This window comes from Echiichthys vipera (genome assembly GCF_963691815.1).
Source record: "Echiichthys vipera genome assembly, chromosome: 19".
NCBI lineage: Eukaryota > Metazoa > Chordata > Actinopteri > Perciformes > Trachinidae > Echiichthys > Echiichthys vipera.
In genome coordinates, this window is record NC_139844.1 from 592,562 (window position 1) to 696,621 (window position 104,060).

At 43.6% G+C, this 104,060-nt stretch overlaps 1 protein-coding gene across 1 annotated transcript; it reads left to right on the top strand.

Moving 5' to 3' along the window:
* Positions 1–293: 293 nt before the first annotated feature.
* LOC310962170 (gamma-aminobutyric acid receptor subunit rho-2-like) lies at positions 294–73,464 on the top strand (the record flags this gene model as incomplete). The annotated part of the gene is made up of 9 exons (XM_083934551.1): positions 294–415; positions 3,054–3,160; positions 35,526–35,593; positions 46,179–46,402; positions 46,540–46,622; positions 50,353–50,493; positions 68,398–68,550; positions 72,853–73,061; positions 73,153–73,464. The coding sequence occupies 9 exons, from the start codon at positions 294–296 to the stop codon at positions 73,462–73,464; spliced, it is 1,419 nt and encodes a 472-aa protein (XP_083790677.1).
* Positions 73,465–104,060: the final 30,596 nt, after the last annotated feature.

A 104,060-nucleotide genomic window follows, 5' to 3' on the forward strand; every position in this document is an offset into this window, starting at 1 on the left:
ATTTTCTCTATGCTTTTATGAATCAAATGTTGTATAAATGGGGCTGTAAATGATATATGACTTTTTTTTTTTGCCGCGCGCTGCATGTTGTCTGGAGGTTGAAGACGGCCCTCATCGGACTTCACCATCGCGTCTCTCTCTGCAAAGCAGCCGGCGCACTTGTTTGCCACAGTTCCTAGACTCTCACACTCTTCCTCCTGCCTCTGACAGAAAGATGGTACCGTGCACAAAGGCTACTGCACGCGAACCGACGACGTCACTTATCCACTCGCTGTGGGACTTTTAAACTCATCATGCCCTGTTACGCCAGGTTTCTGTTTTTAATTTTGTGTTTGATCCTGGTCGCGGAGTGCAAGAAACACAAAAGTAGGAAAAGGCGGTGGTCCGCGCCGGCGGAGACTCACAAGCCAGGCACGTAAGTACTTTAGACCTTTCTTTCTTTGATCTCGATTAACCTTAGATTTAAACTCTGACCGCCAAAGCTCATTATAGGACAAATATCCAGCATGAGAGCAGGGAAATCTCTTGTGCTTTCTACATCTATCCAGCCATTCCTCTACAAACTCACATTTACGCACAGCTCTGTGAAATAGGTCAGTTAACATTTCCATCAGTCTGACAGCAAACAGTAAAGATGAGGACGGTTCAAATTTAGGAGAAGTGGTGGCTTTGCGCATTTTCCCTCCACTTCATTTCCAAGACCATCCAAAATGTTACCATTTGCATGCATGCAATCTACGCATGGCGAAAACTTATTTCCGTTCATTTCCATCCTACATCATTCTTCAGTGAGGTTGTGGTAACCAATACGACCTGTCACACCGCTGAATTTGTATTTGACTGCGGTCAAGTGAGCCGTCATTTGTTTCTCCGAAGTCAAGCCAGCCGCCCGTATATTTGTAGTGCACCAGTATGTGATTTTTATGGTAAATTCATTGAAACTTTTCAGAACGAGCTGACGTGAAGGACAATAACTTTACTGCAACGTTGTCTCACTCTGCAGTATAAAAAACCCTCTTACCTGCAGAGGGGGGGGGGGGGGGGGGGGAGGGGGATGAATGTGACATAAACACCATCAAATTGCTTCGCGTCAAAATTGTATTTGTTGTGTCGACTTCCGGTTTTCAGTTTTCAGAATAAAGTGTTACACAACCAGGCTCATATACAGGATAAACACGGAAATAAGATGAATTGCATAATATTAATTATTATTAATTATATTAATGGGATATCCGAATAAAATGCATTTTGATATTTCCTGTGCAGCAAAATATAGAATGTACTTTAAGTGAAATTAGTCATTAGAAACAGACAGTTTAATTTTAATTCATTTTTTAAGATAATTTCATATTTCACTGCTCAGTACATATCCAAATACGTTTTATGAAAGAAATCCATAGTGAAAAGTTCTGTAAGTTGGTAAAAAAAAAAAAACCTGGGGTCATCTAGAATGTACCTGAAGGGAAATTAGTCATTGGAAAAAGACAGTTTATTTTTAGTTGTTTTTTTAAGATGTAGTAAGTAATATTTGACTGTCCAGGAAATATCCAAAGGCACTCTATTCTGATATCCTACTGTGAAAAGTTACGTGAATGTTATGCAATTAATCTCATTTCCGTGTTTATCCTGTATATGGGCCTGGTTGTGTAACACTTTATTCTGAAAAATGAAAACCAGAAGTCACTCTGAGAAGTTTCAATGGATTTACCATAAAGATCACTATACGGGCGGCTGGCTTGACTTCTGAGAAACGAATGGCGGCTCACTTGACCGCAGTTGATTTTGGGGGGTTGTCGGAACCAACGGTGAGCAGCCAGAGCCTGTTATTCTCAAATAGGACCCAACATCTCAGCAGAACCTACAGTTCTGTTCTCCTGCACGGGTTTATATTACTAGCAAAAAATGGATTTTATGTATGCATAAATCTTACAGTCAGTAAGAGATTGTGGCCAGACTGGCAAACTGTAGCAGTACCAGCAGTGGTAAGAGTAAAAGTAGTAATACCACAGTATAGAAACACTCTGTTCTTCAGTAAGTAAGTTTGACTTAAGTATGACAATGAAAATACACATAATTACTCATGCAGAACGGCCCTGTTCAGAATAATATACTTTAAAATATTGTATTATAATCCTCAATGCATTAATGTGTAAACATAAGTAATGTTGCAATACCGTTGATTTATATTTTGTATCAATAATCTGAATCTGCAAAATATCTAGTAACTCTTGTTCTAGCATAAATTATGTAGTGTGATAAAATGTAGAATATTGGCTTCTAGAGGTGGAGATATAAAGTAATATAAAATGGAAGTACAGTACCTCAAAATTACTTGAGTACAGTACCTGTCAGCAGTCTTTTATTCCTTCTTCCAGTTGCATGTTTTGTCCAACCAACAGTCGAAAACCAAAAGATATTTAATTTTCTATCATAGAAGACTCAGAAAACCAGAAAATGTTTGTTTTTCAGAAGCTGAACCTTTTTGTTTAGAAAATTATTCACGGTTAATCAAAGAAGTAACAGTTGTTGCTGATTATCTTTCTGTGAATTAATTAATCAATGAATTATTTCAAATTATTATAAAGAGCCAAAGACAAGATTGTTTTTTACATAATATTCTTAACAAAAATATTTAAGAGGGCTTCTAATTTTTAATTTAAGGTAACCATGGACTGCTGCTGCTCAGCCTGTTTGTGCCTACCCCTCCCTCCCCTAACTATAAAGTATAAGTAGGATGGTATGACCAAAATCGTCATCCTGATATAGGTCATCTCATTACTCGATACTAATTTAAATCATGACATAAAATGTTTTCTGGTAATTTGATAAATAAATTGACTTATACACGTTATTCCTAATGCAATGTAACCACCAGAGCCTTACCTATCTTGACCACAGACTAGTTTATTTAGACTCAGTCCCACGAACACCGTCCTGCTGTCTCACTCACTACAACTCCAAATGTGGATATGTTAGAGTAACATTTGATTAAAAAAAATGAGAGTGATCAAACTTTTATGGCACATCCTGTCTGTCTGCTTTGCTGTTGCCAGTCCTCTGTCAAAGAAGGTTGCGGATGGAACTAAATCCCGAAAGGTGAAGACCAGCCACCTTCTCCGCATAGATGAGCATGACTTCACCATGAGGCCTGCCTTCGCAGGTAAGCTCTATGAGCTTTGGGAGATATGTCACTGCTTGTAGTCAGTGATCATGTTGGTGAAAATGATTTGTTCTTGTGTGCTTTTCTTGAGTGATGCCACACTTCAACAGATCAACCTTCGTTGAACCTGAGTGTGAAGTGACTATTGATAGCAAACTGGATGGAGAAGCAGAAGCAAGTTTATTTTTCCACCTTCTTCTCTTCCCTTTGACTGTTGAACCTAAAGAGCAGAGAAATAGAAGATGTGGAGCTCAAAGCCTTCAGCTAAAGAAAAAAGAAAGAGGAAAAACCCTCAGCTGGTTCTATAAATACTTTGTGACACAGAGCTGGGCAGGGGCCATCCTGTAGAAAAATAGATAAATTCCCTCTGAAATTCCCTTCTGATTATTTGTATCCAGCACTGACACTGATCGGTGTTGGTAGCAGCCTTTTCTTGAAATCTGATTGGCCACCCAAGTGCCACCCCATAGATCTGCAGGAGCGCAAGCAACATTACTGTCAGTAAGAGACTGTGGCGCGCCCTGTTTTAAAGAGAGAGATTACATTGGTATCATATTAAACTATATAACCTAAAGGTGGTGCCAACCATGTCATGCTAGCTTGCTGGGAAGCGGGCTAATTTTATTTATTTATTTATTTATTTATTTTTACAGTTTTCAGCTATTTCTAACTGTTACTTGTTTTTACTGTGTACATAGGCTATTATTTAGTTTTGTATTTTGCATCTGCTATTGATGCTTTTGTCATTGTTATGTCCATATCCTCTTTTGCTGCTGTTAAACTGCAAAATTTCCCCACTGTGGGACTTTTAAAGGATGATCTTTGGAACTTATATTTTTATTAGTCTTACGTCACAGTACAATCTAATAGGAAATGACACAGCCAGGCAGTTGGTACGGTCTAGGGCAATCAACATAGAATATTCAGACAAGAGGTGCTCATGGATGACCCCCCTCATTCGACATGAACACCAACTATTTTTTCTGTATTGCATAGTACAAGTCTCTTTTAGTCTGAGCAGGAAGGTCAGTCTCTCTATCTGGTGAATTTATTTTATTACCACTAACCGGTTGTGGTTGAGCCTCACTGCAGCCACTTACGGGTGATTGCTTTCTTTGCTGCAGCAGACGTTGGGCCTCATTTATCAAACTTGCGTGAAAACGGGCGCAGATCTGAGCGCAGAATTGATCGTAGGAAAGGACCCACCTGTGATTTATGAAACATTCGTATCTGACCAATCTCAGCGTATGAATGAGCGGGCCTTGATAAATGCGGCGATTGAATTCGATCGTCATTAACATGTTACGCCCTTAAATATTCCTGGTTCGGAGGCCTCGCCCACTGAGGTCAAACATGTAGAGGAGAAACGCTGGTTAGAAAAGAAACTTTTCCGACACACAGATCGGCATCCTGACATCCGAGATGGAGCAAAATAAAGATGTGCTTTTTGTCAGTCTTAAGAGTGGAATAAAAGGGGCCCATAAAAACACCGTAGGAAAAAAAATAATGGAGGGAGTCAAACCGAAGCAGCGCTCCACTTTGACCCGAGTGCGCCTGTGCGCACTGTTGGACAGGTGTGCCGTATTCTGCATCCCCTCTCATTATAGCTGATATTCAAAAGATCCATTTATTTCATTTTATAATTATGGCTGCAGTTTATTTCCACAGAACATAAAAAGGTGTTGTTTTGTTTTCGCTATTATCCAAGTTTGTGATTTTAACTCTTTAAAATAGTTTAAAGACTGTAAGTAACCAATGGTCTGACCGTTGTGGGTTACCTGTATATAAACTACTCCTATAGGTGGAAACAACAGCCTTCTGATCCAGAATATCACCTATAATGCGAGGGGTGCATTTCACGGCCAGGGTGCTGAATACGGCACAACACTGGCGCTACCGGTGGGTCATTAGGTATTCCGTAAGAGGATACCTTTGTCATCTACAAGAACCATACCAAGATGTTAATCATCTGATACCTTGTTTGATTTAATGCAAATTATCGAGGGTAGCCACTTACCAAGGAGATGAATTTGGCTCTGCAGTGCGTCTTGCTGCTGCCACGCGCCAACACATTCATTCATTAATTCAATGTCGGGGTCGCGGGGAAAGAAAAGAATTGCGTGTGTTCCCCCCGGCCACCTGGCCACCACGTTTAAAAGCGATAGCTTAGCATCACACATCACCTGTACATTTATCGAGTGGTAGTTTTGGCGATTGATGAATGCGTAATCATTCATGGATGGTGCCATCAGACGCACATGAGTACAATAAATCGCTCCAACCACAATTTTTACATTTTTTTTATTCGTTTTTAAGAATCCGTTTTTAGCTGTTCTTAATATGTGACTGCTTATGCTAAATGACAGCTGAGGTTTGTTCATTATTTTCAGACAGATTTTGCTGTGCTGCACCGCAAATACACAGGCTGAAATGTGCGTACACGACCTCAGACCAGACGTGAGATTTGATCGTAGCTCACGCTCATGTCCAAATTGATAAATGCCGACGTTTGCCAGGAAATGGTCGTACGCACGTTTTTCTGCCGTACGTTCGTTTGATAAATGAGGCCCATTATGTTCAAGAGATATCTAGCATGTCCTGCCATCCCATCTGGTAAATCAACAAGATAAAGAGTTGTAAATGACAGAGGAATCTGCTGTTTCAGTATGCACTGTATAGTTTCCACAATATCGTTCCAAAATGGCCGCAGTCCGGGGCAGCTCCAAAACATGTGGTAGTGGTTTGCCTCGTCATCCCCACACTTTCTCCAGCACGTGTGAACTGTTGACACAAAATATGTTTTAATTTTAGGTGTTACTAAAAAAGAACAAGGCTTTTCCAACAGAATTCACACCAATACATGGAACACGAAATAGAAAAAACAGTATCACACATGTTCTCCCATTGATCACAGGTTATTTTGTCATTTAGTTATTTCTCCCATCTCTCTTTGATATATTGTATGTTGTGGTATTATCTCTGCTCTTACCATGGCTAAGCTTTGAAATAACAGATTTACAAGTCCCAGTATATGCCTGTATTATTAGTTGTATTATTTTGTTTGATGCTGAAGATTAACTTCCCCAGACAAAAAACCCAAAGACAGGACCTCACCGCGGTGTGACACAAGCTATATCAGTTGTCTCATCCACCTGCCGTGCAAAAAAGGGAGCAGCAAAAATGAAATTTATGAGATCAATTTTATTTTTAATCTCATCAGAAACAGTGGCTGAATGAGCAGTGATCTAGTCATTTTGGATTGAATGGGACAGAAAACACAGCTAATGACTGGAATTGTGTGGCCAGGACAGAGTCATTTTTTGCTAGTGTTTCTGTTAACTCCCTGTAATTCCCCCTATTGGATGATTCACCACTCTCAACATGCCCCCTAAATGACAGCTCCTGACGGCTAAGCAAGGAAGTTACATCAATAAGGCGGTTTAGGAAAGCCCTGTTTTGTTTGACTGTTTCATTATGTTTTGCTACTTGAATGCAAGCACCTTCATTGTTTGCATGTTCAGCCCTGACTCTGCCCAGGCAACTTAACCTTGCACATGCACTCACATGTTCATTGCTTTTTTCATACCTTTTGTATGCCCTGTCAAAGTTAGATACATCCCCAAAACCCACTTTGACCAGACAACACATCCCTGAGATGGTTTCATCAAGAGGCATGGCCAACAGTACATTTTCTTTGTGACAGCACTTCCAGTCAGCCGGCTCACCTTGTCATACCAGGACACCTGAAAAGACCTCTTACTTTTCCCCACCTTTTGCACTAAATCAATCTTAGGAGTTGACCTGCCCTGCTGTCTAACTCTAATTTTCTCTTTGTAAGGAAGACTATCAAATGGCTTCGCCAAAATCTGGTCGACATCATTCATATTATCTGCCATGATCTGCAGCTTGCTAATGCTAGCAGCTAAAGCTGCTGCGCCAGGCTACTGTGAAGTGTGACCGCCTGTGAGTGTGAGTGATGGTGACAGGGGAGAAGCTCCGTTGCTGCCGCTGCTCACAGAGTGACAGAACAGAGTCGCCAAACACAACACTAGTCGTTTTTTAACAAAGACAAAGTCCCTGGATCAGTTCAGAACAATGGAATGAAAAACTTGGAAAATGCTCCAGTGGATGTTTATTCTTCAAGATCCCTTATTTGCTCATTTAGCTGTCAATCAAAAAAGGATGCAGCCTCAGAAAGCTCATCCAATCATCATGCAGAAGCTGAGCGTCCAGGCCAGCCCACTGTCCCATAGACCCCCAGAGACGCTGAGCGTCAATCTGTGTAAAGCGCTGCGGGGATGAATGAGAAGGAAGTTGCACCGGTTACCTGTGATAAGTAGCTGAACAAAAGATGAAGGGTTTCTAGCGCGTATTTAGTCAATAAAATGTACACACAGCAGTACATATTTCACTAGTTTTTTTGTGACATTTTAGGGAAAGCTGTGCTTCCCTTGCAGTCTTAGAGCAATCGCCACTGATTTTGTTGATATCTATCCTTTTTTCCCGGCACTATCAAGTCACACAATACACATTTATAATCTACAAAGAGTGTTTTGAAAGACTTACCTACTGACCCCGGTACCAGCTTCTCTCATAGTGAAGTCCATTCAAGTTGATTACCAAATGCCATCCAAAAGGAAGGAGCCCATTTATGATTTATTCCAGCAAAGCGTGTAAACTTTGTGGTTTGTGCCAGTTTGGTGAAATATAAGTTAATAATAGATAATAGGTTAGGTAATAGGTTTTGAAAAGTCCCAGACAGCAACTTTCTCTGCAGCACGTGAGGGGGTGGGGGCGTGTTTTACAAGCACCAGTAGGGGTGGCATCAGCAATCTTGTACAGGCATTTTTGTTGTGCCTGTGGGTACTGTGAGCCCATGGGCACTGAAGAAGAATGTTAATGCTGCCAAGAGAATGACATTTTTTGCATGCTGTGTGACTGCTATGGAGGATTCCCCATCCCTCATCAACCGCACCGTACTGGACACTTTTTTCCATGTCCCCAGAATAAATTGGAAAAGACGGCCGATTCCTAAACAAATCATCAAACTCTGATTCACTAACTATAATGTTGGTGCTTCATTTTATGTGTAGGGATATTTATCATGCTACTGCAGAGGTTTGGTGTTATTTTGAGCAGTATTATGGGCAAACTCCGCAAAGCAATTTCAGTCAAAAACAACTGGACTGGTTGTTTGTCTAGGAAGACGTTTCACCTCTCATCCAAGAGGCTTCATCAGTTCATGTACGCATCTGACCAGGCTGGGACTGGGTCGGACCAGTCCCAGCCTGGTCAGACTTACTACTTGCTACTCTCCGGGATTTCTCCTTTAACAGTTGATACATGAAAAAAACTTTCTCAATGGCTTATTTGATGTATATAGTGCCGGAAAAGACCATCGGACGATTTAGCACCTGAATTACACTTTAACATACAGACTTGAGAATGATTTCTATTTTCTAATATCAAATTAAATATAAGCATATTTCCCAAAATACTCAGCTATTTTTCACATTTTTAGGGTATTTGATGTCTGTATTAGATGGTGAACGGATGACAGAAAATGAAATAGTCAAGGTTCCCAGACAGAAGCGAACCTGGACACAGACAGCAATTTTCTCCCAGACCATTAGTGCACCTCAAGGCTGTTCTAATCCCTCATAATCCAGCAGCATTCTTTGATAATTACTTCACATCATTCACATCCTTACTGAAAGACCACATTTTGCCTTTGCACTGTTAAATTCTCTTTATATATATATATATATATATATATATATATATATATATATATATATATATATATATATATTCCAGCACTAGGAAATGTCTCCAGCATCATCAGGAATAACAGTAATACCATTGCTAATAAAAGCCAGCAGTGGGTCCCAGGTTTTTCCGGAATGCTGTTAAAGATCCCCTCTGTGAAAACCTTAACCTCTCCAACCAGAGACATTGCAAAATTTCACGGATCCAACTATTATGAGTCGGCGGAGAAACATGTTTCCATTTAAGGAGAATGTTACGTCTGGCGAGCAGGGTGGTAAAGGCCATGACACGTTGTGTAGTAATAGGCAGATTTTGAGACGAATTTCCCAGTCTGGGATCATTAAAGTAATTCTATTCTATTCTATTCTATTCCAAAGAGAGCAGTCAGAGCATTTGGTTCCAAATTTGTGTTTAGAGCCTGTTTGAGGGTTTGAAATATATCAGACCAAAATTAAGCAAGCTTCCGGCACGTCCAGAACATGTGTGTGTGGTCAGCTGGGGACTGCTTACAGCGGTTACAAGCATCACTGTGACTAGGGTATATCTTAGCCAATTTAGCGTTGGTGAAATGGGCTCTATGAAGCACCTTCCACTGTAATAGGCCATGCCTGGCACAAATCGATGATGAGCGGACCAGCTTTAGAATGTCCCTCTAATGGACCTCAGTAATGTCTACCCCCAAATCCTTTTGAAGGGGAATATGGATTGTGGGAGTGATCTCGCCAAGTTGTTGACAGAATAACTTACTCTTCTGAATATTCAATTTATACCCCGATAGGTGTCCAAACTTATTCAGGATTGATAAAAACTGGGGGGAGGGAGGTTGTGGGGTTTGGAATAAATAAGAGAAGGTCATCGGCATATAAGGAGAGTTTGTGGACCAGGCCAAAACGAGTGATGCCTTCAAACTCATTCTTGTTTCTAAGCCAGATGGCTATGTTGGGTGAGGGTGGACAGCCCTGCCGGGTCCCACACTTGAGAGGGAAACATGCTGAACGGACCTTGTTAGTGTTTACAGATGTAGAGGGGGTTACATACAAAAGCTTAACCCAAGAAATAAAATTAGAATCAAAGCCAAATTTCTACAAAATATAAAATAGTAAGCCCAACTGTACCCGGTCGAAGGCTTTCTCCGCATCTAGCGCCACTAGGAGTGTCCGATCCATGTGAGAATATGATGTTGAGCAGCCCTCTGGTGTTGAAGAATGGGTGTCTCCCTAATATGAATCCTGTCTGGTCTTGCGAAATTACCAATGACATCACACTTTGGAGGCGGAGGATGAGGACCTTAGCAAGGATCTAACAATCTATGTTTAAAAGTGAGACCGGTCTGTAGCTGCCACATGAAGTAGGATCCCTGTCTTTCTCCAGCAGCAATGAAATATATGCCTCATACAAGGTTGCTGACAGTCTGCCCTAAAGGAGTCATTGATCATTCTCACAAGGGTGGGAGCTAATAGCATCGAGTACGTTTTAAAGAACTTGACTGTAAAACCGCCAGGAACAGGAGATTTCCTGTTCTGCATAGTCTTGATCGCTTTTTGCACTTCCAACAGAGCGATGGGTCTACCAAGCTCCCTAGCAATGTTTATATTAATCAGAGGGTATGTTAAGCAATCTAAGGGGTTGGGGGTTGCTGCAGTAATTGGGCTTCATTCAGAAGTATAAAATGTGGTGAAAAAATCTGAAAAAGACTTGTTGATCATCCCTGGATCAGAAGTGTGGCTACCGTCTTGTAGTTGAATTTTAGAGATTAGTCTGGAAGCACTAGCTGCCAGGAGTCTCTCTGCCTTATCTCCCTGATCAAAAAAGTTTTGTTTAGATTGTCGCAGATATCTTTCGACTATGCGTCATTAAGAGGCTGTGTTCCGAATATAGTAGTAGCTGTTTCTTATAAGGAGGGGGGGATGGAGAGGTAGAGTAAGTTCCATTGAGTTTTACAAGTTCCTCCGCAATTTCCACCAGCCTAGCCCGTTCTGCCCTTCTCATTTGAGAATTATAGGATAACACTTGTCCTCGAACAGTAGCTTTAAATGCTTCCCACAGAGTGCCTGACATCTGGGGTGTCATTAAGCTCTATGTAAGAGCGGATTTGAGTTGCAGCAAAACCTTTTAACTTACTATTCGACAGTAAGTGTGAGCTGAACCTCCATGGTGAACGTGGAATTGTATCTCGTGGAAAACTAATGTCAACTGTGGAAGAAGCGTGGTCGAGGAGGTTGTTATCGAGTAAGAAGAAATCAATTTGGGAGTACACGGGAAAAAAAGGAGAAAGCTTTTCCATGGGGGTTTCTAAATCTCCAGGATTCAGAAATTCCCAACTGTGATGCATATGTTTTTACTGTGTGTGCTGATTTGGATAGCTTAACCTCTGTAGGAGAAGATCTGTCAAGTCACATCCTGCACCAGGTTGAAGTCTCCGCCTATGATAATGCGATGACTGTCAGCGTTCAGGATTTTGGCGAATAGCCTTGTAAAAAAACTGTTCATTGTCCCAGGTGGGTGCATAAACCGGAACTAAGACCACTGGTGTGACCAGAACAGACATTAAATCAAATTAGTCAGCAGAGGGCACCAAGATGCCATGGGGCAGGCCGGCCATGAGGGTATTTTTCTACCTCAGCTCAGATGAATAGGATGCATTTATAAAACCTGCGTTAGAATGCACGCTGAATTGATACAGGTCACCTCTGCACATCAGACTTTAAAAAGTGTTAGGCTTCAGTAAAGCCCTTTGACCAAACAGAGAACAAGAATACTTCAGACAACACTTTGGCGATGGGTGATACAAAGTTTAAATAAAGTAAAATAAAGCTGTGAAAGAAATATATAATAACAAACTGAAATCCACATGCAGACGAGCTTCCAGTGCTTGGCAAGAAGACCGACCAAAGACAAACTGAATTCACATAAATGTGTAAGCAGGCAAAAAAACAAGATGAAGAAACAGGAATTTAAAAAACATCAGAAAACATCTCGAGTCAACAGTGCGTTAAAATGTCCACTTAGCGACTCCTGTTTAAAACTTTAACAGACAGAAAATTTGCAGCCCGTCAGCACTTTAACTGTTAACCAGGCGATCTAAAAATAATATAAAATACATAAACTCCGGTCAAGGAAAACGTACAATACGGTATTGAAGCATTTTTTTCTGGCCTAGGTTGAAGAGAGATGTGTCAGAATATATTAAAACTCTTCATACCTGTCAGCTCGCGGGGAAACCCAACCAGGTGATTAGGCCAGCTCCTCTGTTTCCAATTCCTGCTGTGGGTCAGTCATTTGTGTATCTTATCATCGACTGTGTGGGTCCGTTGCCATGTTCAAGGTCGGGTGCAGTTTATTTGCTTACAATCATGTGCCAAACCACCCGTTGGAAGTTTGACCTACTAAAAGGGTATCGGAAGGACCCGTTGTCTGAGCGTGCTCGTGAGCTTTCGGCATTTATAACACCAACTGGTCTGGTTTGCGTAACGCTTGCGCCACATCCCAGAGACTCATGACAAGAATCTTGGGGATCTGGAGGGATGCACTGTTTATTTTGACGACGTAGTGGTGTTTTCTGATAGGTGGGCCTCTCATCTGGCGCGCATCTATGCGTTGTTCATGCGTTTGGCTGAGGTGCGTCTGACCATCAACCTCGCCAAGTGCAAGTTAACACTGGCTACAGTGACCTACCTTGGCCGGATTGTGGGTCAGGGTAGAGTTGTCCATTGCTATCCTTTGCCCACTACCAAAAAGGAGTTGATGCAGCTCGTGGGCTTAGTGGGATATTACAGAGGGTTCTGTAGAAACTTCTCAGAGGTAGTGGCACCATTAACTGACTTGCTTAATACACATACAACATTTGTTTGGTCCTCTTTCTGTCAGCAGGCTTTTGAGAGGGTAAGGTCACTTCTGTGTGAAGCATCTGTCCTGGCGGCTCCAATGTTTGACAGCCCTTTTGCCCTTGTAGGTGCAAACGTCACCCCAAAGACGATTGTTAATTTCTTGATTAACTCAAACTTTCAGTTTGATTAAAAGTAGGCCCAAAGCCTGCTGAAACAAAGGCCTGCCCTGCAACCTTCCCCCACAACAGGTCACACCCAGGTGTGAATCCTTCAAGGGACCCCAAACTGTTCATTGGCTGATCTGACCTCTGGCGATGACATAACCAGTGTCTATAAAGCTGTAGCACACTTCCTGCACTTCCTCTTTCTCCCGGATCTCTCTCTCCCGGATCTCTCTTGGCCTCTCTTCCTTCAAACTCAACTCGACACTCTCTGCGGATCCAGGAGACTAGCTGCCCGCTGTCCCCTAGGCCCTGGACCTGGCCTATGGCGTAGGATCACCAGCAAAGGTTAACCAACAGGTTATCCACTCAACTGAGCAGAACAAAGAGCAATCTGAGTCCTCTTTTGCCTAAGAGCAACAACCAAGACAAGAACCTTTCTTTAACCAGCTTCCTTTCTTCAACCAGCCACTGGCATCAAGCAACGCAAACCATCTCCCATCTCATGGACTGGTAACTAATCACCAACTGGGCATTATTACATGTTATACGACTTTATGAACGGCTAGATAGAATTGTAACTTGAATAAGGGGCGGCTGTGGCTTGGTGGCAGAGTGGGTTGTCCTCTGTTCGAGAGATTGGTGGTTCGATCCCCATCTCCCCCTGGTCCACATGTCGAAGTGTCCTTGGGCAAGACACTGAACCCCGAATTGCTCCCCGTGCTGCGCATGGGTGTGTAAATGTAGTGTGAATGGTTAGATCAGATTAGATGGTATGTAGATGTCCACTGCCATCAGTGTGAATGTCTGTGTGAATGGGTGAATGTGACAGACACTGTGAAGCGCCTTGAGTAGTCAGATGACTAGAAAGGCGCTATATAAGTACAAGTCCATTTACCAATAAGATCAGGCTTCTGGGCTTTGTGTAACTTAAATGTTCACACCTTCTCAGCAGGGGTCCAAGCCCCCACCTCTCCTCTTTGTTTCACACACACACACACAAACACACACACACCCACACACACACACATTTGCTGTTAGCTTTAGTTAGTTTATTGTGTGTTTTGTTTGTGCGTTTATTAATTTGTTAATAAATGTTTGTGTTTACCATATGTCTGTTTATTTAATATTACACAAAGATGAATGAGCCAGCCTCTACTAAGAAAAGAACTTCTAAATCCTTCAACTAATTAAACTATTACATTTATCGGTGTTCAACCCTTAATTAGTAGCTTAATATATTTAATGAGACTTTAATATTAGTTGTCACTCCGTCTATGACGGTGGTGCCCCGAGGAACTCGGAGGAACTTGGTGATAACTAATGATTACTTGATTAACGATAAATTTATTGAGAATACTCAATCTCATAATCTGAACGTGAGTCAAGGCCCTACATTTAATGGGTTCTCTGTGTGAAGTTTTTAATAAATTAAAGTTAGTAATTTTTACTAATTTTTCTTTATTCATTTTCCTTATCAAATATTTCATTTGATAGTCACACTATTGAGCCAATTAAACCTAAAGTACCTACACCCTTCAGGTCGACGCTAGTCATATTCTGCCAGCAGAACCTGTTGTGTGGTTGTTTGATCTGTCTTGTGCTTTTCTTTATGTCTGTCTGCAGGTCGGCTGGTGGGTGGAGCTCTGACACTGGAGTGGGCCTGGCCAGTCCACACCGGTGCATTTAAGTGTGGCAGTTCACCCCCCCCCCCCCCCCCCCACCCCACCCCCCTTGCTTCCGCCGTCATTTTGGGTTCAAGAGAGAGAGCTGGGTGCAGCTCCTCGAGTTTTCTTTGTTCTTGTTTGGTTGCACTATTTACTTTGTTAATAAATTGGTTAATTTTGTTATTCTGTCCTTAAGATTGTTTTGTATTTGTCCTGCCTAGAGCCGGGTCATGACAAAGCAGTCCTTTTACCATCCATTTTATATATATTTTATTCTTTTTTTTAGATAATTGCCCAGGGTTGTGAGAGCCACAAACAAAAGTAAATTCAACTCCATTCTATTGGGGTGGAAGCAGAAAAACCAACGACAGACAACTTCGTCGACACATAAAAACAAGAGTATCTGTAGTAGACTTAGACTTCTCTTTATTGATCCCTTTGGGATGACTTCCGCAAGGAAATTTAATTTCCAGCAGCTTACAAAACACTTGTGTAGATAATAAGGAGGTATGAAAATATAGTATAAGATAAACAATAAACTCTGAGCTACATTAATATAGAAAGTAAAACAATAAACGGTAAACGATAAACTCTTAATTAAATATATAGAGTAGAGAGAAGAATACAAGTAAAATTAAATTTGCGGGAAATGAAATCAGACAAGTGTAGAGACACGTATAAGATAAAATATGTATGACTGTATATGGCAGAAATTTGTTTCCATCCTCTGGTCACCCCTGGCTCATGGATCACGATCCTGTCATTGATTAGGTAGCGGTTGTTGTACATAACATAAATAGAATCCAATATATACATAGTTTAGATTAGATAGATTAATCGTTACACGCTGTTAGCCACTTTAGCTTAGCAGTTAGCTTCACGGCTGGTGATGGCTTCCCCCGCTCTCTCTCCTGCTCTCTCTTGCTCGGAGTGTCGTATGTTTAGCTACTCCTCTGCCTCCTTTAGTGATAATGGTAAGTGTAATAGGTGTAGTGTATTTGTAGCGCTGGAGGCGAGGCTCAGTGAGTTAGAGGCACGGCTCCGCACCATGGAAGCTCAGTCTTACGCTACAGTAGCTAGCCAGCCACCTACAACTTTAGCCGGTGCGAAGCCACATAGTGTAGCGTTAGCTCCTGCTAGCCCTCCCCCGGCAATCCCTGAGCAGCCAGGGTCCTCCTGGGTGACTGTGAGAGGAAAGCATAGTTCTAAATCGAAGCCCATGGTTAACCATCCACCCGTTCACGTTTCAAACAAGTTTTCTCCACTCAGTGACACGCCTGCAGAGAAAACAACACTGGTTATTGGCAGCTCCATTTTGAGAAACGTGAACTTAGTGACACCAGGGACAATAGTAAAATGCATCCCAGGGGCCAGAGCGGGCGACATTGAATCCTATTTGAAACTTCTGGCTAGGGATAGACGTAAATATGGTAGGATTGTTATTCACGTCGGCGGTAATGACACCCGATTACGTCAATCGGAGGTCACTAAAATTAATGTGGAGTCGGTGTGTTCTTATGCAAAAACTATGTCGGACTCCGTAATTTTCTCTGGTCCCCTGCCCAACTTGACTTGCGATGACATGTATAGCCGCATGTCATCATTCCGTCGCTGGCTGTCTGGATGGTGCCCGGTAAATAATGTGGGCTTCGTAGATAATTGGCAGTCTTTCTGGGGGAAACCTGGTCTTATTAGGAGAGATGGTATTCATCCTACTTTGGAGGGTGCCGCTCTCATATCTAAAAACCTAGACGCAGTTGTTAGCGGTCTAAAACCATGACAACCCAGTGTTGGGATCAGGAAGCAGAGTCGCAGTTTAATACACCTCTCTGCGCTGCCCTTATCGCAGGTGCCCAGGAAGCAGAGTGGCAGTCTTACACACCTCTCTGCGCTCCCTGTGGAGCATTTTCCAGCTCAGTTTAGTATACAAACACTGTCTGCCCCACGATCATTTAAATTAAACAGATCAAAAATGAACAGAAGAGGAGCTACAAAGAAAAACTTGATACAAATCAACGCAAAATCTGCGACAATGCAACAATATCAGAAACATTAGATCTCTCTCATCTAAAGCTGTATTAGTAAACGATCTGATATCAGACAACCATATTGATTTACTCTGTCTGACCGAAACCTGGCTGCGTCCCGAAGAATATGTTAGCCTAAATGAATCCACTCCTCCCAGTCATATTAATACTCATATTTCTCGAGGCAGTGGTCGAGGAGGAGGCGTTGCAGCTATTTATAATTCAGGCCTATTAATAAACCCTAAACCTAAACTAAATTATAATTCATTTGAAAGTCTTGTTCTTAGTCTTTCACATTCAACCTGGAAAACTGTGCAGCCAATTATATTTGTTATAGTGTACCGTGCTCCTGGTCCGTACTCTGAATTTCTGTCCGAATTCTCAGAGTTTCTGTCAAATTTAGTCCTTAAATCCGACAAAGTAATAATTGTAGGTGATTTTAATATTCATGTGGACAGCGATAATAATAGTCTCAGTATCGCGTTTATCTCTCTATTAGATTCGATTGGTTTTAGTCAGAGTGTACATAAACCTACTCACTGTTTTAATCACACCCTCGACCTTGTTTTGGTTTATGGTGTGGAAATTGATGACTTTATAGTCTTTCCACAGAATCCTATTTTATCAGACCATTATTTAATAACTTTTGAATTCATATTACAGGACTACTCACCACTGGGTAAAAGTGTCTACACCAGATGTTTATCTGATAGTGCTATAACTAAATTTAAGGAAGCGATTCCATCTGCATTTACTTTAATGCCTCATCCTAATATTCAAGACTCCTGCACTAACGTTAGTTTCTCTGAAATTGATCACCTTGTTGACAGTGTTGCAGGCTCTCTAAGAACAACACTTGACTCTGTTGCTCCTTTAAAAAAGAAGATAATAAAACAGAGGAAGTTAGCTCCGTGGTATAACTCACAAACCCGTGAATTAAAACAAATATCGCGAAAGTTGGAAAGTAAATGGCGCTCCACTAAACTGGAGGAATCTCACTTAGTTTGGCAAGAAAGTCTTAAAACCTATAGGAAGGACCTCCGTAATGCCAGAGCAGCATATTACTCATCTTTAATAGAGGAGAATAAGAACAATCCTAGATTTCTTTTCAGCACTGTAGCCAGGCTGACAGAGAGCCACAGCTCTATTGAGCCATGTATTCCTATAACGCTCAGCAGTAACGACTTCATGACCTTCTTTAATGACAAAATTATAACTATTAGAGACAAAATCAACTCGCTTGGCACCAATCTTTCATCGAACCCAGGAACCTTACAAACTGTACGACCTGATATATTCTTGGACTGCTTTTCTACAGTCGACCTTAACAAATTAAACTCTACTATTTCAGCATCAAAACCTTCTACTTGTCTTCTAGACTCTATTCCAACTAGGTTACTTAAAGAAGTGTTACCTTTAATTAGCACTCCTGTATTAGATATGATTAACATGTCTTTATCAGCAGGTTATGTACCAATGTCTTTTAAAGTAGCTGTAATTAAACCTCTTCTTAAAAAGCCCAGTCTTGATCCTGAGGTACTAGCCAACTATAGACCTATATCTAACCTTCCTTTTCTCTCTAAGATCCTCGAGAAATTAGTTGCCAATCAGTTGTGTGACTTTTTACATAATAATGAGTTATTTGAGGATTTCCAGTCAGGATTTAGAGCAAATCATAGCACTGAGACAGCACTGATAAAAATTACTAACGACCTTCTAATAGCTTCAGACAAAGGACTTGTCTCTGTACTTGTCTTACTAGATCTTAGTGCTGCCTTCGACACTATTGACCATCACATCCTGCTACACAGACTAGAGCATCTGATCGGCATTAAAGGAACTGCACTGAGCTGGTTTAAGTCATATTTATCAGATAGATCTCAGTTTGTACATGTTAATGACAAATCCTCCATGCACACTAAAGTTAGTCACGGAGTCCCACAGGGTTCTGTCCTTGGACCGATTCTTTTCACCTTATATATGCTTCCCTTAGGAAATATTATAAGGAAGCACTCCATTAACTTTCATTGTTATGCTGATGATACACAATTATATTTGTCGATCAAACCAGAAGAAACCCATCAGTTAGATAAACTTCAAATGTGCATTAAGGAAATAAAAAGCTGGATGACCTGCAATATCCTGAAATTATTGTACTTGGCCCCAAAGGCCTCCGAAATTCAATAGCTAAAGACATTGTTACTCTGGATGATGTTGTGTTGTCCTCCAGCACCACAGTAAGGAATCTGGGTGTTATTTTTGATCAGGATTTGTCCTTCGATTCTCACATAAAACTAACAACAAGGACTGCATATTTTCACCTGCGTAATATTGCAAAAATTAGGAACATTGTGTCTCAGAAAGATGCAGAGAAACTTGTTCATGCATTTGTTACTTCTAGGCTGGACTATTGCAATTCCTTATTATCAGGCTGCTCCAATAAGTCTGTTAAGAGTCTCCAGTTGGTCCAAAATGCTGCAGCTCGTGTACTAACTAAAACAAATAGAAGAGAACATATTTCTCCTGTATTAGCTTCTCTGCACTGGCTACCTGTAAAATCTAGAATAGAATTTAAAATCCTTCTCCTTACGTACAAAGCTCTTATTGGTCAGGCTCCGTCGTATCTTAAAGAGCTCATAGTACCGTATCACCCAACTAGATCTCTGCGCTCTGAGAATGCAGGGCTACTCGTCGTTCCTAGAGTCTCCAAAAGTAGAATGGGAGGCAGAGCCTTCAGCTACCAAGCTCCTCTCCTGTGGAACAACCTCCCAAATGTTATTCGGGAGGCAGACACTGTCCCCATATTTAAAAGTAAACTTAAAACTTTCCTTTTTGATAAAGCTTACAGCTAGGGCTTACGATGAGACTTTATTCTGCTTAATTATGCTGCTATAGGCCTAGTCTGCCGGGGGATAATACTTTTCCTGATACTCTGAGCTTCTCTCCTCTCTGTCTAAATCATTCATGTCCCATCAATGCATGTTACTGATTCAGCTTCTTCCCCGGAGCTGTTTGTGCTTTGTCGTCTCGCAGGTCTCTGCTGATCGTGGTGGTGCTTGCTGCCATGGTCCTACATGACGCTTCCTGCTGCTATTGTCACTGTTACTCATATATACTATCACTAGTTTAATAAACTATAAAATTTGTAGCTGTATCGTAGCTGCTATTGCCACTACTCATCATTGATCATGTTTGCCACCATAATTATTATCATTTTCATATTCTGTCACCTTAGCTGTGCTTGTTTCTACTATTCTGTTGTATTAACTGCCTTAACATATAAGTCATATTCACATTACTATAAATATTATAGTTACTGTTAGGCTTTGCTTGCATCTCTGGAAGTGTGTCTGTCTGTCTCTCTCTGTCCATCTGTGTGTCTTTTCTCTCTTTCTCTCTCCTTTTCTTCCTCCCCAACCGGTCAAGACAGATGGCCGTCCTCCACAGAGCTGGGTCTGTCTGACGTTCCTGCCTGTTATAGGGAAGGTTTTCGTTGCCACTGTACTCTACAGAGGAATTGTTGGGTCTATGTAAATCATAAATAAGTCATTGAGTGTGGTCTTTACCTACTCTGTAAAGTGTCCTGAGATAACTTTTGTTATGATTTGACACTATAAATAAAATTGAATTGAATTGAATTGAATAGTGTATATATATACAGTGCACAGTGTGCTATAAACAATAAATAATAATAATATATACAACAAAATATACTATAACAATAATGATATATACAACAAAACAGTAGAGAGACCAGAGTTCTCTGTCAGGCAGAGGTGAGAGAGTTATTATAAAAAGTTATGGATTGTGACAGGAAAGATTTCCTGTATCTGTTGCTACGACAGCGAAGCTGAAGCAGCCTTCTGGAGAAGGTGCTCCGCTGTCTGACCAGTGTGAGTTGGAGAGGGTGGAGAGGATTATCCATGATAGATAACAGTTTTTTCAGTGTCCTCCTCTCCACCACAGCCTCCAGAGTGTCCTGTTTGCAGCCAATCACAGAACCAGCCTTCCTGATCAGTTTCTTGAGTCTGTTGGTGATGCTGGCTGAGATGCTGTTTCCCCAACAAACCACAGCAAAGAAAAGTACACTGGCCACCACAGACTGATAAAAGATCTCCAACATCTTGCTGCACACGTTGAAGGATGTCAGCTTCCTCAGGAAGTAAAGTCTGCTCATCCCCTTCTTGTAAACAGCTTCAGTGTTAGATCTCCAGTCCAGTCTGTGGTTGATGGTAACACCCAGGTACTTGTAATCCTCCACCGCCTCCACGTCCCTTCCCAGAATGCACAGAGGTTGGAAAGCCTCTCCCACTACTCCCTTTGTGTGGTCTCTCATTCTACACAGAGTGCTTTCCAGGTCCTGAAGAAGCGGTGCTCGTCCACCCCTGTGTTGGTCAAGCCCGATCCCTCTTGCCAGTTCATTGGTGAGGTGGACGCTTGGTACGTATTACAAGTACCAGGTACTTGTAATCCTCCACCGCCTCCACATCCTTTCCCAGAATGCACAGAGGTTGGAAAGCCATCTTCCTCCTCTTCCTGAAATCTATCACCATCTCTCTGGTCTTGCTGATGTTCAGCCGCAGGTGATTCTGTCCAGTCCTCTTCACAAAGTTGTCTACCAGTGCCCTGTACTCCTCCTCCTGTCCCTCACTTATACACCCAGCAACAGCCGAGTCGTCAGAAAACTTTTGCAGGTGACATGACCCAGTGTTGTACTAAAAGTCAGTGGTGTATAAGGTGAAGAGGAAAGGAGACAGTACAGTCCCCTGTGGAGCTCCTGTATCACTAACCACCACATCAGACAGAACACTGCCCATACGGACAAACTGTGGCCTGCCTGTCAGGAAGTCAGTAATCCAGGCGATCATTGTGTCGTCTACTCCCATCACCCGCAGCTTCTCCCCCAGTAGCAGTGGCTGAAAGGTGTTAAAAGCACTAGAGAAATCAAAGAATGTGATTCTCACAGTACCTCCTCCACCATCCAGGTGCGAATGGGCTCGTTGCAGCAGGTAGATGACAGCGTCATCAACTCCCAAGTGGGGCTTGTAAGCAAATTGCAGAGGGTCTAGCAGGGCTCTCACCTGTGGCCTCAGGTTGACCAAAATCAGTCTCTCCAGCACCTTCATGACGTAAGATGTGATGGCCACTGGACGATAGTCATTGAGGTCTGATGGTGTCGATTTCTTTGGAACAGGAACCAGGCAGGAAGTCTTCCAAAGCACTGGTATTCTCTCCTGACCAAGGCTCAGGTTGTAGAGGTTTTGTAGGACAGGAGACAGCTGGCTGGCACATGTCTTCAGGATCCTGGGGCTGATACCGTCAGGGCCTGCAGCCTTATGCTGGTGGAGTCTCTCCAGCTGTCTCCTAACCTGGCCTGCAGTCACAGTCATGCGGGGGAAGTTGCTGGTGTCTTCAGCGGAGGACGAGGAGGTGAAGGTGGAGGAGGAGGAGGAGAGGTGCTGCACAGGAGAGCTCACAGCAGGGGATTGAAGGGGGAGGGGAGGAAGCATTTGGGTCAGTGAGGTTGTGTGGGGGTCTGGAGGTATCATGGAGACGACAGAAGGCTGTGAGCTGAACCTAATGAAGAATCTGTTCAGGAGCGGCGGGACTTTATCATTGATTGGTGATAGGTGACTCCAGTGTTTGGCTGTCTCTCAGGTAGGTATGTGTTCACGATTTACAGGTATACATTCCTTCGTTTATGCAGAAGGGAGGTGAATGTGTGTTGCGGAGCTGTAACCCCTTACACGGAGACCAGAAACTTTTTGCACTGGTCACAACTGCATTCTCTCCCATCATGTTGGTTAGCTTTAGTTTTACTGGATGAACATCCACGTGCAGTTCACGACTAACCTCTTGATCAACAAAAACAGTGTCACTTTGTGTGTCTAATAATGCATAGATAAGTTTGTCTTTGCATGGGTTTGCAGCAGATGACACCCACACTGGAACAATCATCGAAGTACCGGTAGACTGTGTTTCCCTATCAACATAAAGTGATGTAGCAGGTGTCCCTGATGTGTTATTTTGTGTTGTAATTCCCACATTCACATGCTCATCTCCTTTTACCTTTTGGATGTAGTTGTCATCATGAAGACAGGTTGGGTTCCATTTTATACAAGTGTCACAGGTGAGGCGGCGTTGACAATCCTTTGCATTGTGACCATGTTTCAAACAGCCATAACACAGTTTATTGTCCTTAGCATATGTTCTTCTATCTTCCAGTGACCTTTTCATGAGGTTTGGGCACGTGATGCTGTGAGTTTTGACATAACATGCATGGAGATCCTACGCTTGCTCCGGTTACCATTTGCTTGTCACAGTGTACAGCTGTTTTTGTATTGATGACACTTGCCTTGTTCCTCTTAATTTCTCTTAGATTCCCTTTGTCGCTGAAGATCTCTGAAGAGCGGAAAACATGAATGGAGGTGACTGGATTGCAGGCAACTTCGGCTTCCAGCATCAGAAAAGCAGCAAAATCACTGAAACTTGGAAACTCTTTTCCTTCCATCAGGGCCTTTGTGACATGGTGATTCCATCTGGCTGCTGCCCAGTCAGGCAGTTTCTGTAGAAGTCTCTGATTTTCTTCACAGTCGTTGAGAATTTCCAATCCCTTTACATGAGGCATGGCTAGCACACAAGCATTTATGAAGTCTGCTAAGTTCCTCAATCCTTCAGCATCTTTAGACTGTAATTTTGTCCAGCTTGATAGATTCTCTCTGAATGCTCTTTGAGTAATAAATGCCTGGCCGTGTCGCTGATCAAGTTTCTTCCAAGCATCTCTGTACGCTTCTTCATCATTTCTAAAGAAGGTGCCTTCTATGCACTTAAGAGCTGAACCACTAACATACTCTTTTAGGTAAAACAGTTTATCAGCAGCAGAGACACCCTTTTTTATCAGTGACGTAAAGGAGGCTTTCCATTCAATAAAATGGATGGGATCACCAGTAAACATTGTTGGCTCTGGTATAGGAAGCCTGTTAATTGTCATACTATCTTGAACGGCTTGTGCTAATTCATGAACACCAGGGGATGCAGACAACGTGCCTGTACTAGATGGGTGTGGTGCAAGGTACTGAGACTCAAAGTTTGGGTTTACCTGCTCACTCTTAACTGACCGGACATAACTTATCTGTATGATTTCTTTGTTGTAGACTTCCAATCTGGCTCGAGCTGCCTCTACATCCTTTCCAGCCTGCAGACGCTCCAGTTCAGACCTTTGTATTTCTAATTCCTTCTTGTTCTTCTAGAGCTTTTATCCTTTCCCTTTGCATTCTTTACTGTTGCACGATCTTGTATTCAGCCTCTTTGGCTGCCAGGTCTGCCGCATCAGCCCGTTTTGATGTGATGTAGGAAGCTGAGGTATGATGACTATTACTTTACTTTGCAGCGGTAGAACCATAAATGGAGAGTGCATAGTCATTATTCAGCAGCACACGTAGATGACATCTTCTGGCTCAAAATCTCTATCAATTCCAGATAGTCTTTCATATATGATTTTGATAATGTCACGAGTCACAGCTTCACATGCATCTATTTTTCTCCTTAAGTTCACTCTTGGGGTTACAAGACCTCTTATTTCAATGTAAAGTTGCATAATGTCATCTTTTCCTTTCTCTAAAATGTCTATGAGTGATGACATGTCTGCCTCAGTCATGTCCGACTTTAGTTTTTCTTTGTGACTTTGACTTTAGAAGAAGAAGAAGAAGAAGAATTACTTTATTAATCCCACACGGGGAAATTGGATTTTTTTTTTTTTTTTTTTTAGCGTTACATGCTTGAAATTTCCAATGTTCATAACAGGTGGTAAGCCTTTTTTCCTTTTTACTTACTTCTTCCATTTGATAAGAAAGCATTTTCTCTGTTGGTATTCTTGTGTGTGAGGGGGGGCAGATTATTTTCTTTTCTTAAATGCCTCAGATACACAAAGTTGCATTAGTTAAGTAGTTAAAGCAGGATGAAAATCTCAAGAAACTGCCTCCACAAGTGAAATATTCCCCGATTGGCTAGTTTCAGGCTTTAGACTTTAATATGCCTGGACATCTGCTGCAACACATCAAAATAAAAGTCCCTCCCCAATGCTGACATCTTGTACTTCTTAGATTAATCATCATTATGTAGCCTACAAGTGTAACTTTCTTAATTAAGTTTCATCCAGAGGTAGAAATTATTGTCCATATACACAGCGACTCAAATAATTAGACTGGTAAAAAATTCAGTAGCTGGATCCTGAGTGTAGCTAATAAAATGTTTGCTTTTATGTTATGTTGTAAATGCATCATCCTGTGGGCCCACCACTCGCAGGGGAACCACTTGGGTCGGGTGCGCTGCAGTGAAGGTGAGGGGCCTCGACGGACCAGACACGGGCAGCAGAAGCTGGCTCTTGGGACGTGGAATGTCACCTCTCTGTCGGGGAAGGAGCCGGAGCTTGTGCGGGAGGTGGAGCGCTACCAGTTAGATCTGGTGGGGCTTACCTCCACACACAGTCTCGGTTCTGGAACCGTTCTCCTGGATAGGGGTTGGACACTATTCTTCTCTGGAGTTGCCCAGGGTGTGAGGCGCCGGGCGGGTGTGGGGATACTCACAAACCCCCGGCTGAGCCCCGCGGTGTTGGAGTTCACCCCGGTGGACGAGAGGGTCGCCTCCTTACGCCTGCGGGTGGTAGGGGGGAAAACTCTGACTGTTGTTTGTGCATATGCACCAAACAGCAGTTCAGAGTATTCGGCCTTCTTTGAGACCCTGAATGGAGTCCTGCATGGGGCTCCAGTAGGGGACTCAATAGTTCTGCTGGGAGACTTCAACGCCCATGTGGGCAATGATGGAGACACCTGGAGAGGCGTGATTGGGAGGAACGGCCTCCCTGATCTAAATCTGAGTGGTCGTCAGTTATTAGACTTCTGTGCTAGTCACGTTTTATCTATAACTAACACCATGTTCGAACATAAGGATGCTCATAAGTGTACGTGGTACCAGAGCACCCTAGGCCAAAGGTCGATGATCGATTTTGTGATCGTATCATTTGATCTGAGGCCGCATGTTTTGGACACTCAGGTGAAGAGAGGGGCAGAGCTGTCAACTGATCACCATCTGGTGATGAGTAGGATCAGAGGATGGGGGAAGATTCTGGACGGACCAGGTAAACCCAAACGAGTAGTGCGGGTGAACTGGGAACGTCTGGAGGAGGCCCCTGTCCGAGAGATCTTCAACTCACACCTCCGGCGGAGCTTTTCTGGCATCCCTGTGGAGGTTGGGGGCATTGAACCGGAGTGGGCAATGTTCAAAGCTTCAATTGCTGAAGCTGCAGCGGTGAGCTGTGGCCTCAAGGTCTTAGGTGCCTCAAGGGGCGGTAACCCTCGAACACCGTGGTGGACACCGGTGGTCAGGGAAGCTGTCCGACTGAAGAAGGAGGCCTTCCGGGATATGCTATCCCAGAAGACTCCGGAGGCAGTTGCAAGGTACCGACAGGCCAGAAGGGCTGCAGCCTCTGCTGTGTCAGACGCAAAGCAGCGGGTGTGGGAGGGGTTCGGAGAAGTCATGGAGAAGGACTTTCGGACAGCACCAAGGTGCTTCTGGGAAACCATTCGACATCTCAGGAGGGGGAAACGGGGAACCATCCAAGCTGTTTACAGTATGGACGGGATGCTGGTGACCTCAGCCGATGAGGTAATCGGGCGGTGGAAGGAGCACTTTGAGGAACTCCTTAATCCGACTAACACGCCCTCTTTTGTAGAGGCAGAGCTGGAGGCTGATGGGGAATCATTGTCAATATCCCTGGCGGAAGTCACTGAGGTAGTAAAACAACTCCACAGTGGCAAAGCCCCAGGGGTTGATGAGATTCGTCCAGAAATGCTGAAAACTTTGGGTTGGGAGGGGCTGTCTTGGTTGACACGCCTCTTCAACATTGCGTGGAAGTCTGGGACAGTGCCAAGGGAGTGGCAGACCGGGGTGGTGGTTCCTCTTTTTAAAAAGGGGGACCAGAGGGTGTGTGCCAATTACAGGGGTATCACACTACTCAGCCTCCCTGGTGAAGTCTACTCCAAGGTGCTGGAAAGGAGGGTTCGTCCTATAGTCGAACCTCAGATTGAAGAGGAACAATGTGGATTCCGTCCTGGACGTGGAACAACGGACCAGCTCTTCATTCTCGCAAGGATCCTGGAGGGGGCCTGGGAGTATGCTCATCCAGTCTACATGTGTTTTGTGGATCTGGAGAAGGCATATGACCGGGTTCCTAGGGAGATACTGTGGGAGGTGCTGCGGGAGCATGGGGTGAGGGGGTCACTTCTGTGGGCCATCCAATCTCTGTACACCCAAAGTGAGAGCTGTGTCCGGATCCTCGGGAGTAAGTCGGATTCGTTTGCGGTGGGGGTTGGCCTCCGCCAGGGGTGCGCTTTGTCACCAATCCTGTTCGTGATTTTCATAGACAGGATTTCAAGGCATAGTCGTGGTGGGGAGGGGTTGCAGTTCGGTGGGCTGAGGATCTCGTCTCTGCTTTTCGCAGATGATGTGGTCCTGATGGCATCGTCGGTCAGTGACCTTCAGCACTCACTGGATCGGTTCGCAGCCGAGTGTGAAACGGCTGGGATGAGGATCAGCATCTCTAAATCTGAGGCCATGGCTCTTAGCAGGAAACCGGTGGATTGCTTACTCCAGGTAGGGAATGAGTCCTTACCCCAAGTGAAGGAGTTCAAGTACCTCGGGATCATGTTCACGAGTGAGGGGACGATGGAGCGTGAGTTTGGCCGGAGAATCGGAGCAGCGGGGGCGGTGTTGCAGTCGCTCTACCGCACCGTTGTGACGAAAAGAGAGCTGAGCCGGAAGGCAAAGCTCTCGATCTACCGGTCAATCTTCGTTCCTACCCTCACCTATGGTCATGAAAGTTGGGTCATGACCGAAAGAACGAGGTCGCGAGTACAAGCGGCCGAAATGGGTTTTCTCAGGAGGGTGGCTGGAGTCTCCCTTAGAGATAGGGTGAGAAGTTCAGCCATCCGTGAGGAACTCGGAGTAGAGCCGCTGCTCCTTAGCGTTGAAAGGAGCCAGTTGAGGTGGTTCGGGCATCTGGTAAGGATGCCCCCTGGGCGCCTCCCTAGGGAGGTGTTCCAGGCACGGCCAGCTGGGAGGAGGCCTCGGGGAAGACCCAGGACTAGGTGGAGAGATTATATCTCCACACTGGCCTGGGAACGCCTCGGGATCCCCCAGTTAGAGCTGGTTAATGTGGCCCAGGAAAGGGAAGTTTGGGGTCCCCTGCTAAAGCTGCTGCCCCCGTGACCCGACCCCGGATAAGCGGATGAAGATGAGATGAGATGAGATGAGATGTAAATGCATATGGTTAGGTGCTTTTGTTTTGTGTTTATGTTTTGATGAGAATTCCTTTTTTTTTAAAAGACTAAGACTAAGAATAAAGACGTTGGGGTTTAGTAGAGCTCTCGGAAAAGCAGGACTATCAATATGCCTGTTCAGCATGCTATGTGTGCCCATGAACAGGCAGTTTTGCATTTTACTTTGACTTAAAGTGTTTGCTCCTTTGTGGTGCTTAGACACTGCTAAGAGTGGTGTGGCGTTCATGTTTGTGGAAGCATAAGGTCTGGCTGACTCTTGCTTCATGCCCCATTTGAAAACAGGCCACATGAAAGTGCTACTGAAGGCTATGAACGCCAACTGGAATTTTGATGTGGATCGTCGCTGTGACAGATTCATCGGTCTCATCTGATAATCAGTGATGTGGAATAATTTGCTGATGCTGTCAGCTCAAAATAGCAAACGGAAATCTTCTGGCAGAACCACATGCAGGATATTTTGTGTGTGCCTGTTTGTCCTGCCTCAAGCTGTAGCCAACATTTTGAACACTGAAGCTCAAGAAACAGGCTGCCACACTGTCATTTGGAGGGAACATACACAGGCTTTTTATGTCCCCACTGAGGTAACATGTCAACAGGAGCTCAGGCTTTGCTGAATGTGGCTTGTGATATGTGGCATATGGTGTGAGTAAGAGTAGGGAGGAGACTCTGCTGACAGCTAGAAGTGGGTCCAAGTTGATATCCCCCGTTCCAGTAGCAGCTTTGCAGTGCCACCAGTTTCATACGTCTGGCATCTATTACTGCTCAGATTAACCATACTACAGCAGTCAATGTGCCTTTGATATCCAAGTCACAGAAAAATATAGGGCTGGAACTAACCATTATACTCATTATCGATGCATCTGGCGCTTATTTTCACTTGGGAGTTGGTTCCACAGGAGAGGAGCTTGGTAGTCTAGTCGGGTAATACGGTACTATGAGCTCTTTAAGATATGACAGTGCCTGACCAATAAGAGCTTTGTAGGTAAGGAGAAGGATTTTCAGATATGTCATATCCTGATCAAAAATAACACCCAGATCAAAAATAACACCCAGATTCCTTACTGTGGTGCTGGAGGACAACACATCATCATCCAGAGTAACAATATCTTTAGCTATTGAGTTTTGTAGGCCTTTGGGGCCAAGTACAATAACTTCAGTTTTGTCATCAGAAAATTGCAGGTAATCCAGCTTTTTATTTCCTTAATGTACACTTGAAGTTAAGCTAACTGATTGGTTTCTTCTGGTTTGATAGACAAATACAATTGTGTATCATCAGCATAACAATGAAAGTTTATAGAGTGCTTCCTTATAATATTTTATAAGGGAAGCATATATAAGGTGAATAGAATCAGCCCAAGGACAGAACACTGTGGAACTCCGTGACTAACTTTAGTGTGCATGGAGTATTTGTCGTTAACATGTACAAACTGAGATCTATCTGATAAATATGACTCAAACCAGCTTAATGCGGTTCCCTTAATGCCAATTAGATGCTCCAATCTCAGTAGCAGGATGTGATGGTCAATAGTGTTGAAGGCTGCACTAAGATCTAGTAAAACAAGTACAGAGACAAGTCCTTTGTCTGAAGCTATTAGAAGGTCGTTAGTAATTTTTACCAGTGCTGTCACAGTGCTATAATTCGCTCTAAATCCTGACTGGAAGTCCTCAAATAACTCATTATTATGTAAAAAGTCACACAGCTGATTGGCGACTAATTTCTCGAGGATCTAAGAGAGAAAAGGAAGGTTAGATATAGCTCTATAGTTGGCTAGTACCTCAGGATCAAGACTGGGCTTTTTAAGAAGAGGTTTAATTACAGCTACTTTAAAAGACTGTGATACATAACCTGCTGATAAAGACATGTTAATCATATCTAATACAGGAGTGCTAACTAAAGGTAACACTTCTTTAAGTAAACCTAGTTGGAAAAGAGTCTAGGAGACAAGTAGAAGGCTTTGATGCCGAAATAGAAGGGGTTAATTTGTTAAGGTCAACTGAAGAAAAGCACAGTAGTATGACAGTGACCTTGTATGAGAAATACAATATTAAAGCATTTCTGTAATTTGGCCATCGTTGGTCTCAGGCAGATCAGTCATCTCATATAAAACATCTTTCTTTACAGGTTAACAAAATCATACAGTTTACACTTAATTTAGCGGCTGTTAGTCTCTTTTTGTATTTCCTCTTAATCAGATAAAGGTGTTAGGGTAATAAAGTAAAGTATATTAGAATGTTGGGGGGTCGATCTTGAGAGTGGATTGGCAATAAAACTTACCGCTCTCGAAGAGAGGGAGAGAAAAGTTAATTTCACTTTTTACAGTGTTTATTTAACCAAAGAGTAAATCTCACTCTTTTGTGTAAGGGAGGATCAACAGTCTGCATAGTTTATGAGCTGATGTGTGTGTTTGTTTAGATGATTGCGCTGTCATTACAGTAAATATAAACGGATCAACAAATGACCAAGAGATAAATTAAGATGACAGACGACAAGAAGAAAGGAAATGGTAAAATTTAAACCTCTATTAAACTTTACATTTGACAAGCCGACGGAGTCTGGGTCTTGGGTCTTCCCCGAGGCCTCCTCCCAGCTTGACGTACCTGGAACACCCTTCTAGGGAGGCGCCCAGGGGCATCCTTACTAGATGCCCGAACCACCTCAACTGGCTCCAACGCAAAGGAGCAGCAGCTCTACTCCTAGTTCCTCACGGATGGCGGAACTTCTCACCCAATCTCTAAGGGAGACTCCAGCCACCCTCCTGAGAAAACCCATTTCGGCCGCTTGTACCCACGACCTCGTTCTTTTGGTCATGACCCAGCTTTCATGACCATAGGTGAGGGTAGGAACGAAGATTGACCGGTAGATCGAGAGCTTTGCCTTCCGGCTCAGCTCTCTTTTCGTCACAACGGTGCGGTAGAGCGACTGCAACACCGCCCAGTCCGGGGAAGGTCCCCTGCTAAAGCTGCTGCCCCCGCGACCCGACCCCGGATAAGCGGATGAAGATGAGATGAAGCCGATGGAGTAGCCCGAGTGGAAGCAACGGTTTGAGCGATACAGGATCACAACAGAATTTCACAAGGACGAGGGACAATTACAAGTGAGCTGCCTGATTTACGCCATGGGCAACGAGGCAGAAACATTTTAAAGTCATTCACATTTGCTCAAGAGGAGGACCGCAATGACTCTGTCATCGTTATGGGGAAGTTTAACGAGTACTTTTCCCGAAGAGGAATTTTATCCACGGACGGGCATGTTTTTAGCAACAGCCGGGTGAGAAGGCAGGATGTTTCATCAGAGCCGTGTATGATCTCTCAGGGCACTTTGAGTTTGGAGCAACTCGAGATATAGGGGGAAGTGGGAAAACACAGCATAATAGTGATGAAAAGTGCCCTGCAGAAAGAGCTACTTAGCTGTCACAGAATGAGACACTGGGCCAGAGTATTTTGCAGCAGGTCAATGAATGAGGTCACAGAGACTGAGAGAGATGAGCAGACCTCTTGTTTCCTGGGTTCAGTGTGTGATGGTAATGACAAAAGAGAACAGTGGACTGTGCAACTACAAGTCGATTCCTTTCCAGTAGAATTTAAGATTGACACGTGAGCTGATGTCACTGTCATAAGTGAGGACACGTTTCACACACCTACCCCTGAGAGAACACTGGACCCACCTGACATTCCTCTGGACAGCCCTGGAGGTGAGCTGCTATGTCTGGGCCGCTTTAATGCAACAGCCAGTCACAAAGGAAAAGATTATCACTTCACAGTATAGGTACTCTAGGTTAATTGGATCAAAGGTGTGACTATCAAATGAAATATAAAAAAAACAAAATTAATTAATAAAAATTAATAATTGAATTTATTAAAAACTAAACCAATTAATGTAGGGCCTTGATTCATGTTCAGATTGAGATTGAGTATTCTCAATAAACTTATCGTTAATCTAGTAAATATTAGCTATCACCAATAATTATCAAAGATAATAATAAAAATTACTCTAGTTAAACCAGAGTTCCTCCTGGCACCACCATCACAGACGAAGTGACAACTAATATAAAAGTCTCATTAAATATATTAAACTACTGATTAAGGGTTGAACACCGAAAAATCTAATAGTTAATACCGTTGAAGGATTTAAAGGTTCTTTTCTTAGTAGTGGCTGGCTCATTTATCTTTGTGTAATATTAAATAAACAGACAGATTGGAAACACAAACATTTCTTAAGAAATTAATAAATGCACACAATAAACGAAAGCTTAACAACAAATTTGTGTGTGTGTGTGTGTGTGTGTGTGAATGAGACAAAGAGGAGAGAAGGAGAAGGGGTGTTTGGCTTGGACCCCTGCAGAGATTGTGTGAACGTTTAAGTCACACAAAAGCCAGCGGGCTGAAGATCTCAGAAGTTATAATTCAGGTTATGTGTGGGTAGTCTGTTCAAATACAGTTATAGTTAACAGAGTGTTAGTGCATGCTATAACTGTGTGGAGCATTGCTAACAAAACATCGGAGCGGGTGACACATCTACTGAATGGTGCGCTCCCATGATACCACTTCTGAAGAAGAACAGGGGTACAGCCAGAATCTGTGTTGACCTGACAAAACTAAATAAGTCAGTCAAAAGAGAACGCTACACCCTACCCACCTCAGATGAAATAACAGCCAAGCTGAGCGGTGCAACTGTCTTTTCTTCCCTTTATGCTGCCAATGGATTCTGGCAGATCCCTCTGCATCCAGACAGCTGCAAGCTGACAACATTCATAACCCCGTTCAGCAGATACTGTTTCAAAAGATTACCATTCAGCATAACAAGTGCACCGGCGATCTTCCAGTGGAAGATGCTGGAGACTCTAGAAGGACTGGAAGGCGTTGCAGTCTTCATGGATGACATCCTAATCTCTGTGACCTCGATGGAGCAACATGATGCCTGATTATCAAAGGTGCTGCAGCGTGTTGAGTCCTCGGCATGGTGAAATACCTGGGGAGGTTCGTCCCAGCCTCTCCATGGAAAAGTAAAGGACTAGCTCTTGACCTCTGTGAGCACAACAAAACAACTACCTGGTAATATCAGATTATTACTCAGAGTTCCTCGAGGTGCTGCACCGATCATCCATTATGCATGCTCAAGTCATTCAGAGACTTAAAGCAACCTTTGCAAGGTTTGGGATCCTGGATGAGCTGGTGAGTGACGATGGTCCTCAATTCTCCAGCGCAGAATTCCAGGAGCTGGCAAGACAGCTAGACTTCAAGCACATCACGTCTAGTCCACACCATCCTTAAGGAAATGGTTATGCGGAAGGAGCAGTACAGACTGCAAAGAGAATCCTCCGACAAGAAGACCCATGTGCTACAGATCAACTCCCTTTGCCACCACAGGAGTCAGTCCAGCAGAACTATTAATGGGAAGAAAGATCAGAACAACACTCCCCACATTAGAGAAGAATCTTCGACATAAATGGCTCAACAGAAAGACTGTTAAACAGAAAGATGCTGGTTAGAAGGCAAAACAAGCTTTCTACTATAATCACAGACATGGGGCCAGACCTCTTCCACCACTACAACCTGGAGACACAGTCCTCACCAAGTTGGATCAGGAAAAGGCCTGGGTGACACCAGCAGTCGTTTCAAAAGGTCATACATCATCCACACACCACAAAGAGCAGTGTTACAATGGAACCACCGCCATCTCCGGGCGGATCTGTCTTCACAACCTGCCCAAGACACCCTAATTTCATCAGCTGAGAGTACAGGAGTGATTTCCCAGCCAGCAACTGTTATCACTCCAGAGACTGCTTCCTCTAGTCCGAAGGAATTCACTAGCCGTGTCAATCCAGACAGTATCAATCCAGAGCTGGACGACTGTGCAGACCACTCAACAGGCTAGTCCTGTAGACAGACACTTTTGTGTCAACCATATGGCCTTTAGGGGGATTGGGGAAACAGAAGGACTCAATTTCTTCAATAACTTAAAAGGGGGAGATGTCATATAGTTTATATATTGGAACTAATGTTGCCACATCAACTGTGACGTTGTAACTCAGAACAGTTAATGTATTGTTGCCTGGGTTACCAAGACTCTTCGAGACTTCTTATGCTGGTTTGTTTAGATGTTTGCGCTGTCATTAAAGGAAATATAAACGGGTAAAGCCGACCCTAAATAATTTTACATTGTGAATTTTCTTCAATTCTGTAATCAGTTTCATCAGATCAGCTTGATTTCACATTTAACAGCCTGCATCAGAGTTCATATAGAGTTCCTCTTAAAAATCAAAGGGTCAAGAGTAGTGTTGTTTTTTTCTGTTTTACCTTTCATTTTTGTCTAGTCTTTGTGTCAAGCTGTCATTTTAGGTTTTTATTAGTTTGAGTCACGGTTATATTCTTTTTAGTCTAGTCAAGTTTCAGTCAAACCAGGGGTGTCAGCCAAACCCATGCAAAGTTATTCAACGTCATGTTGATGCCAAATTCAGTTCAGTGTGATTGTGAATAATAACAAAACTAGTGAAAGTATTTGGCCAACAAGGGATGCTTAGTACACTTATAGAGTGAGTCAGTCAGGTAGGAACTAAAAGACCCACTTTACACTCTCATTCACGTTAACCCACGTTACACTCTCTCTCACACTGTTTTCTTTTCCACATTTATGTAATGAAAGTCCAGATGTCGTTTCTTCTTTTTCTCCCAAAAACAATCCCAGCCATTGGTCACTTTCTTGGTTTCAGACTTGGTTCTCATTTTTCTTGCTTAGTTGTGAACGCTAACCCACAGCAGCTGTATCTTCTGACTCTAAATAATGCCGCTTGTGGGTATTGAGGAAGTGACGTCACACAGACGCGAGACACAGGAAACAGAAAAACTGCAAAATAATAATAATAATAATAATAACGTGACTAAACGAGACGAAACAAAGTTATTTCGCCTTGTTTTGGTCAACGAAAATGAACAGACATTTTAGCATAGTTTTTATTTTGTAAACCACATTTAGTCTCGTTTTCATTCGTCAACAACATTGCATTCCATTATATATTTAATCATAGTTATCGTCACATGACCAGACAATATTTCGTCATAAGTTTCGTTGACGAAAGCAACACTAGTCAAGAGAGTTTCTGAGACAGGGGAAAGGGAGTTTTGAGAGCAGAGAGGTGCCAAGGGCAGAGAGGCCCAGCTTTTCATATCAAGTTTTTGATACAGACATCAGACAGGCGGTGTCATCAGTAGAGTAGTGTCATCAGAAGTGTCCCCTCCTGATGATGATTGATTGATTTTTATTTTTATTTTATTTCAAACATGAAAAAAAAAAAAAAAAAAAAAAACAGAAAAGGTCATACAGGAAATAATTAGAATGCACAACTGGAAAGCATAGCTTCTCTTTTTTTGACATGAACTATTTTTTGGGTATTGGTTTTGCACCATTCTTTGTGTGTGTGTGTGTGTGTGTGTGTGTGTGTGTGTGTGTGTGTGTGTGTGTGTGTGTGTGTGTGTGTGTGTGTGTGTGTGTGTGTGTGTGTGTGTGTGTGTGTGTGTGTGTGAGCAATGTGTTTATAACGTACAGTGCAGCAAACTAATCTGTTTGATATTTATCTGCAGGCCCAGCTGTCCCTGTTGGAGTGGATGTTCAGGTGGAGAGCTTGGACAGCATATCCGAGGTGGACATGGTAAGTGGCTTGAATGTGTGAAATGCGTACATACTGTATGTAGTAAGTTTGTGGATTACAAATAATGTAGTATCTGTAATGACTGCAAAAATAAATCAGATGCAGATACTGAAAATAACTAATTCAAGTAGATTCAGTTTCGAAAAATAGAGGATTATTTAATATTGAATCAGGTTTGAGAGCAAATACTAACACAAACTCAAAGTAATAAGATTATGGAAGAAGTATAACTGTAATGCAATTATTAACGCTATTCCAATGGATTATGTTACTAGTGGTAATTATAACCAGTAAATCTGTGACAGATACATTTTGCAGCAATTGAAGTTGCTGACTCTAACAAATGAATTCACACTGCTTCAACACTGAGAGAAGAAGCTCTGCTCAGACGAAGCAACTAATGAGGCAGGAACATTCTCCATTAACACTTGTCTTCTCAATCCAACTTTTTTTAATTGGACACACCAGATCAGAGCCCAAAGTAATCAGTCGTCCTTTATCAGATATCTGTGCTCTTGTATAAGAGAGACTGGTAAATGTAACCTTTTTAGTTTTAGTCATTTAGCTGTTGTTTTAAGTTGGATAATCAAATTTTGAAAACCCAATTGATAGGAATTGTTTATTTTGCACAGTCAGACTGAATGCATGTTGAGTAATGTAATCAAATCAACCTCCTGTTCTGGAAGCATAAACTGGATCAAAACTGTCGTCCTGATGTTGTTTAAGCTCCTTTTTGCAAAGGATGACCAAGGATTAAATTTAATTTAGATCCCAGTGTTGTGTATTTAATTGTATTGGGACAGAAGGGGAAAAATTAATGATTCCAGACGACGGCTGCTCTTAATGATATTATGTCATATCACAAAGCTACTAGTTGCTAAACAGTTACACAGCAAGTACTCTTGCTCTGTTTAATTTAAAGGTAAACAGATTTAGACAATATTTTGAAGGATATGGATGGCAGTATACTATATTTTTCTCATTGTTAACATATCTCATGAAAATACCGAAGGCAACATATGTCAGTATGTCTCTCAATACTTTCTGACTTCCCTAACCTGCCTGTGGCTCTCAGCTCAAAGCCCATTGGTTCATATTTAAAATGTTTAAAATACTTCACAAATATATAGTTTCAAGGCTCAGTTGTTACACAAAACAGCTGACCAATATATTTGTTACAGGGTATCTGCAGGAATCCTGAAGTTAATTTCGATAGCTTTTTAAGGGTTTTTAAAGACCTCATCACCACTTCACGCTGTAATCAGCAACACATCTTTAACTTGCTAAACAGTTGTAGTTTGCAATTAAATCTATAGAGCACAATCATACAACATACATGATAAGCTGGAAAGGAGCAAAGCTTGAAATAATAAATTAAACCAAAGGCAGAGTTTATTAAAATATACCTTTGGTCGCAACCGGTGGTGAAGAGCAACTACTAGTAAGTACATTTACTCACTTACGTACAATTGTGAGGTACTTATTTTTGCTATTTTTTCTTCTACTTCACTACATTTCAGAGGAAATATTGTACTTTTTACTCCACTACATTTATTTGGTAACTTCAGTTACTAGTTCCTTTACAGATTCAGATTACTAATACAAAATATTATCATCAAAGATAGATGGACAATATATAGTTATAGATTAAACTACACAGTAGTATATATACTGCAATTAAAATGATCCCCACCTTTATCAGCTGCAACAATAAAGTGATATTTACATTAATCTTTAAATAATTACAATCTGATATCATATTCTGAAATTGACCACTATGCATATATACTACTTGTAAATGTACTAAGGACATTTTGATGCTTATACTTTTGTAGTTTTACTAAGTAACATTTTGAATGCAGGACTTTTAATGATAGTAAAGTTATTTCTACAGTGTGGCATTACTACTTCTACTTAAGTAAAAGGGTCCGAGTACTTCTTCCACCACTGGTCACAAGTAATACAATACCACCAAGGACTTGATGAAACAACTTGGTGAATAATATAAATACTGATCAAAACGTATGACATGCCTCAGTTCATTTGAACATCTTAGCTTTGTCCCGTTCTTGAAACATTGACCTGAGTTCATTGAGTAGTGATTCACAGCAGTGTTAAGACACATGTCCCGCAGACGACGAGGCAGCGGTCGCTGTCGTAGTTGCGTTGGCTAGTTCAGCTGTCCTCTTACTGGGTGGTGGTTCATCGGTGGAGCACAGAAACTGGTGGCTGACAGCTGCTGCTGCACTCTGCGGCCAACGGCAGTCTTGTTGCTAGAACCTACCTGTGGGACTTGACAGCGTTAATGCCCATCGAGGCTATGCTAATCTTCTTTTTACAGTACAGTAAGCCTTCCAGTTGTTCTCAGCGACAGGCTTCAGCCATTGTTTAACTCAGGCATCTCCAACCAGGAGTCCGCAAACTTACGTTTTCCAATTTTGGAGTTCGTTTCGCACCAGGGGTCCGTTTCACAAAGCAGGTTCAACAAACTCTAAGTCTAACCCTGAACTCTGAGTTGATCTACTCTGAGATAGGAAACTCTGAGTTTTCGGTTTCAGAACAGCTGATTTGCATTAGGTTGATCAACTCAGAGTAGTTTGACCTGGAGTTAAGCGTGTGCACCACAAGTAAAAGAAGACAGCATCAATGGAGCCCTGATTCGACGAGTCACCATGGCAACAGGGAAGGGGAGGGCTACGCTACCCCTGGAATTGGAAATATTAATGCGCTCATACAGTGAGTTTGAGCATGTTTTTCGCCGAAAGTGTAACAACGCTGCAGCAGCAACAAGTCCTGTTGCAATCACAATTATATCACAGGGAAAACTGCTTGAGTGGTAGTCTATTAGTTCATTTTTATTTAAGTGCGACCCGGCAGGGCAGAAGCGCACTTGGCAGCAGCTTAAGATGAAACATAAAAACATTGTTCAAACAGGTAAAACATCGGCACAATCTCATGGTGACGCCTCATTTTGAGCATGTTTTACATTTATAAAATTCACCTGCTGAATTTAAAAAAACAAAATTGACAAAGAAATGCAGACTTGGACTGACAAATTAGGATTGCAGACATAGAAATTGAAATACTAGAGCACAAGTTAGAGGTAGGTGCATGGTCACAGGTGAATGATAATTATGTTAACTATTGGAACATTAACTAAACTAGCTCTTGTATTGAAATAAGTCTTGCAGGAAATAAAAAAGACCAAATTAAATGTGTATTACGTCTTTAGTTACCTGCTGCTGTGGTGGTGATGATGATGGTGTTGACTGAATCACTAAAGTGATGATGGCATATGATGTCAACAATGCTGCTCTGCCGTCCAGCATAGCTGACGGGTGGATGGGGTCATCATCAGGGTCTTCAATTTGTAGGGCAGGGTGTTGCTCTCCTCTAATAGTGGCAATATTATGAAGAACAACACATGCCACAATAATATCACAGGCCCTCTCAGGGGTCACCCTGAGGTGACATAGGCACTGGAAACGGCCATTTAGCGGGCCTGTGGTCATCTCAACCCTGTTGAAGTTCTTTTGGGGGCCTGGTTCAAGGTCGGGGTAAGGGGTCAGCAGCCTAGGTTGGCATGGATAACCCCTGTCACCTAGCAGATGGCCATCAAACTCTCCTGTGATGTAAAGTGGATATATTATAGTATAATAAAAGGAGGGAGACATGTGAATTATACAGTATTGTGCAAATCTTTAGGCTGCTTTCCACCTTGCAGTCTGTTGCTCAGGTTAGACTCACGATAAATCCTTCCACTTGGAAGTGGAATCCAGACCACTTGGCCTCCACATTGGAAATGACGTATGCAGCATCACATACAATCTTGACAGTGAAGAGAATGACAGATGTTGAATTAACTGAATTGAGCAACTGAGGTTGCAGCACAATGCCATTGAATGAATATTATTTAATATTCATTCAATAGAGCTCTACATCATTCACCTGCAATCCTGTGGAACTCCTCCTTGATGGCTCTGACAAGTTTATGTCCAGGGAAAATGGTATGGATGGGTAGTCGCCGTTTCAGGGCAAGGCACACTTTCTGACCGCTCTGCATACAGTTGCCTTACTCAAGTGCTCTGCATCTCCGACGTTGTATAAAAAACTCCCATTTGCAAAAAAAAAACACAGCGCAACCCACAATATCTGCTGTGATGTGAGAGCATGACTTCGGTTGTTAATGTTGGAAATGTAAGGACAGATTAGGTTGTGTATGTAAATGATGGACTGTGACGTGAAACGGTACCGCTCAAAAAGATAAGTCTGGAAATGCAAGAACATCTATCATCTCCCGACGAATATTAAATTGTCTGCGCAGTAATTCTGCACCTTCATCCATGGAATCATTATCAGAGGGACATGCCATGCTAGTGAAAATAGTCACCACCTAATATGACGGAACTATAGCAGAACTATACTACGTCAAAACTCGCCTGCTGACTGAATGAATGAGGAAATCAAATACCGTGTGTGGCTGAAAGAGGGTGGAAACAGAGAGAAACTCAAGGTTTCTGTCCGAGAGCTTAAGTTACCTCTCTCTGTGAAACAGGCTAGAGTTACCCCTCTTTCTCTGGTTTGAGTTACCTCCCTTTGTGAAACGGAAAACTCAGTTTCCCACATTTCAGGATTAACAGACTCAGAGTTTTCACTAAACATGCTTTGTGAAACGGACCCCTGGATGTCTGCTGTTCAGGGGCTGGTTCAGGACTTTGTGGTGGTTTCATCTCTACAAGTTTCAGCTTTCTTGCTCTCTGCAATTCTCCTTTTCTTCCATCTAATCCTGTCTTTTCTCAAATTTTTTGCTTTCCTTTCATCTCCCTAGAAGAAAAATTGCTCACTTCCTTATCTTGAAATTGAATAAGAGATGTACTTGCTGCAGTTAAATAACCTAGAATTAATAATACTCAATCATATCAATAACTGCCACATACTTAAATGTGATATGTGACTGTTATGTATTGTCAACTATGTTACAATCAAATAGTTTAAAACATAAACAGAGTTGATAAAAACAGAGTTGACTTTTTCCGCCATTTTGTACATTTACTCCATATGCTAACCTCGCAGCGGTTATCAGCTAGCATTTTTTTAAAACCGAATTTAATAGATTTTCAGCATATAAATATACTTTTTCAATTTACTGAGAAAATCACTGATAGATAGAATTGACGAATAATTAATCTACTGTAAATAATTTCTCAACATATTAGTGAATAACGAGTGAAGAAACATGTACATACCTCAATGTCTTCTAGAGGTTTCCCTCCACAGGAAGTGACATCACTGTGCGCAGGTCAAATGTGTTCTATGTGAACACTTTGGAGATTTAATGCAGTTTTATAACAGAGGTAACAGAGTTGACGCCAACATACAGACAGACAAATAGTTTATATTTTTATGCTTACATTTTAAATAATACATAAATTTAATATTTAATGGAATTTATTTTAAGACTTTAAATAGAGTAAGCGTTTTTCTTTTAAATTACAATTTTTAAGTTTTAATTCGACCTTAGTGTATGAATCAGGAGTCGGAGACAGTTAATGTGTGGGATGGGAATCATTCATTCAATATTTTATGTAAAAACTATGAAAAAAATGAATAACATTAATATCATCTTAATTAAAGTTTAATCAAATTAATATTATTATTAAAAACAGATTAAATAAAGATTTTTTTAAGGAAACAAATTCAATTCTTAAATGACTGATATATATATATATATATATATATATATACTCTTATATCCATCTATCTATCTACAATACAAACAAAATATACGTAGAAAGTGCAAACACTTCATGTCAAGCTTGGGATCAATCGATCTATCTATGTATTATACATCCAAGTTCGTTATGCTCTTCTGATGACTTCAGGCACTCTCATGGTCCTTTACTGCCTTGACTTTAAAATTACTAGTTCCCACCACCAAATTGTTTAGTCATTTAGTTTAATCTGAACTTTTGACTTTACTATTATTGTTCCGATGGCAAATGTTGTAAATACAGGTACTAGGGTGCGTTTCCTGGAATACTAGGGGAATGAACAACGTGATCAAAATCGGTAAGGTCCTTACACAGTTGCAGCACCTTAAGGGGAATGTGATGTATCTGTAGGAAACATCACATCCCCAAATTGTTGAACAAATGGAGATAGTTCAACAATTTACTGAAGCTCTAGCAGACAGGCAAACAGTACAACAACGCAGTCGCAGGGGGCTCGGTCAAGGCAGGCAGAAGTTCAGTACCAGGGAGACAACAGCACAGGCAGACCATATAACCAGGCGAGTAGTCAGAAACAGGCAAACAGGAACCAGGAGAGCAGAGACTGAAATCTTGGTCAGGGACAAAAGGGTGAGGCAATTACCAGTAGGCATACAAATTCGTGGCAGGCAAGGTGGGTACCGGGAAGTCAGGCAGGAACGCACTGGAGCGTCTTGCATGGCAAAGAACAATCTGGCAGTAGAGTGAGTGTGGAGCTGGGGAATATATACTGGGCTGATTGCATGTGATGAGGGGCAGCTGTGTGCATAGGTGAGTAGAGTGAGACTGATGTGGTGGGCGTAACTGGCAGGCTGAGCGGGGCAGAGGCGGGATGAATGTAAATGTACTGCGAGCAGATGGCTGAAATGTGACACTGATAGAGTTAGAGGGGCAGCTACAATCATTCATAAAAGGGTCCTGTTTGAGCCGACAAATGTAATCCTAGATAATGATGGCCGTTATGTCTTAAAAAGTAGTTTCGGGCACACTCTAGAACACACCAGTGATCTTGGTTTCGGTTTATGTGCCCACCTGGGACGATGAACATTTTTTACAAGGCTATTTGCCAAGATCCCAAACGCTGACAGTCACCGCATTATTATAGGTGCAGGATGTGACTCTTGACAGATCTTCTCCTACACAGATTACACTATCAAAATCAGCACACACAGTTGATGCATCATACTTCGGAATTTCTGATCCTTGGAGGTTTAGAAATCCTCATGGGAAATCTTTCTCCTTTTTTTCCCATGTACACCACACATTCTCCTGAATTTCCCCCTGGGATAATTAAAGTATTTCTGATTCTGATTACTTGATAATAATCTCCTCGACTGTCTGAATCAGGGGCGGATTGGCCATCTGGACAACCCGGTCAGCCGGTGGCCAATAAGCTCAAGTGTATCTCAAGCCAGCAGACTGCCCTGCGCAGCCGTGTGATGTTCACGACCGGCCCATTGAGTTAAAACTCTTCAGAATCAAACATGTTCCTGTAAAAATCTCAGAAATCTCTATAAACTGTACACACAGAGAGTCCAACCACTATCTATAACACTTGTTGTGTCTCTATATCTCACTCATGGTTGTTACAGTGTCACACTCACTCTCATCAATCCAGCCTACTGATTTTTGTTCAGCCTCCTATCTTGATCTAATTATTTTTATTCAGACGTTACATAACTTTCATAACCACAAATATAAAATGGCCAACGATTGAATTTGTTTTCTTGTTCATAAATTAATGTAGAATGGTCAGCGCAAAGCCTCACAGGAAATGGCAGCTGCATATCGCTCTAATAATCGCTCTGCATTTATCCAATGAACGAATGGGGATGAATGAGCGGCTGTCAGACAGAGAGAAAGCGGGCAAGGTTGAAGTAGTGGATTTTCTTACAGTGGAAAAGGAATGGGTTACACCTGATGGAGGGCAAGAAGAGAAAGGAGAAAGGAGGGGCTGCAATGGCCGGAATGAAGAAGAAGCAGATGCTGGAGTAGAGTGCATCAAAAATCACGGATTTATTTCAAAACAACTAGGCGTCAACTAGTGATGCAGTTGACAGGAAAACGGTGAGCTCAAGCTTTGACATTGTTGCGAATTAGCAAAAAATTAGAGCTGAGTTCCTCATAGTTCCTCCTCAGTGGGGGCGGTGTCATATTACGGTCTGCACCGCAAGTTTTACAGCGTTCTCCTCTCCACCACGGACTCAAAAGACTCCAGCCTGAGGCCAAGTACAGAGCCAGCCTTCTTGATGATTTTATCAAGTCTGTTGGTGTCGCTGGCTCTAAAGGAGCTGCCCCAACACAAAGCAGCAAAGAAAATGGCTCTGGCAACAACCGACTGGTAGAAGATCTCCAACATTTTGCTGCACACGTTGAAGGACCTCAGCTTCCTCAGGATATAGAGTCTGCTCATCCCCTTCTTGTACACAGCTAAACACGATGTTGTTAGATTTCCAGTCCAGTCTGTTGTCGATCAGCACTCCCAAGTATCTGTAGTCCTCCACCTCCTCCACCACCTCCCCCCTGATCCGTAGCGGCTGTGAAGGCATCCTCTGGAACCCTTTGTGCTCCAAGTGCCGCCGTTAGAGTGACAGTCGTTGGTGGGAAGTAGGTTTCGACTTCGCTCTATTGGGTCATAGCGATAAGTCGTTGGTGTCACAGGAGGTCATTTGTGAACAGTTGTTCTTTGAGGTTAGATAGTTGAATATCCTGGGAAGGGATGAAAGGGCAGCATTGTAAATTGGAGATAAGTGGTGTCTCAGACCTCCTCCTCTGTTTAGCGATGTTTTTTCTACTTTTGCATAGATGACTTCTTTTACTCCTCTTTCAAACCACCTGTCCCCTCTGTACAGGATGTGGACATTGTTGTCATCAAAGGAGTGGGATTTCCCCTTGATATGTAAGTGGACAGCAAAGTCCAGGCCTGAAGAGTAGCTCTCCTGTGCTGGGCCATGCGTTTATGCAGTGGTTGTTTTGTTTGTCATATGTAGAGATCTTTGCATTCCTCGTTGCATTGGACAGCATCAACCAGATTGCTTTTGTGGGTGTGTGGTGTTCTGTCCTTGGGATGTACTAGTCTCTGTCTGAGTGTGATGCAGTGATGTTGAAGATCCTATGACCCAATAGAGCACTAACAAAGTCGAAATCTACTTCCCACCAATGACTGTCACTCTAATGGTCGTTGGCACTTGGAGCACAGAGGGTTCCAGTGACATAATCTGCCTTGTGAAAGGTTAAATACCTGGATCTCCACACCAGATAGTTGGACCAGTCCCAGCCTGGTCAGATGCGTACATGGTGAAACCTCTTCCAAGACAAATAACCAAATCCAGTTGCTTTTGACTGAAATTGCTGCTTAAGCTTGCTGAATTTTGGAGAAGGGATCTTTGATAGCATTCCACAGAACTTGGGACCCACTGTTACTCCTGATGACGGTGAGGACACTTCCTAGTGCTTGGAAGGAGAGACCCCCCGTCCCTTTTTTTGCTTTTGCTTTGGTTTTCTTCTTACATGAATCACTTTATTTATTTTTGCTATTATTTTTAGCTGTTTTTTGGTTGTTTTTTACTACATATGTCATATGTTATTTGGTTGCTTGGTTGTTATTGTGACCGTGTCTGACATGGGTTGTTGGGAGGGATGGCGGGATTCATGTTGGGTTTTTGTCTCTGTTCTTCTGCATTTAAAGCAGACATAGGTATGTAATGTTTTTTCTTCTCTAATCTACCAAATTTAATTAAAATAAGTATTCAGAATTTGTTCTAATATTGTTCTAAATTTTAATCACCAGTATATATTAATATTATTATCATTAATTGTTCAATTAATTTTATTACAACATTTTATTTATTTAAATAGTTTTTTTTACATTATTTTTATTATTATTATTATTGTTGTTTTTGTTGTTGTTATTTTGTATCCTTTTAAATATCTGTAATTGTTAAATGTGGAAAATAATAAAGAAATAATTTGGAAGCAGAGAGACGAAAACAGCATTGGTTATCCAACATCGTTTCAGGCATAATTACATTTCTCAATCAAACAAAATTCCCACATATGAAACAATAAATGCAAAAATACAAAATAAAAACATGTTATACATTTTTTTTGTATAGTTAGCCTATATAAAACTGCTCTCAGATGTCTCACACTCACTCTTGAACTGCAACCTCATACCATAACAAAATACAGATTTTAAATCACAGCCCTGTGCAAATAACATACCTGTTGAGTATTATAGAGAGAAGACAACAATATTGGTCATATGTCCTCAACACATGCCTAAGAACATAAAGAATATGCATATACTTATATGGCACATGTAAACTTACAAAACATTGCTGTTAATACTCGAGTATTAGTTCAGAGGTGCCCCTGAACTCATCTTATGCAACATCAAAGGTACTTTTATGGTGGGTGCCAAGAGCACAATGTGTTGCTTCAGATTCCAAACTGATCTGGTCTTATGTAATGCCCTGAGGAAAGTGGTAGAAGTGGATCTCTGTATCTGGGGGGCGGTACTGCAAACACAGGACCCCTCCTGCCTGCATAGCAACAGGGGGATGGAGGCAAGAGGACTAGGGTAATCTAGCACCAATGGAAACTGAGGTCAGTAGTTAACATATGTCCAGCACTTCTCTTGACTATATATGCTTAGTCATAAGCAATCCATATAATCCAGCAGCGATGGATCCCTGTAATCCAATGCACTGTAATCCCAGAGGAATTCAATAAACCAGAGGCAGCAAGCACGTAGAATCCTCGTAGTGAGAGATAATCCGGAGGCTGTCTCTGTCTTCCCTCCCCCACTCTCTCAGGACTTCACTATGACCCTGTATCTGAGGCACTACTGGAAAGATGAGAGGTTGGCCTTCCCGAGTGCCACCAACAAAAGCATGACTTTTGACGGGCGCCTGGTGAAAAAAATCTGGGTGCCTGATGTGTTCTTTGTACACTCCAAGAGGTCTTTCATCCATGACACCACCACTGATAACATCATGCTAAGGGTCTTCCCCGATGGTCACGTCCTTTACAGCCTCAGGTGAGGACAGGAAGCTCCCCCCATGCACAGATATCTGCCATCACAAGGTTTTTTCACACCAACTAAATGAGACTTGACAGGCCTTGTGGCAGCATGCAAAGAGCTGGTGATGTTTAAAAACTGCTTTTTTCCCCCAGGGTTACAGTTACTGCTGCATGCAACATGGATTTCAGTCGTTTCCCTTTGGACTCACAGACATGCACGCTGGAGCTGGAAAGCTGTAAGTATTCAAATGCAGTGGAAATAAAATGCCACAAATTATTTAAGGCCAAAAGCCCTTTTGCACCATGTTGCATTAAAAGCAATGAATTGGTATTCATATTTTACTACAATTCAAAAAAACTTTATTAGCATGACAATATTGAGACATGGTATTGCCACCGCACATAGGGAAGGTACTGTATATAGCAGATGCTATTTGTGTCAGCCAACAATACTATTTGCAACCAATTTGCCTAACCCTAACCATGTAGCTTTGTTCCCTCAATGTAACCAAGTAGTTTTGTTGCCTAAAACTAACCATGTAGTTTTGTTGCTTAAACCTAACCAGACTGCCAAAGTGATAGATCAACTAAATTTTAAGATAAGGTTCATGCAGTTCTATTCTAGATGGATTGTGGATTACCTGATGGGCAGACCACAGTATGTACGCCTACAGAACTGTGTATCTGACAGGGTGGTCAGCAACACTGGGGCCCCACAGGGGACTGGCCTCTCTCTCTCACCCTCTTCACCTCAGACTATTGCACTGCCTATTGCACTGTCTGAGTTCTGCCATCTTCAGAAGTTTCCTGATGACTCTGCAATAGTTGGCTGCATTGGAAAGGGGGATGAAAGTGAATACAGGACTGTTGTGGGCAACTTTGTTACTTGGAGCTTAACCTCAACGTGACTAAAACAAAGGAGCTTGTAGTGGATCTGAGGAGGGTAAAAACCCTGTCTCCATCCAGGGGGTCCCTGTGGACACTGTAGAGGAGTATAAGTGCCTGGGGGTGTACTTCAATAATAAGTTGAACTGGACTAGAAACACAGAGGCTGTCAACAAACATGCTACAATGTTGAGGATGTGTTATGAGTCTGTTGTGGCCAGTGCGATCTTCTTCGCTGTCATATGCTGGGACAGTGGGCTGAAGGTTGCAAATGTAGGTGCAACCGGCATCCCAAAGATGATTGTACATTTCTGGATCAATGTGAACTTTCAGTTTGATTATGAGAAGGCCTCAGTCTGATCAAACAGAGGAAAAAAACTAGACCCAAAAGCCTGGTTGCCTTTGTTCCGGAGCACATGTTCACAGACAAAGGCCTGCCTTGCAACTCTCCCCCAACAGGTCACACCCAGGTGTGAACTCTCCAAGGGACCCCCCAACTGTCAGTCCATTGGCTGACCTGACCTCTGGTGATGACATTACCATCAAGTCTATAAAACTGTAGGACACCTCCTGCTCACTTTTCCCCCTTTGAATCTACTCACTCAAATCGTCTCTCTCCTGCTGGATCCAGGGACCTGCTCCCCACTGTCCCTAGGCCCTGAACATGGCCTGTATGGAAAAGGATCTTCAGCCTGCTGGCTTTTGTGTGACTTAAATGTTCACACCATATCTGCAGGGGTCCAAGCCCCACACCTCTCCTCTTTGTCTCATTCACACACACACACACACACACACACACACACACACACACACGCACACACACACACACACACACACACACACACACACAAACACACACACACACACATTTATGTGTGCATTTATTTATTTGGTAATAAATGTTTGTGTTTACAATATGTCTGTTTATTTAATATTACACAAAAATGAATGAGCCAGCCTGGTCATAAGAAAATAACTTTTAAATCCTTCAACTGAGTAAACTATTACATTAATCTGTGTTCAACCCTTAATTAGTGGTTTAATATATTTAATGAGACTTTTATATTAGTTGTCACTCCGTCAATGACGGTGGTGCCCTGAGGAACTCTGGTTTAACTAGAGTAATCTTTATCATTATCTTTGATAATTATTGGTGATAGCTAATCACCATAGGGGGATCATAGGGGAAGGAGCTGGACAATCTGACGACCGTGGCAGAGAGGAGGATGCTGTCTAGGCTCCGGTTTATCCTAGACAATGTCTCCCACACTCTCTACAACACACTGGCCCAGCAGAGGAGCACCTTCAGCAGAAGACTCCTTGCACACAGATGTACCACATCTTCCTGCCTGTGGTCATTAAACTATACAATGCATCCCTTGGAGAGCCTGTCACCGCCTCTCTGTAATTCCAACTCAACCACGGACAATCTTTGATCGTATATATATTTCACTACTGTAAATATTAATTGCTGTAAATTTAAATTTGAGTTTTTTCTAATATATGTTTAGTCTGTATAATATTTGTTTTGTTTTATCTGGAGTTTTGTAGAAAAAATAATTTCCCCCCGGGGATTACTAAAGTATTTCTGATTCTGATTCTGATCCTGATTCAGTAAGAGGTTGGTGCAGAGCAATAGTAGATGTTAACCAGAAAATTCTGCGAGTAATTTTAACTGTGGGCTTGACTTTTACCCGCTCTGATACATGGTGCACATCCAAATGCTAAGGTCAAAAGTAGTAATAGCAATATTAGTAGTAGTGGTATTAGCAGCAGTAGTAGTAGTAGTAGTAGTAGTAGTAGTAGTAGTAGCAGCAGTAATAGCAGTAGCAGTAGTAGTAGTAGTAGTAAAAAAGGCTGTAGTAGTACATGATACATTTGTGGCACTTAGGCGTCATCCACAATAATCGCTTGGCAATAAATCAAAAAGTTGTATCAAAAAACTTTAACTGTGAACGACAAGGAGGCTTTACTGAAGATGCTGACTTTAATGTTTACATCAGCCTGATACAACATTTTGCTTCCAAGCAAAAGTAACAAGAGCCAATCAGAGATCTATTGGAAATTTCAAACTAGATTTGTCTTGTCTTCTGTTTTCTGAGCAACTGTTAAGTCATTGGTTCACTGTCTCCATCAATCAAAGTCACCTGTCGCAGCCCTGGTTTCCATGATGACAGGTAGACAGCAACTTACTGTATGTAGACAGGTCAGAAAGTTCATTTAATGGAGATAACACCTCTCAAACAACATCTTTTAGTTAAAAAAAAGTCCCATTTCCAAAACATGATTTTCACCAGAGAGAAGAGACTTTGCTGAAAGCATTGATATAATTTTGCTGTTTGTGGGGTCAAATATGTGAGAACCAGAGCAGGTTAAAAACCTGGCTGTCTGCTGTAATCAAACAATTTCTTGTCTCAGTTTGTATTGCACCACAATGGGCAACTGGTTGGTACTCCTGTCACTTGGAGGCTCATAGGGTCAAATGTGTACACCTGTTTAATCCCATTGTAACATGTCTGCGACCAGCACATATTTTCCTATGTTTTGACTTGAAGAGTAAAAATTGTGAGTGATAGACAAAATTTTTGAGATTTTTTTCAGATTATTTTACAGCTCCTCCACTCTCTAGCTGTGATGTCACGCACTCTAGGTCTGAACTTTCCACCACGTACACAACCATTATAATATCCTTAACAGCTTGAAAATTTAACAAAACTAATACTGTGATTATGGGAAAACCGTGCTTGATATAAAATAATGCCCATTCAGCCCAAAGAAGTTGCAAATCTCCTGACCAGTTAAAACTTTCAACCGGTTTCTACCTTAAACTATGGCGAATCGGTGCGGCCCCAAAGAGGGCTGGTCCACAACAATTTCCCATTGCTGTGTATGTGGAAATTTGCATCTTTTGCGATTTTTGTGAAAACAGCTAATCTTGACAAAAGTAAGAGCACACCATTCACGATCAGTCAGATCAGTACGTTTCGGTGTATGTTTTAAAGTCGGACTTGAAACTTCTTAGTTTTATTACTGCTGATAATGAATCTAGTAACGCTTACATTTATGCTTTCTTTCCTTCAGATGCCTACACAGACGAAGACCTAATGCTGTATTGGAAAAGCGGTGATGAGTCCCTGAGCACCGATGACAGGATTTCGCTGTCTCAGTTCCTCATCCAGAAGTTTCACACCACCTCCAGACTGGCTTTCTACAGCAGCACAGGTAGACTGGCAAAACAAATGTTGAGTGGAGTTTTTTATGTAGATTTTTTCTATAAGTCTGCTTTACCCACTGGCCAAAAATGATGACGGGGCCCCCGTCTGGAGCCAGGCCTAGACTGAGGGCTCGCCGGCGAGCGCCTGGTGGTCGGGTTTGCCACGGAGCCCGGCCGGGCACAGCCTGAAAAAGTGACGTGGCACCTCCCTCCTCTCCATCCTGTAGGCCCACCACTCGCAGGAGGAACCACTTGGGTGGGGTGCGCTGCTGCACGGGTGGCAGTGAAGGTGAGGGGCCTCGACGGACCAGACACGGGCAGCAGAAGCTGGCTCTGGGGACGTGGAATGTCACCTCTCTGTCGGGGAAGGAGCCGGAGCTTGTGCGGGAGGTGGAGCGCTACCAGTTAGATCTGGTGGGGCTTACTTCCACACACAGTCTCGTTTCTGGAACGGTACTCCTGGATAGGGGTTGGACCCTATTCTTCTCTGGAGTTGCCCAAGGTGCGAGGCGCCGGGCGGGTGTGGGGATACTCACAAACCCCCGGCTGAGCGCCGCGGTGTTGGAGTTCACCCCGGTGGACGAGAGGGTCGCCTCCTTACGCCTGCGGGTGGTAGGGGGGAAAACTCTGACTGTTGTTTGTGCATATGCACCGAACAGCAGTTCAGAGAATTCAGCCTTCTTTGAGACCCTGAATAGAGTCCTGCATAGGGCTCCAGTAGGGGACTCCATAGTTCTGCTGGGAGACTTCAACGCCCACGTGGGCAATGATGGAGACACCTGGAGAGGCGTGATTGGGAGGAACGGCCTCCCTGATCTAGATCCATTGGTCGTCAGTTATTAGACTTCTGTGCTAGTCACGGATTGTCTATAACTAACAGCATGTTCGAACATAAGGATGCTCATAAGTGTACGTGGTACCAGAGCACCCTAGGCCAAAGGTCGATGATCGATTTTGTGAACGTATCATCTGATCTGAGGCCGTATGTTTTGGACACTCGAGTGAAGAGAGGGGCAGAGCTGTCAACTGATCACCATCTGATGATGAGTTGGGTCAGAGGATGGGGGAAGATTCTGGACAGGCCAGGTAAGCCCAAACAAGTAGTGTGGGTGAACTGGGAACGTCTGGAGGAGGCCCCTGTCCGAGAGATCTTCAACTCACACTTCCGGCGGAGCTTTTCTGGCATCCCTGTGGAGGTTGGGGGCATTTAACCGGAGTGGGCAATGTTCAAAGCTTCCATTGCTGAAGCTGCAGCGGTGAGCTGTGGCCTCAAAGTCTTAGGTGCCTCAAGGGGCAGTAACCCTCAAACACCGTGGTGGTCAGGGAAGCTGTCCGACTGAAGAAGGAGGCCTTCAGGGATATGTTATCCCAGAAGACTCCGGAGGCAGTTGCAAGGTACCGACAGGCCAGAAGGGCTGCAGCCTCAGCTGTGTCAGAGGCAAAGCAGCGGGTGTGGGAGGAGTTCGGAGAAGCCATGGAGAAGGACTTTCGGGCGGCACCAAGGTGCTTCTGGAAAACCAATCGACATCTCAGGAGGGGGATTCGGGGAACCATCCAAGCTGTTTACAGTAAGGACGGGACGCTGGTGACCTCAGCTGATGAGGTAGTCGGGCGGTGGAAGGAGCACTTTGAGGAACTCCTTAATCCAACTAACACGCCCTCTTTTGTGGAGGCAGAGCTGGAGGCTGGTGGGGAATCATTGTCAATATCCCTGGCAGAAGTCACTGAGGTAGTCAAACAACTCCACAGTGGCAAAGTTCCAGGGATTGATGAGATTCGTCTAGAAATGCTGAAAGCTTTGGGTTTGGGTTTATAATTCATCTCCCCCCGGTCAGGTAAGGAACAGTGGAGACACTGTATTGCGTGGAAGTCTGGGACATAGCCAAGTGAGTGGCAGACTGGGGTGGTGGTTCCTCAGTTTAAAAAGGGGGACCAGAGGGTGTGTGTCAAGTACAGGGGTATCACACTACTCAGCCTCCCTGGTAAAGTCTACTCCAAGGTGCTGGAAAGGAGGGTTCGTCCTATAGTCGAACCTCAGATTGAAGAGGAACAATGTGGATTCCGTCCTGGACGTGGAACAACGGACCAGCTGTTCACTCTCGCAAGGATCCTTGAGGGGGCTTGGGAGTATGCCCATCCAGTCTATATGTGTTTTGTGGATCTGGAGAAGGCATATGACCGGGTTCCTCGGGAGATACTGTGGGAGGTGCTGCAGGAGTATGGGATGAGGGGGTCACTTCTGTGGGCCATCCAATCTCTGTACACCCAAAGCGAGAGCTGTGTCCGGATCCTCAGCAGTAAGTCAGATTCGTTCCCGGTGGGGGTTGGCCTCCGCCAGGGGTGCGCTTTGTCACCAATCCTGTTCGTGATTTTCACGGACAGGATATCGAGGTGTAGTCGTGGTGGGGAGGGGTTGCAGTTCGATGGGCTGAGGATCTCGTCTCTGCTTTTTGCAGACGATGTGGTCCTGATGGCATCGTCGGTCAGTGACCTTCAACACTCACTGGATCGATTTTCAGCCGAGTGTGAAACGGCTGGGATGAGGACCAGCACCTCTAAATCTGAGGCCATGGCTCTCAGCAAGAAACTGGTGGATTGCTTACTTCGGGTAGGGAATGAGTCCTTACCCCAAGTGAAGGATTTCAAGTACCTCGGCATCATGTTCACGAGTGAGGGGAGGATGGAGCATGAGTTTGGCTGGAGAATCGGAGCAGCAGGGGCGGTGTTGCAGTTGCTCTACCGCACCGTTGTGACGAAAAGAGAGCTGATCCGGAAGGCAAAGGTCATGACCGAAAGAACCAGGTCGCGGGTACAAGTGGCCGAAATGGGTTTTCTCAGGAGGGTGGCTGGAGTCTCCGTTAGAGATAGGGTGAGAAGTTCAGCCATCCGTGAGGAACTCGGAGTAGAGCCGCTGCTCCTGGGCGCCTTCCTAGGGAGGTGTTCCAGGCACGTCCAGTTGGGAGGAGGCCTCGGGGAAGACCCAGGACTAGGTGGGTGTAATAATGGGTGTAATACTGAACGCCGGAGGAAGTCTTTTCTTCCGGTGGCCATCAAACTTTATAATTCATCTCCCCCCGGTCAGGTAAGGAACAGTGGAGACACTGTATCCTGAAAAATGTCACTTTGTCACTTATATCATCACTGCACCACTTTATTCAGTTGTACTGTCACTTACTTCAGTAAGAAATGCTGCTACACTTTACACTGTCACTTTATATCACCACTACATCACTTTATTTTGTGGTACTGTAACTTACTGCTGCTACACTTACTGTGCTTTACTGTAACTTAGTTCTGTAGGAAATGCTGCTACATTTCACTGTGGTTTACTGTAACGTATCTCAGTAAAATGCTGCTACACTGTACTTTACTGTAACTTACTTACTTCAGTAAGAAAGGCTGCTACACTTCACTGTACTTTACTGTCACTTAGTTCTGTAGGAAATGCTGCTACATTTTTAACACTGTTATCATTTATCGCTCCTTCTTACTTATTTTATTTCAATCTGCTGCTAAGCTGCACACTGCGTATTCTTGTATATTGTATTTACCTACGCTTAACCACAATGTCTGTTGCACTCTGTCACACTTAGTTATTGTTTGATTTATTTTATGTTAGCTTTATTTTGATTTGATTATGTTAGCTTATTGTTACTCTGATCCTTTCCCACCTTTGTATTGCACAATAATTTCCCTCGGGATAAATAAAGCTTCTTGAATCTTGAATCTTGAATATCTCCTCACTGGCCTGGGAACGCCTCGGGATCCCCCAGTTAGAGTTGGTTAATGTGGCCCGGGAAAGGGAAACTTGGGGGTCCCCTGCTAAAGCTGCTGCCCCTGCGACCTGATCCCGGATAAGCGGATGAAGATGAGATGAGATGAGATAATATTTCAGTTGACATTACTGTATGCTTATGTGGTGCATATTCTTTAATAAATTAATGTTAAATCAAAGTATAACCAAGTTTGAGAACACATGGGGAATGAGTCTGTTGCTGACAGATTAATCTAGCCCTGATAATACAGAGTCAAAGGCCAGACTTTAAATCAACACAAAATTCTTTAATACCACCTGCTCTCTTCTGCACTCTGTCAGCGGCAGGAAATGCTTATTTTTTAGTGTCTACACTGTGCAAGAATATTTAATTTCTGTAGAATAATATAATGTGTTTTTCTCTGAATTGTAACCACAATAATTTCCTGATCCCATCACACTTCAAACTTTTCTAAAGGACACTACTTTGTCTCTTTTTTCTTAACTACCACCTAGTACAGAGACCTGACCTGAATTGGTGTATGTTCACTTTTCTTCCTCTGTGTAAGGACTGCAGCACCATTTTCAATGAGCTCAAGTAGTTTTAGATCATCATGGGTATTGAACCCTGGCCATGGCCAATGTTTGACATTTCTGGCTAAATCTGACATTTGTAATTTGTAATTTATTTATTTCAAGACAGGGCCAGTGAACAATAAGACATTATTCTTGTAAAACAAGAGAATATGCATTGTGCCAGGATGTAGCAGATTTCTATTTATTACATGTAGTCCCTGGGCAGGTTGATGGATCATTACATTAAAATTTATGAAAAGAAAAATAAGTTAGTTAAAGAACAGAACAAAGCAAATAGACAATAGATACAATAGATAAATAGAAACATGGAAGCAGATTCAACAGGACATGGGATCTGTTAGATATTAGCCTCTAAGATTAAAAGCTAGGCTGCCCACATCACTACTGCTAACACAACAAAAATAAAAACAGTCTTGACTGTCTTCTATATTGCCTCTTATATTGCATTTTGCCTAATGATTCAAATTAAATGCTTTTACATAATCTTTCAAATCAGTCAATATATACTCAATATTCATTAGAGGATATGGTGGATTGCCAATAGTGTTGGGTAACGTTACTTTTAAAAGTAATGTGTTACTTTTCAAAAGTACTCAATTCAATTCAATTCAATTCAAAAAACTTTATTTGTCCCCGGGGGGCAATTCGGGGCACACATAGCAGCAAACAACGACAAGTGTCAGGATGTTAGTGTGTTAGTACAGGTAGAACAAGTGTCAGGATGTTAGTGTGTTAGTACAGGTTAGATACGGAGAACATCGTCGGCGTGGGATGTAGAAAGACATGTGTGTATCAGATGTAAGCACACATGTGAACGGGTGTATATGATGTAAACAATGTAAACATGCAGTAGACTGTTAAAACAGGTATGAACAGAACTGTAGTGCAGAAAAGATATAAGTGGACAGTGATCGGATTCAGATGAGGTCAGACATGATACATGTGTGTAATGAGCAGACGTAAACAGAACTATAGTGCAGTAATAGAGTATAAATATAATATATAACTATAAGCTAGATAATAAAGTGATAGTGGTGCATGGCAGGAAAACAGCAGTCTAGTATATGCTAGCTCTGTGTAACAGATGAATACTGAAGAATAAAGTGACCATAGTGCTATGATGGATACAGTATAGGACCTGATAGACAGAATAAAGTTGAGTAGTGCATTAATACCATAAATTAACGTAACTAACAGAATCAAGTGGACCAGTAAGAACATAGTAACAGAATAAGTCCGGTGTGTGAACATAATAACAGAATAAATAAGTAAGTGGAGTAGTGCAACAGACCGGAGTAACATTATAAACAGAGTAAATAAGTGGAGTAGTGCAACAGACCGGAGTAACATTATAAACAGAGTAAATAAGTGGCGTAGTGCAACAGACCGGAGTAACATTATAAACAGAAAAAATAAGTGGCGTAGTGCAACAGTCCAGTAACATTATAAACCGAGTGAACAGAATAAGTGGAATTGTGCATCAAACCAGTAGTTCACAGCTTTGAGTACAGGAGTGGAGGTAGATAGCCAGTTCACGTGTCCGGTAAGTGTCCAGGGGGGGCTGGTGGTGTCCAGGGGGTGAAGGTGTCCAGGGAAGGTGTCAGGGGTGGGAAGGGGGGGTGATGGTGATGGTGTCCAGGGAGGGTGTCTGGAGAGGGGAGGAGGAGGGGAGAAGGGAGGGGTGTCCGGGGGGGGGGGGGGGGTGAGGTGTCCAGGGAGGGTGTCTGGAGTGGGGTGGGGGGTGATGGTGTCCGGGGGGGGGGGGGGTGAAATGTCCAGGGGAGGGTGTCAAGAGTGGGGAGGGGGATGGTCAGAGGGGTCAGGAGTTGAGGAGCTGGACAGCCTTGGAGATGAAGGTTGCTCTTCTCCTCTGTGTCCTGCAGCAGGGACAGCGAAGACGGCGTCCTGAGGGGAGCCACTCAAACGCTGAGAAGAGAGCGTGAGAGGGGTCCTGCATGATCCGACCAGCTAACCTGAGTGTCTGCTGCTCGTGGATGGTCGACAGAGTTCTAACAGGAAGTCCAATGATCTTAGAGCAGACCGTGGCTACGCTCTGCAGGCGGTTTCTGTTCTGGAGGCTGGTGGAGTAGAACCAGCATGTGATGGAGAACGTGATGATGCTCTCGATGAAGGAGTAGTAAAAGGTCAGGAGGATGTTCTTGCTGACTCCAAAGGAATTGAGCTTCCTAAGGAGGTATTTCCGCTGCTGACATTTCCTGAGAATCTCCTCTGTGTTGGAGGAGAATTTCAGCAGGCTGTCGAAGATGGTGCCCAGGTACCTGTACTCCTCAACTGCTTCAACAGGCTTCCCGTGGATCACGGTGTTTGCTGATGCAGCCAGTTCCCTCTGCTTGTTGGAGAAGGTCACCACCATGTCTTTGGTTTTGTTGACATTCAGCTCCAGGCAGGAGCTGTCACACCACTCCACAAACTCCTGAAGAGCTGGTCCGTGGTGCAGAGATGGGCCTGACAGCAGAGACAGGAGGACGGTGTCGTCAGCGTACTTCACCAGATGACAGTTAGGCTGTGTGGTTCTGCAGTCATCGGTGTAGAGGATGAAGAGCAGAGGTGAGAGCACACAGCCCTGAGGGGAGCCGGTTGAGGTGTGTTGGAGGTCGGAGAAGGTGCTGTTGACCAGGACTCTCTGTGAACGGTTGGTCAGGAAGTCCAGTATCCACAGGATTAGCAGTTGGTCCAGATGAAAGAGGGCTGAGAGTTTGTCAGCCAGGATGTGGGGCTGCATGGTGTTAAAAGCAGAGGAGAAGTCTGCAAACAGGAGTCTGGCTGCGGTGTTGGGGCGCTCCAGGTGTTTGTGAACAGTGTCTATTATTAATGTTTTTGCATCATCGACGCCCCTGCCATCCCGATAAGCGAATTGGAGCGGGTCCATCTGGGAGTGGGTTTCCCTGATGATGTGTTGTTTTATGATCCTCTCCATGGCCTTCATCACAAGAGAGGTGAGGGCCCCCTAGCTGCTCAGCACAGTGCTTCAGGACGCGGCCGCTGATGTTGTCTGGGCCAGGTGAGCTGTTCTCCCTTGTCTTCCTGAGGGCTTTCACCACGCCATCTTCACTGAAGGTGAGGCTGCTGAGTCACTGGGCTTGAGCTTGGACATCGCTTCTTCAAGCTGGGTGGTGTTGTCCTGCTCGAACCTTGTGTAGAAAGAGTTAAGGTCGTTGGGGAGAGATGAAGAGCTGCTGCCTGAAACCTGGATGGTTTTTGTGTTGCTGGCAGCATTGTTCACAGCAGCCATGTTCTTAAGTCCCTGCCAGGCTGAGCGGAGGTTACCCTGCGTGAAGCACTCCTCCACTTTGTTCTTGTACTCCTGCTTGGCAGTTTTTATGGCATGCTTGACCTCTCTGTTGACCTCCTTTTTCTCCGTTTCAGAGCCGGTGAAGAAGACCCTTTTCTTCTTGTTGAGGATCTCTTTGAGCTCTTTGGTGATCCAGGGTTTGTTGTTGGGGTAGATAGTGACCGTTTTGGAGGGGATGATCTTGTCCACACAGAAGGAAATGTACGATGACACAGTGTCCACATGTTCATTAATGTCATCAGAGGGGGCCAGGAGGTTGTCCCAGTCAGTGGATTCAAAGCATCCTTGGAGTGTGATGATGCTTTCGTTGGTCCACTGCTTGATGTTCTTGACAACTTTCTTCACCCTTCTCATGACAGAGATGTAAGCCGGAGCAAGCAGGATGGCATGGTGATCAGCAGAGCCCAGAGGGGGGAGGGCGACAGATCTGTATGCGTCGGGTACTGAACCATAGCACTTGTCCAGTGTCTTATCCTGGCGTGTGTGGCATGTGATATACTGTTGATAACCTTTTAATGATTTGTCCAGGGAGCAGTGGTTGAAATCACCCAAGATGAATTTGGGAGAGTCCGGTGAAATGTGGTCCAGTTTGTTTAAAGAGTCTGTGATGTGTTCAGTGGCTGTGACTGTGTTGGCTCTGGGGTGGATGTAAAGCAGGATGACAAAGAGCTGAGGAAACTCTCTGGGTAGGTAGAAAGGGCGAAGGGAGACAGCCAGAAGCTCAATGTCCGGGGTGCACAGTTTCTCCCTCACGCCGATCGTTGAGCACCAGCGTGTGTTTACATACAGACACACGCCGCCGCCATGTTGTTTACCGGTGAGCTCACTGTCTCGATCAAGTCTTAGAGGGGGGCCGAAGCCATCAACATGCAGGGCATGGTCATCGTCATTCTTATTTAACCACGTCTCAGTGAAAGCAAGAACCGAGGCAGTCCTGTACTCATGCATGTGGTTAACGTTAGCTTGTAGCTCGTCCGTTTTGTTCCGGAGGGATCTAACATTAGCTAGGACGATAGATGGAAGCGGCCGTTGTTTACAAGTCTCCCGTTTGAGCCTGGCCCTGATTCCGCTCTTTCTCTTCCCCCTTCTGGTTACCTTATTGTTCTTGTGTGTGGACTTGTCATGGCTGGTTGAGTTACTCCGCAGTAATTCCTTCGGTAGCGAGTCTACGGCGAAGGCGTGTGGAGGATGGAGTCCGAGCTGCAGTAGGGTCTCTCTGGAGTACGTGTTCCGCTGGTCGTTGTTTCTGCTCGCCGTCACAAACTCCAGGAGAAGCCACACTTGAAGAATGGCCATGAAAAACACGGGTATATCCATGCCGAGTGGAGAATTAAAGTGCCGGGTGAAATAGGAAAGAAAACAAGGAGAATAACTTCCGCGTTGTCCGGCAGTCACGGGTTTAACAGGAAGGTAAACAAAGAGAGGGGACGGGCAGGAAAAAAAAGTCCGCTACGTCTATGTAACGTAGTTAAAAAGTTAGAAAACACACTCGGCGTGTGTGGCATGCAGAGGGTAAACTAAAAAGTAACAATATATATAAATACAACAAGTAGAAAAACGTAATAAATGCTAAATAACGCTAAAAGTTGCTCTGTGCTCCGTCCGGTCGACCACATGAGCAGCGACCCGGAACCGGAAGGTACTGCCATTAAGAAGTAAATTGCGTACTAAGAAAAATAACCAATTTGAGTATTGTTGTGTTACCAAAAATGAAAATGACCCCTTGTTCATGTTTGTTATATTGTACAGTGTGTATAGACTTCTGTATAACTACTTTTGGATGTATTGACTCTATTGTCATGCATAGCGAGTGCTGATTTAATTCCAGCTCAGTGTCAGGGCAGTGTGTGCAGATGAACAGCGTGTGTCGGGGTACCTGACAGATGGCGCCTTAACATTACATTTCATTTAACTTCCAATAAGTGCATTCAACAATTAGTTTACAAACTAATGTAGACCTAGTATTAAGTAAGTGCTAAGTTCTGTGGTTAGAGAAGGAGGATTGAATTTGAATCTGATAGAAAGAATCTTTGGCAGCAGAGATGGAGTCAGTGAGGGTTGTTTTGATTTCTGCCATTTCCTTTCTGCTGCCCGTATAGTGGCTCTCTCAGCACGCACTGAGTCAGACAACCACAGGGCTGTGGAGGGCTTACGAACCCGCTGTGAAGTAAGGGGACACAGAGAGTCGAGAGAGGAGGACAGAGTAGATAGGAGAGTGTCTATGGCAGAGTTAGGATGCATGAGTGAGAAAGAGTGAGGTTAAGGGAGGGCTGAAAGAACAAATGAGGCCAAAGAGGAAGGAGAGAGGGATGTTACGATGGACAGGTACTGTATCTGTTGATGAGAACGGGTTGTCAGATTGGGAGAGTAGGAGAGAGTATCATATGAAGAAGTGGTCAGAGACATGAAGTGGAGTTACAGTGAGGTTGAAAGTAGAGCAGGTTCTGATAAATATGAGATCAAGAAGAATACAAGCTTTGTGAGTAGGTGAAAAAAGAGGAAAGTAAAAGAAATAAATCGGATGACTTCTCTGACTGGATGTTGAAGTTGCCTGGAAGAACAAGTGGACGAGTTACAGTCACAGCATGAAATTCAAATGAGAGTAAAGTAAAGTGTGACAGTGGGTAAGGAGAGAAACTTAATTTAGGGTTGATAAGCAGTCCTGTCCCACCACCTATGCCAGTGGGTCTGGGTGTGTGGGAGAAAGAGTAAGCAGTGGAGTTGGCTGGTGTAATCCAAGTCTCAGTGAGATCAAGGAAGTCAAGCATCGCTCGGTAGCAAAGCCAGATGATGATCTCAGTCTTGCAGGTAGCTGACTGGCAGTTCCACAGGCCCCCTGTGACAAGTGCTGGGTGTGTGTGGAGTGGGTGGGATAGATAAAGGTGGAAACTTTACATTTTGAAAGAGTAAAAGGCTTGTACTATCTATGAGAGGACACATGAGGAACAATGAAGAATATACTTAGCCTACTTAGCCTCCCACAAAGACTTCTGTGTAAGCTCTGTTGTCTTTGTCTTCAACTGAAAAGGCTACAGCTGCTTTAAACAAATGCCAGATTTTTAAAAACCAGACTTGAAGCTGGTTCGCTACATCTGGTCTGACCACACACCCAAACTGTCTTAAGTAGCCAATGCAGCTAGTGAAAAGACCCTGAGTAGGAGAAACTAACTTCTTACCAAGTTGAATTTATCAAAATAACCTAAAGTATCTTCTATACTGTTTCAAGATATTCAATTTACCCAACAAGTAAAAAGTAAATCAGAACGTAGCTCTAGGCTCAGTTAAAATCAAATCAAAGCACCCATGACTCTAACAGATACTAGCTAACTTAGAAATCTGAGTAACAGTTCTAGATCAGAAAACACAACAAAGCAGACAAGTAAACCTTAGGCAGCAGATATAGTAACAGTCAAGGAGAAAGGCCTAGCTAAAAAGTACTTAGCTTAATTTCAAGCGGCCTTGTAGTTGGAACCCAGGGAGTCAAATGCACATGGGCAGGCACCTGTGCTACCTTTTGGCTGCTAAAATTCTGACAGCTGCTCGATGGCAGAGGCTTACTGCCATGACACTAATTTTTAATTTTAACTGCCTCCATTTCAAGGTCCTGGTTTTGTGCAATGGACACTTGAATTGAATGGAGGCATCATAGATGCCATTAGCATCACATATGACAATCCAAAATGCTGTGAAAAGGGACAATAGCTTAGTATAGAATAGAATAGAATAGAATAGAATAGAATAGAATAGAATAGAATAGAATTACTTTAATGATCCCAGACTGGGAAATTATTTTGTAACAGCAGTAGTGGGTCAGCAAATAAAAACTTTGTACATAACATAAATAGAATCCAATATATACATAGTGTATGTATACAGTGCACAGTGTGCTATAAACAATAAACGATAATAATATATACAACAAAATATGCAAAATATAACAATAATGATATATACAAAAAAAAACAGTAGAGAGAGCAGAGTTCTCTGTCAGGCAGAGGTAAGAGAATTATTATAAAAAGTGATGTTTTGTGGCAGGAAAGATTTCCTGTATCTGTTGCTATGACAGCAAAGCTGAAGCAGCCTTCTGGAGAAGGTGCTCCGCTGTCTGAATGGTGTTAAAAGCACTAGAGAAATCAAAGAATGTGATTCTCACAGTACCTCCTCCACCATCCAGGTGCGAATGGGCTCATTGCAGCAGGTAGATGACAGCGTCATCAACTCCCAAGTGGGGCTGGTAAGCAAATTGCAGAGGGTCTAGCAGGGCTCTCACCTGCGGCCTCAGGTTGACCAAAATCAGTCTCTCCAGCACCTTCATGACGTAAGATGTGAGGGTGTCGACTTCTTTGAAACAGGAATCAGGCAGGAAGTCTTCCAGAGAACTGGTATTCTCTCCTGACCAAGGCTCAGGTTGTAGAGGTGTTGTAGGGCAGGAGACAGCTGGCTGGCACATGTCTTCAGGATCCTGGGGGTGATATCGTCAGGGCCTGCAGCCTTATGCTGGTGGAGTCTCTCCAGCTGTCTCCTAACCTGGCCTGCAGTCACAGTCATGCGAGGGAGGCTGCTGGTGTCTTCAGTGGAGGATGAGGAGGTGAGGAGTAGGTGAAGGTGAAGGAGGAGGAGGCAGAGGAGGAGGAGGTGAAGGAGGAAGAGGTGGAGGAGGACGAGAGGTGCTGCACAGGAGAGCTCACAGCAGGGGATTGAGGGGGGAGGGGAGGAAGCATTTGGGGCAGTGAGGGTGTGTGGGGGTCTGGAGGTGTCATGGAGACGACAGAAGGCTGTGAGCTGAACCTATTGAAGAATCTGTTCAGCTCGTTTGCCCTCTCCAGGCTGCCTGATGACTGTCTGCCGCTCACCTTACACCCAGTGATCTGCTTCATACCAGTCCACACATCCCTCACATTGTTCTGCTGGAGTTAGGCCCCCAGCTTCCTCCTGTAGACGTCTTTACAGGTCCTCAGCATATCCCTGAGTTCATGCTGCACCCTCCTCAGTTCTTCCCTGTCTCCAGACCTGAACGCCCTCTTCTTCTTCTTAAGAAGGGCTTTCAGGTCATTGGTGATCCACGGTTTATTATTAGGGAAGCGGCGTACAGTCCGGGTTGGCATGGTGGTGTATTCACAGAACCTAATGTATTCTGTGATGCTGTCCAGATCCTCTCCATGTGGCTCAACAAGTGCATCCCAGTCTGTCGACTCAAAGCAGTCCTGTAGTGCGTCAGCAGCCTCCTGAGTCCACCTCCTCACGCTCCTAGTGTGGACAGGCTGCCGCTGAACAAGGGGAATATACTTAGGGGTCAACAGAACCAGGTTTCGGTCAGATCTTCCAAGAGGGGGAGGGCTGTGGGACTGTATACATCCTTAACATTTGCATACAACAGATGTGTTACAGTCTCTGGTGGGGCAGTCAACATACTGGTGAAATGTTGGAAGGGTTTTATCCAGTGAGACGTGATTAAAACCCCCAGGGATGACAATAAATGCATTAGGATGCTGCGTCTGTATCTGGGCAACAGCGGAGTGGATGACGTCACAGGCCAGCGCTGCATCAGAACACACCGATAATGATGGCAGACATGACATACAGAGACGTTTCTTCACGTGAACATGCCCGGGATTACACCACCTCTCACTCACGTACAGTGCAATCCCTCCTCCTTTTTTCTTTCCGCTCTTTGTCACGTCCCTGTTCGCCCGAACAGTGCTGAAGCCGGGAATCGCCACGCTGTGGTCCGGGATGTGTGAGTAAAGCCATGTCTCCGTGAAACACAACACACTGCACTCACAATATTCCCTCTGAGCCTTTATCAGCGCGGCGAGCTCGTCCCTCTTGTTTCCCAGAGACCTCACGTTTCCCATGACGATTGCCGGTCTGTGTCTCCTCCTCTTCACTCTCCGTTTCACTCCAGCTCTGCAGCCACGGCGTCTCCTCCGCAGCTCCTTCAGGACCTCAGGTCTGGCTCCAGGCAGCAGTACAGGTTCACACAGCGCAATCAGCTGGTCGCGTGTGTAAACAATGCGCTCAGTGATGCGCTCCTGACCCTCCGTTGCTAGGGTTAGCTAAACCATCACAAAAACAAAAACATCACAAAAAGTGCTGTAAAAGTTCAAAAAAGGGGAAAAAAAGAAAGGTGTTCGTCCTCTCCCAGTCTCCGGAGAAGAGTCGCCAAAAGTTGAGCAAAAACCAGAACACAAACACAACAAAAACTTTTTAAAAACTTAAAAACTTAAAAACCCACGGGAGCTACTGTTACAGACTGCCACCTAGTACGGCGCCATAGCAACCATGGCTAGTATACTGCTAATGTTGTCTTTTTAACCAAATAATTACATTACATTGAAGTCAGTAGCAACTTGTCTTTAGAGAAACAATGTCGTGGGTACTCACCATCATCCACAGCCCACATTGTCAACAGTAACTATAGTAGAAAGTAGTGCTACTAAAGGTAGAAAAGGTGGCACTGTTTTGAGCTCGGACACATCCTACTCCAAAAATAGAAGGTATCTGTCAAAATAGGCAATTATTCCTCTTCCTCAGCTAGCCTCTCCTGCGGAGTCCCACAAGGTTCCATCTTAGGCCCCATTCTTTCCTCTATGTACATGCTTCCCCTCAACCAAATCATTAAAAAATATGACATTTTCTTTTACTGTTATGCCGATGGCACACAGTCATGACTGGTCAAATCTAATAAGTCTCATGGACTGTCTTGAGCACAAGCTGAAAGCTATTTCTTTCATTCAAAGAGAAAGTCAGCCAAGTGTTATGGATCAGTCTGTGTCTGGGAGTAGGTGTGGTTTTAGTTTGATTGACAGGGTCAGGCTGGCATGTGCCCATATGAGGGCTGTGGCCTTTGACTCAATCAAACCGGTTGGAATCAATTAAGCCCAGCAAGCTGCAGCAACACATGGTGGAAAACACACTTAAAGAGAACATTGGAGGAAAAGACTGAGGAAGACAGAAGATTGACACTGTTCTTGTTTTCCCACACACCACAACATTTTGTAAATACATCTTTTTAAAATTCAATTTTCAATTCAATTTTATTTATAGTGCCAAATCATAATAGAAGTTATCTCAGGACACTTTACAAACTAGGTAAAGACCACACTCTATGATAAACATAGACCCAACAATTCCCCCGTAGAGTACGGTGGCAACGAAAACCTTCCCTATTACAGGCAGGAACGTCAGACAGACCCAGCTCTGTGGAGGACGGCCATCTGTCTTGACCGGTTGGGGAGGAAGAAAAGGAGAGAGAAAGAGAGAAAAGACGGACAGATGGACAGAGAAAGACAAAGACAGACACAAAGACAGACACACTTACAGTAACTATAATAATATCTATAGTAATGTGAATATGACTTATATGTTATGGCAGTTAATACAGCAGAATAGTAGAAACAAGCACAGCTAAGGTTATAGATTATAATAGTAGCAGGAAGCGTCAGGCAGGACCACGGCAGCAGGCACCACCACGATCAGCAGAGACCTGTGAGACGACAAAGCACAAACAACTCCGGGGAAGAAGCTGAATTAGTAACATGCATTGATGAGACACGAATGATACAGACAGAGAGGAGAGAAGCTCAAAGTATCTGGAAAAGTATTATCCCCTGGCAGACTAGGCCTATAGCAGCATAATTAAGCAGAACAAAATCAGCTTAAAAATAACAACATTGCTAAGGGCTCGTAAGCCCTAGCTGTAAGGTTTATCAAAAAGTAAAGTTTTAAGTTTACTCTTAAATAAGGGGACAGTGTCTGTATTTCGAATAACACTTGGGAGTTGGTTCCACAGGAGAGGAGCTTGGTAGCTGAAGGCTCTGCCTCCCATTCTACTTTTGGAGACTCTAGGAATGACAAGTAGCCCTGCATTCTCAGAGCGCAGTGATCTAGTCGGGTAATACGGTACTATGAGCTCTTTAAGATACGATGGAGCCTGACCAATAAGAGCTTTGTAGGTAAGGAGAAGGATTTTAAATTCTATTCTAGATTTTACAGGTAGCCAGTGCAAAGAAGCTAATACAGGATAAATATGTTCTCTTCGATTCGTTATATTTAGTACACGAGCTGCAGCATTTTGGACCAACTGGAGACTCTTAACAGACTTATTGCAGCAGCCTGATAATAAGGAGTTGCAGTAGTCCAGCCTAGAAGTAACAAATGCATGGACTAGTTTTTCTGCATCTTTCTGAGACACAATGTTCATAATTTTCGCAATATTACGCAGGTGAAAATATGCAGTCCTTGTCGTAAATTTTATGTGAGAATAGAAGGACGTATGCTGATCAAAAATACCACCCAGATTCCTTACTTTGGTGCTGGAGGACAACACAACACATCATCCAGAGTAACAATGTCTTTAGCTATTGAGTTTCGGAAGCCTTTGGGGCCAAGTACAATGACTTCAGTTTATCTGAGTTTAACATCATAAAATTGCAGGTCATCCAGCTTTTTATTTCCTTAATGCACATTTGAAGTTTATCTAACTGATGGGTTTCTTCTGGTTTGATCGACAAATATAATTGTGTATCATCAGCATAACAATGAAAGTTTATGGAGTGCTTCCTTATAATATTTCCTAAGGGAAGCATATATAAGGTGAATGGAATAGTTCCAAGGACAGAACCCCGTGGGACTCCGTGACTAACTTTAGTGTGAATGGAGGATTTGTCATTAACATGTACAAACTGAGATCTATCTGATAAATATGACTTAAACCAGCTCAGTGCGGTTCCTTTAATGCCAATTAGATGCTCCAGTCTCTGTAGCAGGATGTGATGGTCAATAGTGTGGAAAGCAGCACTAAGATCTAGTAAGACAAGTACAGAGACAAGTCCTTTGTCTGAAGCTATTAGAAGGTCGTTAGTCATTTTTACCAGTGCTGTCTCAGTGCTATGATTCGCTCTAAATTCTGACTGGAAGTCCTCAAATAACTCATTATTATGAAAAAAGTCACACAGCTGATTGGCGACTAATTTCTCGAGGAGCTAAGAGAGAAAAGGAAGGTTTGATAAAGGTAAACTTTCCTTTTTGATAAAGCTTACAGCTAGGGCTTACGAGCCCTTAGCAATGTTGTTATTTTGAAGCTGATCTGTTCTGCTTAATTATGCTGCTATAGGCCTAGTCTGCCAGGTGATAATACTTTTACAGCTCTCTGAGCTTCTCTCCTCTCCGTCTGTATCATTCATGTCTCATCAATGCATGTTACTTATTCAACTCCTTCCCCGGAGTTGTTTGTGCTTTGTCGTCTCGCAGGTCTCTGCTGATCGTGGTGGTGCCTGCTGCCGTGGTCCTACATGACGCTTCCTGCTGCTATTATCACTGTTACTCATATATACTATCACTAGTTTAATAAACTATAAAATTTGTAGTTGTATCGTAGCTGCTATTGCCACTACTCATCATTGATCATGTTTGCCACCATAATTATTATCATTTTCATATTCTGTCACCTTATCTGTGCTTGTTTCTACTATTCTGTTGTATTAACTGTCTTAACATATACGTTATATTCCGTTACTATAAATATTATTATAGTTACTGTTACGCTTTGCTTGCATCTCTGGAAGTGTGTCTGTCTGTCTCTCTCTGTCCATCTGTGTGTCTTTTCTCTCTTTCTCTCTCCTTTTCTTCCTCCCCAACCAGTCAAGACAGATGGCCGTCCTCCACAGAGCTGGGTCTGTCTGACGTTCCTGCCTGTTAAAGGGAAGGTTTTCGTTGCCACCGTACTCTACGGGGGAATTGTTGGGTCTATGTAAATCATAAATAAGTCATTGAGTGTGGTCTTTACCGACCCTGTAAAGTGTCCTGAGATAACTTTTGTTATGATTCGACACTATAAATAAAATTGAATTGAATTGAAAATTGAATTGAATTGAATTGAATTGAATTGAAAATTGAATTGAATTGAAATGTTTTTGTAATTCCAAAACTAGTGAAAAACCCACCTTTGGGCTATTTTAATTTATTAATTGTATTTCCTTCACATTGTTATACTGCCATTTTCTGTGCTCTGCTCTCATAACTGTTCTTATTATCTAATGTAATTATCTCTTTCCTATTCAGATGTTGTTTTGTTGGTTGGGTCTTGTATTGTCATCCAGGTTTCTATCACCTCTGTGCAGATTACTTAATTTCACCTGGCTGGATCTTGTGTTTATTGTGGCTTTTAAGCAAATCATTTCTGGTTCACCCAAACATATAATGCTATTTTCAAACATTCTTTGTGTTTTTCTTCTCCCCTATCTTTAGGCTGGTACAACCGTCTCTACATCAACTTCACTCTGCGGCGTCACATCTTCTTTTTCCTGCTGCAGACCTACTTCCCTGCCACTCTGATGGTCATGCTATCCTGGGTGTCCTTCTGGATCGACCGCAGGGCCGTCCCTGCCAGAGTCTCATTAGGTAAGAAGATATGCAACTCAATGACTATCCTGCCTGTTCAAATTTAATTCATGTCCAAAGCACATCACAGTGACCTGTGAGTATAACCCAGTTATCATAGGAATCAAACTCATCTTCATCTCATCTCATCTTCATCCGCTTATCCGGGGTCGGGTCGCAGGGGCAGCAGCTTTAGCAGGGGACCCCAAACTTCCCATTCTCGGGACACATTAACCAGCTCTAACTGGTGGATCCCGAGGCATTCCCAGGCCAGTGTGGAGATATAATCTCTCCACCTAGTCCTGGGTCTTCCCCGAGGCATCCTCCCAGCTGGACGTGCCTCGAACACCTCCTAGGGAGGCGCCCAGGGGGCATCCTTACTAGATGCCCGAACCACTTCAACTGGCTCCTTTCAACGCAAAGAAGCAGCGGCTCTACTCCGAGTTCCTCACGGATGGCTGAACTTCTCATCCTATCTCTAAGGGAGACTCCAGCTACCCTCCAGAGATAACCCATTTCGGCCGCTTGTACCCGCAACCTCGTTCTTTCGGTCATGACCCAGCTTTCATGACCATAGGTGAGGGTAGGAACGAAGATTGACTGGTAGATCGAGAGCTTTGCCTTCCGGCTTAGCTCTCTTTTCGTCACAACGGTGCGGTAGAGCGACTGCAACACCGCCCCCGCTGCTCCGATTCTCCGGCCAAACTCACGCTCCATCGTCCCCTCACTCGTGAACATGATCCTGAGGTACTTGAACTCCTTCCCTTGAGGTAAGGACTCATTCCCTACCTGGAGTAGGCAATCCACCGGTTTCCTGCTGAGAGCCATGGCCTCAGATTTAGAGGTGCTGATCCTCATCCCAGCCGTTTCACACTCGGCTGCCATCAGGACCGCATCATCTGTGAAAAGCAGAGACGAGATCCTCAGCCCACCGAACTGCAACCCCTCCCCACCACGACTACGCCTCGATATCCTGTCCATGAAAATCACAACAGGATTGGTGACAAAGCGCACCCCTGGCGGAGGCCAACCCCCACCGCAAACAAATTCGACTTACTGCTGAGGATCCTGACACAGCCCTCGCTTTGGGTGTACAGAGATTGGATGGCCCACAGAAGTGACCCCTCACCCCATACTCCCGCAGCACCTCCCACAGTATCTCCCGAGGAACCCGGTCATATGCCTTCTCCAGATCCACAAAACACATGTAGACTGGATGAGCATACTCCCAGGCCCCCTCCAGGATCCTTGCGAGAATGAAGAGCTGGTCCTTTGTTCCACGTCCAGGACGGAATCCACATTGTTCCTCTTCAATCTGAGGGTTCGACTATAGGACGAACCCTCCTTTCCAGCACCTTGGAGTAGACTTTACCAGGGAGGCTGAGTAGTGTGATACCCCTGTAATTGGCACACACCCTCTGGTCCCCCTTTTTAGAAAGAGGAACCACCAACCCGGTCTGCCACTCCCTTGGCACTGTCCCAGACTTCCATGCAATGTTGAAGAGGCGTGTCAACCAAGACAGCCCCTCCAAACCCAAAGCTTTCAGCATTTCTGGACGAATCTCATCAACCCCTAGGGCTTTGCCACTGTGGAGTTGTTTGACTACCTCAGTGACTTCCGCCAGGGATATTGACAATGATTCCCCATCAGCCTCCAGCTCTGCCTCTACAAAAGAGGGCGTGTTAGTCGGATTAAGGAGTTCCTCAAAGTGCTCCTTCCACCGCCCGATTACCTCATCGGCTGAGGTCACCAGCATCCCGTCCATACTGTAAACAGCTTGGATGGTTCCCCGTTTCCCCCTCCTGAGATGTCGAATGGTTTCCCAGAAGCACCTTGGTGCCGCCCGAAAGTCCTTCTCCATGACTTCTCCGAACTCCTCCCACACCCGCTGCTTTGCCTCTAACACAGCAGAGGCTGCAGCCCTTCTGGCCTGTCGGTACCTTGCAACTGCCTCCGGAATCTTCTGGGATAGCATATCCCGGAAGGCCTCCTTCTTCAGTCGGACAGCTTCCCTGACCACCGGCGTCCACCACGGTGTTCGAGGGTTACTGCCCCTTGAGGCACCTAAGACCTTGAGGCCACAGCTCACCGCTGCAGCTCCAGCAATGGAAGCTTTGAACATTGCCCACTCCGGTTAAATGCCCCCAACCTCCACAGGGATGCCAGAAAAGCTCCGCCGGAGGTGTGAGTTGAAGATCTCTCGGACAGGGGCCTCCTCCAGACATTCCCAGTTCACCCGCACTACTCGTTTGGGTTTACCTGGTCTGTCCAGAATCTTCCCCCATCCTCTGATCCAACTCATCACCAGATGGTGATCCGTTGACAGCTCTGCCCCTCTCTTCACTCGAGTGTCCAAAACATACGGCCTCAGATCAGATGATACGATCACAAAATCGATCATCGACCTTTGGCCTAAGGTGCTCTGGTACCATGTACACTTATGAGCATCCTTATGTTCGAACATGGTGTTAGTTATAGATAATCCGTGACTAGCACAGAAGTCTAATAACTGACGACCACTCAGATTTAGATCAGGGAGGCCGTTCCTCCCAATCACGCCTCTCCAGGTGTCTCCATCATCGCCCACGTGGGCGTTGAAGTGTCCAAGCAGAACTATGGAGTCCCCTAACGGAGCCCCATGCAGGACTCCATTCACGGTCTCCAAGAAGGCCGAATACTCTGAACTGCTGTTCGGTGCATATGCACAAACAACAGTCAGAGTTTTCCCCCCTACCACCCGCAGGCGTAAGGAGGCGACCCTCTCGTCCACCGGGGTGAGCTCCAAAACCGCGGCGCTCAGCCGGGGGTTTGTGAGTATCCCCACACCCGCCCGGCGCCTCACACCCTGGGCAACTCCAGAGAAGAACAGGGTCCAACCCCTATCCAGGAGTACGGTTCCAGAACCGAGACTGTGTGTGGAGGTAAGCCCCACCAGATCTAACTGGTAGCGCTCCACCTCCCGCACAAGCTCGGGCTCCTTCCCCGACAGAGAGTTGACATTCCACGTCCCAAGAGCCAGCTTCTGCTGCCCGTGTCTGGTCCGTCGAGGCCCCTCACCTTCACTGCCACCAGTGCAGCAGCGCACCCGACCCAAGTGGTTCCTCCTGCGTGTGGTGGGCCCACAGGATGGAGAGGAGGGAGGTGCCACGTCACTTTTTCGGGCTGTGCCCGGCCAGGCTCCGTGGCAAACCCGGCCACCAGGCGCTTGCCGGCGAGCCCTCCGTCTGGACCTTGCTCCAGACGGGGGCCCCGGGCTTCCTCCGGGCAGGGTCTCTCTTCCTCTTCCTTGTTTGTCCATTGAGTCTTTGTGAACCATTCTTAGTCCAGCCCCTCGCCTGAGAACACTTTGCCATGGGAGACCCTACCTGGAGCATTAGGCTCCAGACAACACAGCCCTCAGGTTCACAGGGACACACAAACCTCTCCACCACGATAAGGTGATGGTTCCCGGAGAGGGGAATCAAACTATTAAAGGAAATTTAAAGATGTTGGAAAATTTAAGTATGGAGCTGGAGTTGTTGTTGTGGTTAATCTAGCTTAGCATGAAGACTGGACGCAGGGGTAAACAGCTATCCCAGCTTTATGTAGAAGAAAATAAAAAACATCTACCAACACCTTTTAACCAGCACATTGCTAACAAAACAAACATTAGCTAGCTAATGATACTATTATATGGTAAGTTTAGGGAAAACTAGCATTTTCAACTCCTGCTTAACGCTACTTACCCAGTTCCACCCTCCTCCCCCCCCCAGATGGCCAAAATGTCAAGCTCCTGGCTTCAAAATGATAGTCCAAGAACACATGGGTGATGTCAAGGTAGCTTCTTCCATCTCTTATATACAGTCTATAGTTCTCTCTGAACAATCAGTGGTCTGCAGCTTTTTAACTCCACCTTCTAGTATCGGGTCAACTCACTTGCAACCTAGACCATGGTGATACCAAAACAAGTACTAGGTACTATCCTTAGTTCTAATGTGTAACAAATTGAACTGAATTGGAGTGTGTGGAAATGGAACTTTGCTGACTTTCAAGATCCCTTTAGTGACTTTTTAAAAATAAAGCTTTTTGGGCAAACCTCCTCTCTATTAAAAATAATCACTAATAATTCTCAGTGAGTGTGCTCTTGCACAAGATGTTCCGTCCACCAATCGACAGCCGGACAACATGAATTAGCTGGCAATGTCCATATCCAATGGCCAGTCAGCCAGTTTAGTCTTTACTTTACAAGTTCCAGAGCTCTCTCTGTACTGGACTGAACAGAGATAAAATGGAATGAATCTTCTTAATATTTCACACAAGGTTGTATGCTCACTGTCTTTCAGGCATAACCACAGTGCTCACTATGTCTACCATCATCACTGGAGTCAACGCCTCCATGCCCAGAGTCTCTTACATCAAAGCTGTGGATATCTATCTTTGGGTCAGTTTCGTCTTTGTCTTCCTGTCTGTTCTTGAATATGCTGCCGTCAACTACCTGACGACGGTGAGGGACGGCAAAGACCGCAAGCTCAGAGAAAAAGCCAGAGAACAGGTACAGAGATATTTTTAGAAATGCCATGCATCTCCAAATTAAGCTTTTAACTTCTTATTTAATCTTAATTCCTTCCCTCTCTTTTGTCCAGTCCCAGACACTCCCCTGCACCTACCGTATGTCCCACACTACGACCATGATGCTAGACGGGACATACAGCGAAGTGGATGCCAACAGCCTGGCCGGGTACACAAGGGCCTCCATGGCAGCTGAGGATGCTTCGGAAAAAAAGGAGCAAATGGTGGTGCATCTCTCCCTGGACAATGATCCGGGGACCAAGAAGAAGGGCATCCGCGGCTTCCGGATTATCCGGAACACCCATGCCATTGACACCTACTCTCGCATGATCTTCCCTGGCGCCTACATCCTGTTTAACCTGATCTACTGGTGTGTTTACTGCTAAATGTGTGTATTTTTAGCCTAAACTGAAGCAGTAAAGAAAACACTGTGAAGATCGTCCATTGTTTCTATTCTGCATGTTCAGGTGGAGCAACGAGTTTGGCAGGATGGCTTAAGAATATCAGAGGCTGCTGGGTATGAATATCTTTAACTCTGGTTCCCATGTCACTGCTGGACTTGACCACTTTTCCAGCTTCTCTTCCTTTTACATAATTACATCAGAAGCTCATATTTACCCAAACCATACTCCAACAACCTCATGGGGCTGGTTGCACTAGCTAGGCTTTGACCTTGACTAGTCTAATGCCAGTTGTACAAAATTAACACCAGACTAATTTAAACTTAAAAAGTTAGCCACCATACCCATGGCCATAAGTTACTCCAAAGGGTCTACCCATAAACAAATGTGATCTCCTACCAGATATCCTGATGTTTTAAAGCTTTTGTAGCCAAACTCGTGTTTTCTTACAGCCTATTCTCTGCTACACTCATCATCAAAGTTTTGGTTAGGAGCAGTGTTTAGAATTGGGTGGCATCCAGTGAGGTTGCAGATAACAACCAACTGAATAACACTTACATCACCCTCACTTTCCAAGCATGTAGATAATCTACAGTGGCCTTCGGGTAATGTAAACATGCAAAAGGCCAGTGTTTGGTTTGTCGAATGTAGAAAAATGGTGGTGCAACATGGCAGACTGTGGAAAATGACCTTCTCATTATGTAGTCAAATCATAGATATAACAGAAGTTATCTCAGATCACTTTCCAAATAGAGTAGGTCTACACCACACCATGATTAAAAGAGATCTCACAATCCCCCCAAAAGAAATTGCACTCGGTGCGAGGAAAAACATTATTTCAACTGGCAGAAGCTGAACTGAGCCTGGCTCTAGGTAAAATAATGAATAATGTATTCTGTTTCTGCTAATAGATCCTCCTAAATCATACACATCGCCCCTTTAAATGTCTTCCTAAAGGTTTTTCACAAGGTGAGGAAATATACTTTTGATGAGTTGTTATTTCTGTAAGTTGACTTGCAACATTCTGTACAGCTGCGCCGATCTCATCCACATTAGCCGCCATTTTTCTGGTTATCCTTTTGAGGCTTTTCATAATTGTATCTAGGTAATGAGCAGTGGTGGTATTCATTTTGTGCAGTAAAAGTAATAAAACCACACAGTGAAAATGCTCAACTTCAAGTAAAAGACCTGCATTCAAAAGTTAACTAAAAGTATGTAAGCCTTATCAGCTAAATGTATTTGATACTTACTGATTGTGCAGGAAAATTTTCCCTGTCAGTGTTTTACTATTACAGCATACATGATGTTTTTCATCCTTGGTGGAATGTGCAAGCAGGGGTCCGTTTCACAAAGCAGGTTCAAAAAACTCTGAGTCTAACCCTGAACTCTGAGTTGATCTACTCTGAGATAGGAAACTCTGAGTTTTCAGTTCCAGAACAGCAGATTTGCGTTAGGTTGATCAACTCAGAGTAGTTTGACCTGGAGTTAGGCGCGTGCACCACAAGTAAAAAAAGACAGCATCAATGGAGCCCTGATTCAACGAGTAACCATAGCAACGGGGAAGGGGAGGGCTAAGCTACAACTGGAACTGTAAATATTAATGCGCTCATACGGAGAGTTTGAGCATGTTTTTCGCCGGAAGTGTAACACCAATGCAGCAGCTAAAGAGAGGGAGACGGTCAGTGCGTAAGTTTAAATGTAGTCCTGTTGCAATCACAGTAATATCACAGGGGGAACTGCTTGAGTGGTAGCCTATTATAATTTATTTAATTTAGGTGCTTCACACGGGGGAGAAGCGTTCTTGGCAGCAGCTTAAGATGAAACATAAAAAACATTGTGCAAACAGGTAAAACATCGGCACAATCTCATGATGACGCCTCATTTTGAGCATGTTTTACATTGTAAAGTAAATATTACCGTAAGTGGCTGTTTTATATGTTGTATAAAAAACTCCCATTTGCAAAAAAAACACAGCGCAACACACAATATCTGCTGTGATATGAAACTGTACCGCTCAAAAAGAGAATTGCCTGGAAATGCAAGAACATCTATAATCAATAGTTTGATCATCTCCCGACGAATATTTAATTCTCTGCGCAGTAATGCTGCACCTTCATCCACGGGATCATTATCAAAAGGACATGCCATGGTAGTGAAATAGTTGCCACCTAATATAACTTTTAATGTAGGCCTACTGACTGATTTTTGCAATGATTTTCTGAAAAAAACTGACGACAGAACTATACTACGCCAAAACTCGCCCGCTGACTGAATGAATGAGGAAATCAAACACCGTGTGTGGCTGAAAGAGGGCGGAGACAGAGAGAAACTCAAGGTTTTCTGAGAAAAGCCTGGTCCCAACCAGGTTAGTTTCAGAGAGCATGTTACCATGGTAACTGACCGAGAGGTTAAGTTACCTCTCTTTGTGAAACAGGCTAGAGTTACCCCTCTGTCTCTGGTTTGAGTTACTTCCCTTTGTGAAACGGAAAACTGGAGTTTCCCTCATTTCAGGGTTAACAGACTCAGAGTTTTCACTAAACCTGCTTTGTGAAACGGACCCCAGATTCTGGCAACTCATATTCACGTTTGTTGTTGGGCAGCGCCTTCTAGTGGCTGTAGTAATTTTTGTGGAAGAGGGAAGGTTGGGGGGATTGATGGGTCAAACATGCACAGGACCTTTACCCAGGAGGCTGGGGATCATTTCCTGTATGATACAGATAGTCAATTTTTTTTAAAGTTAATTAACTTCTGTCTGTGACTCACTTTAAGCAAATCCATGATCTTTTTCTAACCCTAACCAAGTGTTTTGATGCTTAAACTTAATCAACTATTTTTGTTGCCGAACGTGAAATAGTTCCGTTTCACAACATTAAATAGAACAGTCTCCCGTTCAGTTGTTTTATAATGTTGAATAGTCATTGGCAATTGCCCTGTCCCGTCATTTAATTATGAGGTTTTTAATGCAACATAGTCTCATTAATGTGTTCGCACAACCAGAAATTTTAGGGACACACGGTAAATCATTAATAGATGCAGAAATTACAATGTGCTGTTCAAATTCAGTGTCACATTTTTTATTGTGCTCTGTTGAAGATGCAACATAGAAGGTAAACCGACAGCACCATCACTGTTATGACAGTGGCTACAATATTTAAAAAAAAATACCATACATTCAGAATTAGGGGTGTGACGAGACGATACCCGATATTGAGTCCACAAGAACGAGACAATATTTTAACACCATTTTAAAGTTTCAGTATTTTCTTTACCGGGGGGGTTGATTTTAGCAGAGAGCTGAGGTGGTGCTGCAGGTGTCTTTGCATAGTACTTGTGTTAGCCGCAGTGTAGTGAAGTAGTGCAGTGAGCCCCGCCCCACACCTATCAACATACGACACTGCTCCACAGAGTGCGAGATAAAAAGTGATGTGACGACCGTCACTCGCTCATCTCACAGAACAGACACTTTCCATTTTATTAAGTGGATCGACTCACAGCTGGGTTTTCTCCTGCTGTATATGTGTTTCAAAAAACATATGAACCGTATCTACACTGACTGATCAGATCAGTCTGTGTGTCACCTGCTGCCTCACTCGCTGCGCTGCGGAGAAACAAAGTCAATGAATCAGTTAAACACTGTTGATTTCTTCCCATAGAGCCGACAGGAAAACTATTTTGGTTTAGTACATTTCTGCTGTCAGTTGGCTTGGGAGAGACCGTCTGTCGGCAGCTTGTCACATATGGAGACTTCTGGTCCGTCAGGTCCCGACGCTGTGACTAGCTGCGGGAGCACAGGTGTTACTTGTTTGTGTTACGGTGCTGACGGCACAAATTTTTTACATTGCTTACACATTGTTCCTGTCTTATCTGTCACTCTGTTGCTGTTTAGCCTCTTACATATTAATATGGTGAGACATCTGGTTGCACATGTGCGACTAGACATAAAATTCAGTTGCACACTCAAATTTTGGTCGCAGTCTGGAGCCCTGAAATATTATCCATTTACATATTACACAATGCTGTGAATCTGCGACCGGAACATGACCGTTATGTTAAGGCAAAAAAAGATGATGGTTAAGTTTAGGCACCAAAACGTCTTGTTTAAGATTAAAAACAAAGGTTTTTCGTTTGACATAGTACTTCTGGGACATGGAAGGTCCTGTGTTTTGGGACCCATCCACTGCCCCAACCCCCCTCACTGCATGGACTTTGGCACTCTTATACTACGTTACCTGATTTCCTTCTTTTCAAATTTCTAAAGTCCTAAATATGTGGAAAACAAACAAATTATAGTACATTTCTTTTCGACTTGGCCTAGAGAACTTAGATTGAGCATATTTTCCTTTGACTGGGAGAACAGAAGATCTTCACAGCAAGCATCTGGTCACCTTATGAAGTTGTGTTAGCTAACAGTTGCCCATTTACACATTCAGCTGACACAGACCTACATTAGCATTCATGTGGTTTTTGGCAACATAATATATGTTAGTCACATCTTTTACTCTTCTTTTATGTCTGTTTTGATTTCCATCAACTTCTGAGAAAAAATTGTTTCATTAAGTGTCAGTGCCGTGAGTATATTGATTGGCAGAGCTTTCAGATTGTCAAGGAAAGATTTGCCTGAAGAACTTATCCATCTGGACTGTTAGATCTGAGCCATAGTCAAATATTTGTGCAACCAACCCCTTCTAGATGTCCTTCTGTACCACTCTCTTCTCTCTGCTGGAACTCTGTAGCTTCATGTTCAAACTGTCAAAATAATGAGAGCAGATTATTTGCTTCTATTGCCTCTTTAACCTTTGGATCTGACAGAGTCAATTGCTAAATGCGTCCAGAGCAGATTGCTAATGAGGCAGTTAGTGAGCTAAATACCAGAGACAAAATTTCAGTTAAAGTGTCAGTAAAGGCTTCTGCCCTTTCTTCCTCATGGACTACTGTTGGCATGAACCAGACAGAAGCAACTCGTAAAACCAGGACTAAACAGGATGTTACTACTTTATCATCATAAACCACTGTTACTGAAAGTAACAAAGTCTTTATTTATGTATTTACAGCTTCTTCAGTCACTGAGCTTCATTTCTTAGATTTATCTTTAGTGCAGCAAGTCCATGTGCCATTATACCTTAAATTGGCAAAGATGCACAAAACAGGGCTTGTACAGAAATTGCTTGATGCATGCTGCAGGTGTGTGACACTGTATGTTTATTTCTGCATGTTTATTTCTTAGAAATGACTTAAAACATGGAAAACTTTACCAGTGATGTAACCAAGTTGAACCGCCTTAAGTGAAGTTTTTTATATACCAACATGGTTAATGGCTGTATTTATTTATTTATTTTCATTTGTTTGTTTGAGTACTGTAAGTGACTACATAGTTATATGGGGTTTTTTGAAGAAGAATTTCTTCCAAATCAGCATTTAACCATGTGGGTAAATTGTGAGCTAGAAGCTATTCCTCGGCTGGTTATGCTGACATCCGGATTTCCCCCATCACAAGTGGTGTAGTTTCATATCACAATGGATTTAAAAGTCAGTATTTGAAGAGCAGATTCTACCTTCACAAATGTTTTCAAGGAAAATTTTGGGGGAAATGAGCTTATTCAGCAGGAATTTGCCAAAACTAAATGTGATTTTTATGTATTTATTTATTTATTTTAATGGTGCATATCCTCTCATGTCAGATGGTTTCTTAGTGCAGAAACCAAAACGAGAAAGACACACAGTTTCCAAACATAATTTCTACCTTCATCTTCAGAAAATGTTCAGAATGTAATGCTTTGAGAGCAAATTTCATAAATAAAGACTTTCTTTCACACATGTGAATGAGTCCTGATTTATAGCTTTGAAGATCCAACATATCGCACCACCGGTCTTCTATATAAGGATTCACAGCCACAATGATGTCGAGCTCCTCCACATTCGTTTGTAATGACAGCAATGGCTAAGGTTTAGCTTTACAGAAAACAGTTATAACTTCAAAGAATAATGTATCACACACAATCTTCCCGTATGACTGTCTTTAATCCAGATTTTAGAGAGCACTCTGGGCACATCTAATGCCTGAATAAACAAATCATGTACGATTTGCCTATTCTACCACTACCAGTACTGCAGTGAGGCAACTGATCCCATACTCGTCTGCTAAGGTAATACACTGACTCATGCTCTAATAGTGGTTTATAGGCACTGGCAGATCCTTGAAGACGTGTTACCCTAAAAGGACCTCTGTGATCTGGCTTCCAATATGTTTTTTCTAAAACATTTACACCAATCTTTTTGAAAAGCCCAGAAAAAGAAACATGAGATAAATAGTTTGGCATCATGTGTATCATCATGTTTGCATCAGATTTGAACTGAGCATGACCTAGAGTTAGGGGTTTTGGTCTTTTTCCTTTCATTTTTTAAAATCATTGCACTGAATTATAACCCTTATTTGATGCCCTGAATTGAACCATCATCGGAGTAACTCAGGAGGATGGCTACATGGATTGTTGCTTTGGAACTGGGAATGTGAAAGAAACTCTGCCCTTTCAACCATCTATGAGTACACAACTAATAATAGTAGTAACCAACAGTGTTAAATATTCTGGGCATAGAATTCTGTTTTTTGCAGAAATATGATACGCAAGATGAGTACATAAGATCATCATGTTTCAGCTCACCAGTAGACAGGTGACTGTGGAAAACAGTGTGGGAATGCATTAAGGCATTCCATTTATTTTATTCAAATAGTTTTTTATTATCCTGCTTTTTCTACTTTCGTATATTTTTGGCTTACTCATACTGCTGCATACTTTCACCTACAAAAACCAACTATCAAACTGATCAGCTCTTTAAGGACATTATGTCTCACCTTCAACTTTTTACAATATTTAAGCTTTTTAATGTTTATTTTAACATGAAAAGTCAATGAAGCAATCTTAATAATCCTCTCCGGGCTTCAGATTCAGATTCAGCTTCCACATACTTCCACCTACAGACATCATTCAAACTTTTCCAAAAGATTCAGCTATTCCAGTATGACTTTTCTTTTTGATATCTTTTACAGTTTTTGTTTAATGACTGTTTAAGTTTAGTGCATTTTCAAGATTTTTCTGTGTTTAATGGTTTGATTAGAGTGGTTGATTGCAGCCAGAGTGCACAGGAGAGATATAAAATCACCTTAAACTCTTTTCTATAACTTGATGCCATGCCCAAAATTGTCACTTCTGTTACACAATTTATCAGTCAGAATGTAGATATTCTTGTCTATTTTCAGTCAGTGTGCTCATTTCAGTAATAAGACTTATATATTTGGCTCAGTGAGCTTCTAAATGACAAGAGTCACAAGCCTCTTTTCCATTAAACACCATTATAAATTGTCCTCGACATTTCTAGACATAGTACAATAGTACGAGTTTTTGAAATCGTTGATTTGCCCTCTAACATTTTCCTCACAGATTACCCATCAATACGTTCACAAATGCCTTGCGGTGCTCAAGGTGAGGTATTTATATTGATACCACGTATTGTTTGGGTTTTTTGCGGCTTCTTTGATGAGAAGATTGACAGGGTCTTTCACTTAATCACAGTAGTATGCAGTTAACAAACATGTGAGTTCATTAAACCATAGACACATAGTAGAGACGTCACGATACCAAAAACTCAGAAGTTGGTGCCAATACCAGTGAAATTACACGATTGTCGATGTCAATTCAATACCACAGTAAAAAAAAAGAAGAAGGATTTTCTGAGATCCCATTTACTTAAACATAAACTTCTTTATTAGCAAAATATTAAAATGCCATTTCTATAACAGACATAAAGAATACAACATAACAGAAAATAGTACAACCACTGGCCGAAGTGCAACAACTTAAGATTCACACACACACACACACACACACACACACACACACACACACACACACACACACACACACACACACATGCACACACCTAATTACTAACAGTAGAAGCAGTCATTGTTACAGACATGGTGGTGGCAGGCAGTTAATGTTAAAAAATGTATGATAAAAATGTTAGCAAACATTTGCAAACATATGTAGTTGATAAGACCGACTGAAATGTAAAGAGGCGTGCTAACTGATTAGCCGAGGCTGCATTACTACGAGGTACAGGCTATTAAACCTACAGCACGTATGCTACATAAGATAAAGCATTATTGCAGAAGATGTGCCCACGAGCATTTCCAAACATTATGTAACGTGCATTTCAGTATGACAGATAAAAAAGAAAACGGGAACTCGTTAAATTGGATTTGATGCCAATAGTAGTGTGTCGGTTTTAGTGTCAGGGTATCAGTCACTTCGTCCAATTCCAGAAAAAGTCCCTACTCTCTGCTGCCTGTCGGATAGTCTTTGTTAATATTACTTCCACAATGCGGTTGTGCAACACTGCCCCATCTGGAAACCCACCGAGCAGACCACTGTCTGAAAGGAACAACCCCTTCTCCTGGATAATGACACCAGTGCTCTTTGTGTACTGGTGCTTTGGAAAAGAAGAAAAAAGACAAAACTTCATTATGTTAGTCACCAAACCTGCTGATGTTGATGACCACTCTTTTATTAAGTGTATTCTCAGGAACAGAGATACTGTCAATTTAAATAATCCCCTACTACCCAAAACTTACTTTCAATCCTTGTTTGAGGTTGTGCTGGCCAAGCAGTGTTTTAAATGAGGAAGGAGGGTAGGACTTCCGCTTGACTGCTGCCAACGCCAGACCAAAGTTGCATGCTGTGATCCTTTTTCGCTGATAGTTCATGTAAACTGGAGGTCACTTACCATGCTCTTTTTGGAATTTATTTATTTATTTTATTATTATTATTACTACTACTCTATAGAGATGTTTAGTACCACCTTCTGTCAAAATGTGATGACGTCACATAAATTTAATCATCAAAAAATAATACCTAAAAAATACAAATCCCGCCCCTTTTGCGGCGTGGGTCCCTTTCAAAATGTGCTGACATATAATTTTGTGGTGGTTACTGTGAGCGTGGCATTGCTAAGGCATACTATGTATGGTTTTGGGAGTTCAATAGGTCATCGGTGGTTTGAAAAAAAGCGGGTGAAGTGGGGGGGTTACTGTGAGTGTGGCATTGCTAAGGCAAACTATGCATGGTCTTGGGAGTGCAATAGGTCATCTGTGGTTTGAAAAAAAGCGGGTGAAGTGGGGGGTTACTGTGAGCGTGGCATTGCTAAGGCATACTATGTATGTGTGGTTTTGGTAATGCAATAGGACATCTGTGGTGTCAAAAAACTATATGTCAAAACCCAACTGTTAAATATAAATGTTACCTAACACACAAAGGAGCATTCGGGGTCATACATAGAATTGGGAGCTATAAATGTCGGTCTGAAGCAAGCAGAGAGACACTGTTTGGCGACCGAGGCACGAAGCTATGGATTTCATCTGCTGCTGTGAGTAAGTGATATATTATACTATATTTATTGATTGGATATATTGGTTGGTGTTAAAGAGGAGTAAAATTTGTATTTTCTTTCCAGCCTGGAGATATCTGATAAAGAGGTGGTGGAGGTGATGTCAGATTTTTCAAGACCTTTGAGTAAAGACGAGTCTCCCTCCAGCAGGGATCTGTTTTAACCAGTTTTTACAAAGCCCCCTGAATAACCTGAACCCTCACTCCCATATAGGGGTTGCAGTCATTGCCCCTTCCCCCCGAGTGAGTGATTTCCCGGTGGAGGGAGAAGAACCCCCGGCATATGCTATTGAACTGGAGCAGGAGCCAGCGGAGCAACCCATCGAGATACAAGATTCATCGAGCGAGGGAGAAAGCGGAGAGGAGGAAGACTACGTTTCCATGGCCAGTGGAGGTAGGCCTTTAGAAGAAGAACGAGAAAACTCTGCTGGAAGAACCTTCCTGACTGAAGTTGAAACAGTTGGTTTTGATACTGTTATGCTAATTGTTGACCATGCCTTTAAAAACTATGAAGCACAGATTCACAATGTAAAACAAGAGGTGCTCAATAGCATCTTTCACCAGCTCTGTCAGAGCTCAAGACGTGTTCGCCTGAGTTACACCCAACAATAGGGTGGACCATCCAGATCAATCCAGCAAAACTTTTTTCAAATGGCGGAATCAGAACGTGTGATTGAATTGCCTACACATCTTCTCGAGCTTATCTCGGACCTGAATAGTGAAACAGTAGACTTAACTGGTATCACCCCGCCAGCCACCCCAAATTCCCCCCTGCATGTACTACAGAGAGATACTGAAGTTTTTTTACCTTCTCAAGATGAACTACTCTCCATTGTAACCTCATATAGACACCCTTCCCCAAATCCATTTCAGGAGGGAATACATCTTAATGAAATGAATGAAGCTGAAGCCTGGAGTCCCCCAGACTCTGTGTGTATTCAGAGCCTCGCAGATGTAGAGGATGGGTGGGGGGAGACTGTGTTGCTGGAGCATTGGAGCCCTACTAATTCAGAATGTTGTGACAGCCTGGATATCGTAGAAGGTATCCAACAACAGGGGGGTGGTCCCAGCGGGGGAGGAGTGGAGGGTATGGGGTCTGATACATCTCCAGCTCCATCTCCACCAAATGATGACCGCAATGTTGAGGATGACATGGAGATTATCGATCGAGGGAGATTTAACAATCAAGAGATACGTTCTTTTCTTCGCTTTCCACCACCTGCCACTGTTCCCAATTTTCATGAATTTTATCTGAATGTTACAAACGGTTTTGAGGACAGAATTTCAGCAGTGATCCAGAGAGCCAACCTCCAACCAAATGATGTTATCCAGGTATCACTGCGAGCTGAGCGATTACAAAACGATGTTTCAATGATTCAGCGGTATGGAAGTGGTTCAGTGTCTGAATTTCAACAGCTTTTAGACCAGCTAGTTCAGAGTAACTTCTCTATTTTCTCCGATGGGTCTCTTGAGCTTATTGTCAATCTAGTGAGACCACCACGTGGGGGTGGTAAGAGACAGATTGAAACATGCTTTGCGAGTGAAATTGTAAAAAAAAAAGCTAAGCATCTATTTGTATTTCCCACCCAAAATCAGACATGTTTTGCTGTTAATCTCGCCATGCTGGCAAACCCCAAGTTGTCAATGATGGCAGCCTACGATTTAGGCTGCAACATCCACACCCGGGTAGGGTTGAGCCTGGATACAATGGTCACATTTGACGACATTGCTAAATTTGAAGATTTATTGGGTTGTAAAATCATCGTCTTTTACCAGTCCTCAGATGTTGATAAAAGAAAGAAAATGGCTACATTTCTAACACAGAGACCGTCTAGTGAAACAACCCACTACCTCTTTTTACATGATAATCATTTTTATGGGATTAAAAATGTAAAAGGATTTCTGGGTGTGCGCTATTTCTGCATTCATTGTCACAAAGGGTATCAAAATCAGTACAGACACTACTGTGAAAAAAGCTGCAATGTTTGCAACACAGACTGTAAACAGTCAGCGTCTCAAAATACCTACTGTATTGATTGCAATCGATATTGCTCAAACACCTTCTGCTACGAACGTCACCGAGAGTTGAAATGGCATCCAGTTTTGAGCAAGTGGGCTAGCAATTGTCAGAATCATAAAGTATGCCCTGATTGTAGGTCGCTCTACACCTTATCAATTTCCAATCCTAAACCACACAAGTGTTCCACCAAGGTATGTCCTATTTGTAAACAACCTAAAAGCACTCCATCAACAGCTGGCAGCGAAGCAGGCACAAACGCACAGACCAGTCACTCTACACAGCGTGCAAGTTCTGAAACTCATGCATGCTATATGAGTAAAAAAGAAATCTCAGCTAAAGAGAAAATGAGCAGCAAAAAAATGGTGTTTTTTGATTTTGAGACCAGTCAAACCGGAGGAACTCATCTTCCAGTGTTTGTAGCAGCTCGATCACACAAAGGGGAGGAATGCGTCTGGGAGGGGCCTTCATGCGCTGTAAATTTCCTCCTCCATCACCGGAAGAATCAGCATAGAAACACCACCTTCATATCACACTATGGGAAAGGTTTTGATCATCACATTATTTTGAATGCTTTTGTGTCTCAAGGCTTGACACCGCATATCATAGCACAGGGAAGTAAAATAATTCTGATCGTTGATGAAGACTTTCAACTTAAATTTATTGACTCATTCTCTTTCATCCCGATCCCACTGAGAGATTTCAGCAAATCTCTGAATTGTAAAACACAATTAAAAAAGGGCTACTTCCCACACAAATTCACAGATTATTCAAAAATCAGATATAAGGGTGCATATCCTTCCCCCGAGATGTATGGAGTTGATCAGATGGGTTCTAAACAGAGAGAGGATTTCTTCACCTGGTATCACACAGTAAAAGATCAGGAATTTGACTGCAGGGCTGAACTTGAAGCTTATTGTAAAAATGATGTTCAGATCCTTGCAGAAGGAGCAACCAGTTTCCGCGATGAATTCATTGAGACAACTGGGTGTGATCCGTTTGATAGTGTGACCATTGCTTCAGCAGCCCTATCGGTTTTTAAAACAAATTTCTTAGAACCTAACACAATTGCAATTCCATGTCCTGATAATTACAAATCAAGCAGCAAGGCCCTTTCTCACGATTCTATACAGTGGCTCGAATACTGAAACCTGATTCTGAATGGGAGGCGTCCAAACGCAACTTTTCAATCAGACATGCTTTGAATGGCGGGGAGGTTAAATTTGGTCGCTTTTCGTGGATGGATTTGCAGAGGTGAACGGTGTCAAATACGCATTTGAATATATGGGGTGTGTCTGGCACGGCTGTGACTCATGTTTCAACCCTCACGACATTTCTCCTCTCGCAGGGGTCTGTTTTAACCAGCTTTACTCACACCATGAGGAGAATAGGGCACTTAAAACAAGCCTTTGACGTGGAGTCTGTTGTGGTGATGTGGGAGCATGAATGGAATCGGCTGAAGAAAACTGATCAAGGTGTTCAATCTTTCTTAGAGAATTTTCAATACCCTATCCCACTAGAGCCTAGACAGGCCTTATATGGGGGGCGCACTTCGGCTTTCCGACTACGCCATGTTGTGGGGTCTGATGAGCGTGTTCATTATGTAGATTTTTGCTCTTTATACCCTTATGTACTGTCTGGAGGCTTCTTCTTCCCATTGTCACACCCGCGGATCATTAGAAATGATTTTGATAATGTTGAAAACTACTTTGGATTGATACACGCTAAAGTTTACCCTCCACGTAAACTGTTTTTCCCGGTGCTCCCTATGAGAAATAACAAAGGGAAACTGATTTTCACACTGTGTCATACGTGTGCAAACATAAACAATCAAACTTCTGCATGCACTCATGATGATGAAGACAGGGCACTTCGAGGGGTCTGGGTATCAGTGGAGCTAAATGAGGCTCTTAAACGAGGATACCAATTAGGGGAAATTTATGAAATTTGGGATTTTCAAGAGAAATCAGACAAACTGTTTAAAGATTACATCTACACATTCCTTAAACAGAAGCAGGAGGCCTCAGGCTACCCACCTGGCATTGTAGACGACGCTGATAAATCTGCATACATCCAAGATTATAAAGAGAAACAGGGTGTTGAACTTGATCCTCAGAAAATAGTCTACAACCCTGCAAAGAGGCAGATTGCCAAGCTCCTTCTCAATTCACTCTGGGGGAAGCTGGCACAGAGATCAAACCAGCTCACCACCACACTGGTGAAAAAGCCTGAGCGCTTTTTTGAATTTCTTTTTTCAAGCAAGTATGACATTTCTGAGTTTCATTTCATAAACAATGATGTTGCACTCGTTCAATGGCGTCACCATTCCAACTGTGTCCTTCCACCAGGCGATACAAATATATTCCTGGCTGCATTTACAACGTCGCATGCATTCTTTACAAACAGCTGGATTTACTCCAAGAGCGGGTTTTGTATTGTGATACCGATTCAATTGTTTACACATCCACACCCAGTGATCAATATTCACCACCACTTGGTAATTATCTGGGAGATCTAACCTCTGAATTAGACCCAGGTGATTATATTTGTAACTGGACAGCTGGAGGTCCAAAATCATATGCATATCTCACACACCAGGGAAAGGTGACTTTGCGTGCTAAAGGGATTACACAAAATTATGAGAATGCTAAAAAACTAAACTTTGACAGTCTCACTCACATGGTAGAGGCTCACATCAAAGATCAGGACAGCTGCTACAAAATTCCCACTCATTATAACAAAATTACACGCAATATGAAAACGATTGAACTCACTAATAAAAAACATGTGATCAATTTTGCAGTTGTGTATGATAAGAGACGCCTTCTTCCAGACGGGCGCACACAGCCATTTGGCTATTAAACGGGGGACAGAGAGAACATGCAGTGTTTATGTCATTGTGTTGTACTTTATAAATACATTTGTTTGTTTCAACATAATGTGGAATCTTGTAAGCTTTTATGAAGTACATTTTTTTGTTTGTTTCAACATAATGGGTATCAAACTTTTTAAATGATGTATCTTTTTTGTTTCAACATATGGTTTTCTGCATTAACCATTTATGAAGCACTTTTTTTTCAAAATAATGTGTATCAAACTTTTTAAATGTTTAAAATCATAACCTGTTGTCATGTCAAGAATAAATACTTCTTCATTTATTGACTCGTGTCATTTCTGTAAAGTGTAAAACGGTGTGCAGCAGACAGTGATGATGGAAGAAGTGAATTTTGACCCACGCTTTCAACTCCCTTTCACTGCACTTCTTGTGGGCACTAGTGGTAGTGGTAGATCATTCTTTGTGAAACAGTTGATAGAAAATATGGAGCATACTCTTTCTACAATACCTGATCAAATAATCTAGTGTTACTCTTCTTATCAACCCATGTATGAAGAACTCTCAAGAAATGCAAAGATTAAATTTATTGAAGGGATTCCAGAGTCTTTGACGGATGAAAATATTTTTCCATCAAAACAACACACCCTTTTAATCGTAGACGACCTGCTTCAATCAGCCATGCATAATCAAGAATTTTCACAAGCCTTTACTGAATACAGACACCATCGAAAGCTATCTGTAATTTTTTTAGTTCAAAACTTGTTTCATCAAGGAAAGTATAGTAGAACCATCAGTTTAAACACAAATTATTTTGTGCTCTTCAAATCCCCGTGTGATAAAATGCAGATAAGAGTTTTAGCCCAGCAAATGTTTCCGGGACAAAGAGAATTTTTTCTAGAGAGTTTTAATGATGCAACTAAAGAGCCCTATTCATATTTAATTGTGGACGCCAGACCTCAATGTCCAGAAGACCTCCGTCTGAGGACTGGAATACTGCCTCACGAGTGGCCCGCCGTTTATCAATATAAAAGAAAGTAATTCAAATTTTTTAAATGTCAAAACGGATAAAGAGAAACCTCCCCATTTTAAAAGCCTTACATGCTCTAAAACCATCTGAGAGAAGAAGCTTTTTATGTCACGGATCAGCGGAACTTCTTCTAAACATCTATGAGATAGCTTTGAATGTTTTGAAAGGTCATATACCGCTTACGGCTCAACAGTACGCGGTGCTCAAAAAACAAAAGAAGCTGATCAAACTCTTTGCCGATCGGAAAACGACACTAAAACACAAGCGTGAGCTGCTCACACAGACTGGTGGTGGGTTCCTTCTCCCATTATTAGGAGCTGCCATCCCATTCTTAACTAGTTTGTTTACTGGTCGGAAATAGATACAGAGCAATTCTCTCCTGCCATGGGGTCGTTTAATAAAATGTACATGATTTCTCCACAACAACTTGAGAGTTTACAGCAGAAGAAAACCTCGAGTGAAAACATGAGTGAGAGGGCTCAGCATGTTTTGGAGGAGAAAATGGATCATGTGTTAAAACAACCCGGCTCCACATACACCAAGAGTGTCCGGTATAATGATCTGCTTGAGAAATATCTGAATTTACTCAGAAAAGAGGAGAGTCGCCCCCGTGAGGTAGTTTTAAAACTACCCACCCCGGACACAGAGAAATCCCCCGAGGGTGCTATTGTGCGGGTAGAAGACGATGAGGACGCCGATTCTTCAGACACTGTTGAACGTGAGATCTTAGAGAATTTACCCTCTCGGAGTCGGAGAAATGCTGCCTATATTTTACAGAAGATACGTCAATCAGACCTTCTCAAATGGAATCGATCCGGGGAGATAATCGTCGGGGATAGACCGGTCAAAGGCTCTCATATTTTCGATTTAATGAAAACTCTGTCAAACCGGCGCTTCCATGGACAGACTGTTCCTTACGCATGGGATATATTTTTGAAAACAATTTCTCAAATCAATATCCCCATTACAACAATTGCAAACCAGCATGCACGTGAACAACTAATGGTGAAACCTCCTAAAATAGGGAGTGATATGAATCCCCCCATACGCCGAAGTAAGAGAAGACAGGGTAAAAAATCCCAACTGTCAACCTCGCTTCTAGACATGGATTACAAGACTCCCACAGGCACCTCCCCTCCGTCTAAATCAACCCGTAATATCCTAGACGACCATACATCACCCTCCTTTGAATGGCAACTGTCAACACCCATCCCCTCCAAATGGCTAGATTTCAGATCAAGCAAATGAGTTCATGTACACCATATGTTTTTTCAATCAATAAATGTTTTTTTATTAAAAAATGATACATGTGTGGGTATTCATTTAGAACAACACTTGTTAAATACTTTTAAAGAGCATGCGTTCTGTTTATACGTTTTATCAGGCTTGCCTGTTGTACTAGATTTTGCATAATTCCTGACAAACTTGGTGACAAGAACATCATTCTTTTTTTTCAAATCAGGCGAGTACAGTCGCATCACTTCTTCAAAAGAGAGTCCTTTAAACCGTTGGTAGAGGAAGAATAAAACATGCGCCCCGCAAGTTAATGAATCCTCGTCTTGAACTTGAAGTTTGTTGTAGCGTATTTCATCAGAGTTCCTTGTTAGGAAGGTTAAAAAACTTTTAGGGTAGAATTCGTAATCGGGTGGGTGGCCATAACTGTCAAAGAAACTCGATTTTCCATCTTCAGCTTCAAGGACCAGCGCTATCCAGTGCTCCCCTGGAAGTCCGTGATGATGCGTGTTGGCAATCAAATAGCAAGGGCGTTTATCAATCTTTTTCGGTAGTAAATCGCTAGGCCAGACCCCTCCAAATGAGTCACCTAGGATCGGTCGCAGCATGCATTCCAATTGATGGTTGTTCATGGTGTTATCCGGTTATTTTTAATAGTCGATCATAACCTGTCTCTGTGAACTTATTTCAATATTCGCATCATAAACACAGTAAAGTATGAGCGAAACTGTTTCGGGTAAGGCGACTCTGAATCTTAAATCCAGACGACAACTGCCATGTACTGAGGGTGAGACAGCACCGTTGTCCAATTTGTCATCCCTTGACAGATTGAATAGAAAGAGGGTGTAACCGTTTTCAAAGTTTTTCACGGTCAATGCAGAGTGGGGAGTCTCTGATATGTCTATTTGTACCCAGATACAGGTTGTAAAATTCTCGCACGGATTGATGAGTGTCAAAGCGGGGTTGGTAAGGTTTTGAGGGTATTAAACGCGAATTCACACTGAGCGCTAGGTATTCAAGATTAGCGTGTTGGAATTTGAAAGGATTCAGTTGCTTTGTTCCAACAAATGCCCGATGGTCAACAATTCCTACAACTATATATTTAGGCAGTTTTCCTAAAAATAAGTTGTCCTGGGAACACACGCGTGTCTGGGCAGGAATAGTATAATTCTTAACCTCCACACGGCTTATAGGATAGATGGCGTTGGATTTCATCAAAGCGGCTGAATGTCCGAGCATGACATCCGGTGAGACTTCCACCTTTTTCACAAAAAGGCTGGCCCCCAGAATTTTCAAATTCAAGTCCTTGTCAGCTTCATGCAATAATGTAAAAGCATTTTTAGCTTTAACAAATTTAAGACGGACGTCAACATTGTTCAGCAAAAGTCTTTCAGAAAAAAAAATGTCAGCATGTACAGGGGCTATTAACTCAAATGCACGTGATGCAAGAGTAAAGCCAGCCCGTTTAATAAGGCCCGTGTTAGGACCATCATCTCCTAAGCCAATCGCATCCAAATCCTCCCCAACATCTTTGTACCATAGCCCAGCTGAAAACTGACTCTCCAATGTTTCTTGCGAAAAGTTTAGCAGGGTTTCAATCATACATCTATAAGGATGTGTGGCAGCCGACGAGCTAACTAGCACCTGGTTCAAAAAAACATCCACTTGAGAAAACATAGTCATCCCGGGAAAATGAATGAGGCCGCATTCCTCATCTCGTCCCAGATCCGTCCCGTCGGCTTTTGTAATCTTAAGACGTAAATACAGAAAAGTAGAGTTGAGATCGAGATATAAACTCCCCGCTCCTGGTATCAGAAATTCCAGCACTTCTTGATCCACAATTGAGTTGATGGGTTGGATTTCAACATAGCTGGTCTGATCAATAGATCAGTGTCATCGGGGGTGCAATTAGGTCTAGCTCTGATTTGACACATTCGGAGGAGAGTCTATGACTGAGAGACATGATTAAAATATATCACCGCCACCCAATTGAGTTTTTTTCTGGGTTTTACGTTTTTTTCTGGCGACGTTATGTGATAGCGGGTGCAGAAGTCTTTTTCTTTTTCCCCGTGCTATTCTCGTCAGTCCTGATCCTTGCTGACCTTCCTGCTGCTGTGTGGCACGCTTGGCAATATGACTGGTTACAGCTCCTATGACGTCCGATGCGATCCCCTTCGCAGCTGATTTCAAATGCAGCTTAGCAATACTAGCTCCATGTTTAAGAAAAGGCAAGACGAATCTGAACGCCCTACTCAGGATGGATCCAATTCCACGTCCATACATTACAGGCACCCCTGAAAACCCACTCAATGATCCACCCCTGCCGGCTTGGGTCACATAATGATTCACAAATCTTGAATACTATAATCCATCTTGAATGTGTAGCCTGAGTCAGATGAAAGACTTTGACACAGGCCTAAAGTGGAGCTTGCAGATCGTTTTCCCGTATGTAAATTGAATCGGGGTATTTAAATCTGTTTTTAATTCAATCTGGATATCCTGTATGCGCTGTTTATTGACAGGAACGTAGTGTAAGCGGTTGTAGGAGTGAGTGATCAAGTCTCCATAAGACCCTTCTTTTTTAACGATTCTTAAAAGGGGGACGGAGTAGTCGCCCACAAGTTGGGCTTCCACAATGTTGGTATAGACATAAAAGTTATATTGCCCGCCAAATATGTCACAAGGATACTTGCTTTTCGGATTGCCACCTGATTTCACCCTTTTGTCTGGTTCAAATCCTAGCATGTAAGCTAATGATGCTCTGAACCTGAGAGAATATCTATCGCTCACAAGTATAGTAACTCTTTTGTTTATCGCACTATAATGAAAAACAAGATCAATTCGTAATTGCTTAAATAAACCGTTCATCTCCCTCACTATCAGATCAACAGCCTCATAATTCCCGGTGGGAATTTTCAGAAATATTGGGGGATCTGATGTTTTTGAGTGATCGATGACGTCGAAACTATCGCGTGTGGAAAAAATATTATTGGTCGCATTAACATGCATAATCTCAGCAAGCGCCACCTCATAAGATCCTTATAATTCTATAGGTTTGGCCAGAGTTATTGTATAGTTTGAGCTGGTGTTGTCTGGGAAAGTGTCATGACAGGCGTTCGACGGTAGTGTTACATAGAAAGAGTTTTGCTCCTCCATCGTTTGATCACCTTCTCTTGTCTTTTGCGCTTTTCCTCTTCCCCAGCTCTACAACCTCTTTAGCAGGCAGCCAAGAGTCAAACTGACTAGGCCACCCCCTCCAGTGGACTAAAACCATCTTCTGACAGTTTTGAATTTTCCTGTCTAAAATTTTTTCTATGCGGAAAAAACTGTCTGGTGTGATTCTCACTTTTTGTAGTTCAGCCTCATAGAATGTTCCACTCAGAATTTCACCCCTTATATCTCTTAATTTATAAACAGGTTGGGTTCTAGGGATGCATTCGTTCACTATAAAATACTCATCGGTAAATGATTGTTCATACATTTTATCAAACTTCCCGCGGAACTTTGAAACCCGTACCGTGACCCCCTCTTTGAATTCAAAAACATCAGCTTTAGCAGTTAGAGGCAGTGTCCCAAATAAATTTTCAAACACTTGACCTGTCTTACTAGGGGTCACCTCCGATGGTTTCATCTTTATACTGCTATGATAGCTGTTGTTATAGCTTTTGAGCAAATCATTAAGGACATCTATATACCTGCGGGTGTTTTTCGCTGTGAAATAGCGCCACATTTTGGTCTTCAAGGAGCGGTTGAAACGTTCAACAACTGAAGCTTTTAGCTCACTTCCTGTTGCAAAGTGTACAATGTTGTGTTTCTTCATCAGTTTTTCAAAGACGCGATTAAAAAATTATTTTCCTGCATCGGTTTGAATTTTAGCCGGTATCCCACTCTCCTCTAAAACTGAAGCAAAAGCCTTTGCCACTTCTGCCGCTGACTTATTTTTCAGTGCTCGTGCATAAGCTTTCTTGGAGAATACATCTATTACTGTGAGAAGGAATTTAAACTGTTTATTGTCTTTAGACAGAGCTGTCATATCACAAAGGTCGGCTTGAAATTGGTACAGAGGACGGGGGGCAAAAACACGATTTCTAGCATACGTTTTTCTAGCTGGTTTGTGTAAGGTGTACGCAACCTGGGCTGACAACCACTCTCTCACTCGATCGCTGTCAACCTTTACCCCGCTTTTCTCTTCTATAGCTTTTTGAAGTCTTTGTACACCACCATAGGAACCGTTTCCACCGGGGTTGTAATATACAGTCTTCAGTAAACGTTCTGTCTTGGCTGGTCATGTTTGCTAGTGAGCAGAGAAGACCATTCCACAATGTTTTATGCACAGTGTTTTTATTGAACACAATCACTACAAACCCATACGTAAAAAAGAGGATAATTAACTTCGTGTATAGAAATTTCTTTAGAATTTATTTATTTTTATTTTTTTTTTGGGAATAAACAAAGACATGCATCATACATACATTATATTTGATACATTACATTTTCTATTTAGTACTAAGTACTGTTCCAGAAGCGCAGGAATTCCATCAGCAAATCTTCCTTTGCTTTATCCCCCGCGCTGTAGGCCTCTGTAATCTCTTCGACCTTCTCCAGAATGTTTTCTTCGGGCTTCAGATCATGTAGAAAAGCATCCGCTGCTCCTTCAATTCTGGCTTCAACGATGTCTAACCCCGCTATTTCCAGGCCATATTTGAGGGCTGGAAGAAATTCCCAGGACTGCAGGTTGCCCATTAACTCTTCAAAGTTTCTTCTTAAATACCCTGGCTCTGGAGGGTAGAGACAGGGGTGTTGGCGTTGACTAGGATGATCGATTTGACAGCCGAAACAGTCCTTTATCTGCTTCACCACCACCGTATGCAGGGCGCTGGCAACACAGGCTCTTACGGTATCTAGAAAATCAGCAGTCTCTACCAATCTTGATTGAGGTTGAGGCGAGTCAGGCGGGGTGAGGAGCATGGAGCCCGTGTAGACTCTATTTGGCTCTAGGTCATTGAAGGTTGAATAATGACCCCAGTAAGAGCAGTATGGAGGAGGTCCACATGGCAGATCCTGCTGCTCTGCCCCCCCATCCCGACCAATAGGGCACGCCACACAGTCAGATGTAGGGAGGCCGTCCCTTGCAAGGGGGGCGTATGTCTTTGCTCCTCCCACGACGTCATCGTTTTCCCATGCTGGAAAAGAGCTTGAGTCAGCATCCTGGGTCAGTGGGTTGTCCAGGGGGTTGTCCACGGGGTTGTCCAGGGGGTTGTCCACGGGGTTGTCCATGGCATTGTCCATGGCGTTGTGCATGGGGTTGTCCATGGCGTTGTCCATTGTGACATTCTATTCTAAATACTGCAATTCTGAATATATACCTCAGATACTATAAGCTACCGCCCCGAAGGAGGGTCTAAAACAGGGGCCACGCCCACTAGGCGAGGGCTAGTGGATGGAATCTGTCTCCAATCCGTCCACCATGTCATTGTCTGTATACATCCCTGCAAAATGACAGGCCATACTGACACGCCTCGCTGCTGCATTCGCGCTTCCCCCTGCAAAATTTTCACCACGTATGGTTAGCCGTTTTTCTAACAACTCCTGTCTCCTTTTCTCTTGAGTGAAAAACAACTCGATTGTTTTCAACAGGTTTTCTAACTGGGGAAAGTCCGCCACTTTGAATGCCAGTTGGATTGCAAAAAAACGTTCTTTCTCCATCACAGTCCGGGGTCTCTCCCCGTTATGCACTCCATGCTGGTATCTCACCAGCAGCCACATGTGGGATCTTGAGCAGGCGGGCTATCGGGTCTCCCACTTGCAATACACTCTGCATTATTTCAACTACATAGCCCTGCTCCTTCACCACCCACATTTTAGTCATGAAACTCTGAATACTCTCCTTCAACTTTTGAAATTCAGTCGAATAGATTCTCAGCTGTGACACAGAATTCACTCCTGGTTCATGACTGTAAAGGTCGACATATGAAACCCCAACTCCACTTCTAAACTCGACAGTCACCCCCCGGCCTCCATCCAGTTCTACAGTCCTTCTACGGAACATCAGTTTCTCCATCTCTCCAACTCTTGCCCCCTTACACACACACACTCACACACATACATTCCCTATACTTATACAAACTAAACCACTGGAAACCACGCCCACCTATGTATGACCCTGAATGCTCCTTTGTGCGTTAGGTAACATTTATTTTTAACAGTTGGGTTTTGACATATAGTTTTTTGACACCGCAGATGTCCTATTGCATTACCAAAACCACACATACATAGTATGCCTTAGCAATGCCACGCTCACAGTAACCCCCCACTTCACCCGCTTTTTTTCAAACCACAGATGACCTATTGCACTCCCAAGACCATGCATAGTTTGCCTTAGCAATGCCACACTCACAGTAACCCCCCCACTTCACCCACTTTTTTTCAAACCACAGATGACCTATTGAACTCCCAAAACCATACATAGTATGCCTTAGCAATGCCACGCTCACAGTAACCACCACAAAATTATATGTCAGCACATTTTGAAAGGGGCCCACGCCACAAAAGGGGCGGGATTTGTATTTTTTAGGTATTATTTTTTGATGATTAAATTTATGTGACGTCATCGCATTTTGACAGAAGGTGGTACTAAACATCTCTCTCTATTATTATTATTATTATTATTATTATTATTATTATTATTATTATTATTATTAACATGCAGTTGTAAATAACTTGTTATGTATTGTTTCAGGTTGTATCCCTTGTTTTTGTTAGCAGGGGCGGAGTGGGACACAAAAATCCCCCGGGACAATTCTGACTGCACTGGCCCACAACGGGCCCAACCCATCCCCTCCACCAGGACAGCGTTGTGGTGTGTGTGTGTGTGTGTGTGTGTGTGTGTGTGTGTGTACGTGTGTGTGTAAAACTTGCGGTGCAGACCGTGATATGACGACACCACCCCACTTAGGAGGAACTATGAAGAACTCAGCTCAAATGTTTTGCTAATTCGCAACAATGTCAAAGCTTGAGCTAACCATTTTCCTGTCAACTCACCTGCATCACTAGTTGACTCCTGGTTGTTTTGGAATAAATCCGTGACTTTTGACCATTTTGATGCACTCTCCTCCAGCATCTGCTTCTTCTTCATTCTGGCCTTTTCAGCCCCTCCTTTCTCCTATCTCTTCTTGCCCTCCATCAGGTGTAACTGAGCAAATCAAACACACAAATCCGATTCCTTTTCCACTGTAAGAAAATCCACTACTCCAACCTTGGCTTCTTTCTCTCTGTCTGACAGCTGCTCATTCATCCCCATTCGTTCATTCGATAAACGCAGAGCGATCTCTGGAACGATATGCAGTTCCCATTTCCCATGTGGCTTTGCTCTGACCATTCTACATTACCGTATTTTTCGGATTATAAGTCGCAGTTTTTTTCATAGTTTGGCCGGGGGTGCGACTTATACTCTGGAGCGACTTATCTGTGAAATTATTAACACATTACCGTAAAATATCAAATAATAGCCCAGGCTATTATTTATCTCAGTCACGTAAGAGACTAGGCGTATATCAGCAATCGTCACACACACATGTCAACTAGTCAAAATTCGCCGGGGGCGGGTCATGGCAGAAGTGCATTGTGAAAAAAAAGATGCTACCTGTGGTGTATCTGATCGAGGACTCGGAGCTTGACTGTTCATGACTGTGTCACTCGGTGAGTGCGGTGATTGATTGTTCCTGTATGTGTGTTATGAAGTTGTGCGGCTACTAAAAGAGCACATGTTACAGCCTCGCCTCCGTGTGTGATATTTATCAGAGACCCACAATGAGCACTACAATAGTCACGCAATAACATAAAACCACAACATTACCTGCTAATGCTTGAGCTAAGCGGCGCATTGTCTACCTTTGGAGTTGGCGGAGTTGTTCAGAAGTGACACCGAGGAAGAAGAGTTCATTGGATTTAGTGATTAGGAGTGACAGATTGTTTGGTAAACGTATAACGTGTTCTATATGTTATAGCTATTTGAATGACTCTTTCTGTAATATGTTACGTTAACATACCAGGCACGTTCTCAGTTCGTTGTTTATGCGTCATATAACATACACTTATTCAGCCTGTTGTTCTCTATTCTATTTTTATTTGAAATTGCCTTTCAAGATGAAATGGCTATTCTTGGTGTTGGATTTTATCAAATAAATTTCCCCAAAAAATGCGACTTATACTCGAGTGCGACTTATATATGTTTTTTTCCTTCTTTATTATGCATTTTCAGCTGGTGAGACTTATACTCCGGAGCGACTTTTAATCCGAAAAATACAGTAATTTATGAACAAAAAAAAAATTCAATCGTTGGCCATTTTATATTTGTGGTTATGAAAGTTATGTAACATCTGAATCAAAATAATTAGATCAAGATAGGAGGCTAAACAAAAATCAGTAGGCTGGATTAATGAGAGTGAGTGTGACACTGTAGCAACCATGAGTGAGATATAGAGACACAACAAGTGTTAAATATAGTGGTTGGACCATTTCTATGGGATTTAGGAATATCTGAGATTTTCACAGGAATGCGCTTGATTCTGAAGAGTTTTATCTCAATGGGCCGGTCATGAACATCACACACGCAGGGCAGTCTGCCGGCCGGTTCACTTGAGCTTATTGGCCACCAGCCAACCGGGAAATCTCTCGGTTGTCCGTCGTGATGGCCACTCCGACCCTGTTTGTTAGTGCACTTTCATACCACAATGCATTGCTTGCCCAACCGTGGCTCTTTTGATCTGCTGCTTCTCCTCATCGGGGATCACAAACGATGAAAGCTAATGAAGAGTTTTGTCCTCAGCTCCAGTGTATTCTGGGTTAGTCACTAGCCCCTCAAATGTCTTGATAGGGAGAGTCTAGATTTAAAGTAAAGAGTTTTATAAACGCAAATACTTTGATTCCTTTCAAGCCAGTGAGGTTTCAGTAAGGTGGACAGTGTATACAAAATAACATTCGATGATAGAAGAAAGTCTGGTATCTGTTATATCAAAGCGGGGGAAATAAGGATGTATTGTGAGACAATTAAAAATCAATACAAATATGTGAAGATTCCAATCTGCTGAGATGAAACGTTCACCTCCATGCCCTTTCTAAACAGCAGACGTCACGGTCTACTTTTGACTTTGCTTGATGACATCAACATTTTGAGTCAAAATTCCTATCAGTGTTCCTATCACTATCAGTGTTTCTCTTGTACTTATTCTGAACCCGCAGTCCTGATGAGCGCTGCTGTTGAAATTTCACACAATCATTAATATCCTCTTCTCTCATGTTTTACCGAGTAATGAAATACACAGTGCTACAGAGCAGCAGGGTGTGTCTATTTATCATGTTGCTGTTGCCAGTGTAAACCTACAGTTTTACATTTTAATCCGTGAACATATTTTATGGACAAATGGACAAACAAGGAAGAGGAAGAGAGACCCTGCGCGGAGGAAGCCCGGGGCCAGACGGAGGGCTCGCAGGCGAGCGCCTGGTGGCCAGGTTTGCCACGGAGCCCGGCCGGGCACAGCCCGAAAAAGTGAAGTGGCACCTCCATCCTGTGGGCCTACCAGTCGCAGGAGGAACCACTTGGGTCGGGTGCGCTGCTGCACTGGTGGCAGTGAAGGTGAGGGGCCTCGACGGACCAGACACGGGCAGCAGAAGCTGGCTCTTGGGACGTGGAATGTCACCTCTCTGTCGGGGAAGGAGCCGGAGCTTGAGCGGGAGGTGGAACGCTACCAGTTAGATCTGGTGGGGCTTACCTTCACACACAGTCTCGGTTCTGGACGAGAGGGTCGCCTGCTTACGCCTGCGGGTGGTAGGGGGGAAAACTCTGACTGTTGTTTATTCATATGCACCGAACAGCAGTTCAGAGTATTCTGCCTTCTTGGAGACCCTGAATGGAGTCCTGCATGGGGCTCCGGTAGAGGACTCCATAGTTCTGCTGGGAGACTTCAACGCCCACGTGGGCAATGATGGAGACACCTGGAGAGGCGTGATTGGGAGGAACAGCCTCCCTGATCTAAATCCGAGTGGTCGTCAGTTATTAGACTTCTGTGCTAGTCACGGATTATCTATAAATAGGACCATGGTAGAACATAAGGATGCTCAAAAGTGTACGTGGTACCAGAGCACCCTAGGCCAAAGGTCGATGATTGATTTTGTGATCGTATCATCTGATCTGAGGCCGTATGTTTTGGACACTCGGGTGAAGAGAGGGGCAGAGCTGTCAACTGATCACCATCTGGTGATGAGTTGGATCAGAGGATGGGGGAAGATTCTGGACAGACCAGGTAAACCCAAACGAGTAGTGCGGGTGAACTGGGAACGTCTGGAGGAGGCCCCTGTCCGAGGGATCTTCAACTCACACCTCCGGCGGAGCTTTTCTGGCATCCCTGTGGAGGTTGGGGGCATTTAACCGGAGTGGGCAATGTTCAAAGCTTCCATTGCTAAAGCTGCAGCGGTGAGCTGTGGCCTCAAGGTCTTAGGTGCCTCAAGGGGCGGTAACCCTCGAACACCGTGGTGGACACCGGTGGTCAGGGAAGCTGTCCGACTGAAGAAGGAGGCCTTCCGGGATATGCTATCCCAGAAGACTCCGGAGGCAGTTGCAAGGTACCGACAGGCCAGAAGGGCTGCAGCCTCTGCTCTGTCAGAGGCAAAGCAGCGGGTGTGGGAGGAGTTCGGAGAAGCCATGGAGAAGAACTTTCGGGGGCACCAAGGTGCTTCTGGAAAACCATTCGACATCTCATGAGGGGGAAACGGGGAACCGTCCAAGCTGTTTACAGTAAGGACGGGACGCTGGTGACCTCAGCTGATGAGGTATTCGGGCGGTGGAAGGAGCACTTTGAGGAACTCCTTAATTCGACTAACACGCCCTCTTTTGTAGAGGCAGAGCTGGAGGCTGATAGGGAATCATTGTCAATATCCCTGGCGGAAGTCACTGAGGTAGTAAAACAACTCCACAGTGGCAAAGCCCTAGGGGTTGATGAGATTCGTCCAGCAATGCTGAAAGCTTTGGGTTTGGAGGGGCTGTTTCGGTTGACACGCTTCTTCAACATTGCGTGAAAGTCTGGGACCGTGCCAAGGGAGTGGCAGACCGGGGTGGTGGTTCCTCTTTTTAAAAAGGGGGACCAGAGGGTGTGTGCCAATTACAGGGGTATCACACTACTCAGCCTCCCTGGTAAAGTCTACTCCAAGGTGCTGGAAAGGAGGGTTCGTCCTATAGTCGAACCTCAGATTGAAGAGGAACAATGTGGATTCCGTCCTGGATGTGGAACAACGGACAAGCTCTTCATTCTCGCAAGGATCCTGGAGGGGGCCTGGGAGTATGCTCATCCAGTCTACATGTGTTTTGTGGATCTGGAGAAGGCATATGACCGGGTTCCTAGGGAGATACTGTGGTAGGTGCTGCGGGAGTATGAGGTGAGGGGGTCACTTCTGTGGGCCATCCAATCTCTGTACACCCAAAGCGAGAGCTGTGTCCGGATCCTCGGCAGTAAGTCGGATTCGTTTCGGTGGGGGTTGGCCTCCGCCAGGGGTGCGCTTTGTCACCAATCCTGTCCGTGATTTTCATGGACAGGATATCGAGGCGTAGTCGTGGTGGGGAGGGGTTGCAGTTCGGTGGGCTGAAGATCTTGTCTCTGCTTTTCGCAGATGATGTGGTCCTGATGGCATCGTCGGTCAGTGACCTTCAGCACTCACTGGATCGGTTCGCAGCCGAGTGTGAAACGGCTGGGATGGGGATCAGCACCTCTAAATCTGAGGCCATGGCTCTTAGCAGGAAACCGGTGGATTGCTTACTCCAGGTAGGGAATGAGTCCTTACCCTAAGTGAAGGAGTTCAAGTACCTCGGGATCATGTTCACGAGTAAGAGGACGATGGAGCGTGAGTTTCCGCTTATCCGAGGGTCGCGGGGCAGCAGCTTTAGCAGGGGACCCCAAACTTCCCTTTCCCGGACCACATTAACCAGCTCTAACTGGGGGATCCCGAGGCGTTCCCAGGCCAGTGTGGAGATATAATCTCTCCACCTAGTCCTGGGTCTTCCCCGAGGCCTCCTCCCAGCTGGACGTGCCTGGAACACCTCCCTAGGGAGGCGCCCAGGGGGCATCCTTACTAGATGCCCAAACCACCTCAACTGGCTCCTTTCAACGATAAGGAGCAGCGGCTCTACTCTGAGTTCCTCACGGATGGCTGAATTCCCACCCTATTTCTAAGGGAGACTGCAGCCACTCTCCTGAGAAAACCAATTTCGGCCGCTTGAACCCGAGACCTGGTTCTTTCGGTCATGACCCAGCTTTCATGTACATAGGTGAGGGTAGGAACGAAGATTGACTGGTAGATCGAGGGCTTTGCCTTCCGGCTCAGCTCTCTTTTCGTCACAACGGTGCGGTAGAGCGACTGCAACACCGCCCCCGCTGCTCTGATTCTCTGGCCAAACTCACGCTCCATCCTCCCCTCACTCGTGAACGTGATCCCGAGGTACTTGAACGCGGCGCTCAGCCGGGGGTTTTTGAGTATCCACACTCGCCCGACGCCTCCAGAGAAGAATAGGGTCCAACCCCTATCCAGGAGTACGGTTCCAGAACCAAGACTGTGTGTGGAGGTAAGCCCCACCAGATCTAACTGGTAGCACTCCACCTCCCGCACAAGCTCTGGCTCCTTCCTCGACAGAGAGGTGACATTCCACGTCCCCAGAGCCAGCTTCTGCTGCCTGTGTCTGGTCCGTCGAGGCCCCTCACCTTCACTGCCACCTGTGCAACAGCGCACCCGACCCAAGTGGTTCCTCCTGCGAGTGGTGGGCCCACAGGATGGAGAGGAGGGAGGTGCTACATCACTTTTCGGGCTGTGCCCGGCCGGGCTCGATGGCAAACCCGGCAACCAGGCCCTCGTCGGCGAGCCCTCCGTCTGGGTCTGGCTCCAGACGGGGGCCCCGGGCTTCCTCCGGGCAGGGTCTCTCTTCCTCTTCCTCGTTTGTCAATTGAGTCTTTGTGAACCATTCTTAGTCCAGCCCCCTCGCCTGAGACCACTTTGCCATGGGAGACCCAGACACCCTTCATTTTTGATCTGGTTACATTAAATGATCATTGGGCAGGCAGCGTTTGTATACGATACTGAGCTGGAAAATGCTCCACAGGGAGCGCAGAGAGGTGTGTAAGACTGCAACTCTGCTTCTTGGGCATCTGTGATAAGGGCAGCGCAGAGAGGTGTATTAAACTGCGACTCTGCTTCCTGATCCCAACACTGGGTTGGCATGGTTTTAGACCGCAACAACCAGGTCCAGGTTCTTAGATATGAGAGCGACACCCTCCAAAGTAGGATGAATACCATCTTTCCTAATAAGACCAAGTTTTTCCCGAGAAAGACTGCCAATTATCTACGAAGCCCACATTATTTACTGGGTACCACCCAGACAGCCAGCAGCGGAATGATGACATGCGGCTATACATGTCACCGCAGGTCAAGTTGGGCAGCTGACCAGAGAAAATTACGGAGTCCGACATAGTTTTCAAGCACACACGACTCCACATTAATTTTAGTGACCTCTGATGGACGTAATCGGGTGTCATTATCGCCAACATGAAAAAAAAATCTTACCATATTTACTTTAATCCTTAGCAAGCAGTTTCAAATAGGACTCAATGTCGCCCGCTCTGGCCCCTGGGACGCATTTTACTATGGTCCTTAGTGTCGCTAAGTTCACGTTTTCTCAGAATGGAGCTGCCAATAACCAGTATTGTTTCCTCAGCATGTGTGTCACTAAGTGGAGAAAACTTGTTTGAAACGTGAACGGGCTGATGGTTAACCATGGGCTTCGATTTAGAACTATGCTTTCCTCTCACAGTCATCCAGGAGCACCCTGGCTGCTCAGGGATTGCCGGGGGAGGGCTGGCAGAAGCTAACGCTACACTATGTCGCTTTGCACAGGCTAAAGTTATAGGTGGCCGGCTAGCTACCGCAGCACAAGACTGAGCTTCTATGGTGCGGAGCCGTGCCCCTAACTCACTGAGCCTCGCCTCCAAC